The following is a 129,002-nucleotide window of genomic DNA, read 5'->3' on the forward strand; positions in this document are numbered from 1 at the left end:
GCTGATTAATGCACACTTCTGTAAACCCTTATTTGCTGCCACAATCAAATATTAAAGTAATGCAATATGTGAGAAAATGCTTGACGTCATACCCACAAACTAATCGAAGGAAGAAAATATACGAGCCAGCCAGGAGTCGAACCTAGAATCTTCTGATCCGTAGTCAGACGCGTTATCCATTGCGCCACTGGCCCGATGACTGTCGAGAAACCACGTGGCTCTATGTAGTATGACTATAAGTTGTGTCTCATTTCGAAGGTTGCGCCCTCCTGTGGTCGTATTTGTCGACCGCAAACATTATCGAGGCTGCCTTATTTCAGAAAAGGAACCATTAAATCTCAAAGAAAGAAATGTATGCTCACGAGGAATAACAGTTAGTTTTATAAAGGTTACTTTTCTTGAATAAAACATCCTCGATGACGTATATGGACGACAAATGCGAACACTGGAGGGCGCAGCAGCCTTTAAAATGAGTGACAGCGACCGTAGTGGTATGGTTATTTTAAAACAAGTCATAGAGGTTTCAGAAAGCATGAAAATGCGTAAATGACAAGCCGTTGTTTTGGCGGACTATCCTTTTAAAATAATTGGGTAGATTGTCATGTAATTAAAATGGTTGGCAGATCTGTCAGTATGAGATAGTTATACTCTCTTATTATGGTACATCGTTTTGTATACAACCACATGTATACGTATAAAAGAAACTTCACGAAAGCTATATTATCATCCGCCGAAATAGCTCAGTTGGGAGAGCGTTAGACTGAAGATCTAAAGGTCCCTGGTTCGATCCCGGGTTTCGGCATTTTGACCCAAAACATAATAGTTTTAGTAGCCACGGCCATGAGTCATTTGTAGTTTCAAAAGACTCACAAGAAAAATGTGTCTTAAGAACTGAAATCAGCTGTTCTGTCATTTAAAATTGATCAAATGGATGGAGAGAACCTTTTAAAGAAAGAAACAGGTCAAGAGAAAACCCATTGTTCACTTTGAGTTTATGACAGTGGTTGATTATTTATATATACCTATAAAAATCTGCCAGAACATTAAACACATTACCTGAGCTAACTTTTAACATGTACATACGTCATATATGTGCGTATTATAAACACAGCTTATAATATTCCGTAGTCTAGTCTAGTGGTTATCACGCTCGTTTCGTATTAACGTCTCCGGTTCGAAACCTGGCTGAAACAAATTTATTTTCCTCTTACCTAAAAATAAACTTTAACAAACTTTACCATATAGGGCAAATGGTTGTGAACATACAATCCATTTCTCTTCTGGTACTATAGGAATGTTAGAATCCTGCAGTAGACCGTATTATGCTGATCAAAACATTTGCACAATGTTGGAAGTTCAAAGATGCTTAGGTCACACAACTGCATTAGAAAAACTGAAACACTGTTTAACATGCTAAACAAAACCACACAATTACATAATAGCTGTGTGCCAAGAATCTTGCTTTTGAAGTTATAGGCTATTAACTCAAAGCTACATTAAATCAGTTATTACATCAAACCAATAATGCTTCCAAGATTTACCATTTTCCTGGCCATTTCAAAGGAATTATAGATATGTGCTTCTCAATCCCTGTCCTAGAGACCCTCCACCACTGCACATTTGGATGTCCCCCTTACCTGATTAAACTCATCAGCACATTTAGAAGAGACTGCAAGACCCGAAATGGCTGTGTCCAATAAGGAAGATGTCTAAAATGTGCAGTGGTGGGGGTCTACAAGACAGGATAAAGAAGCACTGAAATAGACAACGTGTCACTAACAAGCATAATAAAAAACTACACATTTCTTTCAGCAACAAGATGCTCAAATGACTTATGGCACTAAAGAAACAAAAACCACAATACTTAACTCATTAATAATTAAATAACACTAATGTTCATGCCTAAATAGGTACATTGTGTCTACCAAATCAAGGCGTTATCTATGGCATATATACTTTTTTAATTTACTCTTGAAATTGGTAAGCTTTTGGTAATCACCTTAAAGGGATTGTTCACCCAAAAATGTAAATGTTGTCATCATTTACTCACCCTCAAGTTGTTTTAAACCTGTATGAGTTTCTTTCTTCTGCTGAACACAAAAGATATGTAAATAAATGTTGGTAATCAGAAAGTTGATGTGCCCCATTGACTTCCATATTAGGAAATAAAATTGGAAGCCAAACTCATTCAGGTTTGTAACAACTTGAGGGTGAGTAAATTATGACAACATTTTTAACTATCCCTTTACACAACAGTGTTGTGGAACATGGTAGCTGGTCATTAGCTTGTTTACCATGTTGATGGCCCAAGACCATCTACCAGCTTGGACCTGCTAGAAACCACCTACCATGTTCCAAAATTAACATTTAATTTCCAGCCAGGGATAGTGTTTACTCTTTCTATGTGTAATGGTATAAATGTTGTTTGCTTTATGAAAGAATGATCATTGATCAATCAATATTCAGTGAATTTATTGTACAAATAGGAGTATTGCAAGCATTCAGTCTGGCAAGTCTCTCCACAGGTATGAGTAAAATACTATCATATAGAACCAAATAAAAATCAGAGAAACATACATACATGTCGTATACATAACGCTGATGAACAGGACTCATAACTGTTCCACTTTCCAGGAAAATCCTTTTTTAGTCCATGTGCAGGTTTATTTTAGCACTCAAAAGAACACTTGGTATTAAGACATAAAGAATGAGTCTACAAGGTATCAGATGAAAAGCATTCTGTTAAAGGCATTAAACACTTTTGTAATACTCTGTGATTTCTTTTTTAACAGCAGGGATGCTTGATTGTTGCCTCTTGACGACAAAGTCGTTATGGCAACGAATCACCAGACAAACCTTTGGTGGAAGATGGATGAAAGCAATGAAATTATATTTACACACAGAAACGGGAGAGACAAAAATGGCAAATTCAGTGAAATGAGGCACTTCTCCAACAAAGGCGAAGATAAGTGACACCAAATTACCAGCCATTCTCTATGTTGATCTTAGTAGGTGTGGTGCTTTACCGAAACATCCACTGCATGTAGAACAACAGCTTACAGGTCAAATAGCTGTTGTACACAAGAGAAGAGGAAATCTGTATTAGTAGTTCAGAGATTAATTCAAGATTGGGGCTGAATGTTACCTATTCTACAACTTAAGGTTTCACATTGGTGGGATACTGGATAATTCATCAGCACCTTCATCTCTGCTCAAATGTTTTATACGAACAAAAGTCAAGGCTTAAGGTTCTCATAAAGCACAACTGACAAATATCAGCATACCAAACACACCTTTGCTGCAGGCAATGTCAAACAAATTCATTAGTGAATTTCCGAGGGCATCTCAAAAGCTTGAGTAAACATTCTCCTCCTTACAACAACAGAGTCAGAATAACCTTAGAAGAAGCTGCTTCAACCCTTTTCATCCAAAATAACGATTGCACAGAGAAATAAATAATAGTAAAATCTTGTTGCTTTGTCTCAGGTAAGTGAGGCTACTATAACAGGGGTTTTACGTGCCCATAATGTGCCTTTTAAAAGTGTTATTTACAAAGTGAAATGACACAAACTGGCCTGCCCTTTGAAAGGACAATCAATAAAGTGCAATAAAAAAGATCCAGTACAATGAAAGGGGCTTCACTTGGAAGGTTGGATAAGGCAAAAAAAGAAAAAGAGAAAGTCACTAAAGCTTTGGTTGTTAACAAAACAAATCAATTTCCATAAAGCGCATGTAAAGCACAAAGGTAAGCTATGACTCGGCATGGTACAGAAAAACTTGCTTCTGGGTCCGTGTGTGGTCCGGAGCTGGTTTCTGGAGACGATCTACTAATGCACAGAATCAAGAAGCAGATGGAGAGAGGGCAATGGGAGTTGTTGGAGAGGGAATGGTATTGGCCAGATTATAGGTTGAATTCGGGAAGGTACCCTGAGAGGGCTGTACATTGAGGAAAGGGGGCCTAGTGGTGGATGTTTGGGGGGATGTATCCGCTGTGGCTGGGGAGTCCAAGCTGACTTCATCCCCTTCCTCAGAGTCCCATACTTCACTCTGCAGGTAGTCTGCGAAGAGGGCTTTAGCTCGCTGCAGAATACGCCCGAGGTTGTGGCGACGGACCAGGCGGTCAAAGTGCATGGCCAGCTCATTGTAATCTAGACTGTTTTTGACAATGTGGTCACGGTGTTCTAGCAGGATAGAAAGGCAAAGGAAAAGCATGAAGGGATTCCCTTTCCCAAACTCTTGCGGAGGGGGAAGCGAGCAGGGTTTAATTCCGCCTCCTTCTGGTTTGTTTGTGTTTGGAGAGGATAAGCCAGACCCAGTGGGTCTGCATGGCGAGGGGAGATTGCTGGAGAATGCTTTGGGCAAAGACGGGGACTTGCTGAAAGATAAAATTGGCGAAGAGAGAAGTGAACGATTGTAACCCTGCGATGGAGACGCCAGTAAAGATTTCCCTGCGACCACTGATGGGGACTGACACCCAGTTCCGTTTATTACAGCTTGGGAGGATGTGAACCCCCCAGAAGGTTTATCAGGAGACTCGGCTTTGTCCCCACTAGAGGAAGAGGATGTGCATTTTGACAGGCCATCAGGAGATGCCGTTCTCCAACTGGTCGCAGAATTAGATGCTTCCAGTGACTGATTGGAGCTACTTTTCCAGTTTGGTGGACAGGAAGGTAGAGATGATGCTGGGGAAGCTGCCTGACCATTGGGAGAGTCTCTCTGTCCTGGAGATGATGGCGTATGATTACCGATAAGAGGTTCCTTTTCTCCAGGGTCGTCCTCACTTTCCTCTGTGGACTGGCGGACTGAGAATTGCAAGGTAGAGTGTGCAGACTGAAACTGTACGGGAGATAACGTGGGATCAGAGCAGTCGTTCTCATTCATTTCAAAGCTGTCCTCGTTGCGGCCACTATAATACTTGAATTCCCCAAAACTGGCCTGTTTTTCAAATGAACGAGTCGAAGCTGTGACATCATTATTGACCATCTCATCTACACCGTACTCTCCTTCGCCTTCCTTCCGAGGCCTCTTCTCCTCTTCTACGACAAGGGAACGTCCTCCATCTGCCTCCTCTCGAGACGGTCTTAGCATGTGACGTCTCCTCTGCCTTTCTGTCAGCTTTTCTTCCATCTCCTCCATGTCCACATTCTGATGGACATTCTGTGAGCCGTTGGGCTGATCTGCCTCAAGCGCTGGCCCCAGAAGCTCCACCTCTGTCTCAGGTGGATCAGGTGGCAAGGAGCTCCAGGTGACCTCCAGCATTCGCAGAGCATCATCAAAAACAAATTCACGTTTCAGCTCCAAAAGCAGCCAGCGGTAACAAAAAAACAGATCGTCAGCACCTTTCGAGACTAGGTAGGCATAAAACTCAGGGTCTGAATACTGCAGAAGCAATTTGAGATGCTGGAACTTAATGGACATGAGTTGTCCATCAGGGCGGAAGTTGCCTTCAAGACGTTTCATAATGCCACAGAAGCAGATAAAGGCGTGAGCTTCGTTGTCCATGACGGCGAGGATTGGCGACGCAATGTCGCTCATGCCTTGGCAATAAGACACCTGCGAAAACAAATTAGGAAAGTTCATATTCCAGAGAAGTAAAGGCACATCCTAGTGTCACCAAAGGGTTGACACATATGTTTACCTGTGGGTGTGTAATAGCAAAGGTGGTAAGGAGGTCGGTCAAGGCGGTGAGATGTGGGCTGTCCTCTGAGCCCGCATAGTAAGGATGTGCTCGGTCCGTTCGAAGAACATCTTTCAGTACGTTTCCCCGAATGAACTCCAGATCCTCTGAGCTGGCCCGTGCTGTCCATTCACTCTTCAGCTGGTCGTACTCTCTCGTCTTTCTCTTCATGTAATCCATTCTCTCCTGCCCTGTCAGACCATCTGGGTACACATTAAGGAGGTATCGCCAAACAACCTGTCACAAAAATACAGAGTTGGATGAGAAAAAGTCAGCTAAAATGCAAAGACTACTATGGAACTTAATAGACATGAGTTGTCTGTCAGGGCGGAAGTTGCCCTTAAGTCCGAAGACGTATTGCTGTTTTTTTTCTTTCCCTGTGTGTGGGGATGTTTGCGTGAGTGTCCCGAGTATCCACGGGATTGGCGGACTGGAGTGCAGCGTCCTTTGAAATATGCCATATGCTGACGTGGAAGAGATGATGTTGTTGGCGTGTTGTTCTGAGAGAGTGTTGCAGTGGTGTAGTTTGCTTGTAATTCGTGATCTGTAAATTGTGTATATTCTTTCGCTTGCTACTTTTGTAAAGTGTCCTTATTTTGACTTTTGTCCCTAGTGTTTCCATCCGTTGTAGTGTTCATTTCGTTTAGTTATTGTGGCAGTTGTGTTGCCCTTTTTCTGTAAATATTGTACATACATAATTTTTCCTTTAATACTAAAGTGGTAGGGTGCCATTTTTATTTTCATATATATCTTTTCTCTTGTGTTTGGGATAGCCAGGGAGTTGGGTAAGACCACTGCATTTTATTGTATTTATTTTACAGGGTTTATTTAGTTGTAATTTAGTCAGTGCCCGTTTTGTTTATTGTTTTGGACTTGCCCAAACCTGAAGACTTTGCTTCATTTTTGATGAAACTGAAAGAAACAAAAAAGAAAAGAAAGAAACGGTTGAAACAGGTTTTTATTTTATTTATTTTAAGTTTTATTTAAGTTTACCTACCTGACCCTAGACCAGGGTCGTAACAATACTCACACACATATATGCATGTGTTATATAATATACCAAATATATTAGCTCTGAATACACATTATGGAGCTCTTAAATAAATAAATTACAAAAACTAATAAAAATGGCTTCATTAACTCATTTGTATTCAAGCTGGAAAAGGTTTTTGTCAATGTTTGTCAAGGTAAAGGTTTAGATCACTGTATCTCACAATGATCCCATTCTCACTCTCTCATGGTCGATTAGTTAAATAATGGTAAAGCAGTTTGGTTACCTTGCGTAAGGATGGCTCAACCCCACCATGATATATACGAAGTCTTAGTTCTTCTGGCCGGGTCAGTTGACCTTGGCTGTTCAGGTAACAGTGGAATTCAACATCATTTAAGGGAGGCTTGAATGGTTTCACCTCCTCCCCATAGGACCAACTCAAGGCCTGCTGCACACGCGATAGAGTGCGACCCACCTGAATGTAGAGGTGGGTATTAAGTGAGGAAAAGGTAAAAGAAGTGTTCAGAATTTATATAGATTTCTAGCTACATCTCTGATATTAGTTGGAAGATAGATAAAAAGAAACATTTCTAACACATAAAATATCTGGAATAAGATGAATTAGTTATCAGTGGCCATGTACACACAGCAGCTAAATTGACAATTCATCTTTTATTGTTTAGTCCTGTTCTGTATACACAGAGATCGGTAATTTATGGGAAAAACAACCGAATTGTACAAATGAATTATCTACTGAAAAATTCAGGTAGCGACAACTGTATTTACAAAATTCTACGCAGCGTGTACGGAACCAAACTGAGCAACTAGTTGTTGTTTTAAAATGTATCAGAAATGGGTCTCTTCTGTATGTGCAAGAAAATCACAGGGAAAAAGGAAGGAGCCTTGACTCATTAATGTTGCCAGATCTTGATAGAAAAATCTGACAAAACAAAAACAAGCACATAATAAACCTGAATAAATCCAAATGTTCTATACTAAATTAAGACACGCTTCTGCCCCCTTTATTAACTCCATAAACTGGACGACTTTATGAGCCAAGCCCAAACAAGCAGCCTATCGATGGTGGTTTGGTTAAAACATAAGTGAGTCTTTGGTCAAAGTGGACATAAGGACATAAGTGGTACTTTAGTCAAAAATGTTGAATACCAATGCGTGAGATGCCAGACCATTGCTATGGTTACCAATGTGTCAATCATCGGTATTTTTGGAAATGAGTTGTGTTCCATACACACACACAAAACTATAATTTTTAGGGGATTCACTACCGTATTTAAATTGTGTGTACATGGCCAGTGAAATGCAGAAAATGTTCCTTCTATCTTTAATTTATTAAATAAATCAGCACGAAAGCAGCACAAAGCTGTTTCTTACAAGAGCAAAAGAGCTTTCGCCTTCAAGAACTCCTGAAATATCTAATGCCTTTCATTTTTTGGGGCGAATTGCCATGAATTACAGTTTAAATGCAGCAGACTGTGAACCTGACTGAACGCAGTGGACACTGGCTGGTAAAACAGCTGGCTGACAAGGTCAAGAACATCATGAGTAACCTGGGACAGCAGCGACTGTGTGAAGGGAAGTGCAGCAGACGTCAATGACCTCTTCTCTCCCTGCAACTGATCTGAGCCAATCACATCCTTAGGGCTTATTATGTCCCAATCCTCCAAAACAGGACCTTCGGAAGAATATAAGAAAACAAAACATAAAAAAGCAGCATTTAAAACTGGATTAGTCTTATTTAAAGGTCAATGCAGAATGTTTGTCAAATAATTCCAGTGTCCAATAAAGACACAATGTAGACTCTATAAAATAATGTACTGAAAATATATGGATTTTTTCATATATGGAAAATTGGATTTTCTCAAGAAAGTACACTCAATTACAGAACAATCACTTGAATTTCCCCCCTTAAAATGCACTCAACAATACATACAGCTTCAGTAATCATTTGAATGGAAGAGAAATCATCCAAAAAATAATAGTTTGATTTGTTAATTCAGAGATCTCATAAAGGAAGATAAGAGTAGATTTTCAGGATCTACTGAGATTGACAGACACTAAATACCCTCCAAACAGGAGGGTTCACTCACTGTCCTCTGATGGTTTGATGTCCATCTTTAGCTGGAGGAAAGGCTTTGCCGCACTGACAAACGCGGCATCTAAATCCCAGTCAGACAGCAGAGACACGTAGACCTCCACACCCCCGCGGTCACGGGACAGGTAGCTAATCCCAAAGTTGCGTTTCCTGCAGGAAACCAAAGAAAATAAGACTCCATCTATGTTTGCTGCAATTAATTTACCTATCAATGCTATTAAATAACCATAAAATTGGCTTATCAATTTTTTAAATAGATCTAAATCAGAATTATCACAAAAATAATATATTTTGTAATTTCACACGCACCCATTCAGCTCAAAGGCTCGTATCAGGATATGTTGCAACACCTCTAATGAGGTTATTTGAGGATCTACAGCAAAGGAGCGGAACTCCACCGGTAACACCCCTTCACACTTCTGCAAACAGACAGAAAACAGAAAGCGTGGAGTAGAAGTATGATTTTAGAAAGACAAAGAAAATGGGTTACATTCCCTATTTATTTTACAAAAAAAACAAAACATTTTGTTATTTATCTTAATTTTGAGGTCCTGAAAGGCTAATCACTCTATCCTCTGAAATGCAAATCATCTAATCAGGTGACATTATTTACTCAGGTGGAGTCTCTGTCGATGTTGCAACCAACTGTGGGAAACTGACTCTGGCTGTACAGATTACTTTGAACTCCTCGAGCGCAGCACTACAAGGTCATCTGTCCCAAGCAAAACACACTGCAGCACATCTGTCAAGGTTCACACAAAACCTAAATTAATTTACTTTGTAACTTAGGTTGTCATCTGATACCACTGACTCTTGAGTACTGGGACAAAACAGTATACGAAACGAAACGAATAAATAAAATTTTATCAAAACTGTCATAAATATTCTCTCTCTCTCTCTCTCTCTCTCTCTCTCTCTCTCTCTCTCTCTCTCTCTCTCTCTCTATATATATATATATATATATATATATATATATATATATGTTTGCAGGTGTATTCTTCTATTTTCTCCCAATATGTGTTTAACATTGTTAAATTATTATTTATATACTTTTACAATATTTATTAATATTTTTTATAATTATATTTAATTTTTATATTTTCAGTTGTCTGTTTCCCTGACAGTTTTAGTTATTTACTGTGCTTTTATCATTTTTATTCGTTTTTTTTTATATATATATTTCTATTTAGCTTTAATTGACTTTAATTACAGTTTTAAGTAATTTTAGTACAACGTAAACATTTTTTTCATTAAATTTTTGCAGCAACATTTCAATTTCAATTACCTTAAACAAATTGTTTTAATTGTTTTAATTAACAATAGCAACACTGACTCATTAAGGATCAACACTGTTAAAAACAAAAGTAATGTGTCATAAATCTAAAATCTAGCATTGACTTCCATGGCATGAACAAATGAATTGAGGTTAGGCTACATGGTTGTTTCAGACTGATTTGACACTCCATACATTACAGACACAGAACATCTTGAAAGTGCTGACATAATTACCATATTTAGCATTTAATACTCATACATATTAAAATACAATATCATTTTTTTCTTTTTTCTGGTGTTGAAACCTACTAACAGAACCATCTCAAATGTATGTATATATATATATATATATATATATATACATATGTGTGTGTGTTTACAAATTGTGTGACAGGGTTGACAGAAAATTATACAATAGGCTTTAAAAAAAATGGTAGATCATGTTTATTTTAATCTTGTGTCTGAAGATTCAGTTACATGGCAGTGTAGCTCTTTGATTAACTACAAGTTCACTGTGATTAAAATTAAATTCACTGACCTAAATTCTTATATCCAAAGAGACTTCTTAAAGAAACAGGCCTGCAAAACCCCTCTGTTAAGTTCCATTAAATCATTTATGGAGGTTCTCTAAGGCCTTCATCTGCATACATTTCTTTTCGTATTCATTAAAACAGACTGTACCTGAGAAATTACTGAAAAACAAGCGAGAGAATTACATGGCAGGTTGATCATGTGACACTCATTATGACTGTAACATAGTATGACAACGACTAAACTGTATATGATTTATATGTATTTGTTGAACAATTATGTGACACGAACAACAAAAGATGACTATAACATTAAATTGTATGATAAATATATTTCTAAAAAAAAATTATATATGGATTAAAACAAGATGTTTATTACACATCTTCAAACGAATGATTATGATGCGGTCACGATGTGTAAACAACTAAGATGACAGCGAAGTAAAAGCGATGGACATGAAGATATGGCTGATAAAAAGCTCTACGACAGACGCAGACATGCAACCAGACACTGTCTGACTTCTGGCCTGGCTGGACTACGTGGAATGCTGTGTGTTGTTGTGTTTCCATCCCGCTGTGTTGCTGTGTGTGTGTGATTGGGGTTTCTACCTGCCGCTCGGTCCCCACAATTTCTCACCTTGACTTTGACACGAACTACCCCCCTCTCCTCCTCAGCCGACATGGTGGGTAGTCCGCTTTGGGGTGTCCCGTTCAGAGATGCGTTATCGTCATCCAGATTAAAAATTGAAAGTAAAATAACAATGGATGGAGGTAGCCGTTTCTCTTACAGCTTCGACAAGTACATTGAAAATTCCGTTAATAAGAGACGTTAAACAACCAGTATCTTGCTGACAAGTTTCAAAATAAAAGCCCCACAACAAGACGAAAAAAATCTTTCGTGCATTAAAAAATGAAGTGTAAATGTATTTTAATATATGATTACAAAGGGGAATCAGTGCTTCGTCCACTTAGATCAATAACCATGACAAAAGAGGACATTACTTTTGCTACTTTCATAGCGAAGACTGTCTCCGTGACATCGGAGTAGTTTTAAACAACAGGATATGACGCCACATTGCATTACATCATTGGATTCATGAGGGAAGGAATGCTCCATGTGCAACAACAAAAAAAACCTAAAGATTTATGTTTGGACAGATGTAACGTTAGTCGTCTTGCCGATATAAAAAAAGGACAATATTTAAAGCTAATTCCAAAATTCAACGATGACAAATATTTTAAAGCTATATGCTAATTAACATATCAGTCAAATATATGTAATTAAAGAAAATATAAATACACAAACATGTTTGAGTATACATTGTTTATCATCTTAGAAGTTTTATTATCATAGCACACAAAAGCAAAAGATCTGCTTCGCCTCGTGTTTATGCCGTGACCCGGATTCGAACCGGGGTTGCTGCGGCCACAACGCAGAGTACTAACCACTATACGATCACGGCGAGCTACTTGGCAGCTGTGCACCAATGGCAGATGTAGACCATACAATGACGTACCTCTGTATGTTTATAACGTTGTTTATATTTATTTTTGTATTATTCTATCACGGAGAAGCTACTTGGCAGCTCGTCGATGATCTCGAATTCAGATCATATAATTTCACACTACCGGTCAAAAGTTTGATATCATTAAGATGTTTTACTGTTTTTTGAAATAAGTCTATAATGCTCACCAAGGCTGCATTTATACATTGATATTTTTTTTCAAGGATTCCGAATATAAAATTCAAAAGAACAACATTTATTTGATATAGAAATATTTTGTAACATTACAAATGTCTTCACTGTCACTTTTGGTCATTTTTAATTTCCTGTTTTGAACTTTGATAATAACAAGAAATGCTTTTTAATCACCAAATAATCATGATAATATTTCTAAAGAGTACGTTGGACAGACGTTGTATTGTGGTTGAAAATGAAAATCGGGTTGACGTCAGAAACCTATGAGTCGGGTTCTGACGTCAACCCGACTTTCATTTCCAACTAATATCCAACGTCAATCCGATATTACTAGAGGAATTAGGCAAGGGTGCCCTGTCTCTCCATACCTCTTTCTAGTGAGTCAGCTTCTCTCTTCTCATATTAAATCAAGTCCAATGAAAGGCATCACTATATTTGATAGAGAGATCAAAATAACCCAATTAGCAGATGACACTATACGCTCTTCATTCAAAACGAAGACCAGATCTCAGTGGCTACTGAATTAATCTGCGAATTTTCAAGGGCATCTGGTGTATACTTAAATTTGGCTAAATGTGAGCTTATGGCCATCAAGGAATGTTCTGAAGCATCTTATAATGGTATTCCCTTAAAAACTGAGGTTCAGTAGGGAATAAGCATTACTAAAGATCAGCACAGAAGATGTTTATTAAATTTTAATCCTATTGTTGAAAAAACTAAAAGGAAATTAAATCACTGGCTTATGAGAGATCTTTCTTTAAGGGGCAGAGTTTTACTTACAAAGGCAGAGGGAATTTCTAGACTGACTTATGCAATGGCTTTGCATCTTAATAAAAACATATGCAAAGAAATAGATAAAATACTGTTTGACTTTATATGGAAAAACAAAATACATTACATAAAGAAAACAATTACAATTAATTCATATGAAAATGGTGGCCTAAATGTTTTGGATTTTGAAATGTTAAATAATACATTTAAAGTTAATTGGCTTCGTCAGATTGTCAGAAATCCTTACTCAGTCTGGAACTTTATACCCTCCCATATTCTTTCTAACCTTGGTAATATACATTTTCTTCTTAGTTGTAATTATAATATTGATAAAGTAGCCTAGGCTACCAGTGAAACGTTCGGAATTTCATCGCCAGGCCTTTTTATAATGGTCATTGATTTTCAAGCATAACTTTTCACCACATAAGTATTATGGAACAATAGGGATATATTATATAAGCGCAAATCGTTGTTTTTGAAACATTGGTTTGATAATGGCATCATATTGGTGGATCAGTTATTTAATTCAAAGGGCTTTCTTTTCACTTACAATGAGTTTTTGGCGCATTATAAGATTCCTGTAACACCAGGGGAATATGCAAAAGTTTTTGGTGCAATTTCTCCTGAAATCTGTATGCTGTTTAGACATCAAAAAAGAATTAATACTCAACAATTGTCCCCACCTACTATAGCAAGTACTTATGTAGGTAATAACGCAAAGAACAGATCTATAAGAGAGATATTTCAAAGAAATTCTGTGTCTTTGCCTTATATTTACTCATATTGGAATCGTTTTACAGAAGATATTGTGTGGAAAAAAGGTTTGGCTTATACCTAATCAATATTTAATTACAAACAAAGTTAAGGAGGTATCATTCAAATTGATACATAGAATATACCCTGTAAAACATTACTTTATAAAATTTAAAAGTGATATTGATGTTAATTGCACCTTTTGTGACAGTTGCCATGAAACTGTGGTTCATTTATTTTGGCACTGCCCATTTGTAAGCCCATTTTGGCAAATTGTTTGTGATTTTATCACAAGAAACATTGATGACCAATTTATGTTGTTCTGGAAACATATTTTATTTGGTCTTTGGGAGAACAGTAGAATCAAGCATAGTCAGGTTTATATAATTAATTTTATTCTTTTAATGGCAAATTTTTATGTTCACAAATGTAAATTCTCCTGTAAAAAAACCCTGTTTTACTTCATTTAGGAAAGAAATTGAGCTTTATATTGATTCACTCCAATTTTCTATGAAGCAAAAAGCAATTAAAACATTGAAAATTTGTAAATGCTTTAATATCTTCATGTAAATTAGCAATAGCCCCCTAGTGTGTATCTATATTGTATCTCAATGTGTACACAAATGTTTGTAAAAAAAACCTTTTTGTTGATAATAAAAAAAAAAAAAAAAAAAATCCAACATCAATCTGAATTCGTAACCCAGCCTCGAACTAATTTAAAATTCATAAACACTAACCTAAAGGTTACATGCTTCATACAACTGAGCTATTATAAGAATAAAGTTCAAATAGACAATTCTCTTTCTACAAAATATGATTCTTGGTTAATTTGGTTATATGATCAAATTAAGTACAAAACAAATACATATTTATTATCTAGAAGCCGGGCTAAATGAGTAAACACTGTTACTACATTCCTGACATGGGTCAGACACTCCGTCACCTCTCAGATTCCAAAAACAGACCTCGTCTGCAACAGAAATAACAGAATAGACGCACTGGTTTTAAAAACTGATCCGATTCATTATATAATACAAGAATAAAGATTGTAAATCCACCCCCTTCAAGAATAAATTACATTTCAACATAAAAAAAAAAAAACAGTTTAACAATATTACTGTTTTTGATCAAATAAGCACTGCCTCGGTTGGCATTATGAGACTTAAAAGATTTGTAATTTTGGGGATACATGTTTCATCCCTGAAAGATATAAGAATGAGTGTTCTCAAAACATATTAATACAAAGCCTTTTATTTGATTTTATAACTTGTACAGCAAGTGCATACAAAAAGATGACATATTTCTTGTTCCTGGAAAACTGAATTTAGCAGCATAGCTATTCACAGATTTAAATGTAAGCAAACAAGGTTCTGATTGTACAGAAGCTTAGTCCAAAGCCATGAACAGCAATGTCAAAAATAACAACAACATTTGGTTTAGCCCTCCAGGAGCTTCCATATATGTAAATGCAGCTGTCAATTAAAAAACAAAAATGATTTATCTATCAATAAAAAGCTGTGGAGGCTGTTATTATTTGTGCATGTTTAAACTTTGAGTCTAGGCTATATTATTACTGTAGTGTGGGGGAAGGTAATTAACATTACAACACCAAATATGAGGCTATTTGACCTAATCATACATGTAATCAGACCTACTGTATTTGTAACTCATATTGTGCATTTTCGGCCAGCGGCTCAATACTTTGGCCTACCAGAAAAAAAAAAAAAAAATCTGTGTACCACAAGTATAGCATATTTCATCCATCCTGTTATCATGATTCATGTTAATACAAACATCACTCTGTTGCAACTACAAAACTCATGACACAGGATTAATCTACAAAACCAAACCAAAAAGAACTGAGAACTGTAAACCACTTAACATTTAACTATGTTTAATAATACGTAATGTAATTGCATCAAATGCAAAAAAAAGTTAGAGGTAAGAACACAAGGAGAAATTAATCAACAAGCCTTTGTCTTTTACTGTCCAAGGCTTGAGAACATTGAGATGCATTGTAACCTAACATCCAGCAGATGGCCCTGTTGCATGTGATGTTTGCGTAAAAAGTGCCACGTCTCTAATGCCAAAGAGACAAACACACCCCTCATTCCACTCAGTTCATATTTGCACCTTTGGTGTTTTTAACGAATATGGGCCATCTCCTCCAAGAAGGGCGTCTTCATGCAGCCAGTGCAGAGCTGGTCCATCCAGAGGGGGGCTTCGTGCTGCAGGGGCGTTCGGCGTGGGTAAAAGGTGTAAGAGAGGTCGTAGTTCAGTACACAGCTGATCGAGGCCATGTAGAGGTCTGAGAAACGGCACAGGCGGCGGGAAAAGTAAGTGGGGTTGTGGCAGGTACGGAATATGCTGCCAAAGTGAGGGTTGAAGAGGTTCTTGGTGACTGCCCTATAATAGAAAAAAATTAAGACAAGTTACAAAGGCTATAGTTAATAAGTTAATGAATTTATTGTCTGCTAAATGCATAGTCTTTTTGTCTTGCTTTACTCACCGTAGCTCCTCTCTCTCTTTCAGCCACTCCTGCAGAACCTTCTTTGACTCAGGATCCCGATACATCTAAAAAAAATTTTTTATTTAAAACTGTAATATTTCACAACATATTTGTTCCTGTATTTTTTTATCAAATAAATGCAGTGAGCATAAAAGACTACTACTTTCAGTAATACTTATAAAATATTACCAACCCAAACTTCTGAACGGTAGTGTAAATAAAACAAACAAATACACACACTATATGTATATGTATAAATATATATTGTTAACTGTACAAAAAACAGAATACTAAGATTAATCTCAAACTGAACAAAGGTGGAAGTTTCTTTAGTAACAATCTTCTCTTCCTTTTTCACATGTGAGACTCTTATCGTGTATTATATTAGATATTGCATCAATAACTCTTATGACCCCTGCAGCACAAGCACAGGAAAAGCTCTTCATTAATGTGCTGATAACGCAAATGTTGCTTCAGGACATATAGACTTGGATGTTAAAGTAGTGTCTGTTTAAATGTTCCATTCCCTTTCATTCACAACCGAAACATTTTATGCCATTTTCAGTGGCTCTAATTTGAGTATTTACAATTTAAAACAATTATCACCCAAACCTTGACAGAATATGAGGTCGAATGCATTGTGGATTATGTAAACAGAGAAACCAATCACTCCAAGCTTTTCTTACATAGAGGATCTGACTTTGGCTATGAACACTCGGAACAATCAATCCAGATCAATATTAAGTGAATGGACCTCTGCCAAACCTACCAGGTCAGTCCTATGCAACCAAATGAGGAATACAAGCACATGTAATGCAGACCTGTTTATTTTGCTCTCATTAAATCATTCTGTAGAAACTTGCTTGCATACAGAATCTTTTTTTCAAGTTTAAAAATGCATTTTCTATGCTTAAGTTCAGAGCCATAGTGCTAACCTGCATGCGCTCCAGCAGTCCGGTGAGTGCCTGCAACCACGTGAGACTTTGAGCGTACTGATCTGTGTTCACCACCTTCGTCTCCACCTCAAGTTCAGGCACGATCGCTCCTGTCCTCCACCCATGACGCAGCATCAGGTCCTAAAATGTCAGGACGCTTATTTTTCAGAGTCCACTTCACCTTTTTTTACAATCAGTCACTGTTTGATCCTGGAAACTAATGACTATAAAAACTGCAGAGCAAGATTTACTGCCACTTTTGTTGGAAACACCAAGCACTCTGAAGCAGTAAAAACAAAAAGGAAGACATTTGCGCAACAAATGTGCACAATGTATTCAAACAAACTCACCGCCAAGTCACTGTAGAGATGATCTCCAAAATAGAAAACCTTGGATCCCCGCCATCCTGTTAGCTTCAGAAAGTCTACAAGGTTTCCCTTAAACAAAGCAAAACAAAGGCAGTTTTGTTAGCCAGCTGCTAACATTGTGACTGATGTACAGGTTTCTGGAAGCTACGCGTCAGACAATTCATTGGTTTTGTATTGCAGGAACGGTTTGCTCATAGGTTCCTGCCAGGGAACTTTCCCAGAAGTCTTTCCCAATTTAGGAAGGTTTTTATATGCTTCTTCTACTTTATCTTGCCTGAGGGTGTATATGTATAGTCAGACTAAGCCTCTGTGTTCTGGTCAGCAAAGTCTGTTTGTACATGCCTCTCACCACTAAACTTTGTTAAATTGTTTTTCCATTGAGACTGAATTTGACCTTGTCAACCTTTTCCACTTTTTCCAAATGAAAGAGCCAAATGAAGTGGATAAATCATTCTACAATTAACAGAGTCAATGCGGAGCTGGAAGGATTTGGGTTATTCTCACAGGGACAGGAAAAACGTGAAAAGTTTAGAGAAAAGTTAACCGCGTACAATTTAAAATAACATGCTCTTGCACGTTGAGGACATACAAGTAGGCCAAATGTCCCAGTAATTCTGAACAATTTCCCCAGATGAATTCGTAATCCCAGATTTAATCCAGATTTACAGATGACTCAGCATAAATGTAGCAACGGAAAGCTTCTCAGAAAAGAGTTCTTCCTATATTGCTCATAATCATCTTACCAGAATAAACAGACAGAATGCAGTACAAAACAAATCTGCGTTACCTGCTTATAGATCTGTCCCTTATTCAAACTATTGATCCTATCCCACTGCAAGTCTCCATTGCAATCCAAACGTCTGAATGGTCTGGACAATTGAGAGAGATAGAGATTTTCAAATCAATGTGGTGGGTAATTCAGGACAAAACTAAAACACTCATGCTGCAGAAAACAAAAGTAATTGGGAATCAATATACTGCCATTAAAAAAAAGTTTGAGGTCAGTAATATTTTTTTTAAAAGAAATTACTACTTTTATTCAGCAAGGACACATTAAATTGATCAAAAGTAACAGTAAAGCCATTTATACTGTTACAAAATATTTATATTTCAAATAAATTCTTTTGAACTTTCTATTCATCAAAGAATCCAGAAAAAAAGTATAATATTATGAATCACCTCTTTCAAAGGGCACATTGAAACATTTTAGGGCAGAAATCTCTGACTGTAAATGAGATAATTTGCCATTAAAAAAAGCAGACTTACTTATTGCAGTCATTAAAAAAATGAGGCTTGTCAGCTTGAACAATGACAACGTCAAAGAATTCCCTCCAGTCCTTTCCAACCATGTACCTCATGCCTTTATCACTGAAAAAACAAACAAAAACAACACACAATTACTTAACATATTTCAAAAAATTATAAATATATAAGCTGATGTTCAAATTCATGACTGTGTGAAATGATTTGGGGCACAAAAGTAAGTGGTGATTTTTTACAAATGGTAAGGAGCTTCACTTTGAGGTGTCTTGTTAATGTATCTGTTGAATATGATGCATCAAATATGAAACTCACACAAAGCTGAAGGGGCTGTTGGTAATGAGGAACAGTTTCTTCCCCTGACTGGCCAGCCGGTGCAACACTGCGTACGTCTCGTCTCCTCTGAGAATGTATTTCTCTGGGGACCGAATAAGCAAGGAAAAGGGGTCACAACAGGCAGAAAGTGAGAAAGAAAAAGGGCCTATTCTATACTAACTAAAACCAAATCGGTAATGTCTGCAGACTATGATAAATGTAATCCAGAATCTAATCAGATCTGTTTTTCCTGTTTGCCTAAAAAGTGTTTATACTGCAATGGAACATCTGTGATAAGGATAAAACAAGGATAAAAAAAAATAAAGATTAGATTGGGCTAGCCCAGTAGAACTGCAAGCTTCAAATCCCATTCTCCAGAGAGGTCCAATTATGCAATGGTTTGCTCTAAAAACAAAAGACTGCCCTCCACCTATACACACACACATGCACTACACAGACTGGGTCTGAGAGGGTCAACCTCAAGTCTGCTTTTCATTAGCTCCAGCTCACAATAACATGATCTCTTCTTGGCTAAAGACAATTTAAAGCAAGTCTTTAACTGAGATTAAGCCATTTTTGAGCCACGTTATATTCAAATATCCGGGTAATGCACATAGTCAATATTTGTTAATACTCACCAAGATCTTGCATGATCCATTTGTACATGTAACCCTTGATATGCACCATTCCAATTGCATCCTGCAAAGACAGATGTTGTATTTAACATTTTCGTGAACAAGTGCTTGAAGCAAAACACTTTCTATTCTCTTTTCTCCCCTTTGTTGGAAAAAAATACTTTAAAATGGCTCTTTCAAAAGCTTTACTTCGATCCGCTGCCAGGTTTCCGGTTCCCCCTGACATCTTACACACCCACACGCCTTTGCGAGAACAGTACAATCTGTTCTACCAGCGTTGACAGAAGTCAATTCAAAAAGCTGCGCTTAAAAGATAAACAAGTGTTACGTGCTGACGCTTTACTTCCTGACAAGCAATGCGTTGATGAGGCAAAACCACTAATTGCAAAATAACTTATTTGATTCATGTTGACACCATGGGTGGTATGAAAAAAAAACAAGGTTTTAGCCATTTACTGCTTGGCCAAGATTTTTTTACTTTCTGCTAGTCAGTGAGAACTCAAGTAAGAAGGGGTGGAGAGTGTGGCTGAAAGGCAGAAGTGAAACACAAGACTACATTCTGCAAGTAAACTGACCCATAACAGCAAGAAAAAACAAAGTCGCTCTGTAACCCAATTCAGGACCACCGTGATCAAGTCTGAATGAAAACAAATCAGTCAGCGGCACTTAACCACAGGCCGAAGAAAGAATCCGCTCAGCTTGAAGACAAAGTTAACAAAACAACAGACAAGAAACAGCTCTCAAGGTTTTAAATTACAAAAGCAGTTTGTAAACTATTCCCACAGTCTGTAAAAGCAGGATGGCTTTTTTGTGCAAATTCACTAACACGCTTACGGTCGTCAGGAAGACAAAAGTAGTTGGATCAGAATTCACGGAGGGCAAATTGACTTCACACTTACGGAGACATCTTTGTAGAGATGCACAGGGTCGTACTCTATGTCGTTTGAGATGAAGTAATCGTTCGCAGCTGCCAAAAGAGTCATCTCAGGGATGGAGAAAACATCCATAAACTGCTTCATTTTGGGACCCTGGAACAAATAACAATAAAATGCATGAGTCAGATGCATTTTAAAACAGTGATGAATAAGCAACTTTTTTTTTCTTCATATTTATACTTAAATGATATGCCTGCTCTGAGAGGAGCTGGAAATAGTGATATTTTACTTCGAGGAAATTGTAGGTCATATATTTTAAATATTACAAAAAATTCCTGAGCCACGAATTTGCATGACCATATCAGTCGGTTATTTATTTTCTTCTTCTTTTTATTTTTTTTAAATGCAGGCTTCCCAACTGATTTTAAATTGGAAATCAAATGACAATCTAGCATAGTGCTAAAATATATATATATATAAAAAAAAATCTTAAATAAAAAAATATTACCATGAACTACATGGCTTTAACATAAACATCATAGCTTGTAAAATTCATAATATTATGTTAAATAATATTATCATATGCATAATGTTATAATATTTTATTTAATAAAACATTATATGATAAATCTGCATTTTTTCAACAAAGTTTTATTATTTGCACTTTATTATGTCTTCCCTACTGTCCACGACCTCATCTGAACCACTGCTCTAACGAGTTACTCATACAGATTTGTGAACCACTTTGAACGAGTTACAACAGACTCTAAATAATATTTTGTCTATGACTATTCATATATAATATGTCTGACTTGTGAACAAGTTTTACAGAAACCAAGAGCAATATTTAGTCAATTAAGCATTTTACAACAGAGAATAACAAGAAAATGTTAAATCATCATTGACTTTTCCCGGTCTGGAAAACACCATTTTATAAATGGGTTAGGGTAATCCCTGATATACTTTTGGTTCCCATAACCATGGAAACTCTGCAGAGAAGAACGTGCCTGATAACTATCTGATTCAGAAAAGGACTGTGATGTTTTTGTTGTAGATATACAGCATACTGCCAATTACTCATGGTGGCTGGACACACAAAATCAGATCTGAGCTCCTGACAGGGTGGCTTAGCTTTACCCCTAACCAAACCTCTTAGTAATGAGGCACAAAAATGTAAGCATGCAAATATTGCTGTGTCAACATCTGCCCTTTTGAGATCAAAACTGACTGATTAGGGTTGTAACGGTACACAAAACTGACGGTTCTGTACCGTCATACCTCGGTTTTGAAGTCATGGTTCGGTATGGTACAGCATAAAATTGGTACAATGGTATGGTACAAAATAAAAGTTTCTTAAGGATAAAAAAAATATCTGCTAATGCTGTAAACTATATAGGGAGCTCTTACTTGCACATTACTATAATATTAAAGGTTAACAACAGAGCCCAAACTATTAGCCTAAATTCAGTTGCTATTTATTTTTAGATATAATAATCAACACTCAAATAACAATTTGTATGAAAACATGTAAACTGCACATAAGGCAGTTTTTGCATTAACTTCTAAATTTATATGTGTTTACTCCAATGTATTATTGAAATATAATCATTCACACACTGGCTGTCATTTACATGACAAATATTTTAAACATACATTAAATAATCAAGACATCTTTAACAGGTTAAGTAAAATATAATGAATATATAGGCTAATATGATGCATATAGCGAATTAACAAGCTGTGGACACTTGATGACTTGCCTGAGGTAAATGACGTAATGCTCCGTGGGACATTGTTTACAAGCTGTTTACTGATGTCTTTCCACCGTGGAAACACTAATCGAGCGATTACATGAGATATAATACGTTTCAGTAAGTTGCACTATATCTTTTAACATACCTTCAGATGTTCATTCATGTTTATTAGGAAGAGATGGTCGAGTTCACTCGCGCTGCTGCTTAAACTGAGGCGCCTATACAGTGATCTGTCACTCGCGCCACATTAAAGAGCGTCAAAACATAATTTATTGTTTGAATTTCGTGATAAAATGGACATCATTTAAAAAATTACACTTTGTTTCTTATCGAAAGTAACAAAACACAGAGCTTATTGCGATTATTGGTGGTTAATGGTGGTTAGGCTACAACGCTCTTGTACACACAAGACACACGAAAATTCATGGGTCGAATATGTGTACTGTTACACCCCTAATTACTATTTAAGCAAATGTCAAGGAAGAAAAACCTGAGAGTATCGCGATACACACCGTGGGTAGGGCTCCGCAGTTTTTCGGTTCAGTTTGAATATCGTTACACCCCTATGACTGATGAAATGAGAACGCATAATAAATGTAGTGGGACTATCACCTTGCCATAGAATCCACTGACTTGGTGGAGGGGAACATGATTTGAACCTCCATAAAGTTTCATGACCTCCTCATCAGGGACAGGCTTCAGACCCCTACGTATAGAATAAATACAAAACCGTGAATTACATAACAAACTTCTCCACACAAACTCACAGACTGAATTGATCAAATGAGGGTCAGTTTACCTATAAACGGTGCCTAACTGGATGTAATGGAAGGCATCAATTTTCATGAGAAGTCCCTGTGGAATGTAAATAAAAATAAAATATTAATTCATATAATAGTAAGATACAATGAAAAAATGCTGCAAAAACGCAAACCATGAATGTTTAACAAACCTTTTGGATGTCGTAGTGAAGCCCACGACTTGCAAAGTTGGGAATGTAGTCATACTTACTGATTCCCTCAGGGTACTAGTGAAAGAAAGGCACAAAAACAAAAATGTCAAACATGCCGACCTTTAACCTCCCACCCCGTGACTCCACAAGATCTCCGTCATTAGAACAATTAAGCAAAACAGAAGCGCACAGGAATCTGAGGAGCTGAGCCAAAAATCCCAGGATACAAGTGTTTAGGACTGTTCACACAGAACACATTTTTGCATTCAACTGCACTGCTTTTCCATTGTTGTCTATGCAAATGTACACTAGACAGACGTGTTTTGACTGTTGCACTTGCACTCACATCTTTTGATCATCCGTCAGCCAACGTTGAGCATCTGTCAGCTTAGTTTTTGCGGCACTAGTCGGACTGTTGTCTCAAGTCGTGATTACAAGCTTGTAGCATTCAAGTGCTTTGTTGTCAGAAAGAACAAGAATCATGGAGGGCACCAGGTTTATTCTTGCCTATTTATTGGCAAAGTCTTAAGCCAAAATGATATTTAGCATCCCATTAACTGACAATTATACAAACATTCACCACACTATGGTCAGCTTGCTAACGATTCTGGAATTTCGGTCAAATACAATGTTTTCGCTGTGTATAAAACATACAATATGCTTCGAATGTTTATTTATATTGTAAATATGCACTACTTCAACGACAAGACAATGTAGCTGTTGTTGAAAAAAACTAATAAAGAATAGCTGTCACTGCAGCAATCATTCTCCCCTCCGCCATGTTTAAAGTTTATGGCACGCCCATCTCGGGAACTTGGGTATCAAAATGATCCCCGAACTTCCCAGTGGTAAATATGACTTAAAAGATCGTTCATGTCCAATTTTTAAATAGGAAACTAGTATTTATGATAATTGCGATAGCATTATTTCATGACCCTGCGTCTCACGTTTTTAAATGCAAAATCGTGTTCAGTATCTCACAGAAAACACGTTTCTACATTCCACTGTACTGCTTTTCTATTATTTTCTATGTAAACGTTATAGAAAGACTTGGGTGCTCAAGTCATTTGCAGCAATTTGCTGCACTTAAAAAAAAAAAAAACCAAAAAAAAAAAAAAAAACGAGTCTCGCATTTTTTTTTTCATGACCGAGGTTTTGCATTCATGCGCTGCTTTTCCATTGTTTTTCTATGTAAGCATGCATTATGCTAGACAGACGCGTCTGACCGTTGTGCTCGCCTTGTTTTGCAGCGCTCAATTTAAACGCGTTTTTTTTTTTTACATTCGTCTCGCGTTTTTAAACGCAAAAGCGAGTTCTGTGTGAATGTCTAAGTGTTTGTTTTTTTATGTATGCGTTTTACCTCATAATAATTTTTGTTATTTACTCTTATTTTGATCAATAACATGAAACATGCAAAACAACAGGTTTATATTGCTGAGAAGTTGTGTGCCTCGGACCTTGTAGTGCTGAACGAGAAACTCTCGCGCCTTGTTGTAGATCATCTCGTCCAGCGCGCTGGAATACAGAGCTAGCGTGTAATCATAGTCAAAGCCGTAGATGTCCACCTCTTCCAGATTAACCTCATTGTTGGCATAAATAGTGGAAGGGTTCAGAAGATTGCACACTCCGGGAGGAATCAAATCTGAGAAGGGGAAAAGAAACGAAGTTTATTATCATGCTTTCAAATAATATTTTTCAAATATTGCTTCATCTGTCCATAAAGAGGCATAAGGGAAAAACTCTAGTAGGTTTCGACTAACACCTGAAATAGTTGTGATAGTGAATAGAAAACGTCGATCACGCATCGGAAATGCGGTTGGCAGTTGTTTACAACTTGAACTTACAGAGGCCAGCGCCTCTTTGGAACGGGGGAAAGTGGACAAATACGTTTTGACATGAGCAGAGATTACAGAACATCACATATGAGAACTCAAATTAAACCAACATACCGTGCACAAGCCGTTTCATCTCATTGTATCTCGCCCACAAGTACGTTTTATTGTTGATCTGCGGTGCCGTGGACGAGAAAGCCCTGCCAGATCTGGTTAGAGATTCTTCGCCTCTATTTTTGCCCACTATTTGATGTCTGTGCGATGTGACTGCAGCTGCAACGGGGTTGTGATTAGCTGCCAAATGTTTCGTCGGTCCACAGTTCTGCCCGTCTTTGCAGCACTTTTGTCCGTTCATTGTTGAACCAGCCGAGGCGAAGCTTCCACATGCAAAAGCAGGAATATTCAGTCCTGTGCAGAGCACAACTCTGCAACTAGAGCTTTTTTGCCACATTGTATGGCTTAAATTGCCTACTTTTTTGCAAGCCATGTCTACACAATGCTAACGACGGTGTTTACTTCTTTCATCCGTACTTGCCCCGCGTGTTAAGATCGCTTCGCTTCTGTGGGAAACTGATACAGGCTACTCTAGTTGAGGGCATCGCTGGTCGGGCACAGGCTGTTTTATTAACCAATCAAATGCTAGACTTGTAATGATTGACAGTTCATCGAACCAATAAGACGTGGATTCTTCTACGTCACTCTTCTATGGGTTGGTTCAGGAGGAAACATGTTTACATCCCAGTCCAACCAATACGTTTTCGTCATGAATATTTTGCAATATCTCATGCTTTATGATTGGTCAAACGACCTAGCAACTGCCTACATGTGCTACGTGACTGAATATGCTTAACAGAATTTGTTCCTACATTCTCGTATGTATGTACATCGTGTGACCAAAGAAGACTGTTCCGCCTCAAAAACACATGATATTGTTTAAGCATTCGTGGCCGTTGCAGACTTCAGGAGTGCGCTGCATCCTAAACAATGGAACGCATTTAACTAGGGTTTTGTGCAGTAACAAAAATGCTGATGTATTTATCTCCTTTGACCATATGTCCGACTTTATCCTACTCTCTTATCCTAGCAGATAGGCAAAATTGATTTTTATTTAGGAGCCCATCCGGAATGGACACATTTGTCTTCAATTAGTCGATTTTAGGTGTTTGGAGCAAAGGCACGTTTTACACATTTGTCTGATCGACAAGTTGTCATAACTTATTTACTGGGCTAATCAGCAAAGAAATATAAAACAAGGAGTGTGGAATAGCCAAAATGTTGCTAATTTATAGCAGTTCTTTTCGGAAATAACTGTTGCATGTATTCAGATTCATACAGAATTCATTGGAGCATGTTTGGAATAGGGTGTGGCAGAGGCAACAGTTTCGCGAGAGCGTGTTTTGTCACTGTCCCAGAAAAAAATACTAATCAAACTGTATAAACTTAATCTCGAAACCTTCAAGTACATGTCAGTATCGTATTTCACTCCAAAATCTAAATGCAATAAATAGATTTTTCCTTAAAGACTTGTTATTTTTTAGTTTCCACTGTTTTTTTTTTTTTCATCCTGTTAATTTGACATGATAATCGGGACAATTATATAAACATTTAAAAATAAAAAAAACGGTTTATTTTCTGTACTTTTAAAAACTATTGGGTTTCATTAAAGCAACATATACAGTAGTTACCTTTTCTTCAAATTGGAGTGAAATGTGACTGGGACGTTTTTATCAGATTCAATCAGCCGACAATTTCCTCCACCAATAACAACTGGTGGCAAAATGGTGAAATATCAGAACATCACGTTCAGAGATTGAACAGATGTAAATAAGTCATGGCCATTACAAAACATTATTTTCTATTCGCAATTCCCAAATCGTGCAGCCCTACTCATAATTTCTAATTATTACAGCAAATGTTAATCTTTACCCTAAAAAGTCAAATAAATCATTTCAAGAGTCCAAACTTCATTCTCAAAAAAAAAAAAAAAAAAAAAAAAGGAATTTAAAGACAATAACAACTAGTGGCAAAATGGTGAAATATCAGAACATCATGTTCAGAGATTGAGCAGATGTATACAAGTAATGGTAAATTACAAAACATTCTTTTCCATATAATCTCTAAAATCAAACATTCCAAAGATGGCATAAACTTTGAAAACCAGTTTGATTGGGACAATCATCAGTGTTAGTCAATCAGACACTTAAATGTGTTTACACAGCTTTCCTACAGTCAGCCCGACAGAGTACTTTTCTATCACAAAGGTTCAAAGACATAACTTTCAATGACGAGCATTTTAACAGTTCTATGGATCCATCAGAGCCAAACAAACAGATACGATATCAAATTTATGCTTTAATACGAAACAGGCAAGCTGTTCATGAGTGTTTTAAAGTTGTTATCAGCCCACCATTCTCCAAGTTCGATCAAATCACCTGAATCTTGTAATGTTCATGAGCAGCTCAACCCATATGATGAACAACAATCAGAGGTCACTGTTAACGGACACTTTCATGTACATAATATGGTTATCACCGTATAACAAAGATGTTGTCTCATCCAGCCGAAGCGGCGGTACTAGTCCTTCTCAAATTATTGCAGTCCAAGCTTTTGTTAAAAAACAGAATCTCATCACAATGATCAGAATTAGTTTTAACTAACATTTCTTCAAATTTGTGTCATTTTGATGCAAAAAACTCGTGTTCAAACCCTCAGTAAAAGCTGAAAGTTGCTGATGTGATGAGGATTAATTCTGATGGAGGGCTGACGCGGATGAAAGCCAAACTGACGTCTCTCACAGCAGCGTTCATTTCAGCAGGCTGGGTTTTCGCTCTGCAGTACCATCAAACATGGACGGAGAAACAGCTCAACCTTCCCGGATCTTCGCAGCGAGGGCAGAGTTTTCCTGACGAATGGCCTTGTAGTCTTCAAGAATCTTCTCTAGATTGCTAACTGTCCTTTTTCCATTCTCTGTCTCAATCTACAAAATGAAGAAACACATTAAACTGATGACACATTTGAAAAGTGACAATGAAATGATGTTTGCTTAGTTTTCACAAATGAAAATGCATCTAAAAACGTGATGGTTTCACACCTGCTCCTCAAGATCTCGGATTTCTCTCATGATGGTTCCTGTGTCCTCAATGGTCTGAATTAGCTGAGTGCAGTTCTGAGAGCACAAAAAAAAAAAAATACCAATGACATTAACTTCAGTTAAGTTGTGTAGAGCACTAAAGCACTGCTAATGGCCTGAGCTTAAGGAGCACATGCCACCGCATTATGTGCCATTGCTATCTATAATGTTTTTTGAAGGTACACAAGCTGCTAGTCTTTTGCAGGCCTTGTCACATGAGACAAAAATGTGGTTCAAACACAGTACCTGCATTTCAGGACTGAAGTATATTTTGTTGACCAGTGACAACAAAATATATTTGATCACATTGATTTGTGGATCATATTTGATATGCAGACACATACCTCATGTAAGGCAGCCAAGTACTTGTAAGACTTGCGGACAGATTCATCTTTCTTGGCATCCTGCAGTTTGAAAAGATTTCAGTGTTTTAAAAACAAAACAACGATCACTCAAAAAAACACTACAACATAAAACGAATAAGAATTTATTTAGAAGTAAATTATTTTATTCTGATCATAAAGTGACAGCAAAGACATTTCTGAACCTGATATTACAAAATATTACTTTTTTTTTTTTTTTAAATACTGTTCTTTTAAACTTTCTTATTCAAAGAATCCTGAAAGAAATACCATGGTTTCCAAAAAAAATATTAAGTAGCACAACTGTTTTCAATACTGATAGTAAGAAGAAATTTTCTTTAGAAACATCTCAGAAATAAACACATTTTAAAATATAGTCAAAAAAAAATAATAAAATTTATAAATTATTATAAATATTTTCTACTGTATTTTTTATCAAATAAATGCAGCCATGGTGAGCATAAAAGACTTCTTTCAAAAACATGAAACATTTTTACAGACCCCAAACTTTTGAACGGTAGTGTATAAATGTTATATATTATGATTTTTATTTAAGGTGCATAACAATGACTTGACTAACGTTTCGATGTAAAGTTATATCTTCATCAGAGTCCTTGGAGAGAATGAGCAATGAAGCCATTAATAATGTTTGGCCACCCAAACATACACCCATCTAAACCAAGGTGCCACACTCACAAATCAGTCATTAAAGGGCAAGTACCCACATACAGGTCAAAAAAAAAAAAAAAGAGAAGAAGGGCGTTTCTTCTTTTAAATTTTTTTTACCTGTATGTGGGTACTTGCCCTTTAATGACTGATTTGTGAGTGTGGCACCTTGGTTTAGATGGGTGTATGTTTGGGTGGCCAACGCCCCCTATATCACACCTGGTGATGATCCTTATTAATGGCTTCATTGCTCATTCTCTCCAAGGACTCTGATGAAGATGTAACTTTTCATCGAAACGTTAGTCAAGTCATTTTTATGCACCTTAAATAAAAATTTTAATAAGTAGACATCTGTGCTGCACCGGTGATTCCTTTTTTCTGTTCTGTTTTGTCCTGCCTTGGTTGCACCGGATTGTTGTGGATTACAGAAGCGCAGAGAACCTCCTTTTCAATCAGTTATATATTATGACTTTTGGACCCCACAATATATAGTACTGACCTTAAACACCAGTTCATCTGTGACAGCAAATGTTCGGTCCAGTTTTCCCGTCAGGCCGTTAATCTCTTTCTGCAAGTCCTTTGTGTCCGACAAAATCTGCAGGGGGTCGAATAATAAGGTCAGAGGTCAAAAGGCTTCTAAAGGCCTGCCAACTTCAAACACGTCATGAACTCAGATGAAGTATTTTATTGAGGGCTAGATAAAGGATGAACTCCAACAAAGACCTTAGTGATTTCCTCCTTCTGTTTCTTTATGTTGCCTACAATCTCCAAGATCCTCATGGTATAGGCTGAGCGAGACACATCTTTAGACAGTGTTTCATACTCGGTTAGCTGTGGAAAAACATTAGGATGGGGAGTACGCAAACATGCTGCATGTTAAACCAACAAACAGAAGATCATAAGACAAAACTAACACTTAAATGCTTTCTTTGACCATATCCTAAACATGTGTACATTTGTCTGTCCAATTGGAACATATTTGATGTTTAATAAAGAGTAATGTAATGCAGCTTATTATATAAACAGTTTAAATACAGTTCAATATACAAAGTTTCCAATGGGGTGAGGTTACACAGCTGATATAAAGATGCTGATATGCAGCAGATATAGAAACCAAGTGGTGGTTGATGCGGACAAAACCTCATGTCCATGGGACAGATGGCATACGTCACTTTGTTTTTGTTCTTTGACTGGTTAGGACATGGTGTAGTGCTAAATGTATTTCCTGGATGACTGAAAAGCAAGGAGAGGGGTAATAAAATGAAAACGTACCAGCTGCTTGTAAAGACTTTCCTTCTTTTTGGCCTCCTCAGCAGACTGTCTGATTTTGTCATGCAGGTCTTTGATCTCGGACAGCTTCCTGGAGGACTCAGACTAAGCGAAAGTTTACATAACCGGTCACTTCGTGAAAGCAAAAAATGCAGTCAAAATCTAATATAGGGTTGCATTATTAATGGTAACATCGCGATATGGGTTAGTGCTATTATCAAAAAAGGCTGCGATTTAATTACATAAATATATGTGCTGGGCGTTTCAGAGTGAAACGTGACACTGTGTTCTTTTACATCTGAACAGCTGATGACCCCGTTTTCAGTGTCTCTAAACAGGTTGTCAGTTTGTTTTGTTTGGTTGACATGTTTTCAGTTTGTGTGGAATTTATGCTCCACATCATAAATATCTTCATGTGTTCTGATTTTATACACCTCATATACACCTAGGATGGCTTGAGGGTGAGTAAATTATGGGATCATTTTCATTTTTGGGTAAACTAACACTTTAATGGTTTAATATTTGAAAATTAAGAAATTAAGAATTGTAATGTTAAAGATGTACTGCAAAAACTTTTATTATTAATTCTCAGTATTTTTAAATTTGACACTTAAATATTACAATAGCAATATTTCTTATTTTTAATCTTTCTATTTCTAAATAATAATAAAATAATTATAATTATTATAGTCATATTTATATATAATTACAACATTTTGGGCCAAACTGTGCAGCCCTACAAACAAGATAAAGATAAAATCACATTTTATATCCTAATTGACCCTTCGCTAAGCCCCGCCCTCCTTAGTTACTGTTGCTACGCCTGTCAAGCTTTTGCGCCTGGCACGTCTATTACAGTATGTATGCACCGGTTTCAGACATTCCCAAGGAGATAATTAGTCATTTTTGGCGAACAGGTGAAAATCTGAGAGAGTAAGACAAAAGGGACTGCAGTATGCATTCGAGGGATATATCCACGACATAATATGCAAACGATTAGAGAATAATTTCATACGCTGACCATTCAAATGGGAAACACACAAATTGAGGAACAGCTATGTGCATGCACAGCAGGGTGAGTGAAATTTGAAAATCTAATATTTATAAATCAAACAGCTTATCCATAAGTATTGTGGAATAAACACAAGACATTAGCCTGACCACTTTGCAATGATAACATTCTCCCGCTTATATTTTTAGTGCGCCAGGCTACAGCTCACACGTCGTGGGTCACATAAGTGACTAACGTTACTGTTATGAACTGATTAAGTTTGCATACCAACCTTTTCCTTGGAGATCTCCGGCAAGCCCCCTGATGTTCCCTCCTTTTACTAACTACCTTTTACTTATACTAGAACTAACACCGGGAGAGTCGCGATCGGATTGGGGTACTAGTTTAGCCGTCGATTAACAAAATGCTGAAATATATTTTTAAGTAACGTTAAGTTATGTCAGTGAGCCTCCGTCTTGCCTTTAATCACACTGCTTGATCCACGAGCTGGACAATAACTTTATTCTAGAGCTGCTATAAAGCCAAAACACTTTACTTTTAATTTCCTATTATCAATGTAAAGCTGCTTTGGAACAATCTACATTGTTAAAAACGCTATATAAATGAAGATGACGCCCGGCATTTCTCCCCTTTGGTTTTAGGTTTCGGGAAGGGAACAAAATCCACCACCCCGTCCAAACTTTTAGGATACCGGGTATCAGATTTGCACAATCCATACGCATAACGCTTGGGCATGTTTCCCTCGCTCGAAAGCTTGCCAGACCTCCCGCGCCTAGTTACGGTTGCTAAGCCACGATTGGCCAGTGGCGGTTTTCGGGCGTGGCTTAGCGAAGGGTCAATTGCAGTTTTTAATCAGAAAAATCGCTTTTTCCCCATAATGTGCAGCCCTACTCATAAATTCTCATTACACTTACGCAGGATCAATTAATTAGCCTGTTATTAATCAGGGATAATTAACTGAAATGATTAATATCTACATATTTGGCTGTTTAGACAGGAGTGCATGTAAGACTTTGACGAGTGTAGATGCTATAGGGCTGTGGAACACATCAGGGTAACACAAGGTACCTCTCTGTTGCTGCACAGCTCTTTTAGTCTGCGGTGCTCATCAATCAACGGGACTCTGTGTTTCTCCCACTGAGAGGCCAAATGAACCACTCGTTTAGAGCTGGCCTCTACCACAGTCTACCAAACACAAACACACAGGACAGACGAAAAGAAACATGTCATTACACGTCATCACAGGCTAATTACATACGATTTCATTCTGTTTGCACTGTCCTGTTATTCCCGTTGCTTTTGGTCATGAAGCCAGAGGGGGTGGTACAGGTTTGTAAGTGGTGTAACTTGTCTACCTGTAACTTGAGCAGGTTGTCTTCAGCGTCAGGCAGTAGGTCAATGGTCTGTCTCTTCATTTTGACCGAATTCTCCTTCTCGGCATTACTCACTTCTTTCTGTTGCAGCTCATCTGACACCTGCAGACATTAATGCAAAGGAAAAAGAGACATATCACTTATATAAAAATAAAAAAACTGCTTCACTTTTTCCCCAATTCATTTACGAAATCTGAGAAATATTTCCCCATATTATTACCGTTACATCACTATTTATGTGATACAATATATGTAATGTGATATAATGTCAGCATCCCATTTCACATTATCTGATTGGTCATTACCTGCTGGATGGACACAGTGAGCTGCTTAATGTCTCCGCCCACTTCTTCCATTTGGACTGACAATTGCTGCAACTGTTGCTGCAGAGCCGAAAGTTCTGCTTCCTGCTGGGCCTTTAGGTCCTCCTCTGATTGGTGAGAGCTGGGTAGTGCACTTGCTGCTGCTGCCATCTGCTGGGCTGCTTTCTCAGGTTCCTAAAAAAGAATTGGTCTTTACTTTAATTTGGCTTTTTAGTTAAGAGCCTAAACATTTCAAGATGGATCTCCAAGTAAACACAATTAACTGGATAAAATATTTAAACTTAACTTTTGGTAATAGTTTTAATAATGACAAAAATAACTTGAAGTTATTCAAGTAGAGATTGACGAATACTGATCTTTTGTATTTTTTGTGCAAAAGGGTCCAATAACAAGTATGCAAATGTAATAACTGTTTACTAAACAATCATTAGACTGCAGCAATTAAATCATAATAAACATTATGAATTATTATACAAGGGATAAATACAATAATAATTTTGTTTAATTTTGGGTTTATGAATTGTTTAAAACAAAAACTGTATTATAGCCCATTAGTCAACATAATACACATTATGAATATATTATTTATTACTTTATAATTATGTTTATAATAATAATAATTTTGTTTTTAACGGTTAACTTATTATTTATAAAGCTGTATTATAGTCCATTAGAATAATCATACAACCTAAGAAAGGTGAAAAACAGTCCTACTGAGAAAGCATATTATCAAAACTATAAATACTGTCTGTTTGTCTCAGCCTAAATTACATGACAGCCTTCTGAGGCCTAGTTCACACTAATACATTTTCGTATTCTTAGTCATGTGACACATATTGAACCAAAAGATTTATACCGCTATTGTGCCTGTTATGTGCTATTCACTTTCAGTGTTGCTAAATATATGATACTTTGTACACTCATATTGCAGTCCTGCAAAGATGACAGAAACTTTACTCGCAATTGTTGTCCTGCAGCAAGAGAACATATAATGCTGACAGAGCGACCTGTGAATGTAAGATATTTTCTAAATAAAATGATCCTACCTGAAGAATAGCATGAGAACTTTAATGTCTCTTCTGTCTGTATCATCTCAGTGAGCTTTTATGAGGTTTAACGCATGTGCAGTTAGGTGAATTTAGCGTTTTCCGATGTTTCTGTGTGGATAAGAAACTTTTGGAAAAAGCTTGAAAACGCTAGTGTGGACGGAGATCGTTTTGAAATGAAAACGGCGTTGTCAAATATATCCGGATTAATGTAGACTTAGCCTCACGTGCCGCTATTTTTAGCACGTTTTAACTGCAACCCATCTAAAGTCAGTCAGTACACAAAATGACATTATGCATCAGCACTCTACTCCTCACTTAAGACAAAATATTTTAGACAAAATTTCTCTTGGCACATATTTCTGGTACATTTCCATGTCTGGCAAGCTGCAGTCCCAAAATTTCTACATTTTAAGATAATCTTGTTAGTAACACACAGTCACATAACACTATTTTCCACGACATGTCCTAAATTTTCCATGACTGAAAAACAGCATTAGAAATGTCAAGATTTTCCAGTGTGTGGGAACCCTGGCACATCACAGTTTGAGTAAACAATCTCTGACAGGTACCTGTGTAAAGGTGAATTTCTCTGTATGGGTGAAGCGTGTGCCTTTGGTCAGCACATCTCCCCCAGTGGAGACACCACCGAATGACAGCAGAAGTTCAGCAAGGTCAGAAGTCGAGCGTGTGGCTCCGTGTGCGTCAGGTCGAGGCTGAGCTGCCGCTCTTAGCTGCTCCTCGATCCGCTTCTGCAGTCGAGCTTTTTTCCTGGATCTGTACTCCTGAAGAGACAAGATAACAAGAGTGAGTTAAACAAACTAAGAACAAGGAATCAAAATGATTAAATAAATCAAAATCTCCAGTAAAACACTTTAAATCACCAAATGAAATCATTAACCTAATCATATCTCTTTGGTTGAATATTACAGTTTATTTAGAAAATCATGACCATTTAAATAACCTCTAAATCTTAAATATGCTGTGGTTATTTTCAGACCCAAAACTATTCTCAAAGCACTGCCGATAAAAGAGTGAACAGAAATAAGTTACAAATGCCGATAAAGCCTTGTGATTTAGAAATAAAATACGTGCCGGACCCTTGGAGAACTTCCTGGGGCCAGACAATAGGCCAGTGTGTATGTTGTAGGGCAGATGAGGTGAGAAAGTGGAACTAAGATGTGAGAGGGCAGCAGTACAGTCATAGGACACATACATGCTAAATGTCACACTTGTGTGAAAGACATCTCTGTGTTCCATCCTCATGTTGATACATGCCTTTAGCACAGAGACTCCATCAAGGAAAGCAGGGCGGCAGCAAAAATATTTACATGTTAATGTTATTGTTGTTATCAAGACAGGGAACCTAGACATCGTGCTAAAGAGATGTCAAGCTGAGGCTATAAAAAAAGGCTCTCTGTATGAGTACACTGAGCTGAATTGAACTGAAATGCCTGACAATTTTACCCTTATGTTGTTCCAAACCTTCTTTTTCTAAGAATATCTGGTCATTTTTCAATATAAGGAAAGTGAATGAAGAGGCTATACAAAAGCTTTCTGTGAGGAACTAACAGCCGTGAATGAATCATTCAAACCTATTCAAACCATTATTTTATGATTAAACTTAAACAAATCGTTCATTCACAAATCAACATTGTTAAAGAAAACTAAAACTAATAAAAAAGTTTGGTAATTGAAATAAAGTGTAAATTTTAAACCTAAAAAATATTGACATTTACAAATGTTGTCTTAGCAAGTAACTGAAATTAAAATTAAAGACATTTAAAAATATAAAAATGATAAAGACATAATAACATTTATATAAAATAAACAAAAATTAAAATGAACACCAAAAAATAAAACAAATTAAACCGATTCATAAAATACAATAATAGTATATAAATAAATAAAAATAAAAACACTGATGAACGCGAATGACATGGATACCTAGGACAGATGTCAAAATTATCACTGAAATGATCACTGAACAACAACTTCTATAATAATCAGAATCTAAATATTTGACCGAACTCTCTCTTTAAACATGAAGGGAAGCAGAATAACCTCAGGTGTAAGTCTTGACAGGAGGCCTTGGCTGTTCCATTCACTCTCCCACTCCTGAGCAGCACTAAGTTCAGAGATGTGGTTCTCCAGGAGGGACGCTGGCACTGAGGCATGCTGGGAAGGTTGGGAGGTCACAGGCAGCAAATAATTCCTCCAGTATTCTTGCACCTCTGAGAGAATTCACAAAGAAACATCAAAGACAATGTTAGCTGAATGAGTCATAAGAAAGTAAAATCATTTTGTCAAATTCCTTAAAGGTGTAGTCACACTTCTGGGGCAAGTGGCAACAAGGGCAATACCACAATGTATAAGACATATCACAGCAAACCCCAGGGTTAAATAAGAGAAACGGAGCATGCCTTTAGTCTGTTTCCTGGAAGAGAGCTTCACTGAATATGGCAGGCTCAGGGGCTGGGCGTGGAAACTGTGACATGGGCCGGAACTCTGAAATTACATTCACACACATTTGTCAGGTAGTTAGGCAGTATGGAAGCAGTTTCACCTCTATAACTGTACATAATGTATCATGGCAATATAGTATAAATTCTTCAACCATATCAACATGATATGAATATTTGTAGAGTTACTAGAGTAAAGGCCCATTCATACCAAGAACAATAACTATGATGATAACTATATTATCGTCCACAACAATATAATTCTGTTTATTATAAGCGTGCGCTGCAGTTATGTTGTCTGCCCCTTTAAATCCGGGTGCTCTTTAAAGAAGGATGGATTATGAATGGCTGTCAATGTTTTTATTGTTTATCATCTGGAAAAATTTGATGTGAAACTTGATTCCAATGATAATGTTTCTCTGTATCGTTATAATTGTGGTGTTGGATCTGCTGTTCTTTTAAATTTAGAACCACATCTTAATCGCTATAGTTATCGTCCTTAGTTTGAACCGGCCTTTAATGTATTTCAAATCTAGAGTGCTGCATAAGCCTGGGATTTCAAGGTGTAGGCATGTTGTGGTACCTGTGTTTTACGATGAATGGGGAGTCTACAGGACGGAGGGAGCCAAGGCACTGACAACTGCGCTCTAATTTGGGCAGCAATTGCTCTTTGCAACAGCGCAGACTTCCCTAAGAGAGGAGATATAAATGTAGACGACAATCAGACTATTCTGAGAAACTAGCCTCATCAAAAATGTCCATTTAATCCAGTAATCAGGAACAACATGTGATGCCAAAATGGCAAGGAAACAAAAAAACATGTTTGCGATAGTGAGTCTGAACCAGTCTGCATGCATTCCCGCTGAGTTTATGATTGAATTAATAAGCTATTACCTGAAGTTGACTGGATGCTTCCAAGATAATAAAACATTTTAATGCAATTCTTATGCAATCAAGAGTGTTAAATGAATGAATGTAGGAGAACTGAGGGAGAAAATAAATAATTTCTAGTTTTATTGAAGAAAGCTGGGTATAATCAGCACTTTAAGCTGTTAGATTAACACCCTAGCCTAGTTAATCACATTACCCTTTGATCCCAGCATGAAGAACACAGCCCAACCACAACTTCATTATTATTACACAGCCAGAAACTCATCTCTGGTGTTGAAAAGTCTACAAAAAAAACATTGAGTCAAACCAGTTTTAATATTAGGTGAATCATTGCAAATCGCTATTACGTCATTCATTATTGTGAGGGAATGATAATGAATGCGGATTGAAAGATACTTCAAAGAAAGGTTGGTATTTATGAAGGTCTGTGTTACAGATTTCTCAGAACTCAAAATTGCACAACATTAACTTGGAATTGCGAGAAATAAAGTCAGAATTGTGAGATAAAAGAGTCGCAATTACCTTTTTTTAAATTCTGTGGAGAAAACGGGCTACCATACTTTCAGAGAAAGAACTAGTCGCAAGACTAGTTCAGTTTTACCATCTGTATTGCAACTGGTTGTTAAAGTCGCAATGAAACGCAAGTAGTGACTGATCATTAATGGATAAAATGCAATTATCGAAAAACATATAGGAAGGGGACTTGGTTCTAATCGCCGGTTGTTGGTTGGATGGGGACTTGGTTCTATTCGTTGGTTGTTGGTTAGATGGGGACTTGGTTCTATTCGTTGGTTGTTGGTTAGATGGGGACTTGGTTCTATTCGTTGGTTGTTGGTTAGATGGGGACTTGGTTCTATTCGTTGGTTGTTGGTTAGATGGGGACTTGGTTCTATTCGTTGGTTGTTGGTTAGATGGGGACTTGGTTCTATTCGTTGGTTGTTGGTTAGATGGGGACTTGGTTCTATTCGTTGGTTGTTGGTTAGATGGGGACTTGGTTCTATTCGTTGGTTGTTGGTTAGATGGGGACTTGGTTCTATTCGTTGGTTGTTGGTTAGATGGGGACTTGGTTCTATTCGTTGGTTGTTGGTTAGATGGGGACTAGGTTCTATTCGTTGGTTGTTGGTTAGATGGGGACTTGGTTCTATTCGTTGGTTGTTGGTTAGATGGGGACTTGGTTCTATTCGTTGGTTGTTGGTTAGATGGGGACTTGGTTCTATTCATTGGTTGTTGGTTAGATGGGGACTTGGTTCTATTCGTTGGTTGTTGGTTAGATGGGGACTTGGTTCTATTCATTGGTTGTTGGTTAGATGGGGACTTGGTTCTATTCGTTGGTTGTTGGTTAGATGGGGACTTGGTTCTATTCGTTGGTTGTTGGTTAGATGGGGACATGGTTCTATTCGTTGGTTGTTGGTTAGATGGGGACTTGGTTCTATTCGTTGGTTGTTGGTTAGATGGGGACTTGGTTCTATTCATTGGTTGTTGGTTAGATGGGGACTTGGTTCTATTCGTTGGTTGTTGGTTAGATGGGGACTTGGTTCTATTCATTGGTTGTTGGTTAGATGGGGACTTGGTTCTATTCGTTGGTTGTTGGATAGATGGGGACTTGGTTCTATTCGTTGGTTGGATGGAGGTAGATCTGAATGCAAGCTTAAAGGCAGGGTAGGCGATTTGTTTCAGAAACATTTTTTGTTATGCTGGTTGAAAGTCTCTTCACATCCTGATAGCAATCACTGAGATCAGTGGTCTAAATGTATTTATATGTATATATGTATTGTCTGTGGAAGGTGTAGGACCATAAAATGTTCATCCAGTCGATAAAAGCACAATGTCCTACCTGCCTGTCAATGTATGTATTTCCATACCTTCGTGCACCGTGCTCACGCAGACATCACACGCCATCAGCGTGTTTCATGCTATGCATAGTTAGACAAACGTCAGTCACCGAGCACCACAACCAAAACAGCAGCAGCCTACAGTTCCCCCTGAACCAAAACAACGAGCTTATGCTGTGTTCACGCCATAACTACTGTAATTTGGAAGAGACGGAAACCTGTGACATTATACTCGGAGCGGCTCATGACTTGAATTTATGCGTTACAATGGCAACACTATCAACGCCGAAATTGCAGCAGTCAGGTGATATAGATCAGTGCTCTAAGTTGTTTATGTTCATTATTATAGTAATGTTATGTGCTTTGAGTCATGAGGTAGTTTAAAGCCGTCTCCCATCTCGTGACGCTTTGCCAACTCTGCTGTGCGCGTTCTAGGGGTGTAAATTGAACCAGTTACATTTTTATCTCACAAATGCAACCAAAATATATAAGGCAAGGCAAGGCAAGTTTATTTATATAGCACATTTCATACACAATGGCAATTCAAAGTGCTTTACATAGAAGAAATTAAAATAATTAAAAGAAATAAGAATAATTAAAACAGTTTAGAAAAATAAAATAAAATACAGTACAGTACAAACAGTCGGACGAACAGCGGCACAGTGCTCATTCATTAAATGCATAGCTAAACAGATGTGTTTTGAGTCTGGATTTGAAAGTGACTACTGTAGGAGCACATCTGATCTCCTCTGGAAGCTGGTTCCAGCTGCGGCTGGCATAATAGCTAAAAGCGGACTCGCCATGCTTAGAGTGAACCCTTGGTATTTCTAGCTGATATGATCCTAGTGATCTGAGTGATCTGTTGGGTTTATATTCAGTGAGCATATCTGCAATGTATTGAGGTCCTAGGCCATTGAATGATTTATATACCAGTAATAATACTTTTAAATCAATCCTAAATTTAACTGGGAGCCAGTGTAAAGACCTGAGGACTGGTGTGATGTGTTCATATTTTCTGGTTCTGCTCAGAATCCTGGCGGCAGCATTCTGTATGAGCTGCAACTGTCTTATGGTCTTTTTGGGAAGGCCAGTGAGGAGTCCATTACAATAATCCACCCTGCTGTTGATGAAAGCATGAACAAGTTTCTCTAGGTCTTGTCTGGAAACAAAGCATCTAATTCTTGCAATATTTTTCAGATGATAGTATGCTGATTTAGTTATTGCTTTGACATGACTACTGAAACTAAGGTCTGACTCTAGTGTCACAGCAAGATTCCTGACTTGATTTTTGGTTGTTTGACCCCTAGAGTGAAGGTATGCGTTCACCTTGAGAACTTAATCTTTGTTTCCAAAAGCAATGACTTCAGTTTTGTCTTTGTTTAACTGAAGAAAGTTTTGACACATCCAACTGTTGACTTCATCAATGCATTGGCACAGGGAGTCAATGGGGCTGTAGTCGTTAGGTGATAGGGCTAAGTAAATCTGTGTGTCGTCTGCATAGCTGTGGTAAGCAATTTGGTTCTTTCTCATTATTTGGCTCAGTGGGAGCATATACAGGTTGACCAGGAGTGGCGCAAGAATTGAGCCTTGAGGAACTCCGCATGTCATGGATGTCCAAATTCATATAACATGAATGTTTAATTAAACTCTTTGAAAATTGCACACCCTCTCCCAATTGGGACATTTTTTATTATTGTGCATTGCTAGTAATATCAATCAAACTGCAGCTGGGTTGTTTTAATTAAGTAATAATAACAAAAAAAATACAGGTAACTTACAAAATTAAAGTTAATTGAAAGTATGTTTTGTATATATTAAAAGTTTGTTTTTTAGCAAGAGCAGAGAACTCCACATTTAATGTTTCAGTTAAACAAAACCAAATAATTGCTATGATACATAATAAAACACTTGGTTAATCTTTGTAACGTTAATCTCCTCAGCTGACATAGACGCCTGACAAACTTTGTTGTTGCGATTACACGCAATACAGGGAGCTTTTCCCTCACCACTAACGTGCTGCTTTAGCAAAGCTCTGTGAAAAAGTTTCAGCTTTTATTTTTTTATTTTACGCCCCGAAGAAGATATCACGGGTTCATCAAGTTCGTTGATCCATGATCCATCCTCGATCACTTTTAGACAGCTTTGACGAAACTCCTCTCAGTCAGCGCATCTTTTCGAAGTGGCTAACAGCCTTGTCACCTGACCTGAATACTGTACGCTGATTCGCTAAAATGGACTTATCGGGTTGTGTTCACAAACAACAAGGGTGCTTGTCGGTTTCTGCTGTAAAACATGAACTTGCCATGCCTTGACAGTGGACAATTCCGGCTTTTTGTGACAAAACTTGTTTAGGGTTCAGTCAGTCTTGTCAGGCGTCTATTTCAGCTGAGAAAATTAACGTTATAAAGACACACCGGCAGACAGTATGGTGAGTAAACAAAAATATGTGCTTTGGCGGAAATGCATAGATGGACGTTACGTGAGGATGTGGAGAGTGTCAAAATAAAGGTACCGTATATCAATATTTTACGTGTGGCATCGATGCATTGTATCATTAGACGTTTGATCGATGCATCAATCCATATCAATGCATTGTTACACCCCTAGTGCGTTCATGTGTTTTAAAGGCGGTGTGGCTTTGCAGATGCTCTGAAGGGAGGGTGGGATCTCATGTTTTCAAAGCTAGCTTGCTATTGCTAGCCGCTCCGAAAATTGCCTACCCTACCTTTAAGGCTGAATTTAAGAAAGGGGCCGGGTTAAGGTGGACTAAATAATTGGAGAAATCCAGCATACGTCACCAGATAGAAGTTTGTTGTTTCCCCGGAGTTCAAAATAAATAGGGTGAATCTTCATTTCATGCAGAGTATAATATCAATAACAAGCATATGCCAAATACATAAATTAAAAAAATCAGTAGTCAAACGTACCTGCAGGCTGGTCAGAGGCCTCTGCACTCTCTCTGGGCAGCTTTTCAACCAGAAACATGAACAGAGAGCGAATCTCTGGTTCATTGCTGTAGAGAAATGTCTGGTAGCCAATTTCCCCTTTAAAGCCCACATCCTAAACATATATAACAACATATATAATAACTGCGAAAAAATATTAATTACTGATGATATTACAATAATAAAAAATATTTTTATTAATGCAATAGTGGAAGATCAATTGCAGATCTATTGTCTGCAGTAATAGGACCCATATATTCTTCATGAAAAACTTTATTCATTTATATACAAGGTATAATTGTCCACACTGTAACACATTTATTCAAACTTTTAAAAAAACAAAAGTGCTTATTCATCACCAGTAATGCATTTTCACTGGTCATCATCAGCTGACTCAGTCAGTTGAGAGGGGTCAGGTCAAGTTAAGTTTAGCAGTCAGAAGCACGTCCAGGCAGGCACAGTGTCTCTCACCTGACAGGCCTGTGCCAGGCTCATGCCCAGTCTGAAGCGGGCAGACATGCCAGGGGGGAGCGAGTGGGACAATCCATTGCCCAGCGCAGGGTCGATCACACGCAGGCATCTCACCACCGCCTCCACGATCAGCTCACTGGTGAACTGCTTCACACTCTGTACATCCTCATCAATGTCGCTGGAAGATGATAAGGTGAAAATAACAAACACACAGACATGGACATAAGATAAGTTTGGCTTGAACCAAGATGCAAATCACTCCAAAGAGGGAGGAAATGACTTGTCACAACTGAAGAGACCTGTTAGATTTCGGATACTTACGTGCCCGCTTGTCTCAGAGAGTGAATTAAAATCCTATCGACTTCTTCCATCACGGAACGAGATCAGATATAGCTGCTAGCTGTTCGACTGTCTTCCGTAACAATATTAAAGGCAAATGAATAATCAGAAGGCTTCAGCTAACCATCAGCATCGCCTTCACTACAGCCTGTGCAGGGCTGCTAACCAGGACGACAGTTCGGTTGCCATGGTTACATTTAAAAACGCAGCTTCAAATGAACCGTAAAGAGCTATTTACCACATCCTCCAACAAAACGGCGTCCCAAAATAACAGCTTTTTTCACCCAGTCTCTTCAAAATCAGCTTTTTCTGGAGAGGAAGTCAGTACCTAGGAGTGTCCGACGCAGTGTATCATGGGACATGAAGTTTTAGACATTTGACACATCCATACTGAACTACTCATGTAAAACTCAAGTTCCCGACATTCATAGCGCGTTCAGGTCTCGTGACGAGACCGACGCGTAAGCACGTGCGCTGAAATGTTTGAGATGTTTTTGTAGGCTTGAGAGAAAATCCGATGATTATGACTTTATTATTATTATTAGCTGATTATATTGATCTGAATGCATCTGTCGTCAATATTATTACGACTGAATTTCAATAGTTGTCTATATATTCCGACTCGACACGAATAAATTAGTAGCCTATGATGATTTACAGCCTACAGACTAACGTTACAGTTAGCCTAATCGTCAGAGATCTAAGCATTTTGTTTTTCCCCCCTCCTTAAAATCTTTTTCAATATGCAACAGGTTATTAAAATCTATGATATATTAGGCAACATCAAATAATATACAGTATCCATTTCCTTTTAGCCTATATACTGAATTGTTTCCATTCATATGGTCCATCTTTTTTATCTAAAGAGGAAAAAGTAATCTATTTTGATTTGCAAAAGAAAACACACACACACACACAAAAGACAATGAAGAAAGTTTGACATTATTCCCGATGAAAAAGCTTTAAATAACATTCTGAAGCCCAATGATAGTTTTTTTGTGCCCATTATCAAAATGTGAGTATTTTTATTTACTTAAAATCTTGCCTCTAGGCCACAGTCCTCAAATTTCATTTGCATGCATATTGAAACATGATGTATGGTGATTAGTCATGTGACATAAGAACCCATGCATATTTGAAACAATGCATTCACAGCATATTTGAAAATGTGCATATGCAAATGAAATTTGAGAGTTACTGTTTCAGCTAATACAATCGTAAATTTTGCTGCATTGCCATTAAAAGTCAGATGAACTTTTATGATGTTTTCTTGGTGCTTTTTTTGTCTTCTCCAGAGATTCTGCTAAACTTTTCCTTTTGTGTTCCCAGGAAGAAAGAAAGTCATACAGATTTGGAACTACATGAGGTTGAGTAAATAATGACAGAATTTTCATTTTGGGGTGAACTGTAGGCTACATTTAGTAAGACAAGGGGGAGAAGAAATTATATAAGAGTATGAACAAGAGGATAGGATATAGACAGAGGAAGTAAAGAGAAGACAATCGTTCACTTACAATTTTATTAAACCTAACTTTATTTACCTGTCTTATTTGATGCTGCCAATTCACATGCTATCGGAAATTTCCTACTTCCAGCTTCTGAAGTCGCGATTACAAGCTCATCGCATTCAAATTTTGACTTAAGGTGTTCATGTTAAATTTTTTAACTAGCAGCATTAAGTTTTGTCTTTTTCAGCTCAAAATATGGAGCTTCTTTTGGAGATAAACAGATGTCAAAGGGTGAAAGAGCCATTGAATGGAATGCTGTTGCCTGCATTAACAGAGTTCAACAGTGACTTTAGTTGTTCATGACATCACAAGTAACTTGAGACGCATTGAGAAGCTCCCTCCCTTTCAGGGTTTTTTCCTCCATGTGCTTCCCACCCTTGCCTCCTGCCTTACTCCCTTCAGTGGAACCACACTGTCCTCTCTCTCTCTCTTTCTCTCTCTCTTTCTCTATTGGGCTTAAACCTTTTAACAACTGGGATAAAAAGCAACACCTCAACCAAGAAAAGCTCTGCCTTTGAGAAAACATCAACTGCAATTTAAAAGGGTGAGAGAGTCTTTTTTTCTTCTGAGTATCTGTTGTATTGCCTGAGCACATGGGCTTTAAAAGCAGACTGCAGTTGACAGGAAAGGCTTAATGGCTTAGGAGAGGTTTGTTAACACAATTATAGCTTTCATTGTGTTCTATAACTAGCTGTTTTACCATCATACAATTTGCTCTTTGATTGCAATTAATTTGACTTTTAAAGGGCTTTTTTATAACAATTAAGAAAAAATGTCTGGTTAGACAGTTTTAAGATTTGTTGTTACCTTCAATCACCCTACAGTGTGGTAAAGAATATGGCTAAACATGACTGAAGATAATAGCCTGTGTGAGTTGCAAAGGAAAATCTTTTCTGTGCACACTGTACATGACGTTATGCAGGTGTCATATATCCGATCGCAGGACTAATACCTCAAGCCAGATATAAAAGGCTGCTAGTTAATTTGGACTTGCACGGACTAGACATAAATGATTCGAAATATAGGGCATATGAACATATTCACATGTCTTTAAAATGTTTTCTGTTGACTGAGAGCAGTGTGCACCCACCCAACATATTTGCAAAAAACAAACAAGTCACTCTTTCTTTGTAAGGTTTTTGTTTAGAATAGATAGCATGCATGGGATATTTCTTTTAAGCTGAACCATGACAATGTAAGAAAATAATCTTGATGAACATATAGGTTAAATGTCAGTATATCATGCATTGTTCACATTCTCTTAGTTCTTCAATGTTCCACAAATTCTTCTAGATATTGCTAGGTAAAAGTGATTATACATAATGCTATTCAGTGATACATTTAAGTCATCTGAGACTAAATTGGGACTATGAAGACCTCAAAATATCCAAACATCCAAAAATTGTTGCGTAACGTGTAAGGGTACACCCTAATGGATTGATTTAGTAAAGGCATTTAAAGAGCAACTAGGTCATGTATTTGGGTAAAGAGACCTCAAATGTCATTTAACTTTGTAATGTCAGTTTAGTTATTCACTAGCCTCTGGTATATGTGCAAACTTTTCAAAGAAAGATTTTTGAAAGTTTGTAGAAATTTGTAATTGTTTTGACATTAGCATCATTAATCAGAATACACTTTGCTTTCCTACTGTATAGTATGCGAAAAACAATATATCAAATGACTAGGTTTTCCAAGTAGTATTCATGAAACAGTATAGTTACACAATACCTGGATGTTCACCTGCTGGGACTCCCAAATGAGGCCATGGGAACTGTATCTGTAAGCCACTCTTTTCAAGTGCAATCGATAGATACAAAGAACGTGGTTCTTCATGGCTAAATTATACTTGTTAACTCCCAAGTGCATTGTTTTTGTGGTTATTATTGTTAGTATGTAGCAGTCAGAGGACAATGGATGACAATGGCCATTTTAGATGCATGGTAATGTTTTTATACTACACAACTGCCAGTGCCTACCAAAAGAAGTACTTTACCAATGATTGAGAAGTGTATTCCTCAGCAAATTCAGCACATACTCCAAAACTATGTGATTTTAGACGCTGCAACTTTTTAAAAACAAGTTTCAATGTACTTTCCTCATCCGCCATTGGCCAGCCAAGCAGATAGTCCTGCCCTAAACTCATGCCATTTGTTGAGCTAATGTTGATATGTCGGGTTGGTCAGGATGCTCAAACAGAGCAATGTATTGATTAGCATGCATGTGATTAGTGGTTACACTTTTCAGTCTTCAAATGGCTTTTTTATAGTATCTGCATATAAAATAATTTTAATATGTTAACTTTAGCTTAAATGTTTTTTAATTCTAAAATTAAATTGAATAGATTTTTTATTTTTTGTGAATAATATTTTTGTGAAAGAAATTTACCAGAAAGAACAACAGTTTAATTTTGTGAAGTTTGTGCTGGTGAGAGCGTGACCTAACAAGATAATTTTTTAAAAGCAATTTTAGCTGTTAGGTAAAGCACTTCCTGTTGTATTTTAATCTTTGAAGCACGTAAAGTTCTTTGGCTAGAGTGAGAAACAAACATCACAGATGAATAATCCCACAATATATGTCGACATACCACTGTTATCTGAAAGGAAAAGTAGAGGAAATCATTATCAGGTGGAAAATGAAAAGGAATGTGTCTAAGTTTTAAAGGCACAATGTACACACTGATGTTGTGACCCACAAAATTGATAAACCTCAAGTGGTTTCCGTAGCTCTTTTAAACGGATGTCCTGGACATATTGAATATACATGGCCACAGGCGTGGAAATGAGCATGCGGAGAGTGCATTGTGTGGTCTGCAACAATGACCAGACCTGGTCTTTTACTTTAACTTCCACTGTTTGAGTCTTTAGGGTTTCAAAGTTAATTCATACTGATGTGGAAAACACGTTCTGTTAGTGGTATTATATATAAAATTTACTACGAGTTCATTTGACCCTGAATTTTGGCACACATTGGCCCCTGAGCTGAAGGGATCATATTATCTCATGGGAAATACTCTGGAAATTCAAGTAAGGGCAAGTAGACTACACTGATGTGTCTGCCATAAAAAGAGCATTTGAGCACTGTAATACACCTCTAGCCAAGGCCTTAAAATGGATAGCAATGGTGTGAGATGTTGACATACAGGCAGAGGGTCTATAGAGAATGAGAGTGGAAAGACAGGAAATGGATGAAGGAATGCGAGTGGAATGGGTGGCGAGATGGTTGTTAAGCTCTGATGGTAAGTGGCTAAAGATAGTACAGACGTTGGGGTATGCTAACCTGCCAAATCTTGTCCAAAATCTATTTTTGCAACATAATAAATGTGATTTAAAGGTATTTGATAAAAGTATTTATTAAGTGCTTCTCAGTTGGTTTTGGTTAAGATCCGGATAAGAGTGGGTAGTTACAATGTAGTACCAACGTAGTGTCATACTAAAGTAAAAAAAAAGTTGTAAATGTATAAAGTAAATGTTGTTTGTTTATTACAGTTACGTTTAACGTTCGCCTGTTACGTTTGATCACTTAAATTCACATTATTTTTCTTCATTCTAATGAAATAGCCACAAGTGCTAAATTACTATAGAGGTCACTTTATTTGACAAAGTTGTGGGGTAACGCAGCACTGTTTTACTTGGTCAAATCAATCGTCCTAAAAATACATTTGAGTGTGTTGAAAGTTATGTTAAAGTGACTCAAAAAAATCGAGGGTATAGCGCAGATATGACGTCATTAATAGCTAATTTCTCTGGATTTCAACATTGTTGGAAACATTTGCAAAATATAACATTGTTCTAGTGGATTTTGGATATTTTAATCCAAAAATGTTACATATTGTGCAGTATGCATAGTATGTTCACTTTTAATTCAGTATGCAGTATTTTCATTTGCCTTGTTCTTTTACCATGGTTTTGGATAATGGTTCACCAACCATGTGTCATCTGCCTAATTTGGTTAGCTTCTGCTATAAGTGACAGTTGAATTTTCACCAAAAATTCATAAAAAGTTGATAAGCCATATTTGACAACTAACCTATTTGTGGATGATTAAATGGTTAAATGTTGTTTTTTTTTTTCCCCTCCAGTCTGAAAGCTGAGAACAGTGTTTTATTTTACTATTCGTATAGTAAAGGGTTAAAAGTTATTCAATGTCACAGCGCTCTTTGCTACCTTCCCCCACCTCTTTCTATTTTTTTCTCTTTTTCCCAGCCCCTCAATGTCCCTACTACCCACCCTGCATGTTTTAACTGAGTGCTAAGTTGTTTAAACAAATAACTCAGTGACTCTCTGACAGTTAAGTGGAAAGGTTGTCTGGGCCAAGTAAAATTTAGCATTTAAAATCAGATCCATAGAAGCATTACAAACAGTCATCTAGTGCTACATTGAGGTAAGCTGCCCCAGGTAACAAGTCAATCTGGTCACACTAGTATATTTCACACTTGATCAGGCAGTCATTGGGAGTGGTGTTGGGCACATACGAGGTGGTCTTGTCGCAGAGAAGTTCTCTTTCTCCTCTTGTCTGTAGGCAAGCTGCCTTCAGGGTGAAATTCTTGGCGAATACACAAGTGTGACGTTTTGCAACTGACAAATGTAATTTATATAGGGGATTTTTCCATGAAAAGGTTTTTGGTGTTCACTTATAAAAACTTTGCTATGTAGAAATGTTCAAGTTGCTGGTTGATGAAACCATTGAGAAGTGATGAGTTGTGTACTGTTTTAAGAGTAAAGCTGAGCACGTTAACAAACGCTTCCCTTCTGGAATGTTGTCCAGTTGGTTTCAACCTATAGTATACACATGACTCCAATGACTCGTGCCACCAGCAATGTAACATGACATATTGGTTATAAAACTCATGCAATACTCTTTGGTTAAATTGGTTTGTGCTATTGGTAACACTTTACTATATATATTTACTCCAATTCGTTGTTGAAATATGATCATTTACACAGTTTCTGTCAATTTAATGACAGATATTTTAAACATACATTAAATAATTAAGACATTAAGAGGTTAAGTATAAAATATAACATATAGGCTAATATTGTGCATATATTTAGCGATAGAGTTTCATTTCTCTAGCGAACTAACAAGCTGTGGACACTGAATGACTTGCCTGAGGTAAATAATGTTACATGACATTGTTTACAAGCTGTTTTATTGACGTCTTTCCACTGTTGAAACACTGATTGAGCGATTACAAAAGATATGATACATTTCAGTGAGTACTGTGTTTTTTAACATACCTTCAGATGTTCATTCATTTTTATTCTGTAACTGGTTTTAAAGAGGAAGAGATGATCGCGTTCACTCGCGCTCGGCACTGACGCTTGAACTGAGGCACCTATGCCAACCCAGTCTCACGTCAGTTTGTGATGCCTATGCACCCATATCTCCCACATTCTTCTGGACCACATGCGAGTGTGGCTGGCAAGCATACATACGGGCCTCAACTGGGCCAACTGTTCTGGCAGCGGCAAAGGTCATGTGGGCCACATTTGGGCCATACACAGCAAGTCACAACTCACACTAAAACCGGCTTGATGTGTGTGGGCCAGATACGGCCCATATGACCTTTGCCGCTCCCAACTGAGATTCCCAGATGAGGCCTGGATATCTGGGCAATGATCTGTCACGCCACATTAAAGAGCATTTATTGTTTGAATTTCGTGATAATTTTAATAATTAACAGAATTTGTTAGATTACACTTTGTTTCTTATCGAAAGCAAAACGCAGAGCTTATTGCGATTATTGGTGGTGGTTAATGGTGGTTAGGTTACAACACTGTATTCATCGTGTACACATAAGGCCACATTTACACATAGCCGGGTATTTAGTGAAACGAATATTCCCCCCCCCCCCCCCCCCTCCATTTTCAAAAATAACATTGTGCACACAACATCCTTTTCAAAAAAGTTGTCATTTACATCAACCCGCATAAATACGCCGTCGAGCACCATCATAACTGCCAAACCTATGGGCGGCAGTGCAGGGAGAAGGATAAAGCCATGCAAGCCAATCAGAACTGTAAACATAGGGCGCTCACATAACGTTAAGCATTTTCTGGCGCATAATGTGACGTTTGAGAACCTAAAACCCTGTTTCTCCCAGTTGACACGGCAACACATAACCGGTGTTATCAGAAATCTCCACTTTGGCCGGAGTTTTTAGAAATAATCGTTTTCTGTGATAAAAATTGGGTTTTCGTGTAAATGAGAGGCCACACCGCAGGGAAATATCTATAATAAGACATATAATTATACATCTTATCATCTTATCTTAAGATATCTATCAAATGTCAAGGAAGAAAAATTTGTTTTGTGACATAAGGTAAAGTGAGGTCAACCTCAACAATGGGCTGGGCTGGACTGGGCTGGGCGGGGCAGTAGTTCATAATGTATTAATAATGTGAACTAATTGAACCTTAAATTGTTGTTTTATATAGAATCAGAAGATCAAGCTAAGTCACCAATGCTATATTTGAAAACTGCATATTTTGTTAAATATTATTTATAGACTATAGACCTTATGTAGCCCCGCCCCTTTTTAGCGCTGAGCTCGTTCCGGTCTGTATTTTCACAGCGATCTTGAGTATTTATGAATGAACGGCTCGTTTTAAAATCTTCCCGGTCCACTGGCATTTGTTAAGACATCTGCTTTAAACATTACAATCCTCATGATAACTTTCGTTAACTTTACATTAAGTAAATCCACTTCAAAAGCTAATTACTCCTGGACAGCAATGCCATAGAAATATACACAGCGACCGCAAAAACGGAAGTTCAAGGACAATATTGTCAAGATGGCGGCGCCCTCGTTTCTCTGGCGCATACTATATATTTATGAATATTTTGAATTAGCTCTTATTTTTATATTTTCAGTTTATTTTTAGTTAAAGATTTTTATTTTAGCTTTAATTTATTTTATATATTAAAACATAATGCAACAATAAACATTTTCCATTTAGGTTATTCATCTAATATTTTATTTATAGCTTTATTTTAATGAATGAAAACAGTTTTGAATTGTTTTACTAACAGTAACAACACTGATTGTTTATGATGTACTTTAATTGTACATTTACATTGAACATTAAGTGCTCAGGCTTTTAAACTTATGTTAAAGTTATTCAGTACTGTACAATTTATTCTTTAATTAATGACTAGTATGAAAAAAAACATGTAAGTCTTTTAGTAGTGAGTTTAAGCAAGAAATAATGATTATGAGCTTATGAGGAAATGCTTTCCACAAGACACTTCCACAAGGCTTTATTATTGTTTAATTTTGTGCCTACAGGCATACATCAACATTAAGAGTGTGCAATTCTGCACTCCACCCTTCAGATACTTATAACAGAATTACCATTCAGCCTGATGGGTCAGACACTTTAATGACTTTTACCGTACAGTGTGGAATTCTGCCAGGCCACAGTACAAAAGGTCAACATCTCAGGCTGGCAACTGAATGCTAAATCGTGGAAACAATAGGCCTATATATTGTCAATCCATTAGTCAGATGAGGCTAATAAGAGTCACTTTTAGAAGAGTTGTGTCGCTTTTATATTCTCTCAGTTGTGTATGCTAATTGCATGGGTGAAATAATTTTCAGAGTTATAATTTATTCTTATTTAATTTTGAATGATGAAAAGTCATATTTAGTTTTTGTATATTCATAATATTCAAATTTCATAACATCTCCTAAAATCTCAGTTACTCCAGAGTTTCACATAGTAGCATATTTTATTTTTTAAACATCAGCCCTTAAACATTAACATCAGAATTTAAACATTCTTTGCTGTGTGTGAGTAAAAGAGAATCGCCATGTGCTGCCTGGCAGTATGTATGTACAACAAATCTTATCAATTTTTTGAGTGTACAAGGTTGTGTTCGGAAAGCAGTTCAGGAATCACAGCTGGCAGGAGCTGCTGGATAACTTCCAAGCCTCCGAAGCTTGAGCCACGTATTCAAACTTGTGGGCTGAATGTGACTGTGAATTTCATATCCAACAGCAATTCACCTTGTTGCTTCTTCCCACAGCATTTCACAGGGTCTCATAAACACACTGATCTCATATTTGTTTACATATTTCTGATAGATTCACCCTGGCATTGGAGAGAGATTTTTCCATTTACACTTTCTTACGTGTTTGAGACACTGTGCGATAATTCGCATACACATGGCAAGAAACATTCTCAGTAGAGCGGTTTGAGTCACATGCTGTTATTTTTGTGAGTATGTGACCATTATTCCTGCCATATGGAAAAGATCCCACTGATTTCAACATCTGAACCATCAGTAGTCTGCAAGCCTCTACTGAGTTAACGTATAACATGATGGCCCGACTGATGCCAGTCATAATAATGGAAAATTGATAAAAAAATCAATGATACTAAAATAACACTCATTCCCACCCTTTCTAAAAGTTGCTAAAAGACAGAATGCCAAAGATAGCGTCTCTCCAGAGGCAGTTCCGGCCACTCTTGTCAGTCAGTAAAGATTGGAATTTGGGATGAGTGTCATAAACAAAAAGTATACTAATCTTCCAGAGTTTCGATGTACACAGTGGCTGTAGAGTTACGTAATGACGTAACAAATGTAAACGCAAGTTTTTTAAGTCTAACATTAATTCCAGAGCACTTCGTTCATCAATGAATTTACGCACACAGAGAACGGCATGTTGTACCAGAACAATAGTTTGCCCAGAAGTGTGGTTTTTGTCATGCCTGCCACATCAGTTCTTAAAAAAAATGTGCTCTCTCAGAAGCTGTTTCTTTATAAATGATCATTTACACATGCAGTTGAAAAGGCAAGAATCCAAAATAAACCTAGAATTACAGAATTCCTGGCACTCTTGTGCTCTCTTGGGCTCTTTTTTTCTTCTTGAAACATGAGTCCCTCTAGAACCAGTCACAATAGAGGTGGTGAGAAATGGACACATGGACCTCATGTTTCCTGGACACTCAGCTACATCTTGACAGTTCTCACAGTTTCTCATAGTATAACTTTCAGGAATATTATGGATTAAGAGTCTAAACAAAAGACAGTATATGAAGACGGCGTCAAAGAGGCCATTTAACAGTCTTCAGGTGGCTGCTCTAAAGTAGCTCTGTGGTTGCTTCAAAGTCGTTGTAAATATTGTGCAATATCGCCTAGAATAGACATCTGTACAACCAGCTAAGAGACTGTTTTTATTGTGTGCTTTGGTTCTGTGTAAATGATGCAGCATTCTTTGTTATTATCATAAAAGAGTACTATTACTGTTTAATAGTTTGGGGTCATTAGGATAAAAAAAAAAAAAAAATTTTTTTAAAGAAAGACTATATGCTGCTTCAGATGCCTCACAATATGTGTTTTCCTTGCAGATCTACTTTAGAGAAAACCCTTCACTCCACACTTCACAAGTGCTGCTCAAAAGAGAAAGAAACTATACATAATGGAACTTCAGAAACTAACAAACGGTCACCACCGTGACTTTCAACATCTTGAGGAAGGGTACGTGTCATTTATTAGTAGTGATTTTGCTTTTAAAACAGAATTATACGCTTGTCTCTAAATCTGTCACTGTGTCTATTTTCTTTTGCCTTGCAGATGCATGCTAAAAGCAAAGCAAACACACTAGTCAGTTGCTTCACCATCTCTAGAAAAACAACAGTCAAAAGCAAAGTTACATTTATTTTTAAGTGAATATTTGGGTGAACTTAAAATGAACCTAAATGGAAATTGTGAGCATTGCAACATCACTGAAATATTTTTTTTTCCAGGGAGTGAGAAATTTAGCAGCACATCACAACATAGCCTTCACCTCATTAGCACACAGAAATAACCTTGGATTTATGGTCACATTAATGCATTCCATACAGGTTGAACAAATCAGCTGTGTTTACTGTTAAACAACAATATAATCAATGCTATCATCCTTGACATATTTTATTATTACATGTAAACACTATGATAAACTGGGCCTGGGTTGTTTAGATATCAGGTGCATCTCTGTGTCATTTTAATGGCTGTCTTGTAAGGCAAAAGGCATAAAACTAATTTTATTAACCTGAGCCCCATGCGGCTTTGCTATACATTTACTTACACAGTTCATTTGACTTGTTAATTTTGAAGCGTCACAATTGAGTATCTGGTAATTGTTGCATTTCTAAAATGTTACATTTGTCTATTTGTTTTAGAGAGTCACCTGAACGAGAGGAGTTTTTACCACACAAGAGTGATGGAGGAAAACCCCCTCAGTTTACAGATGTGAGTGCAGAAATAAAAATGCCATTCCATCTAGCTCATATTAATAAAGCATCAACTATTTTCATCAGATATTTCCATGGTCTCTTTTCCCTCTTATTGTCTCTGTGTCTTTTTTTCTGCTAGTTTGAAGGAAAGACATCATTTGGAATGTCTGTCTTCAACCTTAGCAATGCCATCATGGGTAGTGGGATTCTGGGACTGTCCTATGCCATGTCCAACACTGGTATCATCCTCTTTCTGTGAGTATCACAAATTGCACATCTAAACACAACGTCAATGCCCTGGAGGTCTGAGTAGGTAGTTGTATGACATTTCTAACCATTTGAATGATCAGTAACTAATTATCTAATGAACATATAATACTTCGATTGCTTACTTTCTTCATTTTAAATGCACATCTTCAACTATGTAGAGAATTTACATGAGATAAAACTTTTTTTTTTCATGTTCCTGTGTCATGTATTGATGTGACATACATTTTCTTGTTCATTTACTTGTTTATGTTTCATGTTTTCTGCTTTTTTTAACAGGGTCTTGTTGACCTGCATTGCTGTCTTATCAACATACTCTGTCCATCTTCTGCTGAGGAGCGCAGGGGTTGTGGGTACGACCAATTCAGAAGTTTTTGTGTTCATGTTAAAGGATTAGTTTAATTTCCTGATATTTTTTCTCACCCCCATGTCATCCAAGATGTTTATGTCTTTCTTTCTTCAGTCGAAAAGAAATTAAGGTTTTTGAGGAAAACATTCCAGGATATTTCTCCATAAAGTGGACTTCAACAGTTTTAATGCAGTTTTAATCCCAGCTGTGGAATATAAGGGTCTTAGCCATTTTCTAAAAAAAGAAAAATGTATATACTTTTTAACCACAAATGCTCATCTTGCACTTGCGATGCGATGCGCCACACATTACGTAATCTCGTTGGAAAGGTCACGCTTGTTAACGGTTCAAAAAGGTTGGGTAGGGCGAAAAACTCTTCATTTTCTCCTCCAACTTCAAAATTGTCCGACATCGAAACTGCAATTTGGACCTTCAACCCGTTGGTTCCCGTTGGAGTCCACTATAAGGAGAAAAATCCTGGAATATCATACACAAAAACCTTCATTTCTTTTCGACTGAAGAAAGAAAGACATAAACATACTGGATGACATGGAGGTGAGTAAAAAAAGAGACAATTGCTCATGACACCAATACTTAAATACTTCTATTTTGCATTATTTTCTAACTGAAAACAGTATTTTTCATTATAAGTCATATTAACTGTACTCTGCACAACATATTGAGTGAACATTTTAATTAAAAAAATTAATTAAATAAAAAAATGTCATTTAAATTTCAGAATGTCTCAGTATTTATCACGTCACACTTTTAATTTAATGACAGTGATGAATTATTGATTGAATGAAAGCATTCAATCTAAAGCTTTTTGATTATTTCCAGGTTGTAATACGATTTTAAATGCAGTATTTTCAATGTGGTGTCAGACTTTTGGACCCCACTACATATGAGATTGCGTTAGTTCATCAGGCATTAATCACTAACCTGTAATATTGTCTCTACAGGTATTCGTGCCTATGAACAACTGGGTAAACGAGCGTTTGGACACCCGGGAAAAATACTGGCAGCTCTTGTCATAACATTACACAACATTGGTGGTAAGGCTTGGTTCTGATCTCATTTCCAAACTCCTTTTTTATCTCTGTATCTTTTCTCTGACTTTTTCCTTAAGCGGTCCAGTTATACTGATTATAAGTTATTATTATCCATTAGATTGAAATAGTATCTCTCTATTATTTGTTCTGTTAGTAGGATTGAATAAAAACTATAAAATGTATATTCATAAAGGCTTTTAAAGTATTATAAAGCCTTTAAAAATACAGTGATGTGATTTAGGAGCAGTCCCTGAGTCTCATGAGGAATAATATGTTGCGCATAGAATGTTAGCAGGACTATGTTACATAACCTTCCCTCTCAGACTAACAAATGTTTTGTCCTGCCAGCAGTATTGTAATACATTTGTGATGCTTTTGGCTCTCTAAACTTGGAAAGAGTCACATCTTCTACAGTATAAAATGCTGCAGTGCAAAACTCCAAAATGTACATCTGCCATTTAGATGGGTGTCAGTACAACCAAACTGTGTCTGATGTATCTGTCTGTCTTTCTTTCAGCAATGTCTAGCTACCTCTTCATTGTGAAGTATGAATTACCTCTGGTTATTCAGGCTTTCCTTGGCCTTCAGCACAGCAGTGGGTGAGAAACACAATAATCTGTTTCTCCCCGTGTTCTCCTAATGAGTCTAATTTAATCTAGCCAAGAATTTGATCAAATGTTTGGGTCATCCAAGGTAACTTTGCATTCCTACCTCAGAGCAAATCCTCCAACTGTTGTTGAAATACATAAACCTTGCAGCGTTCCTTACAGTATATGAGTAGGCTGCCTTATTCTCTCTCTCTCTTTTTTTTTTTTTTTTTTTTTGCTTATAGTGAGTGGTTCCTGAATGGCAACTATCTGATCGTCATTGTGTCCATTTGCGTCATCTTGCCACTTGCCCTGATGAAACAGCTTGGTAAGCCATTTTGCTTTGTACTGGTTGTGAATTCATTCTCTTCTCATCCTTTCTATTTGCTTGTCACATTGCCAGTTTTCATAATATTGTCCTCCTCTCACTTGTAAAACACAATCTGCTTTACTCACACACACATTTGAAAGGGTCCATGGCCTTTTCTGTAGAGTCCTGCAGTATATCCAGACTGATTTTTATGATGTCTTAAAGAAAATTCTTTGTCTGGTTTAGATTTTTTTTTTTCAAGGTTTGAAATCTACAGATCTAATTTGAGAGTGCTGATTTGTAACCCAAAACAAATCGAAACAAACAACTGTTGCTAGAATCAAGTCAAATCAAATTAAAGGTGTAGTAAGCGATTTGAGAAAAGCTGTTGGATCGGATCGAGCACCAAAACACACTTGTAGCCTATCAGCATTAAGGGGCTTATACACTCATTAGGGGGGAGGTACCCACATGGGCGTCGGAACCATTGTATGGGTGGGACAAGACCCACCCACTTTTTAAGACCAATGATATTATACCCACTCACTTTTACCGTCTCTAATTCAGCGCATTTGTCTGTTCGCTTTTCAGAGCGCCGTCAGTCAAATCCATTCCACTTGAGGAATTAAAATGATAATTTTTTTAAGTAAAATTAATAAATTAAACTCTATTTCCGCTGAATCGCTACATTATATTTCTCAACGAGCCGCAACTGACGAAAGTAACCGCCCGTTGTACCCTTCCAGTCAAATATTGCGTTGCAAACATCAATAACAGCTTTAAGTTGTCATTGCTGGCAAATGACCATGGTATTAGGGGGATAATCCATGGATAGCTGTGCATTTAATGCACGACGTGGAGGCAAAGAACCGCCCAACGTTAAGTGGAGTTTAGTTTACTTGTTTAATTAAAAGGCACCAGAATAAAGTTACATGAAATGGTATTTACTCCAATACCATTTTTCTGGGGGAGGACCCACCCCCTTTTTTTTTTCTTCCGACGCCCATGGGTACCCATGTTGCATAGCGTGTTTGTGAGCTTAGGGGTGGAGCTATCAAGATAGGGGTGTGATCCTTTTGGGTAGGGGCGTGTTTGTTTTGGTGATTTCAAATATCAACAGCATTTCTCAGAAATCGGTTACTGCACCTTTAATTTGTATAGCGATTTTCAAAAAACACATTGCTTCAAAATCATGATGTTAATGTTTAAATATATCTTCGTATCTTCAAGCCTTATAGTCATATAATATAGTGTACATTTTGTGTAATAATGTCTGTTGTTTGTTGCAGGGTACCTGGGCTACACCAGTGGGTTCTCTCTGACATGTATGGTTTTCTTCCTGATCTCAGTAAGTGTTGATTACTTAATGCTGTGGTCTGTGTGTGGTCTTTTGAGAAAAGATCAAAAGATAACTAAAAATTTCTCTGGTTTAACTATATCTTTTCATCTATTTATAACTTTTTTTGTTTGTGTTTCCTAGGTCATCTACAAGAAGTTCAGTATCCCGTGTCCTTTCGATGGTTTTACCAACCACACTGCTGAAAACATATCTATTGATGGTGAATGTGAAGCTAAATACTTCACCATCAACCAGCAGGTTAGGAAGTGTCTTCATCATTGCAAGAATTTATTCAGGAAGTATCATTTATAACCCTTTATGACCTGCACCCCAGATCGACAAGCTATTGTTATTATAGCTCTGAACAGACAGGAAATGCTCAGTGGAAATACTGTTACCACGCAACTAGTTCTTTCAGTATGATGACATATGTTTGAGGCTGCCTCACTGCATGAGATCAGACACGGCTTTATGTAATTTTTTATTTACTCTGTTTGCCTTGCAGACAGCCTACACGGTTCCCATCTTGGCCTTCGCTTTTGTATGCCACCCTGAGGTGCTGCCGATCTATACTGAGCTGCGCAAGTACGTTAAGAACGCACATGCTCTCTGAAAGATCATGTGACAATGAATACTGGAGTAATGATGCTGAAAATTCAGCTTTACCATCACAGGAATACATTACATTTTAAAATATATTACAACAGAAAACAGTTCAATTGTACAAATTTTAAATTGTAGCGTAAGAGACTTCCTTTAAAAACATTAAGAATCTGACTGAACCCAAACTTTTAAACGGTAGTGTGTGTGTTATATACATAGATAAATACATATATATGAATTATAATATGTCTGTATTTCTTTGTTCCAAGAAGGGAAACATGAGTCAAAAGTAAATCTCCTTTATTATTGTTGTTTTGACACTTTTAGTCCCACAAAGAGACGCATGCAGGCCATTGCCAACGTGTCCATCCTGGGGATGTTTGTCATGTATCTGCTCACTGCCATCTTTGGCTACCTCACCTTTTATTGTAAGCGCTTTGGATTTTAAAATAAAAATTATGTTCAATGCTGCATGCCAGCCATAAAATTGACCCTAATGTACCCTTTCAGTTGCTATCCATACGATACTACCACAAAGACAATCATTTCTTCTGTTAAAAGAAAAGGAAATGTAATCATTGGAAATTATTGTGTTTTAACAATATGACTTTAGAGGTGAGGCATCACTGATGCTATCTGATCACAGGCCATACTTAATAATACATTTGTGGTTTAGCTTGTTTAATAGAACCTACATCTGTTCACGTGTGCGAGTAATTTAAGCACGGTCTGAAAATAGTAGTTAATCTCAAAATATCTCTCTCAGTAAACACAGAGGCAGAACTTCTACACACCTACAGCAAGGTGGATCCTCTGGACACGCTCATCCTGTGTGTGCGTGTGGCCGTGCTGGTGGCCGTGACTCTGACTGTTCCCGTTGTGCTCTTCCCGGTAATGAGACCCTTTATTGAATGCGGTTATATGGTGATATCTGACTAGCTTTCCTGCTTTTATATTTCTAAGATAAAACTATGTTGTCGGATATTGTCAAAAGTTGATACTCCATCCAAAATTGAAAATTCTCTCATCATTTATTCACCATCATGCTGTCTCGGATGTATATGACTTTCTTGCTTTAGATGAACCGAAACAGACTCTGAGTCCATATACGGGATCTTTAAAAACCACACAAAGTGAACCATGACAACCCCAGTTGATGTTCCTTACTTTCACTTCAGAAGACACTGATTCATCAACTGGGGACTTAAGGATTACCGCCAAGTTCACTTTGTGTGGTTTTTGAAGTGTCAACTTTGGGGTTCCTATACACTTGCATTATATGGACTTTCAGAGATTGATTCTTTTTCTAAAAATGTTTGTTTCTGTTCATATAAATCTGGGATGGCATGAGGGTCAGTAAAAGATGAGAACATTTTTGATCTTTTGGGTGGAGTATCCCTTTGTTGAGTTTTTTTTTTAATGCAGGATAGATGTGTTAATTATTTTGATTTCTTTGACGTATTCTTTTTTTTTTAGATTCGCAGAGCACTTCTTCAGCTTCTGTTCCCTGATAAGCCCTTCCACTGGGTGCGTCACATCTCTATTGCATTGTGTCTCCTTTTTGTTGTCAATCTGCTCGTCATTTTTGTGCCCAACATTCGTGACATTTTCGGCATCATCGGTGAGTAAATAAAGAAAATTTAAATGTGCACCTAAAGAGAATACTAGTGCAATGCAGCAAAATAACATTATTGTAGCTTTAGTTAGTTGCATGATAATCTAATAAGCATAAAAATACATATCCCTCACAGATATTGGGTAGAATAATCCATTTGTAATAAAAACAAATCTATTAAATAAATTAATATTCATTTATAATATTGCTCTGCTCGTTAACAGCTATGAATGGTTAGATAAGACATCACAATTCAGCATTCAGATATTACAATGATGTCATCAGGGTTACACTGATGTCATCACTGCTGCATTTTGAATGCTGATGATTCTATCAATGTGTGTCAATGGTCAAATTGTCTTAAAGGTGCGGTCACATTTACTGTTGTTCGATGAATTTTCATGGGTGAAATCCAGTTATTTCAATATGAATCCACACTATTGTGAATTTTGTGTGAGGAAGAACCATTTTTCTGTGAAGATTTCGCCACGGGTTTAGGCTGGTCACGCGGATTCGCCGCCTTGACCAACGGAAGGTTTATGAAGGTGAATGGTTTAAAAGTGACTCCTGTGTGGAACTTGTTGGGCCGAAGCTTCGCTAATGTGACCTCACCTTAAGCTTAAACTTCCTGTTGAAGTTTCATTTATTTTTTGTTCATTTCATAGGTGCAACCTCTGCTCCAAGCTTGATCTTCATCCTCCCGGGTCTTTTTTACATCCGAATCGTTTCCACCGAGCAAGAGCCAATGAACTCAAGACCAAAAATTCAGGCAAGTCTCAAACTTTCCCTATTTTGAATCAATGTGGTATACAAATTAATCAAAAGAGAATTTGATTTAATGTTCACATTACGGTTAACTGAGTGTCAGATGTTCTTGGTCATCAAAAGTATCTTCTGCTCTTGTGTTTCAGGCTGCCTGCTTCACTGCTCTAGGCTTCATCTTTATGAGCATGAGCTTGACGTTCATCGCACTGGATTGGGTCTACGGAGAGAATCGAAGTGGAGGAGGTCACTGATCTTCAACCACAAAACTGTAAGGGTCCAAAAAGCCTTTGAGGAACATCACCACCCCTTCTCTCTCCTGAATGTGAGAGAATCCAAAACATCACTTAGGCTGGACCCAACTCACCTCAGATCTGTTATCCCGCTGAGTAAGGAAAAGGACTGATGTCCTGCCATCTTTAAAATTAAAATGGATACATCCTATGATGTTTCATAGTGGAGGATTTCTGGGGGACACAGAAATGTCATGCCATTTTGAAGCTGTTTCTACAATCATAACGATAAATTATGTCTGTGTTGTAGATGGAATCCTGCTATATAGCTTTAAAATAACGCTAAAAGATACAGCACATGCCAAAATAAATGACTGGAGGGGTTTGTTTTATTGTCTTATGGAGACAATATCATCTGACCTACCATCAGACCTATCATCTGGTCTTTTGTCCCATCAAATGCAAGCCATAGACTCAGAGTGCAATACTTAGGAAATTGAAACACATTTTCCTTCTGTAGTTTGTTCATCCAAAAATGTTGCTTATGATAAGAAAACTCAACATCATCTCAGAATGACTGCAGACCTGAACTGAATCTGTCTGCATCTTCTTCTTTTTTTTTTTTTTTCTTATCCGAGAATCAAATTTCTGAAATTCAAGTTCAGAAAAAAGAAATGAATTTGAGATACAAATTTGTCATGAAATATTGTGTGATAGAAACTTCACTACAATTAAAAAGACAATCAGCCTTATACTATTTCAGTTTTTTTTTTCCTGCTGCATATCATTTACTTTGTCAAACAAATGTAAGGTACGTACAGTTACAATATTTCGTGGTGCAGTGGGGTGGAATGCCATCTGTTGTTTCAGTTGAGGAACAGGTGGATAACTACAATTAAGGTGCTTACATTGCTTACATCACTGTGATGCATCTAATGCAAACAAAACCTAACCTGTGAATTCATTGATTCATGCCATACTCCCATCGATCAGTCACAATCTAACAACATGTATCATACATTGTCCAACCCATCTATAATTACCTTTCTTTCAGTTTACCCCCCATAACCCATCTATTACCCCCCCCCCCCCCCCCCAATTACACAAATTAATAAATTGATAATTTATAAAACAATTTTTTTTTAAAGTTGTGCAGTGGGACCCAAAAGTCCACACTGAAAATAGACAATCCATATGGAAAATCTGGGATTTAAAATCCTGTATTCTGTAAATAAAGTTTTAGAATTACTATTTTTAAAAGTTTTTACACATGCAAAAACACTAACAATTGCCAAAAGCCTTTAAAACTATAAACAACGAAAAGAGAAATGCCTTTGCATGTCATTAAATTACATCTTTTCCTCCTGGTCCTCTGTAGACAATACAATACTTAGTGATTTCATGGCAGACCTACTCAAAGTGTGCACTCCAGACCATCGCTAAGACCATTAAAAGGATAGCAGTCCCCCTCCTCTTCAAGTTCCCACTGTCCTGCAATGCCTATTTATTCTGTTTTAGGAGAAAGAAATACATCGTTTCCACGACCGTGTTTGTTAGTTAATTAGAAAACGGGTGCAAACATTGTATGAGGTTAAAGATTGACAGTTCCAATGTGAAACAAAAACACCAAAGAGAGTTAGCAGTTGAACAAGTGCCTTTTTCTACTGCTTTTACATTTGTTTGTTGGTTTACTGAACTCGCCTTTGACTTTGCCATAACATTTTCAATAAAAAACGTGTGGTCAGTATTAAAAAGTGCAATATGTATGTATTTATTTCTTTGTGTACCCGTTTTCTTGGTTTGAGGACATCATTTATACAGTGTAAAAAAATAATTGCTGGTTTAACTTTAAAAAAGTAAGTAACCAGGTTACCTAAAAATTTTGAGTTGATTGAAATAAAATAGTTGTAGAGTTAATACAATGGAGATTGGTTTAATCAACAGAAAATCCAAATATGATATGATATGATATCTGAACCACATTAATTATCTAGGTTGATTTGACAAAAGAAAAAAGTTGTGATAAAAAAATCATGAAAATTTTTTTTTACAGTGTAATGTCTATTTAATGAATCCCTTATTACATATAAGAAATCATTCTTAACAGTATTCACTTCTTATGGTCATTTTCTCTTTAACTCTAACATATTAAAATGTTTTAAAATAATCATTAAGTTGAATATAATATAACAAATGGTAATAATTATACAAAATCTGGACATATAATAAATCCTAAATATGAAGTTATAATTCTGAATATGTAAATCTTCTGTAACAATTCCATGGTTTAAATTTATATATTCAGAATTCAGAAAAGATTCCTTTTTATGTTTTCAGATTTAACTATAGGCCTATATTCAGATTCACATTTATATATGCAGACTTATAACTTTATATTCAGGATTTATAAAAAAGTTTTCAGATTTCATATTATTATTTTGTGGTTGGCCATTCATAAATATAATAAATATAATATAATGCATTATAAATATTCAACATTTGTTACTTTTTACTTTAGTGTATTGTTTATTTACAATCATGTTGTTACTTTATTGTTGTTATTTTGAATTATATACAGTGCAGGTCAGATTTACTTGCAAATTGTAGTCTGTTACGAAATGTATTCTGACAACTTTTTGAGTATAGGATTATTGTGATTTTGATTATTGTACAACATTGATAATAATTAGAAATGTTTCTTGAGCACCAAATCAGCATATTAAAATGATTTCTGAAAGATCATGTGATTCTGAAAATTCAACTTCGCCATCACAGGAATAAAAAACATCTTAAAATATATTCAAATAGAAAACAGTTTTTTATTATTTGTAATAATATTTTGCAATATTACTGTGTATTTTTGATCAAATAAATGCAGCCTTGGTGAACATAAGAGACTTCTTTCAAAAACATAAAAAAAAAGTGAAATGTTTCCAAACATTTCACAGGTACTTTATGCGACTGTATATTGTTATTGTTGCTCCTCCTCCTTAATATGAGCGAAGGAACACGTGCCTGTCCATGGCATTCTGAGAGTAGATCTGCGCAGTGGTTTTGTTCTTCCTGTTCTCTTTTGCTGTGCTGCATTTACATCAGATTAGAACACGGAAGCAACGGTTCCTCTGAATCATTTGCCTGTCCCAAAAAGGACTCAGACAGGTACTGTTGGCCGAGTAGGGGCCCTAGGCGTGGAGTCCCAGGATCTAAGTGTCCAGATCTAAGGAGAGATGAGTAAAGGAAAAAACAAAGGGCAGGAGAACATGCCCAGTTCTCTCCTCAGCAGCCAGGAGAATGAACGCCTTCTGGAGTTGCTGGGAAGGAGATGTGTGGTGAGTGAAGTAACTTTTATTTGAGGGCCAATCATAGATGGGCATTCTGTCCCACAAAGGAATTTGGGGATGGAAATCAATCAGTTATAAAAGAGAAAGTCCTCAAAGGAGAGACATGGAGCTGAGGTCACAGATGAGATCAGAGCTGTTACTGTTGATGTCAGTTAAAGGTCAAAGTGAAACTCAGCTTTTTAAGTTATTTTGTTGCATTCCTGTGTGCCAAATGAAAAGGATGAAGAGATTGCACACAAAACATGTCTAGGACAACCTGTGACAAAATTTGCTGTAATAGCTAAACTATTTAATCCACTGTGTTTTGATTTTGTAATTATATTCACCCAGGAAAACTTCTAATATCATAAAAGCATAATTAGTTTTCTTCCGAATGTACACTTCACAACATTGTTAACCTGTTTGTATTGATGATTGATGTTTGCAACTACAAAGTTTAACTGGAGAGTGACAGGAAATGCTGTATGAGGCCACTTCCTGTTGTTGTAGAGGATGCTGGTGTCTTTGCTCGAGCTTTCCTTGTAATACTTCACTGATTAATCTTTTATTAATGTACATTTATGTAAGTTTATTGTGTGTGTGTGTGTGTGTGTGTGTGTGTGCGTGTGTGTGAACGCAGAGCACGGCCACAGCGGTTGCTCAGTTGTACATGGCTCTTCCTCACAGTCCGACCCAATGGAGTCTCCAACATACAGGAGTCGTGTGTTTCATTAAGGACAATCCTAAACGTTCATATTACATCCGGCTCTATGACATAAAGGTTAGAAATTCACATTTGAATCTGTAGTGTAAAAAAACCTTAACAAACATGCTCAGAATTGATATAACGTTTATGCATCTTGCATCTATGCAGATAGAGATGCTCTCGATGCTTTTCTGAGATTATATGATGATAAATTAATTCATACTGACTTCTGTTAGCATGACCAAATATGACCTGTGACCAAACAGGCTGAAATTAAATAAAGATACACTTCTGCTTTGAGTTCTGAGTCACAGCAGCTCAACTCATTCATGAAGACACATTGTGGTAGCACCATTTAGACTTTGATAAGTATTTATGCATGTTTTCATTTCATTTATTTATTTTTGTCAGGAAGGTAAAATGGTCTGGGAGCAGGAGCTATATAATCAGATGACATATTCCTGTCCATTGAGGTTCTTCCACAGTTTTTCAGCTGATGTGGGTACAGACTCCTTTAAAATTCTTGAATTCAAGCCAAAACACAACATTTTTAGTCACTGTCTAAATAACTGCTCAAATTAAGCCACACTGGCATCATCAGAAATGTCTTCTTTAAGTTTTTATTTTATTTTATAACTGTTAATTATAATTTTATTTTTTTTGCAAAATCTCACAATCTGAGAGATCTAATACAAATTTAAATGTGTCTCAGGACTGTCAAGTAGGTTTGAACTTTGCCAGTGAGACAGAAGCTGATGTGTTCAGAAACGTCACTGAGGAGAAGATTAATCAGAGATTCAACCGCCAGGGTCAGTTACTGTCATTCTCATTCATATTTATATGAATTTTGCTCATAGTATTTTCAGAGTATTTTATCATATATCCTTGTTCCTTTTTTATACATGCATATTTAGAAAAACGACAGCATGCTACATCTGAAGGTATGTGTCTTCAATTTAAAATTACACTTGCTATTCATTTAGAAATTAGCATTAGCATAACACTTTTTTTTTTAACTAACAGAAAAACGGGCACCACAACAAATCCCTCCAACAAATGGTGAGTCACTTTTAAATGATTTAAAGACTTCATTATTGTTTCATTTACTCACCATCTTGTCATTCCGTACCTGTATGACTTTATTTTGTGGAACACAACAATTTTTGTGAATAAATGTATATAATGAAATTCAGTGGGGTTCAATGTTGTTTTATACCCCAGTGTTTTTTTTTTTTTTTTTACCTAAAATATTTTCAGCAGAAGAAAGTAAGTCATACAGATTTGGAACAACAAGAGGGTCAATAAACAATGACATAATTTTCATTTTTGGATGAACTATCCCTTTAATTCATCCTGCAGTGTTCACATGGTCTGAATGCATTGATAAATACAAGTGTTTAACCAACTATGTCTGTTAATCAGGTCCAGTTTCACAGCCAAGTGTAATGACCACGGTGGACATCCAGAACCCAGATATTGTTGCGTCAAGGTACCGATCTCCCCCGGTGCCGACCCCCGCACCAGCTTCAGTCTCCATATTAAGCAAAAAAGACAAAAAGGGAAAGAAGAAAGGCCCAAGGCTCACTAAGGCAGATATTGGAGCACCTAGTGGATTCAAGTAAGAAGGTTTTACCATAAGTTGGACACTCACCTTGTGTTTTTGTTCCATCTGTTTGAAGTGATGCTATCTGTGCCTCTCCTGCCTTTTTAGACACGTCACTCATATTGGGTGGGATCCAAACTCTGGTTTTGATGTAAGAATGGTCCTTTTTCCTTAATGCATAAAGCAAATTCACATGAACTGTGCTTATTCTGATATACAGTGCTATGCATAAGTTTAGACACCCATGCTAAAGTTGACTAAAAAGAGGAATAAAAAATCATCTTTTGGAAATTGAACTTAATGCCTTAATTTAAAAAATTAGGAAAAATCCATCCTTTAAGGACACCAATTTTCTTTGTGAATGAATAATGTATCGTAAATAAATAAATGTTCTTCCTTAAAATACAGGGTGCATACGTTTGGACACCCCTATGTTAAATTCCCATAGAGGCAGGCAGATTTTTATTTTTAAGTATTTAAAAAAAATAATTTTTTAGGATACTATGCATCCTGATAAAGTTCCCTTGGCCTTTGGAATTAAAATAGCCCCACATCATCACATAGCCTTCACCATACCTAGAGATTGGCATGGGGTACTTTCCATAAGATCATCTCTCAATGCAAATCAAACTAGCTATTAGGCTAACTGAAATAAAACCATGCCAATCTCTAGGTATGGTGAAGGCTATGTGATGATGTGGGGCTATTTTAATTCCAAAGGCCAAGGGAACTTTATCAGGATGCATAGTATCCTGGATCCATGAAGTAACTGGCCTTTAAAAATAAAAATCTGCCTGCCTCTATGGGAATTTAACATAGGGGTGTCCAAACTTATGCACCCTGTATTTTTAGGAAGAACATTTATTTATTTACAAAGCATTAGTCATTCACAAAGAAAATTGGTGTCCTTAAAGGTTGGATTTTTCCTAATTTTTTAAATTAAGGCATTAAGGTCAGTTTCCAAAAGATGATTTTTTATTCCTCTTTTTAGTCAACTTTAGTATGGGTGTCTAAACTTATGCATAGCACTGTAGCAAATAGCATTTCTAAAGTTATAAAAGCAGCATTTATATGAACACTGACTTTGGCCCCTCCAGACCAACAATCTCGACCCTGACCTGAAGAAACTGTTCAACAGTGCTGGTATCAGTGATGCCCAGCTGGCAGATAAAGAAACATCTAAGCTAATCTATGACTTCATCGAGCAATCTGGAGGGTTGGATGCAGTAAAAGAGGAAATGAGGAAACAGGGTAAGCTCATTTAAAAATAAAATAATATCAATTTTGTTTACCATTTTAACTCTCTGTGTGGAATTTTTGGAAGTTGGATTTGGAAATTTCACTTCGGTCAGCATCATTTGGTCTGCTTAAACCCTGCCCCTTTCTTACAATCGACTGCAAACTCGCATTCAGATCACAGAACCAAGACCCCACCCTACTTTTTTCCCATTTTTGATAATCCGTTTCACTCGAATGTACACCGCAATATGGAAGAAAAAAAAATCTGTCACTACTTTCGTTACATCACAACTTTAATGATCTTTGTTGCCCTCACTCGGGGCCATTCTGGCTCTTTCTCTCCAGACCCAGGAGGTCCTCGTTCTGGCCCTGCACCTCCTCCACCCCGTGGTGGGCTTCCACCAGTGCCAGGCCCACCCGGACGCCCTCCACCACCTTCGCGCAGTCCTGGACCTCCGCATCGCGGTCCACCGCCATCTGGAGGCCGTTCTGGGCCTCCACCCCCACTGCCATCCTCTCTTCCGCCACCACCACCCAGCCACAGTCACAAGCCACCTCCTCCACCTATGGGTGGAGGTGCACCACCTCCACCTCCGCCCCCACCACCTCCTCCACCCCCACCTTCTTCAGCCGCTAACTTCCCCAGCAGCCCTGCCAGCTCAGCTCCACCTCCTCCTCCTCCCTCTGGTGGTGGTGGAGGAGGACGAGGAACTTTACTGGAGGAAATTCGTCGTGGGCGTGTGCTAAAGAATGTACGTGAGACATTTTCACACAAACGCAATGCATTTTGTTCAATGTAAGCATTATACTCTGCTTTGTTGTGAATAACCACATTTTGAGCTGTTATGTGGTGTTTATCTCAGGTGCCTGACTCCCCGGACTCTAATCCAGCTCAAGATGAGTCCTCAGAGGGAATTGTGGGAGCTCTGATGATGGTGATGCAGAAAAGGAGTAAAGTTATCCATTCCTCAGGTAACTCGTTTAATAAATCTAAAGGGTTTTTTCACACTTTTACAAATTCAACCTATAAAATATAACCTATTGAATGACTTGTGGCAGTAGCAAGTCCCATACTTGATCTGCAATAACAGCAGCAGCGTAGAAGATCTATTCCACCAAAACCAAGCATACAACATTGTCATAACCATAAACAATGTTTTGCTTATTGTGGTTGAATTGGATCATCGAAGGTCATTAGCAAAGATATTGGCTAATAAAGTAAGATTAAATTCATAAAGTATATTTGTATTATTTTAAGCTATTTTAATTATTGCATTTAGCGTAATATTCTAAGTTTGCATTTCACTGTTTTTATTCATTTGGATAAATACTGAATCTGTATGTGAGCTCACATCATAGCCAGCAGCCATATCCCCCTTTAGCCCAAGACTGGTTGAACACTGAAGCTAAGTAGGGTTGAGCCTGGTTAGTACCTGGATGGGAGACTCCAGGGAAAACTAGGTTGCTGCTGGAAGAGTTGTTAGTGAGGCCAGCAGGGGGTGCTCACCCTGTGGTCTGTGTGGGTCCTAACGCCCCATTGTGATGGACACTATATTGCAAAAAGTACAGTCCTTCGGAAGAGATGTTAAACTGAGGTCCTGACTCTCTGTAGTCATTAAATATACCAGGATGTCCTTTGGAAAAAAGAGTAGGGTTTTTTTTGGCATCCTAACAAAATTTGAATATTGGCCTCGGTTCATCATCATGGCCTCCTAATCATCCCCATTTATATTGAATGGCTTCATCAGCGATCATGGTCTGTATGTTCTCTGTCACTGTCGTAGCACAGGCATGCAGTGCTGTGTGTCGTCTTCGCCTTCGAGGCAATGTTGACCCGGGAGTTCAGTCAGACCAGGCCGCCATGGAACACTGGTCTTTCCCTGGCCAACACTGGCAGAACGCGGAAACTCGACCACGCCCCCACGCAGGGACGCTATGCCTCCCATGTCCGGACTGGTCGATCCGCCGTGCAATGTACTGACCTCGCTCTATGGTGACATCGGCACCTGCGTGATCCCTGGGCCAGGTGATGTCCACAAGTGTGGTCCAGGAATGGGCTCAGCCAGGTTCATGTGAGGAGGTCTAGAAACTCGTTTTCTCAGCTTCTCCATGTCCCAGGCTGGGCTCTTCAGTGGTGTGATTGAGTACTGCGCCCAACAGTCTTCGACCCCCCAGAAGCAGCACCGACGGTTTCCTTAGTCTGCTTCCAAACGCCAGGCTAAGCAGCACTCCTGAGACGGGCAGCTTGGAGTTAGGGCTCAGTTCTTCTAGGAGCTGGTAGAAGGCTGCCTCGCCACTCTCGTCCCCCTCTGTCGCCAGACGCCTGTCAGAGCAGAACCCCCGTGGAACGTTGGTCCTTCCCTGGCCTACTCTGTCAGGACGCGGCTTATGACGCTAAGCCTCCCGGGCCGGTCATTCCGCTTTGATGCCCCACCAAGGGTACGTCTGTGGTTCGCATGACCTCGCTGGCTCAGTTCTTGGGAGCCTGGCTAGAGCTTCCCAACCTGTCCCGCTGGGTCGCGAGAACCATCAGGCTCGGCTATGCAATTCAGTTCGCACGATCTCCTCCCCGCTTCCGGGGAGTCCGTTACACTATGGTGGGTGGCAATGCCCCTGTCATGCGTGCGGAGGTCGCTACCTTACTGGCGAAAGGTGCGATCGAGATTGTCCCTCCAGCCAAAATGAAGTCCGGGTTCAACAGCCCCTAGTTCACTGTTCTACTTCATTCTACAGCCCCACCAATCCAGCGCGTCTTGAACCAATCCTTTCACAGGCTTACATTCAAGATGCTCACAGCCAAACGCATTTTCGAATGTGTGTGGCCGCAGGATTGGTTTGCAGCGATCGACCTGAAGGAAGCCTACTTTCATGTCTCAATTCTTCCTTGACGCAGACTGTTCCTACGGTTTGCTTTCGAGGGGCGGGCATATCAGTACGCGGTTCTCCCATTTGGGCTAGCCATGTCTCCTTGCGTCTTCATGAAAGTCATCGAGGCATGTTGTTGTCTCAACAGATGCCTCCACCACAGGCTGGGGTGCCATGTGCAATGGACATGCTGCCGCAGGCTCCTGGACAGGACCACAGCGCCTTTGGCATGTCAATTGCCTCGAGTTGCTGGCGGTACGTCTGGCTCTGCACCGCTTCCATGCGCTGCTCAAGAACCAGCACGTACTAGTCCGATCAGAGCTCTCACGGCTTCAGCCTCTTCCTGGAGAATGGAGTCTCCATCCCCAGTCGGTTCAGCTGATTTGGGAACAGTTCGGGGCCACACAGGTAGATCTGTTTGCCTCCCACGACTCTCCCCATTGCAGCCTATTTTACTCCCTGACCGAGGGCACGCTCGGCACCGATGCACTGGCGCACAGCTTGCCGCGGGGCCTCCGCAAGTATGCGTTTCCCCCAGTGAGCCTTCTTACACAGACCCTGTGCAAGATCAGGGAGGACGAGGAGCAGGTAATTTTGGTTGCGCCTCATTGGCCCACCCGGACCTGGTTCTCCGAACTAGTACTCCTCGCGACAGCACCTCCCTGGCCAATTCCTCTGAGGAAGGACCTATAGCACCCTCGTCCCGATCTGTGGAACCTCCACTTGTGGCTCCTGGATGGGACGAGGCAGGTTTGAGTACCCTACCACCGTCCACGAGACATGCCTACGCGTTGAAGTGGAACCTCTTCGTCACCTGGTACTCTTCTCGCCGAGAAGACCCCAGAAAATGCCCGATCAGTGTCGTGTTTTCCTTCCTGCAAGAAGGGTTGGAGCGAAGGCCCTGAAAACCCTTAAAGTGTATGTTGCCGCTATCGCCGCACATCACGACGCAGTCGAAGGTAAGTCCGTGGGAAAGCACGACCTGGTCATCAGGTTCCTGAGAGGAGTGAGGAGACTGAATCCTCCTCGCCCTCCTCTAGCACCCTCTTAGGACCTCTCAGTGGTTTTAACTGCCCTGCAGGGTGATCCCTTCAAGCCTCTGCAATCAGTGGAGTTTAAGTTTCTGTCAATGAAGACAGCGCTCCTGGTTGCATTGGCCTACATCAAGAGGGTAGGGGACCTGCAGGCATTTTTGGTTGACAAAGCGTGCCTGGAATTCGGGCCGGCCTATTCTCATGTGATCCTGAGACCCCGGCCTGGATACATGCCCAAGGTTCCCATCACTCCCTTTCCAGACCAGGTGGTGAACCTGCAAGCCCATGGAGGAGGCAGACCCAATCTTGGCACTGCTCTGTCCAGTACGTGCCCTCCGTGCTTACGTAGACAGAATTCAGTGTTTCAGGACCTCAGACCAGCTCTTTGTCTGTTATGGTGGGAAGCTGAAGGGAAAGGCTCTCTCCAAGCAAAGGTTTTCTCACCTGGAGTGTGGCTTCCTCTTGGGCTCTAGCGCATGGCGCCTCGCTAACAGACATCTGCAGAACTGCAGGCTGGGTGACACCTAACACATTCGCGAGATTCTACAATCTCCGAGTGGAGCCAGTGTCCTCTGTACTCACTTCAACCAGCCGGTACTAGGATCTGTTCAGGTGTCTTCACTTGCTCGCCATTCCACTCCGCGGACTGGATACGTGCGATTTTTTTTTTTCTCAGGTGAGCCTCCCTGAGAAGCCCTGAGTTTCCTCCAACGCTGTTGACGTCAATGCCAGTTATGCCACCAACAGCTTTCGCGTTGGCTAGGTGCCTCCATGTACATGGTTCCCCCTCTGGGCGACCCCCACATGTGTATCTCCACTGTCAGCCTCTCTGAGCATGTGTCTGTCCCTTGGCAAGCCACCTTGCCACCCCTAGGGTTGAAACATTCCACCCTGCGGGCTGGACACCCCAGTGTTTTTTCATATGCAACGGCAGTCCCGTTCCGGGTCATATGTGTATTCTGTAAGTCACTCCCAATCCCTCCCTTTGCTGTATGTTATAATATTTCTTTTATTATTTTCAGATGATGAAGAAGATGATGGTGGTGATGAAGAGGAAGAGGATGAATGGGACGACTAATGCTTCTCTCTGCTCTTGGTTCACACACTTCTGCCATTTCTGACGCTCGGTGGAAATAATTTTATCAATAGACATGAAATCTTTTATTCCAGATTAAAGTTGCACTGAATGATCTGAGGATCAACTGGAAATCAAATAAAGCAATATAAACTACACTCTGATAATGACTAGATTTCAAGCCTGTTTTGCAGTTTGTCTCACTCGTTTCAAAGACTGTTCTGTCTTCTTTGTGCAGCAGTAGTTCAATGTGAGTTCATTCAGGAAAAAGGAACTTCAGTCGAGCCAAACCAGGAGTGGTGTTAGATTTCATCCAAACAGTCGGACTGCCAAGCTTAACCACAGCTTTATGTTGGATATTTCCTTCTGTTTGTGCATACTTTTAACTCAACAACTGTCTTTTTCCAAATCTCTCTCCCTTAACCACAAACCCAGTAATGTTATTCTTGTCAAGGTAAGATATATCAAGTTTTGTAAGGCTGCATAGGATATCACCTCCATACATATCATCTCCCCCTACAGGACTAAAGTGGAAGTACAAGTAACAACAGTTTAAAAAGTATTCTTGTAATCTTTGTAATGTTTTAAAAACATTTTTGAAATATAATTAAAATAAGTATAATGTACAGTATTGTATATGATATACTGTACATATAATATAATTAGGACATTTATGTAGCTTTTTTAGATGTGCCTTAGAAAAAAAACACACTGATCTGCATCTTGAGACAAAACAATGGAACTTACATAATTTTAAAATAAGTCAGTGCAAATTGCTTTCAGTTAAAACATGCATATATAGGCTTAAGCCTTGTCTGTGAATTTGGGGGTTAATGCATAATATTATTATAAAATAAAAACATGTCAGGTGTTCAGACAGAAAAAAAAACAGGATAAAAACAAAAAACAGCAGTTTATTATTATTGCTTTAAAAAACACCTAGTAGGACTCCCCAGAATACCATGATAATAAAATAATATTTATCACAAAAAAAAAAAAAAATCACATTAACATGAACCTACACAAACATCTGAAAATACAAAGAGGAAATATTCAGGAAGCAACCATATTTAGGAAGTTTCTTTTTAGTTCAACAGCCAACACCAAAAGAAAGACACAACAGGACAAAGAAAGTCTATGTGGCATTTAAGTTCCTCAGAGACAGACTCGGTTGTCATTCTGCACAATAACATCTCTGTGGAGAGAAAAGAAATGTGGTTTGGACTTTAGAGTTTGTTCTCCACCCTTCAAGACCAGATAACATGTCGGGTTAAAACCACTGAGCGCTTTCATTATAAATATGCCACCAACACCCAATGAAGAGAAAGAGTCTCTTATCCTTTAAAACATAATGACATTAGTGGGCCAGAAAAAGTAGGTGTTTACAGAAGAAAACACATTTTCTTTGCCTTTGTCCTTTAGTTTGGTGCTAAGTGATTTTCCATAGAAAGTGCTAAAAGAGGTAGACATTTCTGGCTTGAAACACTCTGCAAGTTTGCGTTGTGTGCCCCCCAAAACTTAGTACATTTCCACAGCTCACATTTCATGCCAACTGATAAAATGTTTTACCCATTTTTTTCTTGAGAACCTCAAGGTTAATTTTAAATGCGTTTCAATGTTAAAATACTAATTAACTAATTACAATTGCTCCAAAAATATCTACCTCTTTCTCCTCAGCATCTCTCCATGTGTCCTGGTCCTGTTAATAAACAATACATAAAATGACAATTTCCATCAAAACCAGCCCTGTCCCACCACCAAAGAGCACAACTCACATGAATATGTACACTCTCACAATAAATATGTTGTATGGTGTGGGTGAGAGAAAGAGAGAGAAAGAGGGTCACGGGAGAGATGAGGAAAGAGAGGAGGTTAGTTTTTAATCCTGACCAGTGACTAGTCAAATACATACATTTTCTATGTACATGTGTCAGTGTCACACAACACAAAGCACAGATACTGTGTTTATACACGAGCAAAAAACATGACCACACATCACCATTGACAAACCGTGGAATACAACATGATTTGATTATGGACTGAGAATGAGAATGTTTTTAGTGGTCCGACTACATTTCATCAGAGTCTAGAGTCAAAGATAGAAGAGACCAGACTGAAAAACTGTATCTATATACAGCAGTTCAAATCAGGGAAGCTCCGTTTGTTGGGGGACGAACAATACAAGACAAAACGAGAGGATAACGGACTTGTATTTTGGTTGCTTTCACATTCAAAGATGAAAAATTTCAACTGCAATGTGAAGTACGTATCGAGGGTTTTTACACTACAGCAATATCTGATTTCATTCATTACAAGGGAGATATTCTGATGCACAATTTCTATAAACATTTAGATTTTTGCAAATCCCATGACTTTCATTTTGGTCCACAGTATTGTCCTAATAAAGCACAAAAATTTCCAGGGCAATGATCCAATCATGTTACAAATTCTGAAATCAGAGCGGCTTGTTCCACTACAAAAAGAAGACAACATTTTATATTATTTTTTAACAATATTATAATATTTTTTGTATTAGATCATTATTTTGATAATCCACATATTTGAAATGTAAAAACAATAGGCCTATTTTTAAATGTATTTTTAATCTAATGACCAATGTTGTTATTTTTAATCATTTTTAATTCACAATCAATCTAAAGTTTAATCTGAAACAACATGTTTAACCATGCAAGTGATACAGAAATATCACTTTTGGTGGAAGTTGCTAATCAATTCTAGGCTCTCAATTTCTGTTATGGATCAAGATTAAAATCAAAGCTCAAATGCATGTAGGACTATAAATGACACTTAAATATACATTTATAATAGTTTTTCAAATTATTAATTCAAACAAAAATGGAATAAATCACTTTCCATTTTTATGTTTGAAATATTATATATATATATATTCATTTTATTTTTAATTGTCACTCCTAGCCCTCCATTCAAATGGATCTGTTCTTCAACGGACTTTCCAATGGAAAACTCCATAAAAAAAAACTTTAAATGGTAAGGAAAGTAAAAACTTCAGTGGTCAAAATGATGGGAAGATATATTGTGCTATAATAATAGTCTTGCAGATACGTACTTCCAAGGATCTTAAAATGTACAAGAACATTTATTCCAATGCTGCATTTAATATTCCGGGTGTTTAGAGATGCCTGACTGAATCTGCGATCTTTAAATTCAACCTTTTGATGCCTCTATAATGCAAAGCAAAAACATATTTTCGAATGTGTCTGATAATATTTACACTGCAGTCATCTGTGTACTGAATCTTAAAAGGGAATAGCTTATATTTTACATAATACGGCAGTAGTTTTGCTGGTGCGGCTGAATGTTTTAAGGAATTTATTTTGAAAACATAGTTTAACCCTAACTATGGAAGTGAGCACACCAAAGCAAGATTTATATTAGTTAGGGGAGCTAAGTGCATCAAACTGTACCTCAAAATGAAAATCTATTTAGTTCAGACACAGTCTGATACATCTAATGAATCAATTGAATCAATCTAAGCTAATGAATCATTTTATTAAAGGGACTGAATAGGAGTTTGCCTGGAGGGAGTACATAATGATGGGGCACATGGACTGGACAAGGTCAACAAGTTCCCAGATGCTGTTCCATTCACTGCTCCTGCAGCTCCTCCTCTTCCTCTTCTCCTGTGTGCCTGCGGTTGTTGCGTTTGGCTTTGTGTGGTTGGCTTTGTATCTGCTGCCTGTAGGACTGGCAGTACTGGTTGATGAGACGCACTTCAGGCTGCGGGTGGAGCTGGAGTTGAGGTGGGTGGGACTGGGGGGGAGGGGGCGGGGGTGGAGGGTGGTGATGGGAATGGTGGCGGCGGTGCTCTGGTTCTACAGAGACGTCCGACTCGGTCAACGCCTCCACAATCTCCCGGTCCAGGATCCGTAGGGAGATGCGCGCCACGGTGTGTTTGAAGTTGTTCTCAGTTGCCAGGCAGTGGTAAAGGCCGGCATCCGATTGGGCGAGAGATTTCAGCAGGATGCCATGCCCGGTCTTCAAGACCTCTTTGTCTCGATTGAGCTGAAAAAGAAAAGGAGTCTTTTATGTCCTCTAAATTAATGAGGCGAAACACAAAGGAGATATTTTAAAGAATTTGTTAATGAAAGTCAATGGGGTCCAAAACAACATTGGAGCCCATTGACTTTCATTGTAATACAAAAAAAACAAAAACAAAAAACGGAGAAAATGTTCCACAAAAGAAATAAAGTCATGCAGGTTTGTAACGACATGAGAGTGTCGTGAGAGCACCTTCTGGAAAAGCTACTTATGATTAGCTTTACTTCTACACATGGCAACCTGTGCTTTTTGGTGATTGTCAGTGTATTATAAAGGTGCAAAATAGATTTTAGTACTTCATTAGGTTGGGATATTAACATTACATCAGTTAATAAAATGTTCAAGTTCATGTAAAAATTCAAGTTATATTCATTACCTAAAATGTTCCTGCCACATTTCTATGGTAAAGTTCTGGCAACAACAGGTGCCAGTTTTTATTTAATTTTTTACAGAATTTTTGTACAGTGTGGGTAAATGACGTCAGAATTAGCGTTTTCGGGTGAACCAACTCTTTAAAAAGAGATAATGGTAACATGAGCGTCTTACTGCTTTTCGCTTGCCGTCCTTCTGGTAGAGCCATTTGACGGTGGCCTGTGGGGACCGGGGCTGGCACTCCAGGAACGTGCTGCTCCCCTCAACCCCAAACTGCACCGTCTCCCTCAGACGCTTTTCTACTGAGAGCGTCAGAGAAGGGCCACATTCAAGTTTCTAAAGATCTCAAGCGTTGTTACTCAGGATAATATAAAAGGCTGTTTACAAACCTTTAGCGTTGAATCCTCTGCACTGCCTTAAGGGATCTCCGTGTTTGATATCTTGCCTTCTGCTTCTCCTAAGGATTCATTCACAGATGGTTATGGTTAAAAGCTAATTTTCACTGTGACATAAACATTTCTCTTTATTTTGTAATGGTTCAGTAGTTCTGTTGAAGAACCAAATGTTACCATACATTATTTGACAGTGTGATCAGTATAAAAACGGGCCGGTAATAAAGCCTAGATATCACACACACAGTTAGGATCATGGACCACCTGTCAGGGTAAATGAATGCGCTCTGACCTCTTGGTAGCCGGGGTGAAAGCAGAGCAGTGTTCTCCATCCCAGGCACAGTAAGGGTCTCGGGCCAGACAGCAGTCCGAACAGGCCTTGCCATAAACGGCACACCTGTGCAGGGACACCTGGGTAAGACCCCTTTCTGAGGACACGTACAACTGTTGCTATAAACCGCAAGTGAGAAAGAGAAAAGGTTTAGAAACAGCACACTTTTTATTTTTATTTTTTACAGATCAGGTACTGATTTATAGATTTCACAGCTCAAATATGAAAAATATGAAACAACTTATTTCAGCTAGTTGCAATATTTCTCTTTTTCCATTTAGTTTAAGTTAAAGTACTAAAATGACTAAATAAAAATTTAATTAATAAAACTATAAAAAGACATAAAAAAATAAATAAAAAAAACGAATAAAATGGACAAATATACAACTAAATTACAAAAACTTTTACAAATGAAAATGAAAACAGAAAATATAAAATAAAGTCCAATTCAAAATATTAACAAAAACTATAATAGTATATCAATAATGCTAAAACAACACTGGTTTTATGCATGTAGGATTATTAAAACAAGGTAATTTTTTACCCTTTTAGTAGAAATCTTCAGAGTTTTGACAGCTGCTGGAGTCTGAAAAAATTTGATGAAAAAATGTACATAATTTAAAATCATGCATTATGGTATTTTAAGGGTTATATTCCACCCACGAGTTTATGTAACAGCAAAAAGTCATGAAAAATCTGTATTAGTGTACCTTAAAAACCTCAACTTCTTCCAAAACGAGCTCTTCTGTTGTGCTGATGTCTTTTGGTAAGACAATCACCTTCTGGACTGTTCCACGATCTAAAGGTCAAAGAGAATCAGAAGTAAAGCTATGAGATTGGCCATCTTTTTATACATTTTGCTAATTAAGCGGTTCATGTAGCAACAGTGCACCTTCACATGATCGTCCAGCATTTAATTAAATAGAATCAAACAAATCAAACATGGTAAAAAATGTCTAACCTGTGCCCAGGAAAAGCACCTCATATCTTCCATCCACAGCATCCACCAGGTCCACAGCAATGGTGGTAAAACGGTAATCAAATCCAGTCCTGACCACCAGGGGGCGCTTGTGTATCGGATATATAGGTTGATACATCAGTGGATGGGCACGTACAAAGTTTACAGCCTCATCAGAGAAGGCCTTAGTGGTGTGGAGATCAGGGGTGAACGTTCCTCCAGGACACTAAACAATAAAGCAAAAGCAGAAAGAGCAAAAATGAATTAGATAACAACAAAGAATCAACAATAAGATATCAAACTGGTTTTCATAAGCAATACTCACAGTCCCTGGGCGAGGGTAAGGGATTTTGCCAGTGTAGGGTGTCCACTGATAGTTGTGACCATGTTTGTGAGAGAAGGGTCCATTGAAGACATTTCTGATGTCAGCCATTGAGTACACACACACAGCAGAGCCTTTAAACACAGAGCTGGAGAGGGACAGAGAGAATTGGCATCATAACTTTAAGGATAATCAATATAAACAACTAATTTGAAGGAATATAACTTTTCCACGTAACAAAAGAAACTGGTCACTGTCAAGTTCTAAAAACATAGAAAATTACTAGAAAAGTAATTTTATTTGCTTTGTGCACTATAAGTTTTCAATATGATAGCTTTTAAGGGAGAAAATATTTATTGTAAAAAAACAACTAAGTTGTGTGTTCCTTGCAAGAAAGGAAGTCATAAGAGTTAGTAAATGACATAATTTTTTTATTTTGGGGTCAACTATCAATTTAAATCTATAATTAAAAGATGTTTAGACTACAAAAATGCTCCTGTGTACTTACACCACCGTTCAAAAGTTTGAGGTGGAGAAGATTTTTTTAGTTTTGGGGAAAGAAAAAGTCTCTTATGCTCACCAAGGCTACATCTATTTGATCAAAAACAGTAAAAACAGTAATATTGTGAAATATATATATATATATATTTTTAATATTATATAATTTAAAATAACTATTTTCTATTTTAATATATTTTCAGCAGCCATTTCTCTAGTCTTCAGTGTCACATGATACTTCAGAAATCATTCTAATATGCTGATTTGCTGCTCAAGAAACATTTCTTATTATTATAAATAATAAGAAGTCGTGATACATTTTTTAACAAGTCTTTGATGAATAGTTCAAAAGAACAAGCATTTATCTGAAACAGAATTTTTTGTAACACTGTAATAATGTAATAATGTTTACTGTCACTTTTTGATAAATTGAATGCATCCTTGCAGAAAAAAAGTATTGATTTCTTTCAACAACAACAAAAATGCATAACTTAATGACCCCAAACCTTTGAACGGTACTGTAAGTATTTCAAATGTTTGCATGAGAGATTATCTCACCCAGCTGTTGAGAACACAGCATACACGATGGGGTTCCGTTCATCATGGGTCCTCTGGATAAAAACGTCCCCTTTAAAACAAACAGATATCAGGCATCAGAGACAGACAGACAGACGGAGATCTTATCACGGACATGTTGTGATCACGGAGGAGAGAAAAACATATGCCATACTCAGTTCATCAAAGTAAGTCTCAACGCCGTCTGCGCCAATCACAGAACAGACCAGTCGCGCTTTGAGGAATGTCGTCCACTTATTCACCAGTGACCTTTGACCTCCATCATCATTCTGAAGGGAAAGCACACAAACAGATAGAAGATTAGACTTTAAACAAACCTTGGGTTCATCCGATTTACATAACCGATTTGCATGACAAAAAATCATCATGATTAAAAGTTGATTATTAAGTCAGAATGTGGCTTAAGTAGACAAGTCTTGTGTCTAGCATCTGGATTTTCTCACCAGACAGACTCGGCCAACTCTCGCGATGACGCTCGGAGCGCTGCCCCCCGAAGCATCTAAACTCTTCTCCCGAAAGAAGAAGTAAAGCTTATCATCATTCTTCTCCGCACTGTCTGGAATCTTCTGGATTTTTATAAACACTGGCTCTGATGGAGAGATAAAAAGATTTGTAAAGAGATAAAGGGATAATATTTGTCAACTGTGTCTTTTCAATTGAATCACTTCACTCCTTATCGGATCGTACCGTTCAGCCATCGGGAGTCGTACTGCTCGGTTCTGACAGCGGGGCGGTCTCCCAAGGTTCGGAAGATGGCTGGATCTGTACCCATAAAGTCCACGTGTACCCCAGCATACAGGTTCCCATCTGAAGACAGTAGAATGAGAGTAATGTGGCAAGAGAGAGAGCTTATGATGGATGAAGACTGGCTAAATTTATACTGCCCATTTCTACTGCTAGAGGATTCTCATACAAGTTGAAGTACGGAAGTAACAGAATAGTTCCCACACTTTTTGACAAATTAATTTCCACGCCTGCAGTACTTTTAACTCTTTCCCCGCCATTGACGGAATTTTTTGTCATTTATGTGAAAATGCTTCCCCGCCATTGACGGACTTTTCAGATTTTCCGTGTTTTCACTGTTATACGGTAGGGAGTGCCTTTACACATCTTCTGAAAGAGAACTGATTCTCCTGATGAAAACACAGGTGAAAAAGAAGCAGAGTCAAGAGATAGCATATGTAAGCAGATGCATATGTAAAATGACGCAATCATCAAAATTAAACAAACATAAATCAAAACTTGCCTAATGTTACTGAATGAAATGTCGACTCAGGATGAGCTACAGGACTGTGCAAGCTTTGGGGGTGCTGATGGACTTGATCTACCCCCATCTATGATTTTAATAATTGAATACGATCCAGACGCAGCCTTTGACAAAAACTGGATTTTTTCAGGGTTTTGCTCAAAATGTTGATTTTTTATGAAACCCACATTCAAGTGTTAAAAAAATATATATATATTTTTTAAAATGCTTCAAAGCAGAGGCTCTGTTCTTTCTTTTGGGAGAAAGAAAGAATATTCTGGGAGCCATGAAACTTTGGTTAAAATGATCAAAAATGCTGGCGCTGGCTGGCAACTTTAAAAAAACAAATGCTGTCGGGGAAAGAGTTAAAAGTAATAACTTCATAAATATTTCTGGAGTAAATTTCTATATGTATGTCAGGTACCAAAACTACACCACCGTTCAAAAGTTTGGGGTCAGTAAATGTTTTTTTCCACAAAAATTGAGCAGCTCAACTGTTTTCAACATTGATAATAAGAAATGCTACTTGAGCACCAAATCAGCATATTAAAATGAGTTCTGAAGGATGATATGACACTGAAGACTGGAGTAATGATGCTGAAAATTCTGATTTCTCATCACAGGAATAAATTACATTTAAGATATATTAAAATAGAAAACAGTTAGTAATAATATTTCACAATTGTATAGCTTTTACTGTATTTATATTTACTAAATGCAACCCTGGTGAGCATAAGAGACTTCTTTCAAAAACTTAAAAAACTTTCTTACTAGCACAAACTTTTGAACAGTAGTGTAGGCTATTTTAGAGCAAAGATTGAGATTGACTACATGCTTTTGTTTTGTTTTGAGAAAGAGAGAGAGAGAGAGAGAGAGAGAGAGAGAGAGAGAGAGAGAGAGAGAGAGATCTCACTGATCAGAGCTGCTGCGTTCTCCTGGCGGGGATCATAAGGAGACTTTCCTTTTCCAGAGTCCACATAACCAGGAACAAGCCGGAAGAGGTATTCCTACACACAATCAAACACACACACACACACACACACACACACACACACACACACACACACACACACACACACACACACACACACACACACACACACACACACACACACACACACACACACACACACACACACACACACACACACACACACACACACACACACACACACACACACACACACACACACACACACACACACACACACACGAGTAATGAGAGTGACTGTACTGCAGAGTTCATTTTCATAATGTTTTTTAGTCATAGAATCTTTTGACCAAAAATGTTCTTTGGTCCTTTGAACTTATACGTCTAATAATTCTAGTCTACACTAGGGCTGCACAATATATAGAAATTATCGAAATATCGCATAATGTATATATTGCGATATGCATGTCGTAACAGCTTTCAATAACTAGGGTTATGAACAAAAGACAGAGAAAATCATGAACAGAGAAAGACAGAGACAGAAAGACTCATGCCAAAAGTTTGCCAACATTTGATTCATTATTTAATTCACAAAATGCTCATTGCTGCACAGTAAGCATTGTGGTGTATGTGTGTGTGTGTGTACCTCAGCTCTCCAGCCTCTGTTGATGAAGGTGCAGATGGGTTTATAAGCTCCTGTGCCGCAGGTGTACAGGTGAGTCCTGTTCCACGGCTCGATCAGACGCACAAAGTTAGCGCACTCTCCCTGAGAACACACAAACAAGGCGTTTTAGCAAAGAATGCATTTCTGTCAGAATGATTCAATAACAAATCAAAACAGCCTGTACCTGTCCACCTTTGCCAGTTAATTTACATTCCCCTTTTCTCTGTGCTGTTGCTGGCCAGTGAATCTGAAAACACACAAACCTTTTTAAATACTTCACTAAAAAAAGTACCATGAAACTACCATACAATTGAAAGGGATAAGGTTTAATTACAGTAAAGAACTCAACTCAAGAGAAAATAATTCCACAATACAATAATTCTATAGTGTCTTACAATAAGGGGTTCTTTATTGACATTTTGCATGTCTAGAGAGACCAGATATTCACGGCTGCCCAGGTAGAGCCGTCCTTGGTCTTGGTCCATGTGCAGAATTCGGTAGTCACTGGTGTTGAACGAGAAACTGAACGGCCGTATGGTTTTTGTCTCCAGTAACTCTAAAGGACAGAGAAAAGTCAAAACGGTTAACATCAGCAATTTCTTCTCTACAAGTACCAGTGGTAGTTCATGTATGGATGCTTTAATTCATTCTTTAATCCATCCTTCAGATTGTTTGATTCTTTAGGAATTCCTTAACCTTTTAGTTCTAACCCTTCTTGTGGTCAGAGACTAGGACAAAATCTTTATTTTATTTTTTTAAATGTAATTACTTTATAAAATAACTTAAAAATAATTAAATAATTACTTCATAAATTCAATTTTAAAATAATTATATATATTTTATAATATTTTATATTATATATATTTTAATAATGTTTTATTTTATTTATCAACTCAGGCTTCTTGTCATATTCTTCACACAGCAGGTGCTGGTAGTTTCCAACTCTCTCGCTCTCTTTCTCTCTCTCTCTCTGAGGGAGGACACAAGGGAGAACAGAGCAGGTGCAGAGATGAGAGACGGCTTCAGCTGTCTGAGCACGCCGTGCTCCAGTGTACCAAGTCTCTGTTCCCAGTCTCTATCACATTCAGCCACTGATTTCCCCAAAGAGACACCACCAATTAAAGCCATGCGTTTACACCAAATATTTAGTGTTTTCATCCACGTTCAGAAAGCTTTAAATGACAAAAACATAATCATACAATAACAGTGTGAAGGTTGGGCCAGGATATGAGAAGAAGCTAGTTGACTTTAAACATAAATCTGAGGTTATGAGGACGTGTTGACATCGTTGCCCTCTGAGAGTAAGTGCGTGAGTTTAGCAGAGTGGAACGACGCAACTGACACAGACCGAATCTATAAATTACTCCATGTTAGCGTCATACCACACACCACTTTGATCTCAGAGGTATTACTGTGCTCTCGTCCAAACGCCTGTCCAGCGTTACACGTTGGATAAACAGAAATAGAACAGGGCCGGTGACAGGAAGGTCACAGCAAAGTACGTGGAAAGAGTTTTAGACAATGTATTAAATAAAGACACTTATTAACCTCTTGTATACATGTTTGAAAGGAAACAATGGTCTGACTGAAGGTCCGACCTAAACAACATTTAGTCATTCAGACAGTAAATGTGAACACACATGAGAACAGGTGAGATGCCACATATGCTCTCAATGTGTGTGTCTGCACATGTGTGTGTTAGGTGTTCTCTTCAGGGCTCTAACTAGGTGGCGAAGTGTGCTGGTATGTGTGTGTGTGTGTGTGTGTGTGTGTGTGTGTGTGTGTGTGTGTGTGTGTATATATGTGTGTGCGTGTGTGTGTGTGTGTGTGTGTGTGTGTGTGTGTGTGTGTGTGTGTGTGCGTGTGTGTGTGTGGTTCTGGCAGCTGTGTGGGTGATCCTCCAGTCATGTACAGAATCTCCCTGGCCCGATCCACAGGGGCAGGCTGGGATTCCAGACCGCTCGCTGCGCACTGGGGCCATATATCTATTCTCAGCACGCTCTCTCATCCCCGTCCAACAGGCTTCATCCACAAAATCCACTATCTTTTGGCAAGGGAGGGCAGCTCGCTTTATTCAGTAAGGAGGCACCTGACAGCCTGCGTACGTCAGGTCAGACCTTGACCTTTACCACGGTACAAACGTTCAAAAGCACTCACACCTGAAAGATGGGAAGTGATATCCCTTGAGTGAGGAAGCGAGGAAGTGATGTCATTCAAAATGATCAATGTTTGATTTTTCCTTAAAAAAACAACAACAACTTAGAAATAATAAAGTTTTATAATAAAAGTTCATTTATATATTTATTTTAAAAACAACTAAAATATCAAAACATTATCATTTTCTTATTGTTATTATTATATTAAAAATAATAAACATCATATGCATTAATAATAATAATTATTATTATTATAATAACAATTATTATTATTATTATTATTATTAATTTGTTATAAAAACAAAAATACATTTGAAATACATTTAGAATTGTTATTATTATTATTATTATTATTAAAAAATAATAAATCAAATACATTTTAATAATAACAACAACAACAACAACAACAAAATGTATTTTATTGTTGTTTTATAATAAAATATTTTTATTTTATTTTTATATATTTTTATATAAAACAACAATAAATAAATACATATATAATAAAACAATAAACAAATACATAATAATAATAATAATAATAATAATAATATTAATATTAATATTAATAATAATAAAATAAAAATTAAAGGAAAAAAGCTGTGGTAAAGTGACATAATGCAGGGAAAGGAAAATAGGAAAATTCGGACAGCATTTGAGTCACTTTAAAAAAGCAGCAAATGACTAAACACAAGGCAACCTTAACTAGAACAGGACTGTGTATGTTTGGAGAGTTCTGCCTCTATGTTGTCCAACTGGCTGGTACAGTTGTGACTCTTATTGTGAGAGTGTGTAGGCCTATGTGTGTTTGCCAGCTTGTGCCACGAGTCAAAATCAAGTTTAATAACATTTACAATGGCATCATTTAAGGACAAAAACAGTCAGATTTTCCACTCACAATGTCCCAATTGCAAACATTTTATGCTTGCCAAACTACAGTGATGGTGCCAACGACAGACAGAACAGGTCGGAAACAAGAAGGGGAGAGAAAAAACTGTTTCAGCTTAGTTTTTACAATGTGTTTAATGAGAAAATATAGCATATTTTTTCAATTAATTACATGAATTTCTAATCTTTCACACATGGACATACGTCAGAACAATTATAACATTGCCACTGGAGAGAAACAACAGTGCCTCATCTATTTTGTGGGTTAGAGTCATAGAAACAGTCATGAAGATGTTTATTTCAAAGAGGTTAAAATGGAAAATATGTCCAAAAAGGTACAAAACAAAAGGTATTTTCACCAATCTGATTATCTCAATACATGTTTGAGTGGTTGTGTTTAATTTAGGGGGTTATTATGGCTCATTAGGGTCTTAGAGATGTAAAGAAGAGCACTTGAGAGTTCTCAAGACAGGTTCGCTGGGAGACTCTTTGTGTATTAGGCCTGAGATTGTTACAACAACAGACAAGCGGATAACTGTGGAACATGCTGAACAATGAGTTGGGGAAAACTGCCCGATTATTAACAGCCCCTCTGTTGCCTGTAAAAAAAAAAAAAGCAATGCTGTGGGGAAGAAAAATACGCCAGAACCCTCAATTAATGTGCAGTGGAAAACTGGATCTATCCCTTAAGAGACACACATTTCAAAACGTCTTGTGTATGTTATACCAAAACTAAGATTGCAGTGTCTAAAAGGATTGTCATGATTTCACTGAGACACATCTAAAACAGTAATCGCAGCTCAATCGCTGGAGGCAGGTGGACCTCATTTACTGCCTCTGTGAAAAAGGACATCTCATTAAAAAAGTAAGTCTGGAGGAGACTGAAATGTTAGGAGCTGCGTCAGCAGTTCAGTTCAGTCTGCTCAGAAAATAGACACAGACTGTATAAAAAGTATAGCGAACTATCCACGTCTGTATATTTCTTTTGGACGTCTCTAGTTTGAGCCTCGTCTAAACTCCTGCTGCGAGTCGGCCCTGACAGCTTCTTTCCAAAAGCTGCCGCTGCTCAAACTCACTGATTTTATCACCATATGGCCTAAGACTTTTTTAGGAAATCAAAATATTTAGGTCATGACCTAAATGCACAAGGTTTCCATAAGGAAATGTGTTTTCATTGCATTTCTAGTCATTTATGAAGCTCTTTTAGTCAAAAATGTATTACAGTAGCAACCTGGTTAAAGGTGTATGTTCTAGGTTCTAGGCTCAAGGTTCTAGGTTCACTCAAAAATGAACATTCTGTTATCATTTGCTCACCCTCATGTCATTCCAAACTTGTATGACTTTCTGTGGAATACAAAATGCCAATTCCTTTTTTGTCCATACAGTAAAAATCATTCAATTCCATTGTTGTGACACACTGTTCAAAATATCTCCTCTCGGCATGAGGATGAGTAAATGATGACAGAACTTTCATTTTTAAATAGACTATTCCTTTAAGTTCTATGCTCAATGGTGCAATGATGGATTCAGAAACTCACTCTAGTTTTAGATCAAGCTGAACAGTTGTCCTTTATTTAAACAATCTGAAATCTTTCCTGTTATGCTGCACCGAACATATTTGAGTCTGACATATAACAAGTGAGAGGGATCAGATCACATTATTGTTCACAGGCATCCATATATCTTGGGTGAGCACAACCATATGCTATTTTTACAAACTAGTCCCTATAATTTGTGTCCACTGTGCAGGACTATATACAGTGAGGAAAATAAGTATTTGAACACCCTGCTATTTTGCAAGTTCTCCCACTTGGAAATCATGGAGGGGTCTGAAATTGTCATCGTAAGTGCATGTCCACTGTGAGAGACATAATCAAAAAAAAATCCAGAAATCACAATATATGATTTTTTAACTATTTATTTGTATGATACAGCTGCAAATAAGTATTTGAACACCTGTCTATCAGCTAGAATTCTGACCCTCAAAGACCTGTTAGTCTGCCTTTAAAATGTCCACCTCCACTCCATTTATTATCCTAAATTAGATGCACCTGTTTGAGGTCGTTAGCTGCATAAAGACACCTGTCCACCCCATACAATCAGTAAGAATCCAACTACTAACATGGCCAAGACCAAAGAGCTGTCCAAAGACACTAGAGACAAAATTGTACACCTCCACAAGGCTGGAAAGGGCTACGGGGAAATTGCCAAGCAGCTTGGTGAAAAAAGGTCCACTGTTGGAGCAATCATTAGAAAATGGAAGAAGCTAAACGTGACTGTCAATCTCCCTCGGACTGGGGCTCCATGCAAGATCTCACCTCGTGGGGTCTCAATGATCCTAAGAAAGGTGAGAAATCAGCCCAGAACTACACGGGAGGAGCTGGTCAATGACCTGAAAAGAGCTGGGACCACCGTTTCCAAGGTTACTGTTGGTAATACACTAAGACGTCATGGTTTGAAATCATGCATGGCACGGAAGGTTCCCCTGCTTAAACCAGCACATGTCAAGGCCCGTCTTAAGTTTGCCAATGACCATTTGGATGATCCAGAGGAGTCATGGGAGAAAGTCATGTGGTCAGATGAGACCAAAATATAACTTTTTGGTCATAATTCCACTAAACGTGTTTGGAGGAAGAAGAATGATGATGAGTACCATCCCAAGAACACCATCCCTACTGTGAAGCATGGGGGTGGTAGCATCATGCTTTGGGGGTGTTTTTCTGCACATGGGACAGGGCGACTGCACTGTATTAAGGAGAGGATGACCGGGGCCATGTATTGCGAGATTTTGGGGAACAACCTCCTTCCCTCAGTTAGAGCATTGAAGATGGGTCGAGGCTGGGTCTTCCAACATGACAATGACCCGAAGCACACAGCCAGGATAACCAAGGAGTGGCTCTGTAAGAAGCATATCAAGGTTCTGGCGTCGCCTAGCCAGTCTCCAGACCTAAACCCAATAGAGAATCTTTGGAGGGAGCTCAAACTCCGTGTTTCTCAGCGACAGCCCAGAAACCTGACTGATCTAGAGAAGATCTGTGTGGAGGAGTGGGCCAAAATCCCTCCTGCAGTGTGTGCAAACCTGGTGAAAAACTACAGGAAACGTTTGACCTCTGTAATTGCAAACAAAGGCTACTGTACCAAATATTAACATTGATTTTCTCAGCTGTTCAAATACTTATTTGCAGCTGTATCATACAAATAAATAGTTAAAAAAATCATACATTGTGATTTCTAGATTTTTTTTTTTTAGATTATGTCTCTCACAGTGGACATGCACCTACGATGACAATTTCAGACCCCTCCATGATTTCTAAGTGGGAGAACTTGCAAAATAGCAGGGTGTTCAAATACTTATTTTCCTCACTGTATGTTTGGCCCACTGTGTGTTACTTTCACATGATTCTATCAAATACAGTTTAAAAACGGAAGCATCTGATCACTGCACTCAACAGCCACACTAAGCTAATGATTTCTAAACCACAGTTTCTATATGAGTGGACAGTGTCTCCTTAATGCAAGCCCATCTTCTAACACAAGTATTCAAACATTATTTTGTGTGTTTAATTTGTGGCTGCAAGCCAAAAACTCTGCAGGCCAAAAGCCAAACAACAGGGAGAAAAGGGTAAAGAGTATCATGAGAATCCTCACAGATCCAGCTTTAAATAATGTTGTTAAATCGGTTTCTCTGTGCCACTCTGCCTTGGGATTTTTTAAAGGCCAAGATCATTACTTGGACATGGGAGGCAAGCTTAAGGCCAGCATGGAAGAAAAAACCCAGAACATTTTTCACAGGAAAAGATGTCAAGCTAAAGTGTCTCATTGGTGAGGAATTCTTCTGTGTTTCTCCAGGGAAGGAAATGTTGATTGTAGATGAAATGCAAAACTACATGACCTCATTATAAATGTATCTGCCAACAAACACTTTGCACTAGAAACTTGGATGGTCATATATGATAGAAAAATCCATTTGTATTCATTTGCAAGGCTTTGATCCAACAACAAAGATAAGCTTGAACAATACCGATGTATCACTACAAATTAAGACAGATGTGTTCAAGAAATACCCTCTTTATTGCACAAGGCGCCCATGTTGTAAATCCACCGTTATAACAGGACATACTTTTTTGATATGAACAATAATGCCTTCAATCAACACCACAAAGTCTGACTAAAATAACTTATACATAGGAGCTACAGTAACATCAGCTTCTGTTTTAAAACTAGCTTGTTACTACATGTTTAATTTGTAGGGCTGGGCGATAAACCGGTAAACACGATTAACCGGTAGAGATTTTGGACCATCTTCTCCATCGCGTTTACACTCACGCGATAAAGACATTTACATTGACTGACATTGCTGTGCTGCACGGTCACAAAAGTTTATCATTTGCATGCATTTTTAAGCAGTGTGGTTTAAAAACAAGTGATTTTAAGCCATTGAAGAGCAATAAGTAGCTAATGAGAACTCATTTCGGTATATACGCACGAAGAGAGAGGGTTTCTGAGTGCTGTCTGAGAGACGCGCGCACATGAAGCTGCTGCTCAGAGTGCCCGTGAGAAATGAACTGAGTTCTTTTTGCTGCCTAATTGGGCTTGAACGGTTAAATACACACACTTGTACAAAATGCCCATCTTTGCAAGCATTCTCGTAAACAGTCATTTACGTCTTAAGTGAACGTAAACAGTTGAGAAAGAAAACGCATGTGAATCAGTATACTAGATTTGTTCATTCACTCTTAAAGTGACAGCAGCCTAATAAACCTGCTGCAGTCTGTCATTAATGTTAATCAAACAACAAAAGATAATCTCTCGCTGCTCTTGACTGAACCAATTTTGTAACTTTAAAGATAACTTTTTGTATTTAAAGATTGCATTTTGTAATTTTTTTAACTTAAAGCAGCACTCAGTAGCTTCGGGATTTCTACGCTGTATTCTCGCTTTTTGCTCGCAGGTTTCTCTCTAGAGCTCCCCCCACAGCTTCGGAATAGATATTTGACAACACTGTTGTAAAAACTCGTTGGCTATTCTCAGACACCAGAGGCTAGTAGATCAACGACATCAAAGCAGATGGGACATTCTTTAAAACGTCTTCTTTATTCAGGTTCGAACAGCGTGAGGGAGCGCAATAATGACAGCATTTTAGCAGATTTCTTTTGGCCGTAAAGCAGTTGTTTACATCGCGAGACCTGATATCACGCGATACTTGCTGACGCGGCGGCCAGCGGCCCACCGCCCCAAAGTTGCAAGTGCGTATTTTCCGCTCACGGGCACCAGGGGGGTGTGAAACGACCACCATTCAACCCGAAATAAGTATTATAACCATTCCAATGACTCCGAAGCTGTTCAGTTAAGGTAAAAAAGTTACTTAGTTCACCTTTAATAAAACTGTCTTGAAATCATTTGGATGGTTAAACAACCTGTTCTGGTTATATTGGTGACTTTCCCTGCTCCCCCCAGCGTTCCCAGGCGGAAAACCAACCTTGCAACTTGGGGACTACCGTCCTGGCAAGATAGAAATTGGAAGTCTCGTGAGAAGCGAGAACGAGAACGAGAACGAGCGCGAAACACGAATTGCTTTACGTCATGTCAATGTTCAATGATAATGTGTATGATGTATTACCCACCTCGGTAGACATAGCTCCACACGATACAGTTGGCTTGCTCCGATCATAACAAAACGCACATGAGCAGCGGTAGAGAGGGGGAGGAGGCCGCCGCAAGTGAGTTTTTTACGACAGTGTTGTGAAATATACGCCCCACAGCTGTAGGGGGAGCTTGTGGGGAAAACATGCGACAACAAAAGGGAAAATCAGCGAAGAAGTGACTAGAGTTCGCCAGAGTTGCCGAGTTCTGCTTTAATAAGAATTCATGTATTTTTAATTTACACAGTGAAGACTATGCATATAGTTTTTATATACATTTCATTACTTTTATTCTATTTATGTAGTATTTCTTATTTCTAGTGCTTGAAGTTTTTCAGGTAGGCTAGGTCTATTTCATTTGTGTCTTTGTTCTATAGTAGCTTGTTTTCCTATATACTTGTAATTACTTTGTTATTATCTTATCACTGATTACTTGTCTTCAGTAAACGTGAGAGTTTTTTTTTATCTTTATTTTTTTTTACATAGGCTAGTATTCGTTTTTTGTGATATTGGAATTGGTGACAAGAATTATGAAATTTCGATTGAATCATAAAAACCTTATTTAAAGCAAAAGAAATTGTATATTGTGATGTCTATTGTTATTGTCAATTAGCCAAAATATTGAATAAACAAACACTCAAGGATCATTGGATGTGTAGAATTTCATGAATGATGGGTGATTCAGGGCTCTGGAAATTTCTGTGAAATTCTGAAGGTGGATATTAGTCTCTTAGTCTTATGTGGCTTTTCTCGTAAATGTCTGTGGGAATAAGAGAAATCATCTCCCATAGCTCTGTTTCTGACCTTCTAACTCGTAATTCAGGTTTATACAATTCATTTATCCACATACCCTTTCCAAAAACATTTCCCACATTAATAAGCAGGCATCGCTGTCAGTTTTTAAGTGGCACTCTGGGAAAGTGGCCTGGTTCCAGAGAGAACTCAGAGAATTTTTGAATGTTACTCTTAATGCACTCAAGTCACTCATCTCGGTCTTGAGAAGGAATGGGAGTAGCAGTGGATAAATGGACAAACAAACAAGAGCGTTGCAGAATTATTTCGATTCGGATGCCCTGAATGAGAGTCCAAATTCTTTAAACCCAACCCTGACCATAACTCAAACTTCAATACCTGACTCTGATAAAGCCAGTGGCCCTGCTGTGGGGTGAAGATGGATTCAGGCTGGATGACACCGGCTAAAGCCCCAAACATTCCTGTTGTCTCTGTGGCATTTTGGAGCAGGTTGCTGGCAGTGAGCCCTGCCATGCTTTGGGGGGCTTCCCTGTGCTTTGGCCGAGGTAAACACAGCAACCACACAAGCTAATAATAAACCTCAAACGCCACAAGCCAATCCTGTTTCTCAGAACAGGGATCTATCCCACTGTCACCTACGCACATAATAACCCCAGTCAACTCGGGGTCATAATCACCTTCGCAAACACTCGGGTGCACAGACATTCACACTTACACACTCAAGACACACACATACTATATTTCAAAGACTAACATAAACCCTAACTCATAGCTGGGTTGTATACGAAATCTTTAAAACACTGAAAAATAGTAGAAGTTTTCCAACCACATATGCACAACAATCAAATAGCCTATAATATTTTTTTTTTTCCCTTAATTGTGAATAATATTTTGATTGTTTATTATTTACAACCTAACAAACCTCTTTTGTGAAATATTTTGGTTGAAAAGAGAACTATATTTTAGTACATTTAATGTAATAAACAACAATCATAATGAGTAAACAATACCTAAAATGAGTAATCTAGATTACATTACTAACTAAAATAACTGAATCAGTAACTGACTACAATTTGTAAGTTACCAACTCAGAACTGTGTATTTCTAATATATATATATACACATACACAGTTCTGAGCAGATTACTTACAAATTGTAGTCAGTTACTGATTCAAAATTACATGACAAAAATTGTATTTAGTAATGTAATCTAGATTACTCATTTTAGGTTATGTATTCTGACTACTTTATGATTACTTTTTAGATTACTTTTGACCAAACTTACTTATCACATTGATTTAAATTGGATAATTTTGTACCATTTTGATATAAAAATACAAAGAAAGAGAAAATATATTTTAAAGAAATTGATAAATCAACAATATTAAGTGCATTAAATATTACATTACGGTAGGGTTTCCCAGACTGGGTATCATGATAGAATTTGCAGGGATTCGTGAGTTTAATGAAAAGCTATAAAGTTATTAAATAATAATAATAATTGAAAAATAAAAACAATCAAAATAAAACATTTACTAAAAAAATATATTTGTATTCATAGAGAGACGCTAGCAGGTACGAATCGCTTCTCTCTCTCTCTTCAAAGCAGACAGAATACTAGATCTTGCAAGCCGTAACTGACGAAAGTAACCATCAATTTTACATAAGAGTTTATATAAAAAAAAAGATTTGATATTTTCTTACATACTGAAAAGATATTCATACATTTTTAAGAGTCCAAATAGTTTTTGGGCATATAGTTTGTATATTAAACATCAAAAACTGAGAGACTGACTGTGGAAGTTCAGAAACATTGGAAATCCCTCATTTTCCCCAAGGAAAGTCATGAAAGGTTTGCCGATTTGCTGTTTGTTGTGTTTTGCGCAGCATTTTTAATTTCAGTGTGGCCTGAAAAATTGTTGCATCGCGCCTGTTCGGGACACTGTTAGGAAAGCCCAGCATCCTGACAGTAGGGTGTCATGAGGAACCATGCCTCAGCTAGCTGAACTGGCACAGGTTGGCACATGCAACCAGGTTGTGTACTAAATATACCTTGCAGAGGAGACTGTAAGTGTGTGTGTGAGTTTATGCGTTTCTATTTGTGTGTGAATACTTTCTGATGGATTATACAAAGTAATGGGGCTCCACTGCAGAGACACCTGCTAGGTTTTGTGTGTGACAGTTTCTGAGAATTGAGAGCGAATTCATGTCAGACTTTGACCTGTTGTGCCACTGTGCTTCTGTCAGACGGGTGGGCAAAATAGTATTATAAATGTGTCTGCATGCAGCTGTGCATAGCGACTTTCATTATATAAAACAATATCTCTTCAACAATGCCACTGTATCTTTTCAAGCCCGGTATTTGACCGCCATTTGCGAGCTGAATGGGGGAAAAATGCTAATGCTTTTGTGTTTGTGAGATTTGACTTTTAAACTTCAAACATCTGCCTCGCTCTGCTTGCATCTCTTTGTGCCCCGCCGTGACACATCCCCCTGCAGAGGGGATGATGGGTAGTCCCCTCTCTGGGGCATTAATTGGGAGATGAGGCATGCTGGTGCCAGATTCAAAACATACACAGGAAGACAGGAAGTGAGAAAGTGTGAGAGAGAGTGTGACATGAGGAACAGTAAGAAAAGAGGTATTAAAAAGCCACTCGGAAGCTCCACATAGCATGAAAACTACATTCCACAGACTTTCTAGAAAACTCAAACAAGCCTTTCAAGTTAAACGAAAAATAAACATGAGATTATAAGATTCCACATTGTTTGGCAATGCATTTAAGTTTCAAATGTTAATGTTTTATTGTTTTAGACAATTTGATCATAAAAGTTATCATCTAAGTTCAGGGTTTTGAACCCGGGGTCCAGAGAAGGAACTCAAGGGGGTCCTTTGAGAAGATATTGTATTTTCTTAAAGAGATACAGTAGTTCACAAAAAAATAAAAATAATAATCTGTCATCATTTACTAACCCTTATGTCATTCCAAACTTGTATGACCTACTTTCTTCACAAAAGACGATAACATGAAAAAAAAAAATTTTCTCTTTTTTTTTTTGTCCATACAATGAAAAGTCAATGGGGTCCAAGGCTGTTTTAGACACCATTGACTTCTATTAGAAGAACAAAAACATTTGAAACATTCTTTAAAATATCTTCTTTTGTGTTCCACAGAAGAACGAAAGTCATACAATTTTAAAAATGACACTTAAAATTCATACATATTCAAACACATCCAAGATAAAAACCTCTAATCTTTCACGTTTCTGCCTGAATGGTTTTATCTTTTAAGTGAGATAATGATGAGATTCTGATCATCTCTGTGCCGCATTTTATTAGCAGCAATCTTGAAATGCATGTTAAATACCGCCAATTTTGTTATATCACACCAGTAATTTATGGTTTACTCAGAAAATAATAAATACATCGAAATTTTGACCCATACAATGTACAGTTGGCTATTGCCACAAATACACCCGTGCGACTTGTGACTGGTTTTGTGATCCAGGGTCACATATACATTTAAAAAAAGAATGATGTACATTTCTCACCTTTATATGACAGGTGCACTCGTGGTGTTGTGCGGGCGTTGCCATTACAACCCCAGAAACACAAGCTCAGGATGAGAAGCAGGGTTTGCATCATGTTCACGATAATGGCAGAAGTTTTCCCACCGAGATCTGCAAGCGTGAGAAACAGAAACAATTCATGCGTTACATATTGTGAAACACTAGAAAGTTTATTCATTGTTTGCTGACAGCAATTATTTACATTTAAGGATAAGTTTCAATTTGTTTCCATAAATGTGGCCTATACAACACAAGTGATTTCAACAATGCTCTTGTCTGGCTCCCACCCTGAAAAGCCCTGCCTCAGATTTAGGCCTGTTTACAGGTCACTGATAAACAAGAAAATTCCCACCCGTCAGTAAAGAAGCTCAGAAGAGAAAAGAAAACAAAGCTCTAAAGGTGTCTGGTTGGCTTTTCATATTTGACTGAATGTTTCCACACAGTAGCACAGGGTTGTAAGTTTCTCCGTCTTTTCTCTGAGCATTTACAACCATCCACAGTGAGGACTATAAACAGGCCAGTTAAATCACAATGCTGAGGCATGTAAACACAGCAGCTCAAATTATCCAAAGGTACACAGTCTTGTGTTGTTTTTACCTTTATATCTGGAGGACAAAAAGACAAAAATCTGAACTCAATTGGCCTTTTCCATGAAAACAGTGTTAGATTGTGTGGGAGAGGGTATAGCAAGTCTTTCTGCAGTGGGGACATGCGCCCAAAAGAGATTAGAAAACTATGCAGTCAGAGAGCAATGGTTTCTTAAGTATGTCTGCCAAATCCTTCCAGCTACAGCAAATCCATGTCACACTGCCTTGCTTTAAATCTTAAACTCTCACTCCTGGGCGGCAGGGAACGGCAAACCTACTGTGAGCCTCCGTATCTGCAGAAAATCTCCCCGTTCTGAGGTGCTAAACATGGCGGGCACGTATCTATGCAAGCTGTGTACACAGATTTACATGCTTAATGAGGGATAACCGTAAAAGGAATGCAAACACAAGCATGTTTTATAATGAAAATGCTCAAAGACGAACAATGATTTATATATACACAATATGTCAATGTCTGGAGTTTACAGTGCGGCAAAACATATTTGGTTTAATAAATCACTTACAATGTTTTTTGGAGGGATTTAAAAGCAAACATGTGAAGCTTAATATTTTATATTAGCACTTACATAGTTCAAAAGTTAAGGGTCAGTGAGATTTTTTTTTAAAGACGTTCATATTGTAAAAATAAATAAATATCCATTTACTGTAAAAAATAAATAAAAAAATCCACAAAAATATTAAGTAGCACAACTGCTTCTGTTCAACACTGATAATAAGAGGTGTTTCCAGAGCACCAAATCAGCATATTAGAATGATTTAAGACCGGAGTAATGACTGCTGAAAACTTAGCTTTGCAATTACAGAAATAAATTACAATTTAAAAATATACTAACATAGATAATAATATTTCAAAACTGTTTATATTGTATTTTTGCCAAAATGTGCTGTATTTTCTCAAAAATACAATATAAACAGTTTTGAAATATTAGTGAGCATACTATAATGAGCATATATCAAAACCGAATGGTAATGTGCATTATTTTCTTGTTTAAACTATTATTTGAGCTATAGTTATAAGTTGTTCTTGTGATTTTTTCCGGTCATTTTAGGGGTTTTGGCATTACATTATCATGGGAATGAAGTTGAAGGTGATATTTTGAAGTAAAGTTGATACTTTACTTTACACAGAAAATGTTAGTAAAGGGATTATTTCACACTAAAATCATGTTAACCCCTATTTTGGTTACGTCTTGATTGAAACAATTATGAATTGGCCCAATTCACTTACATCATAAGTGTCTCACTGTATCCTTGGACTGAACCCGGAATAATCCTAGTGTCATCACAAAAGTACACGACGTCTACTATGCTGTTATTTAACAGGTTTGTGGTGGTTCTACCACTAACTGCCTCTTTGCTGAAGTAGTTTTGTAACACGCTATGAAATGCTGTACTTTGGCCCTCTTCCAGAGTAAATGACACTTTTCCAGTGATGAAAAATGACAGAGGAACAATAGCCAACAGCTCTTTGTCTATGACGAATGTACTGAAGTATCATGAATTTGATCTGGAGAAGAGAAATACATCAACAGAAATACATTTAAGGATCTGAAGCAGACCAATTGGCCCATTTAAAAAAAAAATATATATATTTCCGTAAGCGTTTGGGTTCGGCACAAATGATGTGTGAGCTTCATAAAACAATAGCACTGCTGAATTCTCCACTGTCTGCTACCCTTGAAAGGCACCAGAGGGAATGACCAGTCTGTGAAGATTAAAACCTGGCACAAACACATTTTTGTCATCATGTCAAATTTATCTCAACAATCCAGACAGACAGAAAAAGCAGAGCGCTCCCACAGTATGTCTGATTTGCTTCCTTTTGGCTGACTTGTTTTGTATACATATAAATATAGGCCTATCTAAAACATTACAAAAAAGAGCATTGATGAATACTGAAATATAATAACATAGCTGCTGTGTTAGGGAAGCAACTCTGAAACTAGCTTGTCAAGCTAATAAAAAGATTCATATAATATATACATAAATCTCTATACGGCTGAAGGCACTGAATAGCATTTGAACAATTCAATTTACACTATACCACCAATAAAATAAATAAGTCAAAAACATGAAAAGCATAATTTTGCAAAATTATTGGACTTAATATTTTTAATATTTTCAAACGAGTTTTTTTTTTTTAAGTCACCATGAAATCAAAATGGACAATTCTTAAGGAATTCTCCTCTTTTTATGGAATATCACAGTATTTATTATAAATTATTTACCTGTGCACATCATTCTTTTTTTAAATGTATGACCCTGGATCACAAAACCAATCACAAAGTAGCACAGGTTTGTATTGTATGGGTCAAAATGATAGATTTTTCTTTTATGCCAAAAATCCTAAGGATATTAAGTAAAGATCATGTTCCATAAAGATATTTTGTAAATTTCCTACCGTAAATATGTAAAACATTTATTTGTGTGAGTGAATGCAGCACAATCGCGAACATAAATGGACAACTTTAAAGGCGATTTTCTCAATGTTTCGATTTTTTGGTAACCTCAGACTCCAGATTTACAAATAGTTGTATCTCGGACAAATATGATCATATCCTAACAAATTATTTATTCAGCTTTCAGATGATGTACAGATCTCAATTTCCAAAAATTGACCCATGTGACTGGTTTTGTGGTCCAGGGTCACATATGTCCTCGTAATTTTTAATCAAAAGAATTTCCCCTCTCCTCTTGCAATCACTTCTCTTCTCTGATTGGTTTACTGGCGCGAGGGCGGGACAACCTGTCACTCACGTGACATCACAGCAATATCAAACCACAACTATATAAATTAAATCAAGTCCCGCCCTACATTTTTACTTGTCGAGAAGTGTTTTCACTCAGATATACGTTACAATTGAAAAGAAAAGACTATCGCAACTTCCGTTTCATGCAGACTTTAATTGGTTATTTTAAATGAACCAAGTGAATCGACTCACTAATTGAATCAGACTTCCCAAATGCTTCAAGAGAGTCAACATTTAGTTCACGTAAGAATGAATGCATTTACGTACAGTAGTACAATAGCATACAATATTACAAAAATACAGCTTGCTTCTTTGAGAAAATATTTGGTTACTTGAACAGCGACGCTATTTTGAAAACAGCTACTGAAAATTGTAGTTAAATTAGTAGCGTCACTACTTTTAGCAACCCAACACTGATTATCTGTAATGATACACCGCTTTAACTACTCCGTTTGATATGGCAGTACAATTCCAAACAATCTGCATCATGCTTTTATTTCTGAACCTGAGGGAGTGCATCTTTTATTTTGAGATGCACTGTAAATGTGAGGGTGCAGTCATGGGTGAGCCCTGTAGCCTAGAGAATACCTATCGTTAAGAGTCAGCACATGTCTGCTCTCTAATTATATGCCTCAAGTGGCTACAGGGGTGTCATTATCACTGTGTGTGTGTGTGTGTGTGTGTGCGTGTCTGCATAAGTGTGCCACACCTGCACACGCAGCAACAGAATGATGAGGTTCTTATAAAACGGACCCGAAGCAGAGTAAATCTGAGAATAAGCAGAGGTCAAGGACAAGGGTGAGGCAATAAAATGAGCAGCAGAGGGTGAGACAGACAGCAGGGAGGATGAATTACAGATAAAAAGCAAAGGATGATGTCTGAAGAAGGGGAAAGAAAATGTAATCACATTATAGAGAATAGATTGACAGTGATTTAAAGTAGATTTAAAGGTATTAAGCATGCTTGTTCAAAATATTACTGAACAAACAAGGAATCTTACAAGTGATGATTAGCAAAACAAATTATAAATGTCATTGTTTACACAGCCTGATGTCGGTTTTTAGTGAAACAAAAATTAAAACAAAAGCGCTATAAAGAAGAAAAACCCATAAATATATACAATTGAAATTAAATTAAAATAAGTAATAGTTGTATGGTTTTAGAAGACTTAGAAAATAGTCATTTGTTTTGGTTTTTCTGTAGTGTGTCATGCTTTTATTTTGGAATGGTATGGAGAAAAGTGTGTGAGGTTCAGACCTGTGCTGAAAAAATAACAGCACAGGTCTGGATCAGCAGTAAATTAAAAGAAATAATGGCATAGTTTATTATTATTTGCATCTATTTAAATTTTATCTAAATAATTCTATTTTCAAAATGAATTTATTCGGAACAGCATAAATCTGTTCAACAATTCCAATTACATTTAATCAGTATGAATACGGTTTAAACATGGCCAATTGTGAAACAAGCAAGATTCAATTTGTTCAGATGTATGAGATTGAAACAAATTTGATTTATTAATGATAAATATAAAAACCTACCTACTGTGTGTTTAAAACATATTCAGAGTCAATATTCAATTTTTTTTATTCTTGTTTCATTTATGCATGGCTGAGGCTGACAAATATGCATCACATTAAATGTATTAGTTTGTTTGTTAAAAATGTGTAATCAAAATGGATGGAAATTTTATATGCAAATAGTTTAAACCTAAATATCTTTGAGTGTAAATAATTATGTTTTTGGTGAACTATTCCTTTAATGAAAATAGTGTAGAACAGCAAAAAGAGAACAAAACTATAATCTGGCAAAGACACTCTCTCTCTCTCTGCACTCGTTTCTGTCCCACTCTCTAACACTTTATATTTTTCTCTCTCCAGCTGAGCCCCTCTTCAAGTGGAAATTAGTTTCCATGCAGCAGGCATGAATACAGAAAACCAATAGCGCAGCGCATTTACCATTAAGGAGCCTGGGTATGTGGAAACAGTAGGTCATGGGGCGACCTGACACAAAGGATTCTGGGAGACTTTCCCTCAATGATTCAACTGCAGTGGCTCCCTCCTGCTGAACCGATGTCTGCATTTTCACTCACAGGACCCTTTAGAGCAGCTCTAATTGAAAAATAAGAAAGCATGATTCACAGAATCTCATGCTTTAGTGGGGAGACAATATTTAGAGGTAATTTTTGAATGTATAACTTAAGATAAAGGAGAGTTTGTAAGTCAATAAATTAATTTGAAAAATACACAGAATTCTTCAATGGGCCTCCAACAAAGAAAGACTTTTAGCAGGGGGAGCCCCAATGAATAAAGACAAGGCAAGATTGATCACATGACCAACACCCTGCGTGCCCCCCATTATTAAAAAGAATGTTAAATCTCTGTGTATTGGTTGTTTTTTAATCAAACTATATACAGCTAGGAATTTCAAGAGTGCATTTCTAACAGCTCATCTAGTCAGTAAAAATGATCTGAGAAAATTCAAAACCAAGGCCATTTCTGAGCTCTGAGGGATTGTCTAGAGCCGATTACCCTCTGCCACACATTCCTCTATAGAAGACGGGCCATTTCTCAATTCTAAGACCTGTTGGTCCTCATCAGTCTTCACAGTGACAGAAGACTCGTCCTTACATGTCTGTCCAGTTTCCTCTTTGACGTGTTTGTCCTTTGATGTAGTCTTGTGCTCTCAAGACTTGTGTACCAAAAAAGATTCGGATTAGGTTAATTGCTTTCTTTTTTTTCTTGGTTCTCAAAGTCTCAAATACATAATAAGGAAACCTGATAATCTTCATTTGTTTCTTACATGTTTATTTACTTGATTTGTATACCTTGTTGATACCTGAAAATGACTGAAGGATTCTAATGGCTGACTCCATCTTAAATTTCTAGATTGATGAAACCAGGAAAACCATCTCTACTTCTGTGGGTTGGATTACTGGGCTTCTCATGTGCTGAAGAGGCCTAAAAAGCCAATAACTCACTACAAAAACACACAACTAAGAACTTCAACTGAGACTCACACTGTGCTTTTAAACCACAGCGGCCAGCAACCTTTAACCAAAGGCACACAAAACACAATGACAGCATCGCTAAAGATGGATGATCAGGCTAAATCATGCATGCCAAGAAAACCAGAAACATGAGCTGCTCAAAAATCAAGGGATGAGCTTTCATTTGATTTCACTACATTTGCTCTTTTTTTCAAGGATGTGGCTCATTTTCCATTAGTCACTCTTTTTCATCCATAAAACTCGTTTTCTACTTGATATTAGATGCTTTATTTCTGGTAAATGATGCAACAAAATTGGTGGAAAACATGAAGGTGGCTGTTTGGTCCATCAGTTGTGGGCAGTGACAGATTGCATATGTTTATCTGGGCCACCTGATATCCGGAGGCACATTGAGAACGACCCATGGGGACAATCAGAGACTACTGTCGCATTTTAGCCTGGAGCGGTTAGTGTCTGCAAAGAAGAATAATTTTGTAACTATTCGCTCTAGTCATTAAATAAATAAGCCTATATGACAAAACAAGACAAGAGTGTATAAACCAATCCATATGAAAACTAAATACAACTACTGTATAAAGTAACCCATTTATGCCAGGCTCATTTGAAAAAAAAAAAAAAATTCCAGTTAAATTTAGAGATAAACGTGAATTTGGTTGTTGTATGTATCACGGAAGTTTGGAAATCGCACGTGCACCTCACACTTTTAATAAAATTGTAATTTTTCATTGGGCAAGTGTGTTCAAATAGGTTTTCATGGGACAATGTGCATTTATAAATTCAGATTTAAAGTTCAAAGAGACAAGATGGTCTATACATGACATGATGTTCCCATGACAATCTGTAACTCGCTGGTCACGCCCTTGCTCACATCCGCGCTTTATGCAACATTCAGAGCGAGGTCAAGATGAGTTCAAGGTGGCAAAAAAAACCTTTAGCCCTTTTTAACAATTTATGTCAAGCAGCGTAAGTTGCCAGGGCATATGGTATCCAATTCGTGTTGCATTGATGAATATTTGCTTTTTAAACTGCCTATTTCTCTTGATGAATAATTGGACTGCTTTGCAATAAAAAATATTAGCTACCCACACAAACGTGCAATTATTTCCAGTGTATTTGCATAACTCTTTTGTACCGTGTTTTATTGTCATATATTTGCTATCAAAGCCTTTCAAATTAGAAGATGGTGATTGTTGATGTTGAATTCAGATTTACATGCATTAACAGTCTGGATAAGGTAGCGATGCAACCTGCATGCTTTAACTATGGTTCATTTTTACAATGTTATAAATACTAATATAAGTGCTGACCATTTTCATTTTATATTAGTAGAGAATAGTAGAGATTAGATCATAGTAGCATTTAAAATTAAGAAGTGGTATGCATTTATGTTCTTACATAGGTCTTAATTTATAGGGTTCTCTTTCATTATTGCTGTAATGTAGCTCTTTTCTGCATTGTCAATAGACTGAACAAGAAACAGGCAGTCTAGTTTTGAAAGGGCAGAAGAGAAAACATAAATATGCACAACAAACAATAGAAACTTCTTAGATGAGAGGTGATAAATTGTCTATTAAAAATACCAGCTATAAAAATGTTTACATTATAAAAAAATAATAATATTGTATTGTGCAAGGACCCGCACAATTCACAATTCATCTGAATTGGAATTGAAATTCCAATTCATCGGGAAAATTCATTTCATCTGGAAACTGCAGTGAATTGTATGTATAAGTGCGTTTTTGGAGTTGGATTACCAAAATGATTTTTTGAGCCTATAATTAATTAGCAATTTCATGAGCCAATCATTATAATTTGTTAAAATTTAATTTTGGTTTTTATTTGGTAATACCAATAAAAATGGTTAAAGAAAACTATAGAGTAAAACACCATAACAGATTTAAAGTAATACACGCATGTAGAAAAACCACTCTACATTACCCCACCCAAGATATACGGCTACATGACAAGCTGAACTAGAAACTTTAAATTTCTGAAATCCCCTCCAAACCCTCAGGCTACATTTCACTCTCCTGTGAAGAAAGTGAGAATCAAAAACATTCTACAGCCCAAACCTTGTATTACCCACAAGGCCTCTGAAGGTTTTGCAACCACTTTTCAGTTGGTACATCTGAGCAAACAACAGACAGATGGAAAAGAAGGAGAAAAGTAAGAGCTTTAGCCTGAGCAATTAAAGCACTGAGGTGGAGAAGCAAAGGTGAAGCAGTCAACCCTATCACCTCTCAGAACGCAGGCTGGGTGGGGTTAATGCGGTTTGCTGTCAATGTTAGCGCTCATTAGCGTGACGCATTAGCTCAGCAATAGAGCTGCCACTGACTCGGAAAACAGCCCCCAGGGGCTAACAAGTGTACAAAGGGGTCAAGAGGGTCATGTTTCAACATCCACCACAGAAGAAATACAATAATCATTTACCAGGAAATCAGACTTAAGTTTAGCTTTCGACTAGAAAGTAAAATTCTACCTTCCCTGCTGAAAAATAAACAGCTTGAACTATAGCCTACGCTGGTTTGCTGGTTTTTACTGGTTTCGCTGATCAGTCAACTGGTCTCCCAGTCGGACAAGCGCCTAACCCAATGCCTTACTTCCTGTTTATTTGTAATTAGTTGTGCTCAAATACACATTTAAAATTTGAATGGAAATAATATTTACTTTGTTCTGCCATCTAATCAACTGATGCAAAGAATACTGGCAAATGCAAGTTATCTTGCTTTTTATTATATTACCAAACTCTCTTTGTATGGATGTTTAGATATGCCGTTTAAAAAATTAATAAATAAAGCTGTTTTCACTGTAAGAAAAAAACTGAAAACGTACTGGTAATTTTCTGCCAGGACATTATCTGTCAAGTTAACGGGCATACTTTAACCCTAAAACACAACACAGGCATGACACCTCCAAAATAAATACGAAAATTACCTTCATATCAACATAGTGCATTGGGCCCTATTTTTACGGATTTTTCATTTAATGTAGATAAACATTTAATGCTGTATTTCTGCTTTTTCATACACTCAATGTAGGCTTTGATGCATGTTTTTTGGACCCGTCATGCAAAAATGGCTGACAGCCAGCACTAAAGTATACTGGCAAGTGGCATAACAGATTGTCTTTCTCGGGGCCAGGTCTAAAGTAAGTTCATGTTGTGCGCTTAGCAAGCAAGGGAAGGTTTTCACAAACACACATATGCTCTCTAGTGTCAAGGAGCTAAGTGCATGCCACTGTTGAGGGAATTGTGGCCCTTCTCCAGCTCTAATGTTGGCTGCCCCCTACACGAAGGTTCGGCACTGTGCATTTAAACCGGGTGGAGCAGACAGCTTTGGAGTCATTGGCTAAGCTTCACCACCCTTAAGAACCGGATTCGGCTCCTGTCTTCAAAGGCCGCTAAGCTCTGAACATCTTATCTGCGTGTCTTTGAAGTGACCGCTACACCCAAACCACGGCGACATTTTCACCTTCACACATCAGCAGTGTTTTGCAGTCACCAAGCAACAACCGTTTCCTCGCACAATGAGAAAGAGCAGCAGGGAACATATTATAGGTTATCTCCAATGGGGAAATAATGAGCCACTAATTCAGAAATAACAAAAAAGGCGCTTTTACATCATGCAATATTAATGCACTCCATCATTCCCAAGCCATGCGCACACACATAAATATGCACATATGAACTCTGCCCGTCTCTCTGTTTAATCCCCACCACAATGCTCCCCTCCCCTTTGGCAAAACCAGATCCCTGAAAGTGGTGCTTGTGTGTTGTAATGTTACAAATTGAGAGCAGGAGCATTAGAGAGACTTTATGCAGAGCGGGGCGAACAGCACATGGCCCTCCCAGTGCATACCAACACCTGTTTTGATGCCCTCTCTTCTTTTATTTACATGATAAACACTGAATTCCTCTACAATTACCCCACCAGCATGGCTCCTGCTATTCATAGCTGACAGCTGTTTTCCAGCGGACCTCATGATAGGATGCAATGTTGTTATGCACTGGACTAGGACTAATCCATTAGTTGTTGGTTTCAATGGTATTTTGATTTGTTTAGAATTGACTTTGCTTAAGGCCCCAGATTTTACATTGGAGATCAAATGACAACCCAAAGCAGCACAGAAAAGTCTATCTATCTATCTATCTATACACAGCCAATTAAAGCAATACAAAATGCTGAAAACAGCAGATATAACAAAAATTATAAACAATCATTTAAAAGTGAATTAATGCATCACAACTTTATAATGTACAGTATAAAAATGTATATTCACTTTAATGTTTGCTTAAGATTCCAGATTTATTTTAATTGTGTGTAAGATGACGACAAAGGTAATCTAAATGCAAAAATAGGAAGAAATGAGCATGCACAATTTAATATCAAATATCAATCAATAATTTTTTTTTTTTTATCTAATATCAACCAATAGCTGATATGAAACCAATATATTATGCAATAACTTTGCGACCTCATTCATACAACTACTGTAACCAATAGTCAAAGAAAAGAAAGGGTTAAATTCTCTAGGTAACACGTTTCCGTTTGCTATTTTTGGCATCTCTCATTCAACACTTGACTCAACATTTATTTTTATTCTTTTGTCATGCCATTACATTTTCCAGCTAGTCTGAGAACAACCAGACACTACAGTGTGCCATTTGAGTAGCATCACTGAACCAGTTGAACGGCTGACGAGCACCCCACATCTTTTTTCCCCAAGCCTTTCATGCCCTTCTGATGGGATGACTTCATTTTCTTTGTATCCACTGTCCTCTCCAGCCAGAGAATAGATAGTTTGGTTATCAGCGGACTCTTGCAGCAACTACCGTTGGTCTTGATTGGCAAAGACCCAAGAATCTTCAGAATGGAGGCTTAATTCTCCCAGGGCTGACAGCTGCAGGGATTAGGCACTCTTGCTCACTGTTATTGACGCCCCTGCATTGTGCCTTTCTCCATAAATGTGGCACCAGGACTGGGATGGGGTTGCTGACGGGGGCTGTATAGGGGGGTCAGCATTCTGAAGTCATGTCAGGTGCTTCTGCTTTGAAGCTTGAACGGATGCATTAAAGAACATTGAGAATATAGGATATGATAAATATATGAAGAAAAAAATTGGAGAATCGGTAAATAGGCGTGTCAAATCATGCATATGAGTGAACGATTATCTCAAAGCAATACAGATATAATTTACAATCTGCATTAAGAATACTCTCATTCATAAGGTGGATGCCTCCCATTTCCACCATGACACCACTAAATTATCACTTGTGCCCCGTATTCCCCCTTCCACCAAACCCTAGAGTCCAGTCTGACCCCACTCTGACCCCCCAGCACCGCTGACGCTGTCATGACAACCGTCTCAAGAGGCTTGTTGTATTTGTAGAGAGTGAGAAGTGTATACATGAGTGCATCTCCCTCTGTGTGTGTGTGTGTGTGTGTGTGTGTGTGTGTGTGTGTGTGTGACACTTGTGACAAATGGGAATTTAAGTGTGTCATTTACGGAGTGAACAAAAAAAGCTAAATGATTGTCGAAATGCGCAAAAAAACAACATGAGGTAAAAATCATTTCCCTGAATTAAGACAAAACAGGGAGAGAGATAAAAGCCTTAATATTTATAAGTTAAGGGAAGCAATTAGAATACTCATTATAATAACTTCACTAAAAAGATTTTGGGGGAAATTTAAACTAGTAAAACATTCTGTAAACTTAAAGTCCCTGTAAAGGCAATTCTAAAAAAAAATTCTAAACACATTTTAAATGTTAGAAATGTATTGATAAAACATATTACAAAGACTGTGAACTGTGAAGTACTGAATTGTGGAGTTAGACCGTTAAACAGTTTTTCACCATTGCTGTGTTCCGGATTTTTTGGGCGGGGCTAAAACGGGGGCTCGATGACGCACTGGAGCCCCTGAGCTCCTGGACACGCCCCTACTTGATGACGCATCGGAGCCCCCGACGCTGCCCCTCCCCTAACAATATAGCACATTCATTCACATCAGTTTGCCGATCGCGAGTTACTGTCAGTACTATTAGTTACTACAGCCTACAGTTTGCTAGCTAGCTATGCCTTCGTCACGGAAATGCGTACTACCTGGATGCGATCACGTACAAAACAGATCGGTGTCCTTATTTAAATATCTGAAAAACGATCACATCAAGAAGAGGTGGATTAATTTTGTGAAGAGCCACCTTGATGGAGAGCTTAGGATCACCGCCAAAATCCGCCTCTGTAGTGATCATTTTACACAGGATAGTTTTATAAACTTTAGTCGGAGACAACTGGGATTCACTGATAATCCGCTGTTACTGGTGAATGGGGCCGAACCGATTATCTCCCGCCTCGGCCTTCATCCTCCCGTCGCGCCGACAACTGGTGCCATCGTCGGCTGGCTTTCGTCAGCTTTCCCACGAGTGGGCGTGGCCAGCCAGCGGGCCAGCGGACACGCCCCCAGCGTTTGAGAGCAGAGACTACTGCTCATTTTTGCAAGATTTTGATAGCTTATTTTATGTACTTGCCAGCTTTTTTTATCATTCAAATTTGGCTTGGTGGCTAATAACACCTTTTTCTGTGGTGTGACAAACTCAGAAAACATACTTAATTTTGACTTTACAGGGACTTTAAGGAGTGGATGGTCCGAAAGTGAAAAGTTTGAAATGGGAAATGAATTAAAAATATAGGATATTTAAAAAAATTTAAGAAAGGCAGTCATCCCAACATTGACAAGCACTGATGTCCAATAAATTGTTTGCAAATTATAGCTGATGAAAGGACTATTTCTGTTCTCATAACAAATGTTCCCCATCACAAAACATTATGTCAACAGGTTTGTACAGATATTAATTATCCATATCTGGGCTCTTTGAAATATGCCTGGAAAAGTATCCGTGTGAATATTTATGTGCCTTTAAGGGGTTGTTTATATAAAAAAAAGATTCCCTTCTTAATGTTCAAAGTGTGTTAATAACAAAGACATCAGCTCCAAGTTCTCTCATACTCTCTTCCCAAACATGACCTCATAATGTCTTAAAGGAATGCTCAAAATAGAACAAAGTGACCAATTTAGAATGCTTACTTCAGTCTTTTAACATTATTATCATCTTCTTCATCCTCATGACAAGGAAAAGGAAAAAACGATTAAGAAAGGATAAACTTGGATGCGAAACATCTTGAAAACTTGTCAGTAAGAGAAATATAGCAGCCATTGCATTAAATAGCAAAGCATAAAACTAAGTGGAATTTATTTTAGAGAACATTTCGAAAGGTTTTAATTTATAAAACAATACAAATACTGTTTAAAATTAAGCCAAAAACTGCATCTGTGGTTAAAAAGCTAAAGGCTGGCCCACACTAAAAGATTTTTTAAATCTTATCAGATTTTCAAAATGTGAGAGACCACATAGCGCAAAAAAAAAAAAAAAAATCCTAGATTTGACCGATGAGACCAAGACAGCAAACCACACACTAAAAGATTTCTTTCAAAAACAACCAGAGTCCTGACTGTGAACACGGGAAATAAAAAAATATATGTCACGGTCAAACGTGACTTTAGACTAAACAAACATGGCAAACGACGGGCAAGAAGAAATGGCGATAATAGTGTTTGGACTGCTTTTTACAGAAAAAGAAAAAGGTTTGGATGAAGCCGTGTAATGCTTCCATCTTTCGTCAGCTCTTTTTTCTGATTGGGTATCGTTTCGTTCCATGTGACAATCTACAGAGTAGATTGGTGTGGTCCGATATTCTTCTGAACAGATTCAATCACTCTTAACACACATAACACCACAGGAAAATCTGTTAAAATAATCTGTAGAACCATCAAGATAATCAGGACTTTACTTGCAAAGGATTGTCGGAAGGGGAGAATTGGGCCCAAAATCGTCCCGATTATCTTGTAGTGTGTGAGTGCGAGTGCCTTAAAGTCGGGCTCAGACTACAGGAGTTTTTAAATCTTAACCGATTTTGAAATCTGGTTGCATGACGCACATAAGGAGAATCTTCACAGATTTTCTTCTTTCAAATCTCGAACTTGCACACACTATCGCGGCGCATCACACACTACAAGATATTCTTAAGATTATGAGGCCAGATTAACACCTCACACGATCTCACGGGGCAGCGGATCTAAACAAAATGGATACTGTGTCGCAGCAACTTGCTGTATCAATACTTATTCTTTGTAGCGAGAAAAAAACAGTCTCCGTTGTCCACTGGACTCATACAGCTGCGTGTTGTTTCAAGGTCGCCATTTCAAAAGTCCCGTCACTTCCGTCTCCTTGTAGACTTGTCTCTCATTGGCTATTGTGGAAGTACTGAGGTAATCATAGTCGTAATCATCCCGATTTAAAATCCTAAATATCAAACATGTTTGATATTGTCGAGGCGGCCCCGATGTGTCTGCAAACAGATCGGGAGGTTTAAGATTTTATCTGTAAACGCCTCACATTCACATATAATCTGAACAATGGAACCGACCGATGCCCTGGATGCGATTTTTGTCGGAAGGGGTAAATCAGGCATAAATCGAGCCTGGCATAAGACACCTGTGTAAACTTGAGGAGAACTGACTTCATTAATAAAAATCACTTTGAGACCACTTGGTTTAGTAATCATTACTTTTTGCAATGCCATGTGGTTTGATATTTTATCTCTAATAAGTGTCCAAATAAGTTTTGGGACCACTGTATTTCTCTATAGTGAACATAAATGTACTTATGTAAAACCTCACAATTACACATTTACATCAAAAACTAAAACCCTTGAATTAATGGTTTAACTGTCAAAAAAATAAAAACGTCTGTATAAAAAGATGGTGCACGCAAGGGATTTTAGTATGGACTGCACAGCTTCTAGGTAAGTCAGTGTACAGTGTATACTACGATTGGCAAGATTAATAATTCATTAAGGCCTGTCAACAATACCAAAATAAAGGCAGATCCAGTGAACCCCTAGGGCAAGATGCTTCTCAATCGATTTCAGACCTTCTTTCCTCATCTCCCTCAATAACTGTTCAATAATTGATGAGACACAATCCACATGGATCCTAGAATTCCACTGTCAAGTATTTCAAGCGGCAGGTTGGTTTAGAATGACTTCAATGGGTTGGTGAAAATTCTACACCACTAAAACAGACCATATTTTTATCAGGGTCATCTGCTTTCAGAGCAAGACATAAAAAAAACAATAAAAAAAAAACATCTTAATGCAAATATGGCAGAGAAACAACATAGAAGAGGCATTAAGTACAAGGGCCAAGGTAACAAACAGAGAATTGCATAAATGTCTTCATGTGGTGCATTTAATGATTCTAACTTAATTGCACCCATGAACACATAAACTGAGTTACTAATCAATTCCTTATTCATCATCTATGTCTTAGCATAAAAAAAAAAAAAAATCATTCTTAAGTTTCCAAAGCAAGGACGCAAAAGAAATACTTTTTTTTAATATTTCAACTGCTGCCAGAATAAAGCATAAATTTCAAAACAGCTTAAAAATCATAACCACTAAGAGCATTTTCATGTTTTGCGCATGCAGGATCTCAAGCATTGACGTTTGAAACCAACGTTCCAGAAACCCCCAAATGTTGTACAGCCAGGGCACTATTTCATATAATGTTCACAGACACTTTACAAATCAATCAAAGAACTGATTAAAGTTCCAAATTAAACACACATTCAATAGTTTTAGCCTTTTTTTATAATGCCTGACCTGTCTTGAACCGTGTACCAACTCAAAAAAAAGCTTTAAAAAAATAAGCAACTATTTGAAGTAGTAAATAAAAAATATATCCATATGCTATTCTATGCAAAACTTAGTATTAAAAATCTGCAAATTGGGCTATAGGGACTAAGATAACTTTATCTGATATTATTTTAGATCTGTTATGCTTTTACCTTATGATCCATAATGCATTGCTTTTTCAGTTAGTGCTGCGAATTAATAATAAATTGAGCCGGTGAACATATATTGTGAATTTAGAAACGTCACCTCGTGTTCCTCAAAAGCTGCCTACTGACTGAGTTTATTTTAACAGAAAACTGACAATTCCTGAGCAACTTTGGCATGTGGGTGTAAAGTGGACAATGAAGGCTGATGTGGGAATCTCATGGCATCTTGAAGACGAAGGACCCTGTGGACCCCTGAGCCTGAGACAATGGCAGTAAGCTGCTCACCAAGATACTGTAAGACTTGGTGAAAATTAAATATAAAAATGAAAGATACTAAAGGCACTTGAAAACTTATGGGTCCAATTTGGTAAGTTCCTCATGGAACTGATACTTTTTTTATGGGTTCCTATAGGTGCTCTCAGTATATTGATCAGTGAAACCTCAAATATCTTTTCATTTTTACAGCATAGGCGTTCTGTATCAGATGCATTTTGGGGCGTGATGATGCCCTAAAAGTGATGTCTTGTTAGGCACCTCACTGTTTGAGACACATACATAACGTAAACAAAGAAATCTAATATGAGAAAATTAACAAACCGTAGCAACTTTCAAACAAACATACTGGTCAATGTTTCATTCTTTAAGGAGCCACTTACTTCTTGTCCAGGTAACTTGGAAGATGTTACATTCCGTGGCACACAAGCTGTCCGATACGGGGGGAAAAAACAGTCACAAAACACACATAAACGCGTCAATGTCCATTTGTTTGTAATCTTTCAAGTTCTTTCTTCGTTGTTTCTCAGTTGCCAAAGTTTCTAGTCGCCGCAGTTAAAGTACTAGCGTTCAGAAACCGGTTACCCTTTGAGAATTACGCGGAGCTCAAAAAACAAACTTTCCCATTTCCAGTCGCACTGTCATTTTCACAATATCATAAGGGGGCAAATCCGTTAGTATTCCAGAGTCAGACGCGCTCCCTCTCTGTACGAGTCCAGTCAAGTGTTTGCAGGTGTCGGCTGTGCTGTGTGCTGTACCTCGCCCTCTCTCCACTACCTCCCTATTAAAACCAGCCAGCCGTGTCAGTGTTAACCAGCTCCCTGCCAGCACTCAACTGCACGGAGCCCCCGCTGCCTGATTGAGGCGTTGAATGAGGGATTGTCATCCAGCTAATAAACCAGGCCTCTTAGTTAATCTTACAAAGAGGGAATCATTAATTATAAGCTAGTACATGGAGTTCCCAATACCGAGTCTTATTAACTTAGAATTATTACCCTTGGTGTCAGGTTGCACGGGTTATTATAAACCTCCTAGTCTGGTGAGGCCTCATATTTAATTCTCTCTGATGTGAAACAGAGCGGGTTTCTGTCAGCGGATCTGACATACTGGTGATAGTAGTCTTATCTTCTAACGGCAGATATGCTGAAATGAATATAACTCGGAAAAGATTAACATTTACCCAGTCATTTGGGTCTAAAATGATGCCACGATAAATTCTGTTGTTTCTTCTATAGCGCACTGGAGTATTTTGAACACATAACCTGACAGAATAAGCTGCATTATTGGTGGTTTTACCTCTGACTGTGAAAGTAATTATATGTTGGTGTTTAATGTAGCTTTACATGAGCCTTATGGGCTGTACAGATAAAAAAAAAAAAAAGTCACCCTAAACAGCAGATGTGCATCTCACAGTGTAGCTGTGCTGATTTCTGGTGTGATTCCAGCAATTCGTCTGTCAACAATGAACGTGAAGTTGCTGTGTGATGTAGGCTACTATCTCAGCCAATCCAGATATTTTTTTTATATGTACAATGTTGAGCTGATTTTAGACCAATAAGATTGTACAGTGGCAGGAATAACAAGTGCAACTGCAGGAATACAAAACCAACAAAATGTGTTGTGCTCACAGATGTTTGTCCTTATAAGGACACAAATTTAAGAGATTATCACTTCATGTCACATCTGTAAATTGTAACATACAATCAGGTGCGGTTTTGCTTTTGAAATGCCTAACTTCTCATTTTATTAGTTCCCATGATATAAAAATTGACAATTCTTCCCTTCCCTCTTCAAACATCTCTTTATGACATGTTTACTGGCACGAGGACAAGACAAATTGTCACTCACATGATCACAGCAATAGCAAACCACAACAGTCCGATCAACTCTCGATGGACAAAATCAAGACCCGCCTTACAGTAAATTGTTTTCCTTGCTCCAGAAGCCTTTTTTAAACATAGGGAAGAAAAGACGATTGCGACTTTCGTTTCATGCTGACTTTAAAGGTAGAAAAATGTAGTCAATCTAGCACTTGTTGAAAATTTTAGTCAAACTAAAATTTGTATGCAGTGTTATTTTAGTAGCCTATTTTAATAGTAGTAGCTATTTATCAATATTTTGAATTAGCTTTTATTTTTTATATTTTTCAGTTTCCATTTTAATTTTAGTTTAAGATTTAGTCATTCTGTTATATTTGTTATTTTTAGGGTAGGCTACATTTACATAACAACGATGTACTTAAAGGTATAGCGGAGGATCTTTCCGAATTTTAGATAAGACCCGCCCTCTCCACTTTTTTAATAAGTTTGATTGATTCACCAGAATGATTGACAATTAGGAGGACCAATAGTATAGGTGATCCACCCGGAAGTAAAAAATCCTCCGCTATACCTTTACGTTTTTTCTTTTGTGTTTTTCGCGTAGGCCTACAGATGACAACGCCGCCAGGACGACCAAAAATGCTGTATTATGTATGCCAGGCCAGTAGTTGGCGAAGTCACTTTGAAGAAAAACTATTCGCCTATTGACTGAACACGCAATATGAATGCGCATGATGTCACCTTTTTTTTTTTTTTTGCTTACACAGAGATGATAATGATATAGTTTTCAAAACTTGCACTTTGATATCCAAAACGCATTAACATTTTTCCGTTTTTAGGTGAAAATGGTGTCATGTAAAGCTCCCTTAGTTTCAGTTAATGATAACAGCACTGCTTGTGTTTTACTTTAGCCTACTAGAAATATTTAGTCAATCTAGCACTTGCATTTTGTATCAAGAGATGTTAAGGGCCCTAAAAATAGCCTAACTGTCACCAGGAAAATACCTGTAGCCTATATGTAAAGAGGGACTCATCCTCCTCAGTATTCCAATTAGTGGTCGATTCATGTTTTTTTTCCTTTTGGTCCCCATCATTATTGAATATTTGGTTACATACCTGCACATCTAAATGTAAGCGCTGTCCCTCCAGATCAGTGATTGTGCTACTCCGTGTATGTTGTTACAATATCCAACCACAATAGCTAACAGGTTTTTGGCACATCACAGTTGAGGGGTAAGAGAGCGGAAAGAGGTGGCAGAGAGAGAGAAAGACACTGAGGGGGATCTGACCCTTTACACAGACGGGGCACTGTTGTCATTGTGCCCGGTGTCTTCATGCAGGAATAGGGTAAAAAGCGCTCTGGGAATTCCTGAGATTCCTGGGAATCCAGCTTTGCTGGCCCACAACGAAAGGAGCAGGGCGACCAGGAAAAGGATTAAAGACAGCATTCACATCATGGCATTCTCAAATTCCTCTCCTACGTGCATATGTGTGTGTCCATGTGTGTGTGTCTGCCTTGTATGCTCCCAAAACAAACCCAATGTCTCTGTTTGGTCCTTTGTGCGGGGGTCACCCTGTTCTCCAATGTAGCCCAAGACCCTTCACCTCCCCAAGTCAGTCATAAGCCTACACGTCTCACACAGCCTATTCAATCCCTCACGCCTGTAGATGCTCACGATTTTACTGACAGGCCTGCTGCAGGGCTCCTCCACCTGCTGGGAGGATGAATCGATCGCTCTGGTTTGTTTTCACAAGGGGAAAATGATTTTGGACGGCCTAGGTATGCAGCTATCTGGGTTGAGGGGTTCAGAGAATGCAGGCAGTTGTGTGGAAATGAACTGCGAGGTCATATTGACAATGACAAACCGCTAGTTGTTTTGAAGTCTTTTTGACAGGAAAATAAGGTTGTAAACGTGCAGCAAATCTCAAAATAGTTTTTTTTACAATTGGCCATTTGTTTTAGGTTTGTTTCAAGACCAATTTGCTTTTGCATATTTGTTGCACTTTTTAAAAGGATTTCCTCTAATTTTGGAATTGTGAAAGTTCTTTCCTGTGAGAGTGAGATGTGTAGCTTTTGATTTAGGACCTAGATTAAATAACCAAGACTTGTATTACCTCACCTAGCCTTATATTAGCTTATTAGCATATATTATATATATTAGCATATGCAACTTTTGACAGAGGATGGGCTCCCACTGATGAGTTCGGACCTCATCACTGATTATTTTTTTCTTGAAACAGTCACCTCTGGCTTCTTGAATGATATATTTGAAATAACCATTTTCTGTAAAGCTGCATTGAAAAGATATTTGTATTGTGAAAAGCGCTATACAAATAGCCTAAATGTGAATTAAATTGAATAGATATACATTATAAGATTGACTTTTATGCCAAAAGTTATAAATATGTATTGGTACAAGCTCAGATGAGCAAATGAAATAAATGTTGGGCCTCATTCACTTTCTTTGTACTATTTAAACGTGTGGGGAGAAAAAATGATCATGCATCACTTTCGGACAAGTGCGTACGCATGTAAATTGTTCTAATGATAAATCCGGATTATTCTAATCTAGGGAAAGTGTGTCCACAGCTATAGTAATTTGCATAAAACACACCCAAATCATGTCCACGAGTTTCCTTCAACCTCATCTCTCTCTCTCTCCAGCTCGTTTAAGCTCTCTCGCTTGTTGAGCACACTTAGAGCATTCGCAAGAAAGATATTTTAGTAAAGAAAAGAATTTCATTCTGAAAACCAGTTAAAAATCTACAAACAGCTTTTAAATAGGCCTAGACTACACGTGATCGTCTTTCAGTCCTCTTATTTGCCAGCTGCCCATGCAGGCTGCATTTGCTAATGCTATTTTCATGAAAATTGTGTTTGTTTTAACAATTGGGTTAACAATTTATTTATTTCAAAGATTATCAGGAGTGTATGTGATTTTTAGTTTTTAGTTTGTTTGGTTTTTTGTCCATGTAGTTTCAGTTGATTAAAAAAAAAAGTTTTTTAATTTAGAACGCATTTTCATGAACATATTGATGAATCATGATTTTTGCCTTAAAATGTTTGCACACAGATTGTGACTGAGAACAATTGTGTGAGTCATGACGCAGGTCTCAGAACAGATGAAACTGCACTCAAGTGCTATGTTTGCTTTGGTGTTGAACAGGATAAGAAAGTATCAGGAAAGAGTGAAGGGTAATTTCCCACTCACATCACTGTCTAGGATATCCTCTGACCACCCAATCTGATGTAGCTGGAACACCATGCACATTGGACAGCATGCACACAGGATCTTTTGATCACTTGTTTAATTTTTTTTAAATGTTTTTAGGCCATATTTTGGTTGTCTTTATATCTAAAAGTCCCCAAAAGACATTTAAAGAATGAGGGATTGGTTTTATCCATGTGACATTCATCTTTTGCTTTCCCTTTTCCTCCAAAGAGAGTTTGCGATGATTATATTGTTGGAGACTTACTCTAATCAAGTTCCCGGTTTGCTCATGAGACTTACGTATTCGTTCTGAACTTTTCCAGTGGTGTTTCCAGCATCCTTGCTTTGGCAGCTATACCATGGAAATATATCCCAGTCCAAAACCTGCAAGGAAGAGCATGGCAGGACCCAATGTTTACAAGAATATTTTGTCCTGTCATCCCTATTGTGCACTACAGTCACAGATGAATATAATATTTTACAATCAGAATGTGTTATTTTGGCATCACTTGGCTTTGCAAAAGCATTCTGAATGTTCCCAAAGCACAATCATACAAACAATACCACTGAGAATGTGTGAGCTTCACTATATATTACTCTACATTTTGTTTTGCTCTCTAAAACAGAATGATGAAGTGAATTTAAACCAATATGAAGTGAATTAAAGGAACTTCATATTCTGTGTCTTTGGATACGCATCACGCATGACCCACAGAGTTTTGCAAGGGTTGTTTTTTTCCAACGAATATGAACAATTCTCCTGTTGTCCGATATGGGAAATTGTTCATATCCGTTGGAAAAAACCAACCCTTGCAAAACTCTGTGGGTTTTATCCCTTATCAGACAACAGGAGAACAGAGAACAGGAAAGAGGTCAGAGAAAGTCAACAAGATCCACCTGTAATTGTCAGCTTTTCCCCGAAGAAGCCTCTTTCCATTCTCTCTCTGGCCAATGAGAGCCTCTGATTATATCAGTGAGATCCGTAGCGAGAAATTCTGGTTCTGCTGGGAAGAAGAAGCATAAAGATCACAACCCCTCAGAGAGGGGAACATGTGAAATCCAATTATCAGTTCAAAGATTCAGACACTTACCCAAGGAATCAACTATTTAACTGAAGAAAAAAAAATTAAACACCTGAAGTTAGTTAGTGTCCTTGGTGAGAAAAAGCACACACAAAAACCCATCTCTTTTCAAACAACATCATGGAAACCCTTTTTATTTTATTAAAAGACATACAAAAAAAGTGGTTGAACTCTCAAGAATTTGACCTACAGTCAAAGAGATATGAGTTTCTGTTTCTAATAAAACCCCAACCTCTGATAATCCATAACGGAGGCCTTAGTCTAAACTAATACCTTATATCTAATCTAACATCATTTTGCCAACAAGTGATGTGGCAGACACTCTCTATACTGTTGAACGTTATCCGCATGCGTCATACTGATTTCTTAATATCTCCTATACACCAGAGAACTGTGTAAAGATACTTAAGACATGGGAAATCATACTATTTATTTTACTAAGAAAGACATGAAAGAAAAAATGAAAGAAAGAAAAACAAAAAAATGGCTTTGAATGGGAACATTCATTTTGTCTGCTAGATAAAATTGTAATTTTAATAATGTTGTGTTGATGTAATTGTTTTTAACATGCTGTTTGTCAGATTTGGCTAATGATAGCAAGCTCTGAGCTAGTAGTCTCATAAAAAGAGGATAGAAAAATGCTTGTTAAAACAAGATTTTTTTAACCAGGTGTGCAGAGTCCATAACATCCAACAAACAAACACCAATTACAGCCACATATTTAAGGAAAGAAATGTCCCAGATACATTACTCAGACAAACACATCACAAGGGGAAATAATATAAATTATAAAACAGTAATTTTCAAGATTTATTATTATAAGCTATACAATTGACAGTGGTATAGAATACTCTGCTAGGGCTCTATGGCGAATTTCACTGGAGTTTCCGTGCCTTTCTTTGTCATCTAGGTTTAAAACCCTGTGTTTTTCTCTTTCACACTCTCCTCGCTGACTTCTCAGAGAGGATTTCTGGGGAACGAGGGGCTTTTGACAACCGACCCAATAGGGATGCTCTAACTCTTTCTCTCTCGCTCTCGCTCTGCATCTTTCCGTAGTCCCGTTTGAATGGTGGGACGGGAAGAGGATTGGGGGGGATGGGCGAATGGGGGGCAGGGGGTAGACTATAGGCTCTATTTTTCCATGGACTCCATCCATCTCAACCGCATACTTCTGTCAGGTCCAGGGAGATGAGGCTAATTATCCTGCTATTCATCTTCTCTCTCTTCATCCTAATCTCTCCACTCTCCTTGCACTGCGCTGTATATGCATACATGTATGTGTGTGTGTGCTTCCACATTTCACCATGTGTGCCTGAGCATGAATGTGTGTTTTCATGCATGTAAGATTGTTTATACGGAAGCTGTTCGTATCATGATCTCTGCTTTACAAGCCTGTCTCATTTAAAGTCCCATCAACAGAAACACCAGTCTGCCGGAGTCAAGCCCATTGGAAATCCCTGGACCAGAATTAAGCATGACATGTCTGCGCCTGTGTTCACATCACCAATCTAACAGGCTTAAAATCCCCTCTTCATTCTGCTTTCTCTGTGTTTGTGCGTGCGTACGCATTCGATTAACAGCAGCAGATTGATTCGTTCTGTATAATCCAGGTAGTCTACTATTATAAAGTCAAAACAAACAGGTGAGATTGGTCCGTACAAATTTCCAAGAGCATATTTGTCGTCTTTCTAGAATCTTCTCACATCTCCAGACATTTCTTCCCAGGTAATTAGATCACAGCACTTAAGCTTAAAAGAAGAAAAAAATGGAGATAAGATTCCCTCTTTTGCTCCCTTCTCCCATTATGGGTTCTTCTTTCTCCCCCAGAGCTATTTGACTACTGTATCAAGACTTGAAAGTTGTGGAAAGTCCTGAGCTGTCAGGAGGCATCAGAGAGATGCGGTGCCCTGCGGTGAGATCGTCTCTTCGCGCTGCTAAGATGGAGGCCAGCGCCCTTTCATCCTCTCCTGCAGAAAGACGCCCTTTCATTCTCTCAAAGGTAACACGTCTAACAACATCAAGGTGAGAGAGATTGCAGATGCTGCGCAGAAAATTCTGCTGTGCAACTGGGATGCTGGAAGGAACAAAGAGTTAGTGAGAAAATGTCAAACACGTGGGGGATTGGTGTAATGAATTTAGATTGGCTATTTAGATACCGGCGTCTGTGTTTTGGGAGAAAAGCCCAGTTTGAAGTTTCACAACCCTAAATGAATGACCAGGGCCTTTCCTGATGAGAAATTAATGAGGTCTAGCAGAGCCTATTAAAATGTGTCTCTTTGCTAAATATGATTTTCCTCTTTCAAGGTCAGACAAGTAGCAGCAATTTAGATAACTGTGTACTCATGTAATTAAGCTTCGTACTGTGTAGACACAGATCAAACCCCACAGACAGCAAATCAGTGACTAACTGTAGCCTAACTGTATTAAACATGGGCCAGAAAATGTTCTATCTTCAGCATATTGAAAACCATAGGGATTTGGGTTACAGTAAATTGAATTGAACATAATGGAGCTGGGCATATCGAGAAAACACTGGGTAATACGTTCACTTTGTCAATTAGTCTGAAAATGGGGTGGGGGTTCTTGCATTTTGATCAGATTTATTTTTAGGACTCCTTGGGCATTAAAATACCTCTGAAAAATTAAATGACAGAGAAAGTAGTCAAGTATTATTGGCATCCCAGTGCAAAAGTGCTCAGAGTCATGGGCTGCATTCGAAATCGCATACTTCCCTATATAGTAGGTGAAAAATAGTATGTGACAAAAGAAGTATGTCTGAATTCACAGTACTCATAAAAGAGTATAGGCAAAAAATAATTGGATGACCTACTTCCGGCAAGATTCTGATGTGTGCATACAATGGACACTTTACTATCCCATAAGGCCATGGGAGAGAATTTGTGGATGGCAACTAATTGACGCTGATAATGACAACATGGCAAGTGTAGTACGTCCGGATTACATTCATACTATATAGAACATACTTTTTTTAGTGGTCGCAAATTAAGTACTTCTTCATAATAAGTACCTAAAAGGCAGCTGCTTTTAGTGCATACTTCTCAAATACGGGCACTTTTATGTATCAGAAGTAGTTTTTTAAAGCTTATTTACATACACTTTTAAGTAAAAAAATTTTTTTCTATCTATCTATCTATGAAGGTCACGTTAAAGCTGTTTTGAAAGCTGTTTTATGCTTTCATCATTTAATGTTTCTTCCTTTCAAATGCCTTTTATGTATAGATTTAATTGTTTTTCCCTTATCTGAGACTAAGACTAATCCTACTTCATAATAGTAAAAAGGAATTACATTTTAAAAACTGATCATCTAAAAATAGTAAAACATAAACTTTTTTTAATATTTATTGTGTGAAATTGTTTTATATAAATGATTCTGCAAATTATGACTGACTGTCATTTCCATCACAGCAAACAATTTTTTAATGACAAGTTTTTGGTGAAGGAGACAAAAGTATCAGTGAAAAGGATTCTTGAAATGAATTATAAGACATATGTTAAGAAAAAGAAAAAAGTAGGCCTGAGAATCAAAATAACTTTTGCTTGTTTTGCCAACAAGCTGTAATTTTGTCAAATTATACAAAAATACTCAATTGTTTATATATAAAATGCATGCTAACTGTTAAATTAGCCTTAGCAAGACAAAAGTGTCAGCAGTTACATTACATTTCCTTACTATTGAAACCATATAATTACAGAACTCTCTTGTGATGAATTGTAGACATTCTTAGTGGTCAAATTTACAAAATGGTGGACAAGTGTGAGTGTGTTTACAACATTTCTTTTCTGAAAGTCCACAAAATTTCAATGCTAACTGAAGAAACACCCTCGCATATGTGTAGGTGTGGGTGTGTTGTTAGCATTAAGCATTTTTAGGAAGATGAATAGACAGACAGGCCGAGAGTGAAGCATGGCCTTTAGCCTAATAATCCTGCTTACAATGCAAAGAGAGCCCTGAACTTACCAGAAAAACACTGCCTGTGTGCCTGCCTCCTGCTGAGCCCAGAGACGCTTGATGGTAGGTACGTCAGCACGTGGGGCCCACACCAGTACAAACTCCCTCACACTTGAGTACAAAGGCACAGTAAAGGGGAAATGACCAAATGTCTTTAGGATACATCTACAGTATTCTCAAAAACCCAATAAGTGGGAACATTTACCATTACTGTTTAATCACAAATCACTTTTGTTGGCAAAAAGCTGAAAATTCGTTTAAAGTCCCCCCTGTAGTCAATAATTGTACCCCTTAAAACTCATCTTTGATCACCAAAATGACATATTTAAACTTTTTTTTTAAAATAGCTTAAAATAGCTTGAATGTAACTCTACACCCTTGCCTCAATTAGTATATACGCGGTTCTATGAATATGCAAATTAGCCCCGCCTCCACTCACTCACACCAGCTCAGAGATCCACTCGTTGAAGATCACACGTTGACATGATTGGTTACAAGGTAGTTTGTGAAGTCAGAATTTCAAACTGCGATTTCTTTGAGAAAGTACTCAGCAATGGTGTTGAATTATGAATTTGCACATGGTTTGTCTTAAAGCATATTAAAAACACCACATAGAGATATAAACAACATTCAAAACTTGATTTTCCCCACAGGGGGAATTAACACCTTTGAGATGCTTTTCAATGCAATTTTCAACCAAATATCCAGAATAATGAAGTTTTATAGTGCAGCTGCTTGCATCAGGTTGTACAGGTGCTGAGTGATTTATGGCTCCTCTGTGATGTGGTTTGGTTGAAGGGTTGTCATTTATGCTATTCCTTATCTCTGTCCCGGCCTGTCAAACATACCAGCCTGCTGGCTCCGTGTCGAGCGTTTGCATGTCTCAGAGATGGAAAGTTGTCAGGGAGTGACGAGACAGAGGTGAAACTAAATCTACAAGCCCAATTCCTTGTTGAGTCTGTCTTTGTTGTCAGAGATTGACGGCTAATGAAGTGTGAGCTATTCACTTTTGTTTTTTATGACTAGATGAAATAGTTTATCTTGTGCAGTGCTTTCTGTTCACTTCAATTTCATGATATGTTCACAAAACACCATTTTTCATCTGCTCATATTATCTTCATTCATGTATGCATGTGAATTATATTAGGTGTCTGCGCTCCAATGCAATACTTATTCATATCATATCATAACATTTGAATCTGGAAAAAATCTTTCAACCAAAATACACCTATAGTGTACAGGAAAGAGCTATAATTAGTACGTTCTACTATCTCACCTGGAAAAACACTATAAAAGGACACTGTCCATTAATGCTGAATGTTTTCTCTGGCTGTAAAACTCTATACAGAAAGTCCCCAAAGGACATACCATCCTTTGTTTCCGCTGCATATATACAGCAGGTTCAGGTAATGAAAATAGCAGTCGTGTAACACACTAGATGTAGGGGCTGAGACACCTGTTTGGTGCTGGAAGAGCAGGTAATAAGCACCTGACGCAGAGAGAGGCAGCTGTCAGAAACAGTGAAGCTGTCCAGAGGCCGCTATAATGAGGTGTGTTCTGAAGGAAATGCTCCAAGTGTAATTATGGTCCAGCTAACTCTGTAGCCTGTGGCTGTCAACTGCCTATTTTTCATCATGATACATCTGCAGGACTCAAGGCCATGGAAACAGGGGGGGGGGGGGGGGGGGGGGGGGGGGGAGTGTTTGAAATATGTTGTCAGATCAGAGCTGAACCAATAAAATGATCAGCGGGCATGAGGAGTCCCACTGAGACAGCTGGAAAATGTGAGCACTAAAACAAGTGTAAGATTCTTGTCTTTAGCTTACAGCGCAAACACAACAACAGTGCATTTTAGAATCTAAAATTATTTTTATAATCAAGAAGTTGTTGATTCTCAATTATTTATAGAAGTTGAAACATACACTCACCTAAAGGATTATTAGGAACACCATACTAATACTGTGTTTGATCCCCTTTCGCCTTCAGAACTGCCTTAATTCTACGTGGCATTGATTCAACAAGGTGCTGAAAGCATTCTTTAGAAATGTTGGCCCATATTGATAAGATAGCATCTTGCAGTTGATGGAGATTTGTGGGATGCACATCCAGGGCACGAAGCTCCCGTTCCATCACATCCCAAATATGCTCTATTGGGTTGAGATCTGGTGACTGTGGGGGCCATTTTAGTACAGTGAACTCATTGTCATGTTCAAGAAACCAATTTGAAATGATTCGAGCTTTGTGACGGTGCATTATCCTGCTGGAAGTAGCCATCAGAGGATGGGTACATGGTGGTCATAAAGGGATGGACATGGTCAGAAACAATGCTCAGGTAGGCCGTGGCATATAAACGATGCCCAATTGGCACTAAGGGGCCTAAAGTGTGCCAAGAAAACATCCCCCACACCATTACACCACCACCACCAGCCTGCACAGTGGTAACAAGGCATGATGGATCCATGTTCTCATTCTGTTTACACCAAATTCTGACTCTACCATCTGAATGTCTCAACAGAAATCGAGACTCATCAGACAAGGCAACATTTTTCCAGTCTTCAACTGTCCAATTTTGGTGAGCTCGTGCAAATTGTAGCCTCTTTTTCCTATTTGTAGTGGAGATGAGTGGTACCCGGTGGGGTCTTCTGCTGTTATAGCCCATCCGCCTCAAGGTTGTGCGTGTTGTGGCTTCACAAATGCTTTGCTGCATACCTCGGTTGTAACGAGTGGTTATTTCAGTCAAAGTTGCTCTTCTATCAGCTTGAATCAGTCGGCCCATTCTCCTCTGACCTCTAGCATCAACAAGGCATTTTCGCCCACAGGACTGCCGCATACTGGATGTTTTTCCCTTTTCACACCATTCTTTGTAAACCCTAGAAATGGTTGTGCGTGAAAATCCCAGTAACTGAGCAGATTGTGAAATACTCAGACCGGCCCGTCTGGCACCAACAACCATGCCACGCTCAAAATTGCTTAAATCACCTTTCTTTCCCATTCTGACATTCAGTTTGGAGTTCAGGAGATTGTCTTGACCAGGACCACACCCCTAAATGCATTGAAGCAACTGCCATGTGATTGGTTGATTAGATAATTGCAATAATGAGAAATTGAACAGGTGTTCCTAATAATCCTTTAGGTGAGTGTATGTTGAAACAAATGGTCAATCGCACCATCCAGGCGAAAATGTTTTAATGTAAAATCTAGTCACAAACAAACACAAAACAAGCACTAGAAATGAAAAGAACATAAATTATATGGTATTTAATGATTTGTAGATTACATTTAATCTATTACACTTTCATAAAACATTTGTAATTGTTTTGATAAATATGTATGGCCTATTTTGATACATATGCCCGGTCATGCAGATTTGCGCTCTACACATCAGGAAAATCCCATCAGAATATGCAACACAGCTACTTGTCCAAGCGCTTGTAATTTCAAGACTGGACTACTGCAATGCTCTAGCTAGCCTTCCAACCAGCATGACTAAGCCTCTACAGATGATCCAAAATGCAGCGGCTCGTCTAGTCCTCAATCAGCGAGAGAACCACATCACACCTCTCCTGATCTCACTCCAGTCCACTGGCTCCCAGTTGTGGCTAGAATAAAGTTTAAAGTTCTAACACTGGCTTTCAGGACTACCACTGGAACAGCTCCCTCATACCTCTACCCATTACTACAAAATATGCTCCCTCCCGCCAGCTCAGGTCACTGAATGAGCAACGTTGTCTTCTCACTCTCCAAAACCTTCACTCTCTCTGTTCCTCTCTGGTGGAATGAGCTGCCAACCTCCACCCGAACTGCTGAAAACACCACATCTTTAAAGAAGCAGCTGAAGATGCACCTCTTCGGCAAGCACTTAATGACCTCACACTCTTAAACCAATGCACTTACACATACACACTCATTTATTTATTTTTTTCCTCTGTAGTTGGTTTCCTAATCTTGTCTAAGAAACCTGGTATTGTGTACTACAATGATTGTAAACTTAAAACACAACTTTCAGACAACATCTTTATTTTTCTAGCTCACCTGTCACAGAATGGAAAGCACAGGATTGTGGGATATCAAAGGTAGCGAAGGATACATCTATGCTGCCTGCATAAATCGATCAGATGAAGGTATCTCAGGATACAGGAAGTGAAACCAACATTGCATTCGGACGTACCTTGATGCCTCACGACCTTGGGATGCGTCCTACGAAGGGAGCATTTATCAGTTTTCGGACACAGCCAGAGTTTCTAAAAGCATTAGCAGACGACCAGTCGGTGTATCAAAGTACCCAGGCCAGGAGCGATTAGAAAGGAGCAGCCGTCTGCTGTGATGTCATAGCCTACACCCGTCGGTCTGCGCAGCGCTGCTTCAAGTCCCACACACTTCGGCTGCTTCCGAAATTGCATACTGCACCCTAGTGAGGATGTGTCACTCTTAGCTAGAGTTCTCCTCAGCATTAAATATTAGAATGAGACGGTCACATGTTCCCGGCCCCACGGCACGAAAATACAATTAAAACTTAATTTTGATAAAAATAATTGTATTAAATGTATTAAAAATCATTAAATTAACTGGCCTTCTAATAATACAATTCAGTAAATGACAATGGTCTGTCGTCTCCCAGTGGATTACATTATTGGCAGTTTAATTAGTGTCAAAATCAAAACCAAAAGATAACATCTTCCTTAATCTCCCAAAACATTATTTTTGTCTTACATTTAAGTGAACTCAGACAAGCTCAGTGCGTGCCGACTATAGACTGTAAAAAAAGAAAGAAAAAAAAAGATCCGTTGTGGTGAAAAATCGAGTCCCCCCAAGAATCGGGTCTCCTTTTGTAACCAGAGTGATCCCATTGTTTCAATTGACTTTTAATGGGTAGTATTTTTAGCACCTTATTACGAATTTCTGCAAAATCACGTTATGATTCATATCGTTTAAAATGAGTTATAATTAGGCT

General features: G+C 37.9%; 6 protein-coding genes across 8 annotated transcripts; 2 read left to right on the forward strand and 4 right to left on the reverse strand.

Moving 5' to 3' along the window:
- Positions 1 to 2,455: 2,455 nt before the first annotated feature.
- tbc1d25 (TBC1 domain family, member 25) lies at positions 2,456 to 11,411 on the reverse strand. 2 transcript variants are annotated; one of them, XM_084389527.1, is made up of 8 exons: positions 11,224 to 11,389; positions 10,595 to 10,748; positions 9,091 to 9,200; positions 8,777 to 8,931; positions 8,237 to 8,361; positions 6,955 to 7,143; positions 5,639 to 5,914; positions 2,456 to 5,553 (listed from the first exon to the last, which is right to left on the reverse strand). In XM_084389527.1, the coding sequence occupies exons 4-8, from the start codon at positions 8,799 to 8,801 to the stop codon at positions 3,841 to 3,843; spliced, it is 2,328 nt and encodes a 775-aa protein (XP_084245653.1). In that variant the 5' UTR covers positions 8,802 to 8,931; positions 9,091 to 9,200; positions 10,595 to 10,748; positions 11,224 to 11,389; the 3' UTR covers positions 2,456 to 3,840. The 2 variants fall into 2 exon arrangements, with proteins under 2 accessions (XP_084245653.1, XP_084245652.1); XM_084389526.1 differs by lacking the exon at positions 10,595 to 10,748 and having other exon boundaries at positions 11,224 to 11,411.
- A 3,634-nt stretch (positions 11,412 to 15,045) lies between these two features.
- On the reverse strand, positions 15,046 to 25,851 carry nt5dc2 (5'-nucleotidase domain containing 2). The gene is made up of 14 exons (XM_084389670.1): positions 25,363 to 25,851; positions 24,871 to 25,055; positions 23,414 to 23,488; positions 23,261 to 23,316; positions 23,074 to 23,167; positions 20,732 to 20,860; positions 19,836 to 19,896; positions 19,198 to 19,300; positions 18,889 to 18,990; positions 18,410 to 18,491; positions 17,605 to 17,691; positions 17,255 to 17,395; positions 16,320 to 16,384; positions 15,046 to 16,216 (listed from the first exon to the last, which is right to left on the reverse strand). The coding sequence occupies exons 1-14, from the start codon at positions 25,730 to 25,732 to the stop codon at positions 15,955 to 15,957; spliced, it is 1,812 nt and encodes a 603-aa protein (XP_084245796.1). The 5' UTR covers positions 25,733 to 25,851; the 3' UTR covers positions 15,046 to 15,954.
- Positions 25,852 to 27,330: 1,479 nt separating this feature from the next.
- ccdc22 (CCC complex scaffolding subunit CCDC22) lies at positions 27,331 to 43,719 on the reverse strand. The gene is made up of 16 exons (XM_084389898.1): positions 43,349 to 43,719; positions 43,028 to 43,205; positions 42,539 to 42,671; positions 37,472 to 37,578; positions 36,850 to 36,934; positions 36,491 to 36,660; positions 34,999 to 35,211; positions 33,363 to 33,554; positions 33,040 to 33,159; positions 32,753 to 32,869; positions 30,676 to 30,777; positions 30,127 to 30,234; positions 29,903 to 29,998; positions 28,720 to 28,779; positions 28,337 to 28,411; positions 27,331 to 28,222 (listed from the first exon to the last, which is right to left on the reverse strand). The coding sequence occupies exons 1-16, from the start codon at positions 43,396 to 43,398 to the stop codon at positions 28,109 to 28,111; spliced, it is 1,920 nt and encodes a 639-aa protein (XP_084246024.1). The 5' UTR covers positions 43,399 to 43,719; the 3' UTR covers positions 27,331 to 28,108.
- A 1,546-nt stretch (positions 43,720 to 45,265) lies between these two features.
- slc38a5b (solute carrier family 38 member 5b) lies at positions 45,266 to 62,966 on the forward strand. The gene is made up of 16 exons (XM_084389326.1): positions 45,266 to 45,418; positions 54,228 to 54,357; positions 55,044 to 55,113; positions 55,237 to 55,352; positions 55,644 to 55,717; positions 56,676 to 56,768; positions 57,283 to 57,364; positions 57,598 to 57,680; positions 58,952 to 59,010; positions 59,143 to 59,259; positions 59,507 to 59,586; positions 59,932 to 60,032; positions 60,371 to 60,495; positions 61,081 to 61,225; positions 61,885 to 61,988; positions 62,131 to 62,966. The coding sequence occupies exons 2-16, from the start codon at positions 54,299 to 54,301 to the stop codon at positions 62,233 to 62,235; spliced, it is 1,413 nt and encodes a 470-aa protein (XP_084245452.1). The 5' UTR covers positions 45,266 to 45,418; positions 54,228 to 54,298; the 3' UTR covers positions 62,236 to 62,966.
- Positions 62,967 to 65,235: 2,269 nt separating this feature from the next.
- On the forward strand, positions 65,236 to 74,214 carry wasb (WASP actin nucleation promoting factor b). The gene is made up of 12 exons (XM_084389038.1): positions 65,236 to 65,543; positions 66,175 to 66,315; positions 66,652 to 66,738; positions 66,953 to 67,049; positions 67,155 to 67,181; positions 67,264 to 67,299; positions 67,663 to 67,858; positions 67,952 to 67,994; positions 68,941 to 69,094; positions 69,428 to 69,834; positions 69,946 to 70,054; positions 74,004 to 74,214. Exons 1-12 carry the CDS (start codon positions 65,442 to 65,444, stop codon positions 74,057 to 74,059), a joined length of 1,455 nt encoding a protein of 484 aa, XP_084245164.1. The 5' UTR covers positions 65,236 to 65,441; the 3' UTR covers positions 74,060 to 74,214.
- A 737-nt stretch (positions 74,215 to 74,951) lies between these two features.
- On the reverse strand, positions 74,952 to 114,769 carry sema3gb (sema domain, immunoglobulin domain (Ig), short basic domain, secreted, (semaphorin) 3Gb). Of its 2 annotated transcripts, none has more exons than XM_084389023.1 (18): positions 114,351 to 114,753; positions 97,412 to 97,540; positions 84,822 to 84,982; positions 84,611 to 84,673; positions 84,409 to 84,528; positions 83,745 to 83,838; positions 82,273 to 82,392; positions 82,029 to 82,174; positions 81,740 to 81,854; positions 81,568 to 81,637; positions 80,515 to 80,659; positions 80,193 to 80,415; positions 79,942 to 80,030; positions 79,776 to 79,817; positions 79,193 to 79,350; positions 78,898 to 78,965; positions 78,683 to 78,810; positions 74,952 to 78,100 (listed from the first exon to the last, which is right to left on the reverse strand). In XM_084389023.1, the coding sequence occupies exons 2-18, from the start codon at positions 97,503 to 97,505 to the stop codon at positions 77,684 to 77,686; spliced, it is 2,253 nt and encodes a 750-aa protein (XP_084245149.1). In that variant the 5' UTR covers positions 97,506 to 97,540; positions 114,351 to 114,753; the 3' UTR covers positions 74,952 to 77,683. The 2 variants fall into 2 exon arrangements, with proteins under 2 accessions (XP_084245149.1, XP_084245150.1); XM_084389024.1 differs by having other exon boundaries at positions 76,985 to 78,100; positions 78,683 to 78,807; positions 114,351 to 114,769.
- Between the last annotated feature and the right edge of the window lie 14,233 nt (positions 114,770 to 129,002).

The sequence above is a fragment of the Rutilus rutilus genome (assembly GCF_951802725.1).
Source record: "Rutilus rutilus genome assembly, chromosome: 19".
NCBI classification, from domain to species: Eukaryota; Metazoa; Chordata; class Actinopteri; order Cypriniformes; family Leuciscidae; genus Rutilus; species Rutilus rutilus.

Coding starts and splice junctions, on each gene's coding strand:
- slc38a5b (XM_084389326.1), top strand. CDS start 54,299: ATGGAACTTCAGAAACTAACAAACGGTCACCACCGTGACTTTCAACAT. Junction 55,718..56,675: donor GAGGAGCGCAGGGGTTGTGG/GTACGACCAATT, acceptor TTGTCTCTACAG/GTATTCGTGCCTATGAACAA. Junction 57,365..57,597: donor GGCCTTCAGCACAGCAGTGG/GTGAGAAACACA, acceptor TTTTGCTTATAG/TGAGTGGTTCCTGAATGGCA.
- tbc1d25 (XM_084389526.1), bottom strand. CDS start 11,268: ATGTCGGCTGAGGAGGAGAGGGGGGTAGTTCGTGTCAAAGTCAAG. Junction 9,201..11,223: donor TAGTTCGTGTCAAAGTCAAG/GTGAGAAATTGT, acceptor GTCTGTTTGCAG/AAGTGTGAAGGGGTGTTACC. Junction 7,144..8,236: donor CACAGTCGCTGCTGTCCCAG/GTTACTCATGAT, acceptor CTCTACATTCAG/GTGGGTCGCACTCTATCGCG.
- nt5dc2 (XM_084389670.1), bottom strand. CDS start 25,732: ATGGCTTGCAAAAAAGTAGGCAATTTAAGCCATACAATGTGGCAAAAA. Junction 23,489..24,870: donor TTCTCGTTCAGCACTACAAG/GTCCGAGGCACA, acceptor TTCTTTCACTAG/TACCCTGAGGGAATCAGTAA. Junction 20,861..23,073: donor TCAGTGGATTCTATGGCAAG/GTGATAGTCCCA, acceptor TATTTGTTCCAG/GGTCCCAAAATGAAGCAGTT.
- ccdc22 (XM_084389898.1), bottom strand. CDS start 43,398: ATGGAAGAAGTCGATAGGATTTTAATTCACTCTCTGAGACAAGCGGGC. Junction 33,555..34,998: donor AGAAATTCACCTTTACACAG/GTACCTGTCAGA, acceptor ATTCTTTTTTAG/GAACCTGAGAAAGCAGCCCA. Junction 32,870..33,039: donor ACAACCTGCTCAAGTTACAG/GTAGACAAGTTA, acceptor TGTGTTTGGTAG/ACTGTGGTAGAGGCCAGCTC.
- wasb (XM_084389038.1), top strand. CDS start 65,442: ATGAGTAAAGGAAAAAACAAAGGGCAGGAGAACATGCCCAGTTCTCTC. Junction 67,050..67,154: donor TCAGAGATTCAACCGCCAGG/GTCAGTTACTGT, acceptor ATGCATATTTAG/AAAAACGACAGCATGCTACA. Junction 67,182..67,263: donor ACAGCATGCTACATCTGAAG/GTATGTGTCTTC, acceptor TTTAACTAACAG/AAAAACGGGCACCACAACAA.
- sema3gb (XM_084389023.1), bottom strand. CDS start 97,505: ATGATGCAAACCCTGCTTCTCATCCTGAGCTTGTGTTTCTGGGGTTGT. Junction 84,529..84,610: donor TAACTGGCAAAGGTGGACAG/GTACAGGCTGTT, acceptor GTGTGTTCTCAG/GGAGAGTGCGCTAACTTTGT. Junction 82,175..82,272: donor CGACTCCCGATGGCTGAACG/GTACGATCCGAT, acceptor TCTCTCCATCAG/AGCCAGTGTTTATAAAAATC.